Below are 142,296 nucleotides of genomic sequence, written 5' to 3'. Positions count from 1 at the left end.
GTGGAGTTGCAAGAGTTGGACACTACTGAGCGACTAAACCAGCACAGAGCAGTTGGGGACCCTGTGAGAAAGACCCTTCAGGACATGCTTGTCTGACCCTCGACCCTGGGCATCCTAGGTCCTGGCCTGAGCTGGAAGGACTGGGGGACAGTGAGGGATTCCACGCTGGCCCCGTCCAGGGAGACCTTCAAGGACAGGACATGCAGACAGTGGGAGGCCTCACCTGGACACACACATGGAGAGAGCAGGGAGGATGGGCTCATAGCTGGACCGACTTGAACTTGGGTCCCATTAATCAAGGTCTATACCTAGAAGAAGGGAGGTGAAGTTGTGCCTCGGCTGCCCAGCCCCTCCTGGGTCCTGTGCCTGGAGCAGGGTGAGAGGAGCCAACCAGGCTTGGGAGGTGACTGCACACACCATTCTGTGAGTGAGGCTGGGGAGATGCCCAGCTCCGTCTGAGTCTCTGCCGGCTGCCCCGGGTAGGGGAGGAGGTGGGGCTGTGCGCCCAGAGGGCCAGGCAGGGCTCCGGAGGCCAGAGCACAGAGTCGGGCTCCCGCTTGGCGTGGGGGCGCGTGTCCTCCCAGGCAGGCTCGGCAGGATGGGGTGGGCTGATGCATAAAGGGGGAAGCGCCACATTCAGGGAGCCTCATGTGGAGGCTGATGGATGCAAAAGTGGGCTCTGGTGTTGAGTGGCGGCGGGACTCCGGGGTCCACAGGGCCCCTCCTGCTCAGAGAAGCGGGCCTCCAGCGGGGAACAATGTTCCCAGGGAGCAGCGGGAACCACTGCTGATTACAAATTGCTCTGTGATTTTTCTCCCGTTACCACGGCGACAGCAGGCTGAGCATCTTAAGCAGCAGTGGGATGCAGCCGGATCCTTTAAAGCCGTAGATGGTTCCCCTTCGGGCTCCACACATCCTTTCTCCACCTCTCACCCTCCCTTCCCCTTGTACCTCCGGTTCTCCTTAACACTGTTCCCTTCCTTCCTTCCTCTTTCCTTCCCCTTCCTCTCCCTCCCACCAACCCTGCGCTCACATGAGGGGTCATACCTGCTCCCCACTCACCTCTACATGCTGTGCCTCATCCCTGCGGCTCAGAGCTTCTTGTTCTCAGATCCCCAGGGCCTCAGCTTCTATGTCTGTAGAATGGGAAGGGCGCGTGCCTGGGTGCTGCCTACCGTGTCTTCACAGGGTCACATCAGCTCACCCTGCAATTCCTGGGCCACTGCCCCTTCTGCAGGAAGTCTCTGGAGGGCTCCAGGCTGCAGCGAAACCCTCCTTGATTCGTTCATGCTCACATGTGGGTTCTTTAACCTGTGCCATTATGTGCAGTAGCCACCGGCCCACGTGTGGCTGCTGAGTCCTTAACATGTGGCCGGTACTGTTTTAAGACAACACTGGGGATATGTTGGGTTAAACGACGTATATTATTAGGGTTGCCTGCATTGGTTTCTTTCCACTTTTAGAACATTTTAAGCCAGCTGTGTGGTTTGCATTTTGCTTCTACTACGAATGGCATTAAGTTAACAGGGGCGACCACAGAGCAGCGGCGACGTGGCCGCTGCTGTGGACAGAGCTGGGGCTCGTTTCGCCCGGACGGAGCCCCGTGATGCCATGTCCGTACTGTCAGTCTGACCGCCAGGGAGAAGGAGGCTCGGAGGAGGAAGTTGCTGGTCGACGGCACCCTGCTGGGTGGTTGTGCCAGGCCCCCGTCTAGGTGGGTGTCGGGAGGGGTGTCTGCCCTTAAAACAAAGCCCACAGATGCGGGGCTTTGAGGCAGAGAGCGGGTGGCTTCAGAGCGGATGGAGCTGAGCAGGCGCTGCAGGGTGTTCAGGTCGGTAGCAAGGCCAGTGGCCACCCCGTGTCGGGGTGTCAGGGCGTGGTAAGTGCTGAGACGGTCCTCCCTGAGCCTGGAGCCCCTCGCCCGCCTCATCACCCCAAACCTCTGGCATCATCACTTTGTCCGAGTGGGTCTAACACCCAGGTCCCGCCTGCTGCTATGTCCTGACCCCCCACGTGTGTGGCCTCAGAGAGGCTTCTGTGACTCCTTCACCTGTGAACTTGGTATATTCAGGCTTCTGTATCTCGCACACATATACCTGTGGACGGTAGCCCGGCAGGCTTCTCTGTCCATGGATGTGTGTGTGTGTGTGTGTGTGTGTGTGTGTGTGTGTGTGTGTGCGGCTCCCCAGGGAGCTCAGTGGAATCGTCCAGGCCGGAATACTGGAGTGGGCTGCCAAGTCCTCCTCCAGTGACTCTTCCCGACTCAGGGATCGAACCTACGTACCCTGAAGCTTCTGCATTGGCAGGCAAATTCTTGACCCCGAACCGCCCGGGAAGCCATAGTCGCACACACACACACCTATATCCACTGTGTGCACACGCGTCCACATGTGAGCACACAAACAGCACCTGCACGCGTTTACACGCACACGTCTGTAAGCTTCACACAGTGGGCACATAGACGCGTGTACACAGGTACGCATCTATGTATGTGAACTGGTGTGGTCAGGGCATCTTCAGTTTGTAAAAACTGTTAGAAAATGCCGGTTGGATGCCCGGGTGAGGCGGCTTGATGGGGATGGAGGAGGGAGCGCTTTCTGTAGCCTCCAGGGCTCACGTGGGTCACTGTGTGCCCAGCAGGCATCTAGCACGGTGCCCGCAGCCCCCGGGGCAGGAAGACACGTTCCGTAAATGGATGAACACGCTTGCAAGACAGGGGCCCTGCACCCAGGACTCTGCATCGTCTCTGTGGCCAGCGCCAGGCCTGAGCGCTGGGCCCGGCTCCTGGCAGCCTGCTCGTGGGCAGGCCCGTGTGTGCGGGCAGGTCATGCGCCCCTTGGAGCTTCAGGTTGACTGTCGCCTGCTCTGGGCAGATGGCTGGGCTGGCCCTTCTACATCGTCCCCTGCAGACGGCCTGGTGGCCCTGCTCCAGGCCCTGGGGGCCAGCCCTGGGGTGGCTCCCGCAGCCTCCCAACCACTGGGCGGAGGGTGAGCGGGGCTCTCTGCCCCTCCCGCAGGCTGGCAGCAGGGCAGGGGGGCATTGCGTCCACCAGGGCCCGTGGCTCCTGCCTGGCCACCCGCTGCACCCCCGGGCACTGGTTCCAGCTTTTCCAAGCCTCAGGCCTCAGAGAGAGCGTCTCCCCGCCTCTGCCGGCCCCTTCCCCCCACCCCTTATCCTCCTGGCTTCTCTGGCTCGTGCCTCTGAAACCGTGTGAATCACCCCCCAACGGGGCTGCCCTTTCCCTGCCAGGACCCTGTCCGACACACCAGGCAAGTCCTCCTGCATCGTTGAGCCTCGCTTTCTGTGAAATGGGCGTGCTCACAGGCGCCACACCCTGCAGAACAGGTTAAGGCAGAGAATCCCAGCGGCGCGGCCAGCCCATCGCCCATGCCTGGCAGATGCCTCTTTTTTAATGGGGCTGCGGGGGGCAGGCGGAGAGGGCTCTGCTGCGGTCAACAGCTTGGACTCTAGAGCTGGGACAGTCTGGACTGCGATCGCGTCTCGGCCATGCAGCAGCTGTGTGACCTTGGGCCAGTGACTCAGCCTCTCTGAGCCTCCCCTGTAAATCAGGAGTGGTAGTTACTAGAGCGCCTCACACATGAGGACTCTGCACGCTCACCAGCTGGGCTGTCCCTGCCCTTCCCGAGTGGCCACGGATGCCCACGTGTGTGGAGGAGAGGCTGAGCGCCCGTGGTCCGTGGGGAGCAGCAGGCACCCCCCACCCCCGCATTTGCAGAGTAGAAGCTGATGACCCGGGCATGCGGGGCCTCGTCCGCCTCTCCGGTCACCCACCTCGACTTCCTCTGCCATGTGGCTGGCGGTGGACGTGGCCAAGTGCTCCCGGAGGCTGCCCTCTCTTCTCGGACAGAGGGGTGTCGGACCCGGGGGCTCTGTGCCCTCAGGGTACGTGCCCTTCCTTCTGGGCTGGGTGGGGGGTCACTCCATCCACCGTTGGGGACACGCGGGGCCTTCCACCAGGCCAGCAGCCTCACGGCCCCTCTCAGGGCGGGCGCCCCCCACCCCACCCCACCCCACTCCGGCCGTGTAACCAGAGCCGCGGCGCAGGGAGCCTGGCCCGGGCCGGATCGCACAGGTATCAGCTCACCGCCTGGGTCCCGTTTCCCTTCACACGAGGGCGGCTAACAATGGCCGACAGTCCCCACAGGGGACCCGGCCCCCCGCCCAGGGAGAGGCCCTGGAGAGCTATCGGGCCACACGATCTCGCCCCATGGAGAGGCGGCCCTCCCCTGCCGACAGGGCGCACAAACGGGGCCTTCAGCGGCTGCCAGCGCCCGGGGAGCGGCCGGAACCGGCCCCCGTGCCAGCCAGGCCGCGCGGCTGCCTCTTCCCCTCCGTGTGAACCTGCCCCCCCACACCTGGGCCTGGGTTTCACCCCGTGAAAGCCCTTTGTTCCCAGACCTGGACGAACTGGGCCCTGCTGGACGAGGGGCTGCCCGCCTCTGCCCACGGAGCCCGCTGCCCCCTGCGGGCCCTCGGACCTCAGCCGGCGGGCTGGGGCAGCAGGTCCAGGAGGCAGGCGGGGTCAGGGGGTGGGGGTACTGCTGGGCGAGGGGGGGGCGAGGCTGCTGTTGCCTCAGGTGGCCTTGATTTTGTTGTCTCTTTCCTGCCCCCCGGACGCCGGGCTCCTTTGCTCTAGAAGTTTCTCAGCAGCGGTGCACAGGAGGCCGGGACTCGTGGTCCAGCCGGGCAGGCCCAGGCCTTCCTGGGGGACCCAGGAGCCTCTCTGACCCTGGCGGAGCCCTCTCGACTCTTCACCTGCGGATCCAGCTGATGGCGGCTGCTGGCCCCGTTGCTGCAGGCTGTGGTTTGCCGCGGCGCACGCCGGCAGTGGTGATCTCAGGCAGAACTGTAGCCAGGTGTGAGGGGGTCCCCACGGGGACACGCAGAGGCCAGGCTCCCCTGAGACCTTCCCAGCCACACCTTTCAGGAGCGTGGGGAAGCACCCTGAAGACGCCGGTTGCAGGCTGAGACTCAGGGTTCTTTTTGTTTTAATATTTGTTTGTCTGCACGGGTCTTCATTGCGGCACGTGGGGTCTTGGGTCTTGGCTTCGCTATCTTCTAAGTTACGGCATGCGAACTCTTAGTTGTGGCACGCGGAAGCTAGTTCCCTGAGTGGGGATTGAACCGGGCCCCTCCCCCGCCGGGGGGAGCATAGAATCTTGGCTACTGAGCCACTAGGAAAGTCCCAGGACTTGGGGCTCTTGAGGGAATTCAGCCCACGCAGTGGCCTGTCCCCCCCAAAAACAGGCTGTGGGTCTGGGCGGGCCAGGTGCTGGGTGAGCTGTGCGGCGACTCACATTTGAGAAAGAGGAAATGTTTCCTCCATCACACTGGCGGCGTTTCACGCGCTCCTGGCCGGGCGTGTCCGTGGCTGCCACACTGCTCCACGTGGAATAGTCTCTGGGTGGCGCAGCCATCGAGCCTGGGGGAGTGGGCTAACACACACCTGCTGGGCACCTGCCATGTACCAGGCCCCACCCTGGCTGTCTGCAAACCGGCAGGTCAGAGGCGCCCTCTGAGCCTCGCTGCTCGCTCTCCCCACGTGCGTGTGTGTGGCGTGCACACTGCTGGCACCAGAGAGAGCAAGGCCCCAGCCAAGCTCGCAGCACACGGCAGAGGCACGTGGGGTAACAGAGCCCTGGGGGTGATGACCCCCAAGGGAGGTGCAGGCCGGCTGCTGGGAGCGGGTGTGGAGGAGTCCCCACAACCCTGGACTGGGGCAAGGGATGCTTCTGTTTCTCCGCCCCGAGAAGTGCAGGCTGGGCTGAGCGAGTGCCGGGGTTTCAGGTGTGAGGTGAGCACCCACGACTCTCACCGCCAGTGTTCTGTGTGGACCCGAGATGTGCTCCGCGCACCCAGGGGCGGGGCGGCCACTACCTCCTCATTAGCAAGACGCAGCCCAGCCCGTTCATGGCTGTGGCAGGCGGGATAACGGCCCCCTGAATCAGCTGTGTCCTGGTTCCTGGAGCCTGAGTGGCCGAAGAGCTTCGAATACGCGGATAAATCTAGGGTCTTGAGATGGGGGATGAGCCTCAGTTGCACAGATGGCCTGATATCATCATCATGGCTTCATGAGGAAGGCAGGGGGTGAGGGGCTCCGGAGATGAAGGAAGGGGCCAGGAGCCAAGGAGTGCAGGCGGCCACCAGAAGCTGAAAAGGGCAAAGGCGTGGGTCCTCCTCTCAGAGGCCCCAGAAGGGACCAACCCAGCCAGCACCTGCCTCCAGCCCAGCGAAAGTGACTGCTGACTTCTGACCTCCAGACCTGGAAGCGGGTCAGTCTCCACTGTGTTCAGCCACTCCGTTTGTGGTTGTTTGGTACAGCAGCAAGAGGACTGTGAGACACTCACATAGTGGTCAGCGTCACGGGTTTCAGCGCCGGACGGAAACAGGTGTGAGCGCCTTTCCTAAGTGCATCATCTCGGGCAAATGGCTCCCTTTCTCTGTGCCTCAGTTTACTTTAGCTGGAAAATGGGTCTCCCAGTGATGCCCACCTAATAGGGTTCAGTGCAAGCAGGTTATTCAGAAAACGCTCCCTGTTGGCATCGTCAGAATCTCTTGAAAGGCAGCGTGTGGTTTGTGATGGTGTGGTATCCAGAACAGGACCATCTGGGCTGTAGAAGTGCTCTGTCTCGCCTCAGTGTGTTTCTCCGTGAAACTGGAGTAGTGACGCGATAGTGAAGGCTGAGCGAAGCGCTCTGCACACCTCACTAGCGTAGCGGCCGGGCCCTGGCCAGCGTTTCGTCGTTCTGTCTCCAGGCCACGTCCAACTCTCTGCAACCCCGTGGGCTGCAGCACGCCGGACTCCTCTGTCTTCCACCGTCTCCTGGAGTTCGCTCAAATTCATGTCCATTGAGTCGGTGAAACGAGCCCCTTCATGGATCACAGCCTTGTCGTGGTGAAGGGGCCGCTGTAACTCAATGAAGCTAGGAGCCATGCCACGCAGGGGCATCCGGGACGGACGGGTCATAGTGAGGAGTTCTGACACAGCATGGTCCACTGCGGGAGGAAGTAGCAACCCTCTCCAGTGTCCTTGACTGGAGAAGCCCGTGAACAGTAGGGAAAGGCAAAAAGGCACGACACAGGCAGATGAAGCCCCCCGACCCCCAGCCCAGGTCGGAGGGTCTTCCGTGGTGTAGAGACCTCTGGGTCTAGTAGTATCTCCTCTTGGTAAGCATTTAACCAATGCTAATTATTTTTATGGGTTTCCCTGGTAGCTCGGTTGGTAAAGAATCTGCCTGCAATGCAGGAGACTCAGGTTTGATTCCTGGGTCAGGAAGATCCCCTGGAGAAGGAAATGGAGAAGAAAATTATTATTATTATTATTGATGTCATTGGACACCCGGCCCCAGCGCCCCATCCTGGGAGCCCTGCAGGCCTGGCTGAGCATGTAGCCAGGAAGACTGCCCGAGGTTCCCAGCCCGGGGGGCGGGCAGGGCGGGGCCGTGCTGGCTGGCTGGGCCTGGCTCTCTGCATCTCCACTTGCTCTGCACCCGTGCCCCTCAAGCTGTCCAAACACAGGCCGGGCGCCCCAGGAGGACCCCCAAGCAGCAGCCCTGGGAAAGGCTGGCGTCCGCAGTGTGCGGCTAGAGGAAGAGGAAGGGGCCCTTGTTTGCTCTCTTGCAGCCCCTGGAGCCCCCTTCCCTCTCCGTGTTTGCTTAGCTTCCCAGCAGCTGTCGGCTGTGGAGGGCTGGCCGCCCGGTGGACCCAGGCCCCAGAGCTCAGTCCTCGACTTTAGCTTCCAGACTCATCTCTTGTCCCCCTGCCTGTCGAGAGTCATTGAGGAGCGGCCGAAGCCTGCGTTGCCGAGCACCCACTGTGAGCCTGGCCCCTTTCGCCGTGGCCCATGGAGGTCGGTTCCTCAAACCTTCCTTGGGACCCTTTGAGCTGGTACCTTCTCTCTCTCCCCATCGACCAGCCAGGAAACTGAGGCACAGAGCCGCCAGGTAGAGCCCCAAGTTCTCACCACTCCTGGGGGTTAGGTCTGATCTCCAGGAACCTCAGCCCGAAGCCGCCTGCTCTGTGTGGCCCCCTCTGAAGCTGTCACATAGAATCAGGGGCTCAGAATCATGTGATGGAGCATTTTAAAGCAGAGTTGGATACAGGAAACTGAAGACAGAAATTCTCAATGGCGCTATGAGATCTTAGAGGGAAACCAGAGATCTTTTACTGTAAGGCTCCTTACGTCTCACTGCCCGGACCCCCTGCATGTCCTGGGGTCCCCCACCTGTTCAGTCCTTCCTAGGAGGCCGGGAAAGACTGAAGGCAAACAGAGAAGGGGGCAGCAGAGCCCGAGATGGTTGGATGGCATCACCGATGCAACGGACAGGAGTTTGAGCAAGCTCCGGGAGTTAGTGATGGACAGGGAAGCCCGGCGTGCTGCAGTCCCTGGGGTCCCAGAGTCGGACACAACCAACCACTGACCAGCAACAAACACGGTGCATTTCCTCGCCCGGGCTCAGCATGGGGCTCTCTTGCCTCCCTAGCCTGCACATCCTCCTCCTCAAAGCCCCCTTCCCACTTGTCTGCATAAATTAGCACCCCTGCCTCAGAGCATCTGGCGACAAAGAATGCAGTGATTCCGCAAGGCGGTGCGGGCCTCCTGTGGATTTCACGGCTGTGCCAGGGCGGGGGGGCGGGGGGTGGAGGACTGTCAATCCCAGGCGTGGGCAGCTCGAGTTCCCTCAGCAGACAGCCCCCTCCCCACCTTCACACCGTGGCTGCGAAGGGACCTCACGCGGGTCTCACCTGGGAGGTGGGGGTGGCTTAAAAATCCCTTGAATTCCTCCAACAAAGGGCAGCTCACTTCCTCAGGGGCTCTCCAGGGCTGAGCCAGAGTCATCCTGGGGGAAGACCACCCCCCTTCCGGTGGTCCCATCAGAGTGTAAAAGCCAGTACCGTTTGACCCAGAACCCCCTCTTTTAGGAGGCAGGAAAGCTAGGACCAACCTAGACAGTGTATTAGAAAAGCAGACGTCGCTTTGCCGGCAAAAGTCCGTCTAGTCAAAGCTGTGTTTTTTCCAGTAGTCACGTGCTGGAATGAAGAGAGCTGGACCATAAAGAAGGTTGAGTGCTGAAGAATGGGTGCTTTGGAACTCTGGTGCTGGAGAAGACTCTAGAGGGTCCCTTGGACTGCAAGGAGATCACTTCTCTTTTCACAGAGGCTGCCCCCTGCTTCATGCAACCGAGGCCAGCTCCTTGCTTTTCCTGAGTCTGAAGAAGCCTCATGGTGGGGAAGGCGGGGGCAGCCTCTGTGGGCAGGAACCGGCCCAGAGGGAGCCACAGGCCGAGTCCTCAGGGTGGGGATGAGCGTGGCAGGTCAAACCAGCCTGGAAGCCCCAGCTTAGGCAGGCTGCTGGCCGGTCAGGAGAGGTGGGCTGCAGCAGGAGCCCAGTCCGGGGGCCCCTCTGGGCATGGTAAGGAGTTTGAATTTATTCCATTTTGATGACAAACCGTCACAGTGGCTGAAGGAAGGAGCCAGAGGAGCAGGCAGGGGTGAGAATGCAGTGCGGCCCGTCCCAGCAGGGAGAGCCAAGCGCAGCCAACCACCAGACGCCCCGTGAACGTGGGACCCCTGCCTGCTTCCTAAGGAGACGATGCCTTGGAGCAGGGAGGTTGGTCAGGCCGGGGGCTTGGGAGGGTTTTCTGACCCTGAGACAGCTGTCGTGTGTCTTCAGCTCCTGACTCAGTTCCCATCACGGGGGTGGCTTCTGCATGGACGGTGGCTGAGAAGCTGGCAGGAGGTGGGCGTGCAGGCTACACTCTGTCCATCATCAGGAGAAGGGGGCAGCAGAGGATGAGATGGTTGGGTGGCATCACCGACACGATGGACATGAGTTCGAGCAAGCTCCGGGAGCTGATGATGGACAGGGAAGCCCAGCGTGCTGTGGTCCATGGGGTCGCAAAGGGTCGGCCACGACTGAGCGAGGGAACAGGATCCCGGCATGAGGCCGGGCTCTGCCGCTCAGCAGCCCTACGACTTCAGATCGGCCGCCCCTTTGCTCGGCATCCTCCAGCTTCCCACCTGTGAGATGGGCCGGGCGCCCACCTCAGCGGCCTTAGTGAGGTCTCCTGGGCCAACCCCTGACACAGCTCTTTCTTCTCCTCCTCCCCACTCTGGGCACACGGGAGAACTCTCGCGTCACCACTGGAAATTCAATAAGGAAGGCTTCTCAGAGGGGCGGGGGTCATGGAAACTGGTTCTGCAGAATCTGAATCCGGGCCGTCGCTCCGGCTGCCACGCCTCCGTTAAGCAGATAGTCCAGCAGGGCCGCAGACTCTCTCTACCTGGGCAATGCCGTCTACCGGGGGCCAGGGCTCCTGGGTGCTCTGGACGGAAGAGCCGAGGTAGGGGAGAGGCAAGCTCCCCAGGGGGGTGTGGACAAGCCTGCACCCGGACCTGGGGGCACGTTGAGGGGTTCACAGCAACCAGGGGCCCAGCCCTTCTCTGAGAAGCAGAGCCACACCCACATGACTGCCTGAGCAAAGACCCTTAAACCTGGCACCCTAGCTCAGCCTGGACCCAAACCGAGCAGAGAGGCCAGGTGCTAAGCCGCCAGCCTTCCTCAGGGTCAAGCTGGCCCCTGGGCTGGGGCGGCTGGAACCTTCTAACCCTCAGAGGCAGGGACCAGGAACCAGTGGGGCCCAGCTCACAGCCTGCCTGCCACCCGGGACTCCCCGGGCAAGTGCCCCCCACCCCCTGTCTGTGCCACCAGCAGGGCAGCAGCAGTGCCTGGTCACCGGATTGCTGCGACCGTGCAGCGAGCTGGTCGGGGCATTAGACACACAATGCGGATAAGCCCCTGGCATTGTTACTCCTGCAGACCCTCCGGGGAGCATGAGGGCCGTGGAATCCCATTCGTCAGGACCGTCAAGTCAGGAGAGCCCAAGTTTTGCTGCAGTAACAAAAGCCCCAAATCCCCAGCGGCTTTAGTGCAACAAAAGTTTCCTTTCCACCCATTCAACATGCCCCAAACGGGCTAGCTGTGGCTTTGCTGTGTGCCGTCGAGTCAGGCTGACGGGGCAGCCGGCGTCAGGAACGCTGCCAGTCGCTGTGGCAGAGAGAAGGAAGCAGGGGCTGCTGCCAGCTCCTGGGATGTCCGCCTGGACACGAGATGCATGACTTCCCCTTCAAACTGGCCTCTGTGGGTCACACGGCCAGCCGCAAGGCAGGAGCGTGGCCTTGGACGCGCCTGAGGGGTGGAGAGGCAGCTTATGTGTGAGCAGTGCCAGTGACCGCCTGCCTGCCCACCCGACCTCCTTTATTATTGTTCAGTGGCTCAGTTGCATCCGACTCTTTGCAACCCCATGGACTGCAGCACACCAGGCTCCTCTGTCCTCCACTATCTCCCAGAGTTTGCTCAAACTCATGTCCATTGAGTTGGTGATGCCATCCAACCGTCTCATCCTCTGTTGTCCCCTTCTCCTCCTGCCTTCAATCTTTCCCAGCATTGGAGTATTTCCCAAGGAGTCAGTTCTTCGCATCAGGTGGCCAAAGGATTGGAGCTTCAGCTTCAGCATCAGTCCTTCCAATGAATCTTCAGGACTGATTTCCTTTAGGATGGACTGGTTGGATCTCCTTGCAGTCCAAGGGACTCTCAAGAGTCTTCTCCAGCACCACAGTTCAAAAGCATCCATTCTCCAGTGCTCAGCCTTCTTTACAGTCCAACTCTCACATCTGTACATGACTACTGGAAAAACCATGGCTTTGACTAGACGGACCTTTGTTGGCAAAGGACTGTTGGCTATATGACTGACGTCCTTATAAAAAGAGGAAATTTGGACACAGACATGCGTTGAGGGCAGACAGTGTGGAGAGGATCATATACAAGCTGAGGAGAGAGGCCTGAGCAGACAGTCTGCCACGGCCACAGAAGGAACCTGCCTGCTGATGCCCTGATTTGGGATTTCCAGCCTCCAGAACTGAGAGGTGATAAATCTCTGTAATTTAAGCCACCGAGCCTGTGGTACTCATACCAAGGCTGATAAGAGTCCTGTCTCATATGGAGAGAAGTACATCAGAGGAGATGTGTGCAGTGCTTAGAAAAGGGCCTCACTCCATCACCGATGAGGCCCAGGGAGGCTAAGCAGCTTGCCCTGGATCACGCAGCTCCTGGGTGCCTGATCTGGCGACACTGCTGAGCTCCAGTCTGAGGTCCCCTCCCGAGGGTGCTTTGCTGGGTTCCTGTCACCCTGGGCCTTCTTTGCCCGTAGCTGGGGCTCAACCATACCAATCGATCATCCTTTCAGTGGTCAAGGGAAAAAAGCAAACCACCAGAGAAGGGGGCCAGGCTGGCGGAGAAAGGCTCTTACTCAAGGAAGTAATTATGCGTCAAGCGGAAAAGTGCCCCGGTGTGTTTAGTGATTCAGCATCGCCGAGTCCCTGGCGGGTGTGCTGCCCCGGCTGCCTTCCACCGGCAAGCGATGCGTCAGCACGTCCGCCAGTGGCTGCCTCTCTGCCACCATCCAGCTGTGCTGGCGGGTAGGGGCCAGAAGCAGGTGGACTGAAGGCCACTCCAGGCAGAAGAACTTCCCCTGGGGAGGGGCCTGGCCTTCCAGGATGCAGCGGCCTGGCACCTAATCAAGCACTGAGTCACAGGCCCTAAGAGCTAAGCCTCAGTTTCCTTGTCTGTAAAATGGGTATCTCTCTGATGAGGAAGCTCCAGGACCTGAGGCCTTTCAAGAACCTGTTACCCGGTGGCCCCTCCCCAGCCACGCCCCATGGGAGGTCAGAGAGGGTCAGGGCGAGGCTGCAGAGCACACAGTCCTTCCGGGGCACCCAGGGTGGGGGCAGGGGGGTGCATTTGGCAATAGCTCTGGGGCGACCCCTCCAACTAGCCCTGACCGGCTTTGCCAAGGGGGAGCCAGGGTGGGTGTGTGGGGTGGGTGAGTGGATGCTTCGGACACTGAATTTTAGGGGAAAATTTACTAGAATGAAAAGCGCCTGCGATCACTACAACTCTGCTCTCACCACCCCCCATCTCGGCCCTGGGGAGGGGACCGTAAGGCAGATTATTGAGGGGGAGAGATTGCCCTCAGGGTGCACAGCCAGAAAGCGGCCAGGCCACCCTGCCCGGGGCTGGGGGGTGGGAGGGGGACCCTGAGCACCCAGAGCAGGCCTGGCACAGCTTGAGTCACCAGACTTAGCAAATAAGCATGTAGGACCCCGGTTAAACCTGAATTTCAGACAAACGATGAATTAGCATAAGTGTGTCCCATGTACTGCTGGGTACATGCTTGTGCCAAACGTTTTGCTTATCTGAAATTGAGGGTTACCTGGGCACCTCGTATCTTATTTGGGACAGGGAGGGGTGGAGATGGTGGGGTTTTGACCTGGGGTCTCTCAGGCCAGAAGGCCTGCGTTTCAGTCCTGACTACCACTCACTGGTCCCACAACCCTGTTGGGTTACTCACGGCTCAGCCTGGGTTTCCTCCTCGGCCTTGACATTACGGCCCGCATAAGGCTGGTGTGAGGATTGCCTGCGATGACCTTCTAAAGCCTTCAGCTGGGGGCTGGGCGCAGGAAGAACTCAATACCTGCTCCCTGTGTGTGGCATTCACTGAGTCTGGGCGCGCAAAGGAACTGTGATCAATCATTAGCCACGTGGCTAAAGCAGCAGGTCTCAAACATTGGGGGTCTCAGGGCCCCTTAGCATTTGGAAAATCATTGCAGGCCCAGAGCTGTTGTGTATCTGTGTATCGACATATGCAGCGATGGAAATTAAAGCTGAGAAAAAACAGAGGTCTTTACGCCTTCGTTTCTACACAACGAACCCAACTGTGCTTATAGAAATGATGCACTTTTTTTTAATGAAAAAATAGCTCTGTCTTAAAACCAGCAAAGCAGCCCAAAGGGCGCCCTTGGGTTTCACTTTGCAGGTCTCCTGAATGCGAGGTTGACACAAGGCCAGCTGGGTTCTCACACCCGCCACGGCTTTGAACCTCTCGCGAGATCACGCCTCACGTAGTTTCTGGAAAACTCTGTGGAACGCCTGCCTGCGAGAAGGTGAGAGTGAAGAATGCAAATCTCTTACTGTCGTCAAGAAAGCGGTTTTGACCGTTTGTTCTCCGATCCCCTGAGAGGTTCCAGGACCTCGCTCTGAGAATCACTGTCTGGGACTCCTTTCGGGAAGCCGCCCCCCGCCCCGCCGACCCCTGAGCCTCACCGGCCGCGACGGCGGTGGGGCTGCCCCAGGCCTGGGAGTCGACGTGGTGGCCCGGGTGCTGCGCGCTCCGCGGCGGGCCCTCCCAGCTGCTGTCGGCGCTGAAGGCAACGGGGTGTCCCGCGTGTCTGCGTCCATCCCCCCATCTCTCCAGGTAAGAGGGGGGAGCTGTGGCTGGAGGCCTGCATCCTGGGCTGGGAGCCGGGGCTTGGTAGCGGTGAGGCGGGATGGGGAGCAGGGCTCGGGCCTCGGAGGTGGTCTCTCCTTGCACCCATACAGACACACACGCACACACCATGCACACACTCGCTGGGGGCCTGCACAGAGTGAGTTCCTGGGACCGCAGGTGAACGGCCTCCCAGGTGATGCTGCTTGCCTGGTCCGTATCTGGCCTCTGGGTGGGTCTCGTGGGTGGCCCCGGGGTCGGGGGGCCTCCTGTGGGGGTCTGTCTGGGTCTGGGTGGGGCCGTGTGTGCCCTAGCCGTTTGGGTGTCTGGTCTGTCCCTTGGTGTTAGCCCTCCGGTGTGTGCAGTCCCTGTGGGTGTCTGGCTCATCCTGCGTGTGGCCGCGGGTCTGTGCATGCCTGCCCACGAGCACGTGTGTGACACCTCCTTTGCATCAGAGGCGGCTTGCTGTGACCGCAGGCTCTCCCCTTGTCTCCAGCACATCCTTCTGGGGCCAGGAGCGTCGTCATGGCGACCAGTGGCCACCTTGTCAATGGAGCAGATGGGCCTGTGACCACGTCCGGGGGCTCCAGCTGTCCCTGCCCCCCCCCCGAGCAGCCCCCAGGAGAGGCCACCTCTGTTCCCCAGGCCTGAGCCCCAGAAGCCCACCTGGGCCTGCTGTCCCCCAGCCTCGGCCCGGGTGGGGGCCTGGCACGTCTGGGAGTGGATGCGCATCTTCACTCATCCTTTGTTATTCCTGTTTTTATTTTTATTAAAAATGTGTTTTTCCTGAGACAGTTGGTAGACAATATTATGTAAGTTTCACGTGTACAACATAATGGCTCACGGTTTTTACAGGTCACACCCCGCTTACAGTTATTATAAAACACTGGCGGTACTCCCTGCACTGCACATGGTGTCTCTGTGGCTCATTTATTTCATACACAGCCCCTGTCTTGCCCTTCCCCACTTCCCTCTCCCACGAGTAGCCAATCGCTTGTTCTCTGTATGTGCGAGTCTGTTCCCTTTTTGTTATGCTCACTAGCTGTATTTCTTAGATTCCACGTATAAGTGATATCGTACACTAGTTGTCTCAGTCTGACTCATTTCACTTAGGGTTATGCTCTGCAAGTCCATCCATCTGGCTCCAAATGGCAAGTTTTCATTCCTCTTTATGGCTGAGTAGTATTCCTGTGTGTGTGTGTGTGTGTGAGAGAGAGTGTGTGTGTGTGTGTGTGTGTGTGAGAGTGTGTGTGTGCATGCACATATATGTACCGTCTTCTTTTCTTTTTTTTTTTAGCGTGTCTTCTTTATCCCTTCATCTATTCATGGACACTTAGGTTGCTCCATATCTTGGCAATTGTAAATAGTGTCGCTATGAACCCTGGAGTGCATCTGTCTTTTTTCAATCACTGTTTCCATTTTTTTTAGATGTGTACCCAGAAGAGGAACTGCTAGCTCATATGGTAGCTCTCTTTTTCCTTTTTTGAGAAACCACCGTATTATTTTGCCGTGTCTGCACCAATTCGCGTTCCCGCCAAGAGTACACGAGGGCCCCGTTTTCCTGCGTCCTCACCAACATTTGCTGTGGGCAGTCTTTTTGATGACAGCCGTTCTGACAGATATGAGGTGCTAGCTCATTGTGGTTTTAATTTGCATTTCTCTGGTGATTAATGGTCTTTCCTGTGCCTGATGGCCGTCTGTATATTTTCTTTGGAAGAATGTCTATTCAGGTCTTCTGCCTGTTTTTTTTTTTTTTTTTTATGAGATCAGTTTTTTTTTGTCTGTTTCCAGTATAAGCTGTTTATATACTTTGGATATTAACACCTTATCAGTCACATTTGCGAATATTTTCTCCCATTCAGCAGATTGTATTCTCATGTTGCTGATGGTTTTCTTTGCCATACAAAGGTTTTTACGTTTAATTAGGTCCCATTTGTTTGTTTGTTTGTTTTTTGCTTTAGGAGACAGATCCAAAAAAAATGTTGCTGCCATTTATATCAAACAGTGTTCTATGTTTTCTTCTAGGAGTTTTATGGGGTTTGGTCTTATATTTAAGTCTTTTAATCCATTTTGAGTTTCTTTTCGTATATGGTGTGAAAAAATGCCATTTCATTCTTTTACATGTAGCTGTCCAGTTTTCCCAGCACCACGCACTGGAGAGACTTGTCTTTCCTCTGCTGTGTGTTCTTGCCTCCTTGTTGTAGGACAATTGGCCACCAGTGTGTGGGTTTATTTCTGGGCTGTGTATTCTCTTGTGTTGATCTGTGCCAGGACCAGACAGCGTGGATTACTGTAGCTTTGTAGTATCGTCTGAAGTCAAGAAGCATGATTCCTCCTGTTCTTTCTCAGATTGTTTTGGCTACTTGGTGTCTTCTGCGTTTCTATACAAATATTAAAATTATTTGTCCTAATTCTGTGAACCATGCCCTTGGTGTTTTCACAGGGATTGCCTTGAATCTGTAGATTGCCTTGAGTAGCGTGGTCACTTTAACAGTCGGTGAATATTTTAAATACTTGACTTTTATTGGAGTCGAGTCGGTTTACAAAGTTGTGCTATTAGTTTTGACTGCACAGCGCAGTGGCTCTGTTACACATGCTCCTCTCTCTGGGCTTCCCTGGTGGCTGAGCAGTAAAGAGAACCTGCCTGCAACTCAGGAGACTTGCAGGGGAGGCAGGCCTGATCCCTGGTGGGAAAGATCCCCTGGGGAAGACAATGGCAACCCACTCCAGTAGTCTTGGCCTGGAGAGCCCCATAGAGCCTGGTGGCCTACAGTCCATGGCGTCACAGAGTCGGACTCAGCTGAGCAACTAAGCAACACCTCCAAATACACGTGTTCATTATTTTTAAGATTCTTTTCACATCTCGGTTGTCACAGAACATTGAGGCGCGTTCCTGGCTGGCTTTCTCTCTTATACGTAGGGGTGTGTGTATGTATATCCCAAGCTCCTGACTTATCCCCCTCCACCACATTTCCCCTTTGGTAACCATAAGTGTGTCTCCTCTCTCTCTAAGTCTGTTTCTGTTTTATAAACAAGTTCAGTGGTGTCTCTCTTTAAAAAATCGTGTTCCACATATGAGTGATAGCGTGTGGCACTCTAACAACATTAGCCCTTCCAGCCCAGCGTGTGCCCTCTTTTCGTCTGTGTGTCTCCAGTTTTTTCATCAGACTCTCACAGTCTCCTGAGTACAGGCCTCTTGCCTCCGTGGGTAGGTCTATTGCCCGGGGCTTTAACCTTTTTGATGCAGTGGTAAATGGGATTGTTTCCTTAAATTCTTCCTATACCTTGTTGTTAGTGTCTAGAAATGCCGCCGATTCCTGTGTGTTAACTTTGTATCCTGCAGCTTTGCTGAATTCACTGATTAGCTCTAGTAGTTTTCTGGTGGCGTCTTCAGGATTTTTCTATGTATAGGATCATGTCGTCTGCAACAGTGAACATTTTACTTCTTTTCCAACTTGAATTTCTGTTCTTTTTCTTCTCTGAATGCCATGGCTAGGACCTCCAGAACTATGCTGCATAAAAGTGGTGGGAGTGGGTGGGCGTGCTTGTCTTGTCTCTGCTCTTAGAGGAGGCGCCTTCGGGTTTTCAACACCGAGAACGCTGTTTGCTGTGGGCCTGTCATATATGGTCTTTATTATGTTGAGGGTGGTGGTGATGGACAGGGAGGCCTGGCGTGCTGCAGTTCATGGGGTTGCAAAGAGTCGGACACGACTGAGCGACTGAACTGAGCTGATGTTCCCTCTATACCCGCTTTCTGAAGGGTTTCTTTTTTAATCATAAATGGATGTTGAGCTTTCTCACAGCCTTTTCTGCATGTAGTAAGATGACCACGTGACTGATTCTTCAGTTCGTAGGTGTGCTGTGTCATGCTGATTGGTCTGTGGATCCTGAAAAAGCCTGGCGTCCCTGGGATAAGTCCTACTTGACCATGGTGTCTGACCCTTCATTGTCCGATTCTGTTTGCCACTCTTTTGTTGAGGATTTTTGTGTCTATGTTCATCAGTGACATTGGCCTGTAATTTTCTTTTTGCGAGGTCTTTGTCTGGTTTGGGTGTCAGGGTAAGGCTGGCCTCCGAGAATAAGTTTGGAAGTGTTCCTTCCTCTGTGATTTTTTTTTCAATAGTTTGAGGAGGATAGGTGTTCACTCTTCTCTAAGGGTTGGGTAGAATTCGCCTCTGAAGCCATCTAGTCCTGGACTTTTGTCTTTGGGGGAGTTTTAAAATTACTGATTCAATTTCACGACTGGTAATTTGTATGTTTACATTTTCTGGTTCTTCCTGACTCAGTCTTGGGAGATGGTACATTTTTAGGACTTTGTCCATTTCTCCTAGGTGGTCCATTTTATCAGCATTCTTTCTTAGTTAACAAATATTAACCCTCAGCTCCGTGCTGGGCCCTGGAGACCAGTGCCGTAAAGACAAAGTCCTGCCCTCAGGAAGTCTGACAGCGTGTTAATTAGACCCCTGCTTCCTCGGTCCTTACGATGCACTAGGCCCTGTGTTTTGCAATTTACATGCATTAGTTCATTCAATCCCTGCGATAATTCTGTCACCGCTCCCATTTTATAAATAGAGACAGGCAGGCACAGAGAGGTTACGTTCCTTGCCCTAAGGGAGTGAAGTCGCTCAGTCGTGTCCAACTCTTTGCGACCCCATGGACTACCAGGCTCCTCTGCCCATGGGATTTTCCAGGCAATAGTACTGGAGTGGATTGCCATTTCCTTCTCCAGGGGATCTTCCTGGCCCAGGGATTGAACCCAGGTCTCCTGCATTGTAGACAGATGCTTTACTGTCTGAGCCACCAGGGAAGTCCCTAAACCACACAGCAATAAACGGCAGAGGCAGGCTTGAACACAGGGTATCGCTCCAGAGTGTGTGCTTTTAACCACCACTATACTGCACAGCCTCTAGGAAATGAGAAGTAACGTTTCAGATAGGGCACACGCCATAAAGAGACAAAAATGGAGGATGAGGGGTGCTGGAAGCCAGGGTGCTTGGCGCTGTGTCCTTGAAGTGTTGGCATTTGAACTGAGTCTTATGAACCCGAAAGAGCCAGCCACGCAGAAGTCAGAGGGACAAGCATGTGCAAAGGCCCAGAGGCAGAGCAGAGCACGGCCTGCTGGAGATGGATTCACCTGGCTGTAGCTGGGAGGCTGGCTTGACGGAGCCTGGGTGGAGGCAGAGAGGCCTGGGAGGAGGCTGTGGCTTCCTCAGGGGAGAGACGATGGCAGGTCAGTGAAGAGGGTGGGCAGACAGAGCGGCTCCCAGGGAAGCAGGGCCAGAGCTTGGTGACGTGTCAGAGGCGCCTGCTAAGGTGGCTGGAGGAAGTTCACGGCACTCTGTGCCTGGCGTCAGCGCCCAGACCTGAATCCGCTCTGTCTTCCTTGAGCCTCCGTGGAGCCGGTGGAGGCTCGGGACCCCATGTGTGGCTGACGTGGGACAGCCTCGACCAGATCCCTCGTTCCTTCTCCTCCTGGTTTTGGGGGGGGGGCGGTCCTTGAAGCTGTCAATTCTTATTCCCCTGAGACTGTCCTCCTCTGAACCTGGGGATGAGCGACCTCCTAGGGGCTCAGGGAACATGTTGAAATCTCTTCTGAAGCTGGAGGGCTCGGCTGCAACCCAGGTGGAGAAAAGGACTCCCCTGACCCGGGTCTCGCTGAGGGAGTCCCTTGAGTGGGGGGGCAGGGAGTCTGCGAGGATTGGGGTCCCTGGGCCTCCTGCTGGGCACAGCCCATTCCTGTGAGGCCTCGGTAAGGCCCAGTTCCTGCCCCGGGGAACCTTGAGCTGGTTTTAAACTTAATTGCAGAAGACGCGTGAGTGTGTGCACACAGACATGTGCTCACGGACGTACATCTGGACAACACATGGGAACTTGATCCTCCCAACCTGCGTGCAGATGACTCTGCCGCCTCTGGGGTGCCCCGGGTCGGGAAAGGGCTCCCCCGGGAGGCGCAAGTCCCGGCCTTGACGGTCCCTCTGCTGTGTGGTCTGGGGTAGAAGCCCGCACCTCTCTGGACCTCAGTCTCTCTGTCTTGAAAACGGGAGATTTGGTGCACACCCTAGGCCGGGTGCTGCTTGCCAAGTGCCACGCTCAGCTGCAGTCAGGCTTTGCGCCTTCTGCGTGGTGCTTGTCAACATGCAGAAAAAGGAGGAGGCTTTACCCTGAAAACCTGCATACTCAGCCCTTCTAGAAAAACCACACAGTCTGGCCACAGGGTGGCCCACGTCCGCACCGGGCTGCAGTGGGCCCGTGCTGAGCCGCTCACCTCCTGCAGTTTGTTACACGTGGGCTTTCAACACCAAAGTCCTGGACTTCCTAATTCTTGATTTGGCCTCTTAGGATTTGCACCTGTTTAAAGTCTGTTTTGTTGAAGAGCCACTTTAGAAATAAACCAAAGAGGGGGAAAAATACCTTTGCCCAACATGGAGCCAAATACTGATTACCGTATGCCGTGCTGGAGGAACCTCATCCTTGTGGGGAGAATGGCAGTAACAGTAGCAGTGGGGTTTTTAAGTTTTCACTGGAGTATAGGGGCTTTACAATGCCGTGTTGGTCTCTGCCGTACAGCAAAGTGAATCAGCCCGTAGGTATACACGTATCCCGTTTTGGATTTCCTTCCCGTCTAGACCCCCCACGGGGCACTGAGTCGAGTCCTCTGTGCCATGCAGCGTGTTCTCCTTAGGACCTGTTTTGTGCGCAGGCGTGCGAATGTGCTAACCCTAAGCTCCGCCCACCGCACCTCCCCGCCCTCCCTTGCTGTCCGTGTCTGCTCTCTAACTCCGTGCCTCTGTTTCCGCTTTGCATGTATGCTCATCTGTTGCACTGTTGTAGATGTGGCGTAGAGACATGTGTGTGTGCTAATATGCGATGTCTGTTTTTCTTTCTCACTTACTTCGCTTTGTATGACAGTGTCTAGGTCCATGCATGGCTCTGAAAGTTAACCAGTTTCATTCCTTTTAATGGCTGAGTAATATCCCATTGTACTAGGTGCCCCATCTTTATCCATTCATCTGCTGATGGATATTTACGCTCCTTCCACGTCCCGGCTATCGTAAAGAGTGCTGCATGAACATTGGGCTACGTGTGTCTTTTTGAATGACGGGTTTCTCAGGGTATAACCATCCAGCAGTGGGGTTGCTGAGTCAATGGTAGCTTTATTTTTAATTTTTTCTGGAACCTCCACACTGTTCCCCATAGTGGCTGTCTCAGTTTACACTTCCACCAGCAGGGAAAGAGGGTTCCCTTTTTCTCCAGTAAATCCTCTCCAGCATTTGTTGTTCGTAGATTTTCGGGCGATGGCCATTCTGGCTGGGGTGAGGTGGCACCTCATTGTGGTTTTGATTTGCGCGTCTCTAATAATGAGCAGTGTTGAGCATCGTTTCCTGCATTTGTTGCCCATCTCTGTGTTTTCTTTAGAGAAATGTCTGTTTAGGTCTTCGGCCCAGTTTTTGATTCTGTTGTTTGTTTGTTTGATACTGAGCTGCATGAACTGTCTGTACATTTTGGAGGTTGATTCCTATCTGTCGCTCCATTTGCCAGTTTTTTCTCCTTTTCAGAGGAGCATGTGTCGTTGATCGTCATGGCTTTCTTTGCTGTGAAAAAGCTTTTAAGTCCCATTTGTTTATTTTTGTCTTTATTTTCATTACTCTAAGAGATGGGTCAGGAAGATTTTGCTGTGATTTATGTCCAAAAGTGTTCTGTCTGTGTTTTCCTCTAAGAGTTTTACAGCGTCCAGTCTTGCATTCAGATCTTCAGCCCACTTTCGTGTATGGTGTTAGGAGGTGTTCTTATTTCAGCCTTTTACAGGTAGCTGTCCAATCTTCCTAGCACCACTTACTGAAGAGACTGTCTTTGGTCCATTGTATATTCTAGCCTCCTTTGTCAGGTTAGGTGATTAGAGTTATGTGGGTTTATCTCTGGGGTTTCTGTCCTGTTGGATTGACCTGTGTGTGAGTTTCTGTGTCACTACCAGACAGTGTTGATGACGGCAGCTTTGTAGTCTTGTCTGAAGTCAGGGAGCCTGACTCCTCCAGCTCTGGTTTTCTTTCTCAAGATTGCTTTGACTATTTGGCATCTTTTGTGTTTCCATACAAAGCGTAAATTTTAAAAATCTAATCCTGTGAAAAATGCCATTAGCAATTTGAGAGGGATTACCCTGAATCTGTAGATTGCTTTTGGTAGTATGGTCATTTTCGCAATATTGAGTCTTCCAATCCAGCAACATGGTATATCTTCCCATCTGTTTGCGTCTTCATCAGTAGCTTATGGTTTTCCGAGTACAGGTCTTCTGCCTCCTTAGGCAGGTTTATTCCTAGGTTTTTTTTTTTTTTTTTTGCAATGGTAAATGGAATTGTTTCCTTAATTCCTCTTTCTGATCTTTCATCGTTAGTGTATAGGAAAGCAGGGGATTTCTGTGCATTAATTCTGTATCCAGCAACTGTACCAGATTCATTGATTAGCACCGGTAGTTTTCTGGTAGCATCTTTAGGATTTTCTACGTAAAGTATCATGTCATCTGCAAACAGTGACAGTTTTCCTTTCCAATTTGGATTTCCTTTATTGCTTTTTCTTCTCTGATTGCCACGGCTGGCCTTCCAAAGTGACAGTGAATAATAGCGGTGAGAGTGAACATCCTTGTCTTGTTCCTGACCTTAGAGGAAGTGCTTTCAGTTTGTCACCATCGAGAGTGATGTTTGCTGTGGGCTCGTTGTATTTGGTCTTTATTATGTTGAGGTACAGGAGACAGGGATCAAGACCATCCGCAAGAAAAAGAAATGCAAAAAAGCAAAATGGCTGTCTGAGGAGGCCTTACAAATAGCTGTGGAAAGAAGAGAAGGGAAAGCAAAGGAGAAAAGGAAAGATATACCCATTTGAATGCAGAGTTCCGAAGAATAACAAGAAGAGATAAGAAAGCCTTCCTCAGTGATCAGTGCAAAGAAATACAGGAAAAATCAATAGAAAGATCTCTTCAAGAAAATTAGAGCTACCAAGGGAATATTTCATGCAAAGATGGGTTCAATAAAGGGCAGAGATGGTATGGACCTAACAGAGGGGAAGATTTCAAGAAAAGAAGATACACAGAAGAGCTGTACAAAAAAGATCTTCATGACCCAGATAATCATGATAGTGTGATCACTCAGCTAGAACCAGACGTTCTGGAAAGTGAAGTCAACTGGGCCTTAGGAAGCATGACTAAGAACAAAGCTAGTGGAGGTGATGGCATTCCAGTTGAGCTATTTCAAATCCTAGATGATGCTGTGAAAGTGCTGCACTCAATATGCCAGCAAATTTGGAAAACTCAGCAATGGCCACAGGACTGGAAAAGGTCAGTATTCATTCCAATCCCAAAGAAAGGCAATGCCAAAGAATGCTCAAACTACATTCATCTCACACGCTAGTAGAGTAACGCTCAAAATTTTCCAAGCCAGGCTTCAGCAATATGTGAACCGTGAACTTCCAGATATTCAAGCTGGTTTTCAAAAAGGCAGAGGAACCAGAGATCAAATTGCCAACATCCGCTGGATCATGGAAAATGGAAGAGATTTCCAGAAAAATATCTATTTCTGCTTTATTGACTGTGCCAAAGCCTTTGACTGTGTGGATCACAATAAACTGTGGAAAATTCTGAAAGAGATGGGAATCCCAGACCATCTGACCTGCCTTTTGAGAAATCTGTATGCAGGTTAGAAAGCAACAGTTAGAACCGGACATGGAACAATAGACTGGTTCCAAAGAGGAAAAGGAGTACGTCAAGGCTATACATCGTCACCCTGCTTATTTAACTTCTATGCAGAGTACATCATGAGAAACGCTGGGCTGGAAGAAGCACAAGCTGAAATCAAGATTGCTGGGAGAAATATCAATAACCTCAGATGTGCAAATGACACCACCCTTATGGCAGAAAGTGAAAAAGAACTAAAGAGCCTCTTGATGAAAGTGAAAGGGGAGAGTGAAAAAGTTGGCTGAAAGCTCAACATTCAGAAAACTAAGACCATGGCGTCTGGTCCCATCACTTCATGGCAAATAGATGGGGAAACAGTGGCTGACTTTATTTTTTTGGGCTCCAAAATCACTGCAGATGGTGATTGCAGCCATAAAATTAAAAGACGCTTAATCCTTGGAAGGAAAGTTATGACCAACCTAGACAGCATATTCAAAAGCAGAGACATTACTTCATCAACAAAGGTCTGTCTAGTCAAGGCTATGGTTTTTCCAGTAGTCATGTATGGATGTGAGAGTTGGACTGTGAAGAAAGCTGAGCACCAAAGAATTGATGCTCTGGAACTGTGGTGTTGGAGAAGACTCTTGAGAGTCCCTTGGACTGCAAGGAGATCCAACCAGTCCACCCTAAAGGAAATCAATCCTGAATATTCATTGGAAGGACTGATGCTGAAGCTGAAGCTCCAATCCTTTGGCCACCTGATGCAAAGAGCTGACTCATTTGAAAAGACCCTGATGCTGGGAAAGATTGAGGGCAGGAGGAGAAGGGGACGACAGAGGATGAGATGGTTGGACGGTATCACCGACTCAATGGAGATGAGTTTGGGTAGGCTCTGGGAGTTGGTAATGGACAGGGAGGTCTGGTGTGCTGCAGTTCATGGGGTCGCAACGAGTCGGACACGACTGAGCAACTGAACTGAACCGAGTGTTGCTACTGCGGGTTCCCTCTGATTTCTGTTTGCGTGGAGTATCTTTTTTAGCCCCTCAGTTTCACTCTCTTGTGCCCCCAGGTCTGAAGTGGGCGTTTTGTATGGGTCTTACTTTTGTATCCATTCAGCCAGTCCATGTGTTTTGGTTGGAGCATTTAATCCATTTCCATTTAAGGTAATTATTGATCTGTATGATCCTCTTACTTTTTCTTAACTGTTTCGGGTTTGCCTTTGTAGGTCTTTTTCTTTTTTCTTCACTTGTGGTTCCCACTTGAAGAAGTTCCTTTAGCATTTGTTGTAAAGCCAGTTTGGTGGTGCTGACTCTTTTTTAGCTTTTGCTTGTCGGTAAAGCTTTCGATTTCTCCATCAGATCTGAATGATATCCTTGCTGGGTAGAGTAATCTTGGTTTGTTGGTTTCTCCCTTTCGTCGATTTAAATATATCTGGCCACTCCCTTCTGGCCTGCAGAGTTTCTGCTGAAGAAATCAGCTGATAAACTTTGGGGGATTCCACTGTATACTATTTGTCGCTTTTCCCTTGCTGCTTTTAATATTTTTTGCTTTGAATTTAGTTTTTGTTAGTTTGATTAATATGTGACTCGGCGAGTTTCTCCCTGGGCTTGTCCTGTGTGGGACTCACTGTGCCTCCGAGACCTGTGTGACTGCAGTGGGCCTGTGCTGAGTGACTCACCTCCCTCAGTATTGTTACGCCTGGGCCCCGACATCTGAGCATTCAACACCACAGTCCCGGATTTTCAAAGTTTTGATTCAGGTTCTTATGATTTTGGCGTTTTTAGAGTCAGTTTTATTGAAAAGCCACTTTAGAAATAAACTCAAGTGGGAAAAAAATACGTTTGCCCAACACAGAGCCAAATATTTATTGCTCTACACTGTATTTGAAGAATCTCACCCTTATGGGGAGAATAGCAGTAACAGCAATAATTAATAATGCTAATATTTAGCATTGACCCATTGCTCTGCTCCTGAAATGGCCATTGCAGTTGTTACTGGGAGGGAGGACCTTCACAACAGCCCTGTGAAGTAGGGATTATTCCCCACTTTTCAGGTGAAGAAGCTGGGGCTCAGAGCACAGCTGAGCTGGGCATCTTGTAGAGAAGGCAGGCCCCAGGCTTGGGAATTAATATTATTCTAAGGTGCCACAACTGTGGTGTTGGAGAAGTCTCTTGAGAGTCCCTTGCACTGCAAGGAGATCCAACCAGTCTATCCTAAAGGAGATCAGTCCAGGGTGTTCATTGGAAGGGCTGATGATGAAGCTGAAACTCCAATACTTTGGCCACCTGATGTGAAGAGCTGACTCATTTGAAAAGACCCTGATGCTGGGAAAGACTGAAGGCAGGAAGAGAAGGGGACGACAGAGAATGAGATTGTTGGATGGCATCACCAACTCAATGGCCATGAGTTTGAGTAAACTCCAGGAGTTGGTGATGGACAGGGAGGCCTGGCGTGCTGCAGTCCATGGGGTCTCAAAGAGTCGGACATGACTGAGTGAGTGAACTGAACTGATCTGAAGGTGCCACATGAGAGCTGGCATTGTTCTCAAAGGCCTGGCTGCCCTCACGCCAGGCCCATTCCTTACCTGGAGAGATGGAAGTTACGGGGTGACTTCTGATATCATGTTGTGTGATTAACATTAAGTGGTCTGGGGAGTGCGGCCAGAGCCTCCCCTTTCTCGGGTGCTGTGAGACCAGGAGCACAAGAACCACAGGACTGGGGAGCCTGTACTCATGGTAGACGCTGTAGGTTGTCCAAGGTAGAGATAAAACTGTGATCTGGGGTGGGGTGCAAGAAACTTCCATATGTTTCCTCTCCCCAATCCCATCTATCCACCCACCTATCCACCCATTCATCTATCCGTCCACCTACCCTCCCACCCATCAGCTCATTCATCCACCCACACTCATTCACCCAACCATCTACCTATCCATCCATCCACACATCCATCTACCAACCCAGCCTCTTACCCCTCCATCCATTATCCAACCATCCATCCATCCACCCACCCACCCGTCCATTATCCAACCATCTATCCATCCACCCATCCATTATCCATCCATCCACCCACCCACCCACCCACCCACCCATCCATTATCCATCCATCCACCCACCCACCCACCCACCCACCCATTAACATCCGTCTGTCCATCCAGTTGGGCTTCCCAGGCAGCTCAGTGGTGAAGAACCCACCTGCCAAGCAGGAGGTATGGGTTCCATCCCTGGGTCCAGAAGGTCCCCTGGAGAAGGAAATGGCAACCCACTCCAGGATTCTTGGCTGGAAAATTCCATGCACGGAGGAGCCTGGCAGGCTTCAGTCCATGGAGTCACAAGCTGGACATGACTTAGCGACTAGCAGCAGCAGAAGCTATTTACTTATCCACCCCCCATCTACTGACCCCTTTCTCTGCCCAGCCGTTAGCCATCTATCTATTTGCCCATTCACTCACTCACCCATCCGTCTGCCTATCCACCCATCCATCCACCCATTCACTGACCCACCCATCCATTATCCATCCACCAATCCAGCTTACTCATCCATCCATCCATCCATCCATCCACCCACCCACCCATCCACTTATCCATCTGCCCACCAACCCATTCACTCACCCACCCGTTAATCTATCCATCTGTTCATCCACTGATCCATCTAGCTACTACTCCATCCATCCATCTACCCACCCACTTACCTATCCATCCATTATCCATCCACTTTCCCATCTCCCATCCACCCACTCATCCCTCCATCCACCTACCATTCTAGTGACCCTCCCACTTACCCACCTATCCATTATTTATCCATCTACCCATATACCCATCTACTCACTCATCCATCCATTCATCTTTCTACCCACCCACCAACCCACTCACTTATCCAACCACCTAGCTACTAATCCATTCATTCATCTATCCACCCACTTACCTAATCATCCATTATCCATCTACTTATCCATCCACCATCCATTCACTCATCCATCCACCCATCTGTCTTCCCATGCACCCCCTACCCACTTACCCACCCACCCATGATCCATCCACCTACTCATCTACCCACCCATCCACCCACCTACCCACCCATCCATCAACTTACTCATCCATCCGTCCAGCCATCCATCTACCCATCCACCTACCCACCATCCTTTATCCATCCACCTACTTACCCATCCCCACCCTTCAGCTCACTCTTTGTCTACCCATTCACTCACTCATCCATCCATCCATCCACCCATCCATCAACCCACCCACTTACCCATGTGTCCATTATCCAACCATCTAACTATCCATTTATCCATCCACTCACTCATCCCTCCACCCACCCATCCATTAACATCTGTCTGTCCGTCCAATTGGGCTTCCCAGGTGGCTCAGTAGTAAAGAATCCACCTGCCAAGCAGGAGATGCAGGTTCAGTCCCTGGGTCTGGAAGGGTCCCTGGAGAAGGAAATGGCAGCCCTCTTCAGGATTCTTGCCTGGAAAGTTCCATGCACAGAGGAGCCTGACAGGCTTCCGTCCATGGAGTCAGAGTCAGACGTGACTTAGTGACTAACAAGCAGCAGCATCCATCCATCCACTTATACGCCTGGTCATCAGCTCACCCACCCGTCCGCCCACCTCCCCACCCAGCCACCCACCCGTCTCGCACCCACCCAGCCACCCACCTCTTACCCACCCACTATCCATCTCTCTGTCCATCCACTTACCCATCTTCCATCCACTCACTCATCCATCCATATATCCATCTATCCATCTCTTCATCCACCCATCCATCTACGCATCCAGTGACCCACCCACGTACCTACCTATCCATTATCCATCCACTCACTCATCCATTTCCCACCCACCCACCTACCTACCCACTTATCTATTATTTATCCATCTATCCATTCACCCCTCTACTCACTCATCCATCCATTCATCCATTTGCCCATCCACCAACCCACTCACTTACCCACCCATTATCCATCCATCCATCCACTTATCCATCCTGCTAGCCAAGAATACATCCATCTATCCACCCACTCACTTCCCTATCCATTATCCATCCACTTACCCATCTTCCATCCACTCACGCATCCCTCCATCCACCTATCCATTCACCCACCTATCCATCCGCCCATCCCTCTCCCCATCGAGTGGCCCACCCATGTGCCCACCTATCCATTATCTGTGCATCCACCCACTCATCCACGTACCCATCCACCTACCAACCCGCCTTTTATCCATCTATCCATCAACCCATCTCCTCACTCACCCATCCATCCACCTCCCCACTTACCTATCCATCCATCTTTCTATCCACTCATCCACTCACTCATTCATCCATGCACCTAGCCACCTAGTGACCCACTCACCCCCCTACCCATTACTCACCCATCTATAGGACATCCACCTATCCGCTCACTCATCCAACCCCACCCACTTACTCACCCGTCCATCACCACCCACTTATTCATCCACCCACTCACCCATCCATCTAGCCATCCACTGACCCACCCAGCTACCCACTCATCTGTGATCCACTTATTCTTCCACTTACCCACCCATCTACCTATTCACCCATCCACCTCTGCATTCACCGATCCATCCACCTACCACTGACCTCCCACCTACCCATCCATCCATTATCCATCCAGCTATCCATCCATCCATCTAGCCATCCATCTACCCCTCCACTGACCCTCTCATCCATTACCCATCCATCTTTCTATCCACCCATCCACTTACTCATTCATCCATGCACCTAGCCACCTAGTGACCCACTCACCCCCTACCCATTACTCACCCATCTATGCATCCACCTATCCACTCACTCATCCACCACTTACCCACCCATCCATTACCATCCACTTATTCATCCACCCACTCACCCATCCGTCTAACCATTCACTGACCCACTCACTCATCCATTACCCATCCATCTTTCTATCCACCCATCCACTCATTCATCCGTCCATCCACTCATCCCTTTACGTGCCTACACATCCAGACACCCATGTAAAGAAGACAAAAAAGGTCCAAGGGAAGAAGTCAAGCAACTGTCCAGTCATTTTATTTGTCCACGCTGTGACCCAGGCCCAGCGCTAACACTGGGGGGTCTGACACCGCCTATAGACACCGAGGGGCTCCCAGTGTGTGGGGCTAGGGGACTCAGAAGTATCTGAGTTTCATCAGTGTCTGTGGGCACAGAGTTCAGAGGTGCCATCTCTTCTTGGTGGCGCAACATAATCGCCAAAGATCCCAGCAACCTGCATCACACCACAAGCTCTCACCCGCAAGCAGATACCCCCCGGACCAGAAGGTCAACAGGCACACAGCACCCTGAATCTCCCAGGCACGTGGAGAGAGAGACACAGAAAGCCATGTACATGCGGGAGCACACAAGACATATACATCGGCACCCAGAAGGTGCTGGGGGGGGGGCGGTCACACGACAGTGCTGAGCATCCTTAGTGTGTGTGTGTGTGTGTGTGTGTGTGTCTCTCTCTCACACACACACACAGGGAAATGCAAACAGACACGCATTAGGACACCCACAGCCTCCTGGAGGAGAGACTTCCAGGTTGAGAGGCACTGGATGTCGGCGGACCCAGGGCAGAGGCCTCATCCACACCTTTCTGAGCCCTGGGACTATGCCACCCAGGAAGCGCTGCTGCTCAGCGGAGCCCCTCGCCCGGCTCTGCTGCCCCGTAACCGAGGACGCCCAGCAGCGGCAGGGCATCCTGACGAGGAGCGGGCTCCCTTGGCTGACTTCTGCCAGGCAGTTATGATGTGTCCCTGTGACAGTCACATGGGGCCCAGGACACAAGCCTGTGCTCCACACGGCTCCGCTCAAGGCCACCACTCGGGGGCCCTGCCCAACAGGCCAGGGCCAGGGACCTGCCTCCTTCTCGGGGAAACTGATGATAGCACAGCCCAGACGTCTGGGGCTGCTCCTGCCCACTTGGCCAACAGGGCTGGAGAACCCAGCTGTGCAAGTCAGGGTCTCCGTGGGGCCTGACCCCACGCCCAGGCCCGGCCCCTCCTTACCCCAAAGGCAGTACCGGGATTAAGAAGAAGCACAGGCCGTGGAATGATACAGGCAGACTCAATATAAATAAAATATTCATATAAAAATAGTCTCTTAGAAAATATTCTCTCTTATCCAGTGGCTCACTTTCTAGAAGGTGGGAACTGCTGGGGGGGTTAGCATTACCTTTCCCCTCTCTCTCTGTTCCAAACTGGACTTTTCTAATGGGGAGGTTTGAGCTGGGGAGGACTACAGGCTGGGAACGGTATTCTAGAAAACGTCTCCCAATTCCAGACCAGCTTAAACCTCTGGAGAATTAGCAGCAAACAGCAAAAAAAAAAAAAAAAAAAAAAAAGTGTGTGTGTGTGTCTATATACGTAGAAAGGATGTCTGCCCTTGCACTTGAGCATCTGGTGCGGCAAGGGGTCCTCGCGAAGTCAGCTAGGAGAAAGGTCTGCCTGAAGAATCACTACGCACAGTTCTCCGCTCCCTGTCCTGGCGGCAGAACATCCCACAGGGAGAGCCAGCGGTCCACGTTGATTGCAGAAAACGGATCCCGACGAGGTGGAAGGGTTCTTGTTTAATTAAATAAATTAATATTATTTTTTTAATATCAGAATAAATTGTTAAATATTGCTATTACTGTTGAGGCCCCCGGGGTCCAGTGTTTCAGGCTCTGCTCCGGCCGAGGGCGGCGTCTGGGTGCGGCGTGGATGACGACTCGGGGTCCGGGAGGGGTCCCCCCACCACCGGCAGGGCCCCCCGCCTCCACCAGCCCAGCAGACAAGACAGCTCAGCAGTGGGTACGGAGGTTGGGGCGGGGCCCGTGGCGGGGAAGCGGAGGCCCTCCGCCGCCCCGCCCCGCGCATAGCCCGGGGGCCTCCGCCCCGCGCATAGCCCGGGGGCCTCCGCCCCGCCCCGCGCGGGCCCCGGCCGCCGCCCGCGCTCACTTGCACGTGTAGACCTCGGTGCGCTCGCTGCACGTGTTGCACTTGACGTAGCAGCACCAGTGGAACCTGCAGCTGCACTGCCACGCGCGGGCGTACTGGTGGGTGTTGTAGCCGCGGCCGCAGCACATGAGGTCGCAGCCGCTGGCCTGGGGCGCCGTCTTGTTGCAGGCGCGGCCCTGCGTGCCCACGCTGCCCGTCGCCGGGTCCTCCTCGCAGTAGTTGGGCGACTTCTCGATGTACACCAGGTCGGTGTCCATGGGCTTGCGGTAGGACAGCGGCTTCTTGATCTTGAGGAAGGTGGGCCGCTTGTTGCGGCTGGCGCGCACGGGCTCCACGTGGACCGCCTCGTTGTACTTGTCCTTGAGCACGTAGCCCAGCTCACGGAACTGCGGCAGCGTGGTCCAGCAGGTCTTGGTGGTGCAGGAGCCCGACACGCCATGGCACTTGCACTCCAGCTTCATGTTCTCCTCCAGGATCTGCGGGGGCGGCGGGAGAGCACAGCTGGTCATGGCCGGGCCAGGCGCGGCACCCCGGGGCCACCCCCACCTGCCCGCTGCCCTGCCTGGCTGGGTCTGGCCTGCGCTTTTCTTTCTGGGGGGCTGCCCTGCTGGCTCAGCTGGTAAAGAATCCGCCCACAATGCGGGAGACCTGGGGGTTGGGAAGATCCCCTGGAGACGGGCAAGGCTACCCACTCCAGTATTCTGGCCCGGAGAATTCCTTGGGGTCACAAAGAGGCGGACACGACTGAGCCACTTTCACTCGCTGTCCTTCTGGGGCCGGAACCTCAGACCTGGATGCAAAGCCTCCCCGGGACTCGCCTGCCCTCCCTGCTCCCGACCCCGAGGGGGCCTCACGCCGCTGCTTAGATCCATGCAGGCCCACCTTGACCACACGTGGGTTCTCTCAGGGCTGCGCTGGCTTAAAATCACTTCGGAACCAACGTGTGAAAGCCAGGAGGAGACTTTCAAAGACAGGCTGCCTGGTGTTCTGCCAGGCCAACAGAACAGGTACCCGGCAACTCTGAAGTGATGCTCAAAATTATTTCATAACCAGAGCCGCTCGGCGCTGACCTGCTGGCGTGGGAGCTGGCCACAGAGGCCAGCACGGCGGTCCAGCGGCGTCTGGCTCACCTCGGCCAGCTCGGCCACCCGGGCGGTGATACCTGGAACTCTGCCAGCCTCCGCCTCCCTCCCGGGCCAGCAGCCCTCAGCTCGCCCCAGTCCTGACTGCTCCCTGGAGCTGTAAGGACCGGTTTCAGTCCCAGATCTAGCATGAACCTGCTGAGCGCCCTCAGGCAGCTTGCCTGTTTCCTCATGTGCAGAACCAGGGTGATGGCTGTACTTCTTTATAACCCTCCAGTGAGATGCTGGTCAGAAAGGAGAGAGGGTGGACTTCTGAGACACACAGGAAGCTCAGCTGTCTAAGACAGTGTGGTGCGGAAGAAGCCAGGTGCAAAGAGGATCTACCACGTGAAGGCAGCGACAGGAAGCTCCAGGACGGGCCAAGCTAACGGCTGGGCTCCGCGCCATCTTTATCTACAGAAACAGGCTGAGACGGCCCGTGGCCTGCATGCTGCTGGCCCCTGCTGCGGACATGACTGACTCTCTGCGACCCCACGGACTGCAGCGCACCAGGCCTCCCTGTCCTTCCCCATCTCCTGGAGCTTGTTCAAACTCACGTCCATCGAGTCGGTGATGCCATCTCCCCATCTCATCCTCTGTCGCCTCCTTCCCCTCCTGCCCTCAATCTTTCCCAGCATCAGGGCCTCTTCCAATGAGGCAGCCCAACAATTGAAGAAGACAGCGTTTACCAAGCTCCCCACAGGACAGGATATTTATATTGCTATCTAGGTTGGTTCCCCCCCCCCCCCCCGCCAGTTTTTATCTCCTTCCCTCCCTCCTTTCTGTCTGTTGTTCATTGGTTTAAACTCTGTGTGTGAAGAGGCATCTTTGGAATTAAAGTGTCTCCTCCTTCCAGGCCATCTTCAGCCTGATGTCATCCTAACAGGCCCTTGCTGCTGTGCGCCAGGCAGGGGATGGGCATGTGCTGGTGGGCGCCGTTTCTGGGTCATCGCGTGTGAGCATGTTTGTGGTCCTTCATCCACACTGCCCGGCTGCCTTTGCCTGCTACAGTGCCAGACTAAGGGAGGGAGGAAGTGGCCCGGGCACACTCTGGGTCCATGCGCTTATGTTGTTGTTTCGTTGCTAAGTCGTGTCCGACTCTTTGCAACCCCACAGACTGCAGCCCACCAGGCTCCTCTGTCCATGATTCTCCAGGCAAGAAGACTGGAGTGGGTCGCCATTCCCTTCTCCAGGGGATCTTCCCGACCCAGGGGTCAAACCTGAATCTCCTGCACTGGCAGGCGGATTCTTTACCACTGAGCCACCAGGGACGCCTGTGCACTGGCGTCTTATTTAACTCTGTGGGGTCAGTAGGGTTCCACTTAACGAGGCAAAACCAAGGCTCGGCTGACTCCCAGAGCGGGTCTGTGAGGTGTTTGGAGGCCAGGGTCTTGTTGTCGGGGTTGCGAGTCACGTGCTCGGTGGCTGAATACTTGCCATGTGACCTTGGGGTTGTCACTCTCCCTCTCTGAGCCTCAGCTGCCTTCAGTGAACCTGGAGTGACGGGACCATCTTCTCAGACAAGAGTTAAGGGGGCTGGGATAGAATCTGATGTTCCCAAAGTAGCCATTAGTTCTGCCTCTGGGTTGGGCCTGTGTGGGTGCTGGGGACACAGAGGCGACCAGGTCAGATCCCTGTCTCCAAGGACAGGCCTGTGTCCAGGGTCCTCTCGGCTCCAGACGCTCCGAGTCCAAGAGGTGATTGGTCACAATACTCAGCAGAAGGGAAGCCCACGGTGTCTGCACTCAAGCACGCCAGCGAGGCCGGGGCAGCAGTGTTCTGGGGCGCAGCTCAATGCCTGCTTCCAGGACACCGGCCGTGTGACCCCCGCATGGTGCAGCTGGTGGGGGGCAGCCCCCAAGTCACACAGACGCCCCGTGCTCATCAGTGAGCCGACGGTCCCCAGGTGGCACCCTTCCGTGTCGGCCTAAAAAGCAGAGGTGTCGTGTGTGTTGGGGGCAGAGTTCAGCGGGCGTTTCTGGGGCCTGATGCCCTGGATGGTGGATCTTAGAGCATCAGAGCCTCCCACACAGATGCCTGGGGTGAGGGGCACTCAGAACAGGTTCTGACGCAGAGCAGGGGTGAGGACGCGGAGCGCCTGGCTCGGAAGTGGCCCCCTCCGAGGGGCTTGCCCTGGAAGTCTCATGCTCCCAAACAGGTTCAGGGATGTTCCTGCCAGCAGCATTCGTGACGGCTTTGTGGGCACGATCTGAGGTCCGTCCATGGTAAGACGGATAAACGGAGGTGAGTGGGCTCAGCGGGGCCCTCGAGGGCAGGGGCCTTGAACAGCCACAGCGGCAGAGGTCAACCTCGGAACACGAGGGGGAGGGAAGGGGGCAGTCGTGGGAGCTCTGCACGGGACGACTGCGTGTATGTCAAGTCCAACGGCGGCAGAGCTCGACTGGAGAGAAAGGGTCACAGATACACCAAGACAGTGTTTGTCCCTGGGGCAGGAGGCCAGGGACTGGGGCTGGCTAGGGTCACCAGGGGGCTCCTGGGGTCCCGGTAGCTTTCTGTTCCTTGATGTGGGCGCTTTCTCTTTGTTCCTTTAAACCCTCGAGGATGATCTGAGAGCCTTTTTTGGTACGTGAGCTGCGCTTGCGATTTATAAAAATGCAGCAGGCGCAGGAGCCCGCAAGCACATGGAGAGAGAATGCACGTCAGTAGCTCCGGGAAAACACAGGATCAGCACCGCCGTGAGACAGCACGCAGCACCCACCGGGGTGTGCGAGAGGAAAGAGAGGACCGCTGTTGCAGCCCGATGTGGAGAAGTGGGGCCCTCGTATGCTGCTGGAGGACGTGAGCGGGCGAGCCCCCGGAGACAGCCTGGCAGCTCCTCCGTGTTAAATACATGGCTACCGAGTGACCTGGGACCATGCTCCCCACCCCTCATCTCACAGGCTGAAATCCTAGCCCCCGAAGGGACGGTAGTGGGGGTCCTTTGGGAGGGTCTTCAGTCACAAGTGAAGCCCTCATGAATGCTACTGGTGCCTCGTGAAGGAAGCTCCAGAGAGCCCCTTCCAGCCCAGCAGGACAGAGAGAAGGTCCCGGCCGAGAGCCAGGACGTGGGCCCTCGCCAGGGCACAAGCTGCACCTCGGGCTCCCTGCTCCCACAACGGGGAGAAGCACATTTCTGCTGTCTGGCTCCCATGCTGCCCAGTCTGGGGCGCTCTGCTGGAGGTGCCCGGGCACTCTGAGACACCCAGAAATTCTCCCTAGGTGTTGGGTTGGCCACAGAGGTCATTTCAGTTTTTCCGTAAGATGTTAGAGCAAGGATAATGAGACATCTGTTCATCGCCTGTGCACACCTGGGTCCAGGGGGTGTCTTACTTGACTCCACGATTCCACTTCACAAAAGGCAAAATCTAAGGGTCTGCTAACTCCTAGAGCTGGTCTGTGCGGTGTTTGGAGGCCAGGGTCTTACTGCCAAGGGGTGCGAGTCGAGTGGTTGGTGGCTGCTTATTTGCTATGTGACCTTGGGGTTGTCACTCCCCCTCTGAGCCTCAGCTGCCTTCAGTAAACATGGAGTGAAGGCAGTTTGATCTTTTGTGGCAAAAGTTGCAGGGAGGGTGCGTGGCAGGGTAGCTGGGAGAGAATCAGATATTCCAAAAGTCGCCATTAGTTCTATCTCTGGACTGGGCCTCTGTGGGTGCTGGGGCCAGAGAGGTGACCAGATCAAATCCCCATCTCCAGGGATGGGCCCGTGTCCAGGGTCCTCTTGACCCCAGATGTTCGGCCTTCAGAAGGAGGTAACCCCGGCGAGTCAACATACTCAACAGAAGGGAAGCCCCCCCACACACATCCACATAAAAAAAAGCATTAAACAGTGTGTACAGCAGCATCCTTCACAACAGCCCCAAAGTGGAAACGACCCAGACAAGCCCTGACGGGCGAAGAGAGAAAACGTGCGCCGCCCGCAGAGCAGAGTGTCCCCATGAAAAGGGACGGGGCGCCGACCCCGCCGCGATGCACCCTGGTCACGCGGCGCTCAGTGACCGACGCCAGACGCACGGGACCAGGTCCGGTCTCGTCGCGTTTACCGGCGACGTCCGGGAGAGGCAGCGCTGTGCAGACAGGAGGCAGGCCAGAGAGGTGGGGGGCGAGTGCTGGAGGCGCAGGGCTCTTCTGGAGGTAAGCTGACTGCGGGGATGGCTGTGCAGACATGTGGCGGTATCAAACAGTGCTGAACTTGCCCTTCAGGTGAGGGCCACGCCACGGTGTGCGCAGTAGACTGTAACTACGCTGGCTTTAAAAAAAACAAGTTCTTGGCTGGTTGTGAGGAGACGCTGGGTGACACCCAGTGTGTCCCTGGCGGTGGCCCCCTGGGCGGCGAGCCCCAGCGCCAGGGCCAGACGCCCGGGCGACCACCGCCAGCTCACCGCCTCCCTCCTCCTCTGGGGCCACCACGGCCTGCGGCCCTGGCAGTACTTGCATGGGCCCCTGATCGCATGACACGCAGCCCGTTAATTAACCCTGCAGAGTCTGCATTTTGAGAGCTCGGGGATCGCATTAAGTCTGCATTAAGTTGGGCAGGATCACAGCCGCGCGGGCCAGGACTGGTCACTCGGACGGGCACCGAGCCCTCTCCCCCAGGCAAGGGGGTGCGAGCAGAGGAAACGCCTGTGGGACAAAGCCAGGCTCAGCCGCCAGCATCCGAGCCGCCGGGGCGGGGGGCCTTCCGGGGCCCTCCCGCTTGGGGCCTGGGCTGCAGTTCTGGGTCAGGCAGTCACAGGTCCGGGCACCTTCCCCGTGGCCTGACCCATGGCCGGCGCGCTCAGGAGACGGCCAGAGAGAAGTCAGCAACAGGTGCCTTCACACCCTGGCACAGCTGGGATTCCGGGCTCGAGCACCCAGCCCGAGCGTCTGGGGTCCTGGGGGCCCTGCATCGCCAGATGGAGGGAAGGGGAGGGGCAGTGGGGGGCCTGGAGCCGCCCGAGTGGACCGCTGTCAGCATTTCTGCCCGTGGCTGCACGTCTGGGTCCTTCCTGGCTTAACGACCGGGCCCACGAGACTGCCCGGGCGACGCCACACTGGCTTCCTTGAGGCAGAGACCTCTCGGGACGCAAGGAAAGGCCACCGAGAAAGCAGATCGTGAGGCCCTCGAGCTCTCCTCCTGCCCCTCGCCCCGCCTGTCACCGCCGGTCAGGCAGGGCAGGGACTGGCCTTCATGGAAGTGGCTCCGGGTGAGGAGCAGGGCCTCACCTGGTGAGCAACGTTGAGCCACAGAAGCTGTGCCCTTGCAAAGAGCACGTGGGGAAGCAAGGCGCAGGCAGCCGCCTCAAATGAGAGAGCGAGCGAGATGAAGACGGTGGGGCTGGGCCAGGGGTGCGGGGGCGGGGGCAGGTGGCCGCGCGACACCGGCGGGCTGACATCCTCTCGGAAGGAGGGTCGCTCCAGCAGAAGCAGAGGCCCAGGGCAGGCCAGGGCGGGGCAGCACAGGCCCCTGAAGGACAGACACTGCGGCCAGTGGCCGGAGGGCCCGAGGCTTCCACCAAACAGGGCCAGGGCCGTGCGGAGCCCAGGAGGGGGCCTCCCGCAGGCTCTGCTGACCACGCCAAGGAGCTGTGGCTTGGTGTTTCTGTTTTTAGTGGAATATGATGTGTGTTCCTGGTGTACAGCATCGTCCATCAGCCATACGTACCAAGTGATGTGGGTGAACCTGGAGCCTGTCGCAGAGTGAAGGCGGTCAGAAAAACACACGGTTACGCACACGAGTGGAATCTAGAAAAATGGCGCTGAAGCCCTGCGGGAGGGCAGGAGTGGAGACACCGCTGGAAGGAACGGGCTCGTGCACGCGGCGGGGCAGAGACAGGGTGGGACGAACCGAGAGCAGCAATGGCGTGCACGCCCTGCCGCGTGCGAAGCGGGTGCCGCACAGCACGGGCGCTCCGCTCGGCACCCTGCGATGACCCAGAGGGCTGGCATGCGGGTGGGTGGGAGGGAGAGAGAGAAGCTCCAAGAAGTTCCACATTCACTGGGGAAATGTGAGAATAGTACGGATGGCCCCAGTGCATCCTTCACCCCATTTTGCCCGTGGCTAACACCTCACCTCAGTGTTCTTGCCTGGAGAATCCCAGGGACGGGGGAGCCTGGTGGGCTGCCGTCTACGGGGTCGCACAGAGTCGGACACGACTGAAGCGAGTTAGCAGCAGCAGCAGCACCTCACCTCAGCATGATGTACACTTATCAGCACGGTAAATTAACGAATGAGCTAAGGGTGTCCCTGGTGGCTCAGCTGGTGAAGAATCTGCCTGCAGTGTGGGAGACCTGGGTTCGATACCCTGGGTTAGGAAGATGCCCTGGAGAAGGGAACAGCTACCCACTCCACTATTCTGGCCTGGAGAAATCCGTGGGACTGTATGGTCCATGAGGTTGCAAAGAGTCAGACACGACTGAACCACTTTCTTCTTACAATGTTCGCTTATTCAGTGAAGTCCGTACTTCATTCGGATGCCCTGGGTTGGTACCTTCTGTCCTCTTCCTGTTCCAGGAGCCCATCCAGGTCACCCCATGGCCTTCAGTCCGCCTGTCTCCCTGGGCCGCGAGATGGGGTTTTGAGGACAGGACAGCCAGTGGCGGCCAGGAGCAGGATTTATGATTTGTAAAAGTCTGCTCACTGGCTGTAACAAAGGCACCACTCACTCCGGTCCCGGGAGACTGTGTGAGAGAGAGAGTCCAGGGGTATCTGGGAAAGTTCTGCTCCTTCTGCTCAGTTTCACTGTGAACCTAAAACTTGTCTGAAACATAGTCTTTAAAAAATCCCAGGCGAGAGGCTGTAGGCAGGGAGAGTCCCTGGAGTCCAGACTTGGTTGATTCTGCTGCTGACGGGCTGGGGGGCCTCCCTGGACCTGGGTTTCCCCATTTCAAAGTCAAGGGTTTGTAGTAAATGATTTCCAAGGCTGCTTCTGACCCTAAGAATCCTGACCTTGTACCAACACTGCTCTTCAACCCAAAGTGTTTTGAGGGGTCTGACACCTGCTGAGAGATGGACACTTCCATCCCATTTCACAGGTGAGGAAACAGGCTCAGAGAAGGAACGGGACTCAAGACCACAGCGCAGGCTGCATCGCCTCCATACGTCTGTCCAGAGCACTCCCCACCCTCTGCCTCCCACCCCGCCCCCCAGGAGACTGGCCCGGAAGGCTGCACCCCTGAGCTGGCTCTCGCTCCTAGGGTTGAGTGGTCTGGCCGCGAGCACAGCTGCCTCAGGATGAATGCAGGGGGCTCTGGCCAGTGGAGGCCCCGGAGGGAGCCCCGGGGGCAGAGCCAAGTCCTGGTTCTCATTCCCCCGCCCCTCCCCGCCGGCCCCATGGGGTGGCCGCGTCCCCCTTGCCAAGGTCACAGGTCGCAGCTCCCACGTGCTCTGTGCACCCACTGGGTTCCAGCAGCCCGACCCCCTGGCCCACCCGGCCTGAGGAGTAACGGCCCCCCTGCCGCCAGCCCCAGGGGCTGCCCCCTCCCTCTGGGCTCCCTTGCCTGCATCCTCTCTTCTGTTCGCCTCTCGCTTCCCCGCAGTGTAATGCACAAGCCACACAATCCACCTCCTAAACGTGCGCACATCAGTGGCTTCAGTACACGCAGAGCGTGCAGCCATCACTGCTAAGCGCAGAGCGCTCCATCACCCGAGAGCGAGCCCTCCATCACCCGAGAGCGAGCCCACGCTGCGCAGCAGTAGCCACTCCAACTTCTCCCTCCTCTCAGGCCCTGGCAAGCGCTCATCTGCTTTCCCTCTTTGTGGATTCTGTTTGCCTGTCCTGGACATTTTGTGTAAACGGGCTCATACAGCGTGTGGCCTTTTGTGTGTCTAGCTCCCTGCACTCAGCACAATCCCTTCAAATTCAGCCCCGGTGCAGCAGCTGTCAGCACCCCATTCCTTTTCATGGCTGGATAATATTCCCTCGTAGGGCCGGCGGCACTCGGTCCGCCCAGTCACCAGCCGTTGGTCTGCAGGCCCTCTGGTTAAAACTGTCCTGGATTTCCTAGTCGGAGCGTGCCGGCCGCCCGGCCTTGACCTGGGGTTACACCCTGGCTCCTCATGGCAGGCCTGGGCACCAGCCGCCCCTTGACTCCCAGCCCGCACGCTCTCCCCTCCGTCCACCTCTGGGCCCTGCACCTGCCAGCCCTCATCTGGAAGGCCAATCTTTACTGCCTTTACGGAGGCTCGACCCAACAATTCCACCGCAGAATATGTGCCCTCCAGGGTAGGCTCATGCCTGTGTAAAATGACAGCCTCAGAGAGGCGTTATCTGCGATATCAAAAGGCCAAAAGGCTCTCGGATCCACCAATGGGACCGGTTCTGTGAATCACGGGGCTCTGATAAACTGGAATGTCCTGAACTGCCAGAGAGGACAGGCGGCCCTGTGCTTCCCAGAGATGCACCGGTGGAGACAGCAGGGGTGTGCAAAGCATGCGGGCACGCGCTGTTTGTGCGAGATAGACTGTGTGTGCCTGAGAGCACAGAGCGCGCGCCCCGAGCAGCAGGAGATGCTGGGGGGAGGAGCTGCCTCCGGAGAGGACACCCAGTACCCTCCTTGCCATAGGATTGTTCTTGGCGCCATCCGAATATTCTACCAGGTCGGAAAAACGTCACCTCCTCCACAGAGCCTTCCCTGATTGCCAGGACAGTCACGAACTCCCCCATGGTTTCCATCCCTGTCCTGGATTGTTGGATAATTTTCACTTGTCCCTCTGGTGACTGTGTGCCAGTTATTAAATAGCCTCTGGCGTCAGACCAGCAGCTCCCTGTGGTGGACACGGAGCTGTGCCACCCAGACCCCCTGCCTGTAGCGGTGTGCTGGTAAACCGGCTCCCAAGAGAAGAAAAAGCCCAGTGTGGGATAAATGCTCCCACACGGCCAATTTGAAGCTACTAGTGGTTTAGCAATCAGCTTGCATATCTCCAATATTTAATTCGGGTGGGGTCTTGTAAGTGCCAGGAGCCAGCACCAGCACACCACGGGACTGGGCAGCCTCCAGCTGTGAGGCCCTGCAGGGTCCGTCCCAGCCCCACATACCTGCCGCCTTCCCCACAGCCGGGGACAGAGAAAGGCGGGGGTCCCACGGTCTGGCCGCTCTGGCGCTCCCACCGAGGCGCTGCAGGCACACTCATGCCCCACCCTGTTCCTCTCCACCCCCCCGTGTGCACGCGCTCACTTATGTCTGACTTTTCACGACCCCATGGACTGTAGCCCGCCAGGCTCCTCTGTCCATGGGATTCTCCAGGCAAGGATACTGGAGCGGGTTGCCATTTCCTCCTCCAGGGGATCTTCCCGACCCAGGGATCGAACCCGCGTCTCCTGCATTGGCAGGCAGATTCTTTACCACTGAGCCACCTGGGACCCCCCCTTCACTGATTCCTCATGAACAGCTTGGACCAAACTCCATCTCAGCCTCTGCTCCTGGGGCTGCGAGAACGAGGAGACCCTTCCCCCAACAAGCTGTGACACCCCTGGGGGGGCTGGGGCCAGGACACGCCCCTCCACCCCCAGCCTCGGGCAGAGAGCCTGGCGCGGCGTAGGTGTCGGGCGGCCGCGAGGGGAGAGGAGGACCCGCTGAGCGTCTGCTTCCGTGTGCATTCCTCATTTGTCGTGCACCGAGCACCTGCTCTCCTCTGCTGCGGAGGCCCCGGGGGTTCCGTGAGACAGACACGGGCCGTCCTGCCTTCCCTGAGCCTGAGGACCCAGACGGAGCAGCCCCAGAATTAATACCGCCCCCAGATCAAAGTCGGAGAGTGCTGTGAGGAGGGAAACAGAGAGCAAACAAGACTCGACCCGGGAGGAGCTGCTCTGTGTACAGCAAGGACCTGAAACTAAGCAGGACACGGGAGAATCCGCCCAACTCAAGACGACACAGAGGAGGAGACACAGTCCCCCAGCGAGAGGCTCCGGGAGGACAGCAACGTGGGAAAAATGAACACAGAACACTCTCTTAACACCATGCTCTAAAGCAAACCCAAAATGGATTAAAGATCTAAACGACAGACTGGATACTATAAAAGCCTTAGAGGAAGACATGCGGAGAGCGCTCTTTGACATAAATTGCAGCCGTATCTTTCTGGATCCATCTCCTAGAGTAACAGAAATAAAACAAATGAGACCAGGTTAAACTCAAAAGCTCTTGCACAGCAAAGCAAATCATGACCAAAATGAAAAGACACAGGGAAATGCAAATTAAAACTACAAGGAGGTATTACCTCGCATGGGTCGGAATGGCCATCATCCAAAAACTCTACAGGAATTCCTGGAGAGGGCGTGGAGAAGAGAGAGCCCTCCCGCACTGTTGGTAGGAATGTAATGAGTACGTCCACCATGGAGAACAGCATGGAGGTTCCTCGACACACTAAAAATAGAACTTGCCCTATGACCCAGCAGTGCCACTGCTGGACATATGGCCAGAGAAAACCCTAAATCCAAGAGACACACGCCCCCCAGTCTTCACTGCAGCCCTACGTAGCTCAGGCAGGACATGGAAGCAACCCAGACGTCCGTCGACAAGGACTGGATAAACGTATACACAAGGGAATGTTACTCGGCCGTAAAAAGGGACAAAATCGTGCTGCTGCAAAGACAGGGATGGACCTAGGGACTGTCGTGCAGAGTGAAGAAAAACATCGCATAGTGTCACCTATATAGGTGGACAGGGAGGCCCGGTGTGCTGCAACTCATGGGGTCGCAGGGTCGGACATGACCGAGCGACTGAACTGAACTGAACTGAACTGATGGAATGTAGGAAAATGGTTCGCATGAACCTATTTGCAAAGCAGAGATAAAGACACAGGTGCAGAACAAATCAATGGATACCACGCGGGTAAGATGGGGAGGGATGAACTGGGACGTTGGAATTGACGAATACACACCGCCGCGTGTAACGTGGGTGACTGATGCGAACCTGCTGTGCGGCCCAGGGAACTCCAGTCCAGACCCTGTGGGGACCTAAACGGTTAGGAGGTGCAGAGCAGGAAGGGTCTGTGTACGCGTGGAACTGATTCACCTTGGTGTGTGCGGTAGAAATTAACACAAGACTGGAAACCAACTATACTCCAATGAAAAATTTTTTTTTAAACAAAAGGGCAATCTGCAGAATGGGAGAAAATACTTGCAAACAATGCAGCTGACAAGGGATCCATTTCCAGAATTTACAAACAGCGTGGGGGCTTCAATATTAAATAAAACAACCAAAGATCCCGCTCAAAACTGGGCAGAGAAACTTAAACAGACCTTTCTCCAAGGCAAACACACAGATGGCCAAGAGGCACATGGAAGGGTGCTCAACACAGATGACTATTAAGAGAAATGCCAATCAAAACTACCCTGTGATATCACCTCACAGCAGTCAGAATGACCATCATCAAATAGTCTACAGACAGTAAATGCTGGAGAGGGTGTGGAGAGAAGGGCGTCCTCCCACACCGCCGGTGGGAGTGCACATCGGTACATCCACTATGGAAAAAATATGGGGGTTCCCTGAGCAGCTAAAATCAGAGCTGCCCTATGACACAGCGTCCCACTACTGGGAGTGAATCTGGAGAAAACCGTAATTCCAGAAGACACACGCACCCCAGTGTCCACTGCAGCACTATTTACAGGACATGGAAGCAGCCCAGACGTCCCCGAATAGATGAATGGATAAAATAGATGGGGTACATATACACAGCGGAATACTTCAGTCGCTCTGTCGTGTCCAGCTCTTTGCGACCCCATGGACCGCAGCACCCCAGGCCTCCCTATCCATCACCAACTCCCGGAGTTCACTCAAACTCTGTCCATCGAGTTGGTGATGCCATCCAACCATCTCACCCTCTGTCGTCCCCTTCTCCTCCTGCCCTCAGTCTTTCCCTGCATCAAAGTCTTTTCAAATGAGTCAGCTTTTCGCATCAGGTGGCCAAAGTATTGGAGTTTCACCTCCAACATCAGTCCTTCCAGTGAATATTCAGGACTGATTTCCTTTAGGGATACTACTCGGCCATAAAAAATGAAATGATGCTATTTGCAGCAACATGGACCTGGAGATTATCGTACTGAGTGAAGACCCACAGAGAAAGACAGACATATGATACTGTGTATATGTGGAGTCTCAAATATGACACAAATGAGCTTATGTACAAGACAGAAGCAGAGTGGACTGATGGACACCAATGAGGGAGGGTGGGGGAGAGGCAGCCTGGGAGTCTGGGCTGGGTGTGGACACCCTGCTGTATTTAAAATAGATAACCAGCAAGGACCTGCTATATAGCACAGGGAATTCTGCTTAGTGTTCTGTAAGAACCCAAATGGGGAAAGAATCTGAAAAAAGAATGAATGTATATATAACTGAATCACTCTGCTCCACACCCGAAGCTAACAACAGCATTGTTAATCAGCTGTACTCCAGTATAAAATAAAAAAATTTTAAAGAAAATTCAAGCTTGGAATAATGTGAAAAAGTTTCTGTGGCACCTGAGAGAACGTAAAAATGCAAAGGAAAAGAAACTAAAATCTTCTCTAAATAAGTGTGTTAGTTGCTCAAACATACCGACTCTCTGCGACCCCCTGGACTGTAGCCCGCCAGGCTCCTCTGTCCATGGGATTCTCCAGGCAAGAATACTGGAGCGGGTTGCCATGCCCTCCTCCAGAGGATCTTCCCAACCCAGGGATCGAACCCAGGACGCCCCCCACTGCAGGCAGATTCTTTCTTTACCCCCGGAATCACAAGACAAGCCCTGACATAAAAAAATAAAAATCACAAGACCAGCCCTGACATAAAAAAAATAAAAGTCACAATCAAGGACCGCCCTGCAGAGCAGGGACTCTGCTCACTATGCTCTAATAACTTAAATGGGAAAAGAAGTTGAAACATAGAAACATGCCTATGTGTAGGTGGGTGATTCTGCTATATACCTGAAACTAACCCAACACTGTGAAGCAACAATATTTCAATAAAAAGTTTAAAAAGTTGAACTTAGGGGAGATGGAGGAAGTGCAGTTGAAGCCAGGGAACGGCCATGCCAGGGCCCGGAGGTGGGCGCCATGCAGACAGCCCCCAGGAGGAGCGGGAGGAGACCGGGCTGGACGGTCAGGGCAGGGGCGCTCCTGATGACCTGCGGGCCCAGGGGTTCCCGGAAGGGGCCTTCCTGCAGGGAGGGATGAGGTCTGGCTGACCCCCTGAGAGACAACCCCAGAGAGGGTGGAAATGAGGTCAGAGAGGCAGAGTGGAGGGCGGGGAGGCCGTCCCCATCACCCAGGCCGGAGACACTGGAGGCCCGGATGGAGGCGGTGGCAGTGGGGGGACGGGGAGGTGACACCCGGTGGGGAGGGGCGCGGGGCCCCGGGGTGACTCACGGGCCCCTGACGGACACGGAGGCCGTGCACTGAAACCAGGGGCCAGGCCAGGAGCCGGGCTCGGGGAAGGGCACGTGTCGAGGGCGTGATGGGGACATTTCAGGCTCAGTGAGTGGTCAGGAAGAGGGGCCTCTCCGGGAGCAGAAATCTGAAATCTGGCCCCGGTCAGCTTGAGCGACCACAGCGGACGATCCTGGTCAGGGTCCAGTCACTTCCAAAGACTTCATAAAACATCGATGAAAACAGCCAGAAGTAGGACACCCACCTCTATCATTTTGAGTGTTAAAAAAAAGATTACTAAAGCACAAGAAACAAGATGACCGCCAGCTAACTATGAATTAAGAGGCTGCTAAAAAGGCAGCCACCCGAAGCCATATTAACAGAGGTCCAACGTTTATAACATAGGAGGAGACAGTCTGGCTGTGTGACTTTCAGAACTGGGCTATGCCCCCACCGAGGACAGACCCAGAGAGCATGCGTACATGAGGGGGCTGGAGAGTCCAGGCTGACAGAGCTGGAACTGCCCCCCACCCCGAGAAGGCAGATTCTGGGGTCCTGGGTACTGCCCCCTACACTCTGCTGGCCTGTCCTGGGGCGGGGTGAATGGGAGGAGCTGTGTGTCCAGGGGTCAGAACCCGGAGCCCAGCTGCAGGGGAGTCACAGGCAACAGATCCCAGCTCCACGTGGAGCCAGGCGACCCCACCGCGCTGGCCAGCACTGGAGGGGCCACAAGAGGTGGGGACCTCTTATCTTGGGAGGTAGGGGGGGCGGCAGCTGGGGTCTGTAGGGGGCATTCCTGAACCAGGTGGGGCGGGGCCGCTTTTAACCTGCTCTTCTGTCCCCCAGCCCAGCAACCAAACCTGTCTGGAGTAGTAGGCAGGATTTTCTGCACCGCTGGAGGGAGAGAAATCAATCTCTCCCTGACAGGTCCCCCGGGAAGTGCCAACAATGTACCAGGTGCTGCCCAGAGCCCGGAATTACCAGGGCAGGGCTCCCAGGCCTGGGAGGGGCCTCGGGAGAAACTCGCTCCAGAAAAAATTCCTGATTCATGACACCCGACAGATACTATGGAGGCTGGCCTCCTGGGCCGGCCCAGACTTTGGGGCTGCCTAGATGATCTGGGGGTGGACTTCCTGGAGGAGGAAGGGGTGCTCCGGGCAGGGGGGGCAGGCAGTGGCCGGGGGCCTCTGTCAGCCTCCACAGCATTGAGAGAGGCAGCTGAGCACCGAAACCAAAAGCTCTTGGCCAGTGTTGAGCTCCACTGCCCCCTCCACACTGCAGCCCTCGCCCAGGGAAATTCGCGGCCCAGGACGATTTCCCCACCTCGTGGTGACCGGCCCTCCTCCAGGAATGCACCTCCATTCATCCCTACATGGCCCTGCCCAGCCCAGCCCGCCTGGGGCCTCTGCAAATGCTACCTCCTCCTCCTCCTCCGAGCGCCCTGCCCCTGCCCCACCCAGCCCAGGAGGACTCCTCCAGCACGGACCTCTCCCACGCCTGACACCCTTCTCTTTGTGCCCTTGTTTACCGCCAACCTGCGTGGCCTCCAAGCTCTGCAAACGTGGATTCTGCAGTGAGGCTTTCTCCAGCCACGGAAACTAAAGGGGCCCCAGCCAGTCCTCACTGCCACTTGCCACCAGCCATCTCTCCAGTTCCCACTGGTTACTGCTAAGTCCGGTCTTGTGACTCAGGCAGGTCAGGACCAATCAGAGGAAGTCCTCGGGGTTCAGCGAGAGACTGAGAAAGATCGACCGCTTTAGCTGACCACCAGCTCACTGTGAACTAAGAGGCTGCTGAAAGGCAACCATCTGAAGCCATGTTAACACTGGTGTAACCCTCGTAACGCAGGAGGAGACGGCCTGGCCGTGTGACTTTCAGAACAAGAGCTGTAATTTCCCACCAGAGGAGCAGGAGAGGCTACAGAGGGCAGAGCCACGGATGAGCGTCTCGCAGCCACGTGGTCTAACCGGGAAGGCAGAGCTGAGAAACAGAGAGAGGAGGCGGGGTGTGTGGACGCGGCTCCTGGGAGTATCATTTGTACCCTGCATCAAGCTGGCCCTGAACCCGATACCCTGGGACCAGTTGCTTCCGTGAACTAATGAGTTCCCTTTTTGTTTTTAAGCTGGCTTGAGTTGGATTTCTGTGCTTGTGGATTAAAATGTTGTACCTGGCCGAGAGAGCCTTTTGCTTGTGCAGGGCGATGCTTCACGTAAACCCCAAAGCCAGTCCCTAGCTGGTTGAAGTCACAGCAGGAAGCAGAGCTGAGAGGCTCGAACATCTCCAGCTTCAGTCCATCTGAGCCCCGCCTCGCCTGTTGGCCCACCTGGCGGCTCTGCAGGGAGAGCTCGGTTCTGGACTGTCTGTGCCCCAGCTGGCGAGCAGTGACCCAGGCAATCAGACTCAGTCTCAGCACAGCAGTACGCTGTGACGAGAGCAGCCTGAAGCAGGGAAGCAGGCGCCAGAGCGAGGCAGCCCAAGAACCTGCTGCAAATCCCACCTCCGGCCACCACACGCTGGTGGCGGCAGAAATGGCCAGACACAGGGCACGCTGCCTGCCTGTCCAGCCCCCTGACCACAGCGGGGAGAACGCTGGACCCCACCTGATAAAGAGAGACCCGAGAACGCAACTGCTGTTTTCCATCTTTGGATGCTGTGGTGTGAAAGTGTGATTGCAGGAGCTTAGGCAGCCACCTTGTGACCCAAAGGCGAGAGAACCAGAGGCCAACAAGGTAACAAGGGCAGATGGAAAGATGGAAACAGCTTGGGCCTCGCAGAGTCTGCAGAGCCTCTGAAAGAAACTATCCAGACTTTCCTTTTGCAGGAAAAAGCCAACTCCTGTCTTCAAAGCCACACCTAATACGGTATTCTGGTACTTGGCACCTTGCACCTTCAGAGATCGGCTCCTTGCACCTTCAGAGATCGGCTCCTTGCACCTTCAGAGATCTGCTCCTTGCACCTTCAGAGATCGGCTCCTTGTCGCCAAGCAGGAGCGAGTCTTTCCTCAGAGGAAAAGGTGGAGATTAAGGAGAGAAGGGCAGGGCTTCCCTGGTGGCTCCCAAGGCTGGGGGCCCTGGGTTTGATCCCTTGTGGGGGAAGTAGATCCCACAGGCAGCAACCAAGAGTTCACACGCCACAGTGGAAGATCCCTCACGCCACAGAGAAGATCAGAGATCCTGAGTGCAGCCAAATAAATATTTTTTAAAAAAACCTCTTTGAGTTTTCTTTGTTCAGCACAATGCATGCTGGGGTGAGCCGGCACGGGGTGGGAGAGGTGGGGGGCAGGGTCGTGGGGTGGAGGGAGCAGGCAGGCCCAAGTTCTGGTTCTGCCCCTGCATGGCTGTGTGGCTGCTTGCAAGTCCCTTTCCTTCTCTGGGCCCGGACCCCGGGCTCCTCTGCCTCCAGGACGAAGGCCCCAGAGGGGACTTCCCAAGAGAGGAGACAGGGACACAGGGACGAGACGGGCTCGTTCTCCCAGGTGTCGCTGGGGCGGGAGGCAAGCTCTGGCTGGTGCAGAAGCAGAGACAGAAGTGAGGGGGCGACCATCCCCCCCGAGGTGGGGGGCACTGTGAGTGCCCACTGTGGACCGGCCCCTCCCTCCCGCACCCGGACACCTCCCCTGTCGGAACCCCACGCCCAGCTCCTGCCGCCTGCCTGGGTGCATCCCACAATCGCAGCCTCCTCCCCGCGCGCTGTCTGCTTTGGCCCCTGCCTCAAACTTGCCCGTCCATGTGGACACTGCCCTGGCCCCTGCCGCATCCCTGCCCATCATCCGTGTGGACACTGCCTCCTCCCATGCTCAGACCCCAGCCACTCCCTCCCGGCAGGTGACCTGGCTTTGGAACCTTCTCCAAGCCCTGCCATGGCGGCCAACCACCTGGGAGAGGCCACACCAGTCGGGGGGAGCAGAGAGCAGGGGGCCAAGCTGCTGGGTGTGGAGGCCTCCTCTCCCAGGGCCGGGCTGGACCAAGGGAGGGGACGTGGGCAGGGGGATGGTCCCCGGACCCCGGCTGCCCGTCTCCAGGCAGCGTGTGACCCACACGGCCTGCTGCAGGGAGGCCAGCGCAGGCCCCTCCACCTCTGCGTGTGACCCAAGATGTCCCTCACTGCGCGTGCTAGGGCCATGCCCTGTGCCGGGCACCCCATGCCTACTTCCTAAGGAGCCCGACAAGGTGGGGGTCCCTGCTGGAGTCAAGGCTGAGGGCCTGGGTATGCCGGGCACCTCTGTGCCCCCATTATATCCCCCGAGGCCGACCTGAGTACGCTGCACCCACAGATGCCCTGTGCCCAGCCTGGGGCCAGGCCCCGTTGGGGGAACCCTACTTGCCATCCTGGGTGCTGAGGCGCCTTGGTGCCCCCTGCGCCTGCAAGTAGCCCCTTCATTCGGTTCCCCAGTGCCTCCCCAGCTGTGCCGACCACCAGGCCCCACCCCGGCTGAGACCCAGGGCGAGCCGCCCCCGCCACAGGCTTCAGTTCCGTCTCCGTGTTCGAGGGGACACGGCCCGTGGTGGCTGCATCAGGACCGGTGACCCACGGCGGGGTGCCAGGTCCAAGGAGCCCTCGGAAGGGCAGCCGTGTGAAGGGCACCGGTCACAGGGCTGGACGGCGCGGTGGGTGCCACAGCGCCCACCCAGGCCCTGCTCCAGGACCGAACACTCACCACCAGCTGCCCAGGGTGTCGGCCTGTGAGCCCACAGCCTCCTGGAACCATCCTCCAGGAAGACCCCTGGAGGGGTGTGTGGCCACCCACTCCAGATTTGTGCCTGGAGAATCGCCTGGACGGACGAGCCTGGTGGGCTGCGTTCCACGCGGGCGCGAAGAGTCCGACACGACTGATGGGAGTCAGGACACGCAGGAGCCCCCACGCCCGAGCTCACAGCCCCTCATCAGGGCGGCCGTGGCCAGTGCCTGGTTGATGCTGGGTCCCCTGCCTCCCGCTGGGGAGCCCAGAGCCCCTCCCAGGACCCACTGGGGCCTCTGCAGCCACGGCATCCTCGCCTGGCTTCTCTCCCACTTCCGGGGAAATGTGCGGCGGGTGAGGGTCCACGTCAGGGGCCCTTTCCAAGGACCCTGATCTAGGGCACTGTGGAGCCTAGGGGCAGGACGCCACCCCCCAGACACAGGAGGTGCCACAGGTGTGAGCGCCGCCCTGGGAGGGGGCTGCCGGCGCCCCCGTCTCCTGCCCCCCGCCCCCCCCACTCCTTTCTCCACTGCCCCTCCTCCCCGCACGTCGATCCATCATGAGCAGAAAAGCTTCACTTCACTCAGCCGCAGCTGTGTTCCTTTGGGCGACTCAGATTAAAGAGGGGGAAAGACAGCTTTTTTTTGGTAAACACGTGGAGTATTTTCTCCTTGGTCACATTCTTTGAGTCACTCTGGATGCGCTGACTCCAAGCAAGGATTCCTGCCTGCCTCCGGTGGGGATGGCTGGGGAGGCCGCGTTCCACAGAGCAGGGCTGCTGGAATGCGGCCGGGTCGGCCTAGGGAGGGGCGCGGACTCCGGCCGGAGCCTCGGGAACGAGCAGCGTCAGCTCTGTCCGAGAGGGAGACGCTCCCGGGTCTGGACTGGAACCTGCTGAAGTGAGTGTTGGCCGGGTGACGGCCGCTCAGATGCCACCCCTGGCTCCCTGTCGTCCTGGGGCTGAAGCCTGGGGCCTGCCAGCCTCTGCCTACGGAGGGGTCTGGGACGAACTGCTTCTCGGGGACAGACGGCCCTCACCGCAGCCTCATCTCTTTCTTGACTCTCACACACCCAGAGCACACGTGTCACCACCTCCCGTGCAAGCTCGGTGCCCTGGGGCGTGGACTGTGGCCCCAAGTGAGGCAGTCAGGTACCCCCAACTATAGGGTGAGGGGCAAGGAGGCTGATGGGAGTGAGCGGAGCCACAGCAGCGTGCTCCTCTTGACGTCTGACACCACTGGACTGGCCTCGGCATGCGTTCATTCTCTCGCCCGTTGTTTAGTTGCTGAGTTGTTGTCCAACTCTTTGCGACCCCATGGATGGCAACCTGCCAGGCTCCTCTGTCCACGGGATTTTCCAGGCAAGAAGGTTGGAGTGCGTTGCCACGCCCTCCTTCAGGGGATCTTCCTGACCCAGGGATGGAACCCGCATCTCCTGCAGTGCAGGCAGATTCTTTCCCGCTGAGCCACCACGGAGGCCCGTCCATTTGCTCACTCACTCGCTAATTTCAGCTTTCTAGCACGTGTTCACTGAATCGCTGCCCCAGGCAGGCCTGAGGTCAGTGACCGGGCGGCAGAAAGAGGCCAGGCCCCGCTCACCAGAAGCTGATGTCCTGGGCGGGGAGGCGGCCGTGCACCCGACTGTCACACGGGCACGAGGCTGACACCGCCCTCCCCCGCTGGCAGCTCTGAAGAGGAGTGCCTGCTGGCCCCTCCTGTGCTCACGGACCCCCAGCAGCGGCCCCGGCACCCCCACAGCCTGACTGGAAAGTGCTTCCAAGACCGCGGGAGCAGCCAAGTCAGGTGGGGCGTCACGCGGTATGGAGGGGCTGTTCCGGCTGCTCCGGGTTTGGAGGGGCTTGGGGAGGACCTTGGAACAATGCCGATGGCTGCTGGCCAAGTGCTGGCTCCGTGGGTTCCCACTCCCCCTCCTCCACCCCGGCGGTCGCTGCAGCCTCTTTGGCCTCATCCGCACCGCCTCTGTCCACCCTGATCGCCCTAGGTTCCTCGCGGCTCCTCCCGCACCCCCGGCATGCTCCTGCCTCAGGGCCTTTGCACGGCCCGCTCTCTCCGCGGCTCCCGCCCCCGCTTCTTGGGGGCCTTAGGCTCAGATCTCACCTTTGCCAGGACTCTCCCTGACCCCTGCCCTGGTTCGCCTTGCTCCCCGCGGACATCGGTATCTGACATAGCACACACTGCAGTCCTCGGCTTCTCTTGTTTACCACGGGAGCACCGCCTGCCCAAGGGCAGGGACCCGATCTGTGCACTCCTGCCGTGACCCCGGCACCCAGCCTGCCGTCCAGAGCAGGCCCGGTGCTCAGTAACTGAGTGAATGGCTGAGAGCAGGCCCGGCTGGAGTCGGGGGGTGGTGAAGAAGCGATCCCCGCGCTGATACAGGATGAGGAGGGCCAGGCTGGGCGCAGAGGACGAAAGGGGAGGCCAGGCGGAGAAAACAGCATGGGAGACGGGAGCCGGGGAGCCCCAAGCTGGGGAAGAAACCGGCGGTCCAGCTGCACGGCCGCCCGCCTCCCACGGGACGGGGACTTGGCATTGCAGCGGCTCCCTGAGGACACCACGTGGAGGACAGACCCGAGCAGATACGGGGAGGAGGAGGAGGACGCGGCTCAGCCAGGGGCAACTGCAGAGGGAAGCCAGGAAGCAGAGATGCGGGAGAACCGCTCACCTCCCTCCAGGGGCAGCCCCCACGGACTCAGCCTGCATCACAGCACCTGCTGGGCTGCGTGGCCCCGGCCAGCCCTGCAAAGAGGCAGGGCCAGAACACCCAGGGTGCAGGTCCTGCCTGCGTCCGTCCAGACCCTCCTTCTGTCTTGACCCAGAGACCTGGGCTCTTTCAGGGATGGCTCCGAAGAGGATGGACTTCAAGGACGTGTGGTACCTGGGCACAAGGACGGCGCAACACTCAGACCAGAGACGTGCGTCCTCACAAAACCTGTCCACGCGTGTTCACAGCAGCACTGCCCCAGCAGCCAGAAGGCAAAACAGCCCAAACGGCCAGCATCGGACGAACAGATAAACAAGACGTGGTCTTGGTGGCAGGGGAGCACTACGCAGCCCTGAAAAGGGATGGAGTGGAGACCTCCCTGGCGGTCCAGAGGCTGAGGCTCTGAGCTCCCAAGGCAGGGGGCCTGGGTTCGATCCCTGGTCAGGGAACTGGATTTCACACGCTGCAGCTAAAAGGATCCCGCACGGCACAGTGAAGATCGAAGATCCGCGTGCCGCCCCTAAAACCCGGCACGGCCAAAAGAACTTAAGAACAGCTTTTCTAAAGGGGTGACGTGCCGACACCGGCTACAACATGGATGGGCCTTGACAACGTGACGCTCAGTGACAGAACCCAGGCCCCCAAGGGCACAGACTGCAACGGTTCCATGTGCATAGAAGGTCCTAAATAGGGGGACTCATAGAGACAGGAAGCAGACTGCTGGCTGCCTGGGGCTGGGGGATAGGGAGCCACCACGGACAGGCGCGGGGGCTCCTTTCGAGGCAGGAGAGAGTTCCAGAATGGACTGTGATGATGGCTGTGTGGCTCCAGGAAGCCCTCTGTGCACACTTTGTGCCAGGCCGCTCTGAACCGCTCCAACCCTCGGGGCTTCGGCACCTGCGCTCCCCACGGCCTGCAGCACCCTTCCTCAGTTCCTCATCTGTCCTGTTCAGAGGGGGCCGAGGGGTTCAGCATTTGCAGAGTGAATGAGTGCATGAGTGAATTAATGCGCGAGTGCATGAGTGAGTGCGTGAATGAATGAAGGCACCCTGGCTCGGGAGCCCGGATGGCCTTTTCCTTCATGGTGGGGTCTAACAGGCCCCCGACTTGGCCCACAGAAGACCAAGCTGAAGCCCCAGGGAGCGGCTCTGGGACCGAGGGCAGAGGAGCAGACTTCCCAGAGTACTGAGATAGCACCCAGGTCCTGTCTGGGACATGGTACCCTCTGTGCCCTTGGCCACCCCCAGATGAAGGGCCTGGGCCCCTACGAGGTCCTGCCCGGGTGGCCAGGCATGGCTGAAGGCCTGTGAGTGTCCCCGTCCCACAGCAGAAGCGCCCTCTGCATCAGCATCCAGGCGAGGGTGGGCCCGGCTGCAGACCCTGGAGCCACGGTGCGGGGACGCCTCCCCTGAGATCGCCTCTCTCCTGTCCCTGCTGGAGGCAGGTTTTTTCCAGGCTGACAAGAGGGAAAAACACCCCAGGTTATCTCTGTTCTGGGGCAGTTTCCAGCAGCGGTTGGGGGGGCTCTCCCCCTGCCAGGGGCCAGGTGTGGTGCGGGGAGAGCTGGCTCCTTACTGCTCTGTGGCGCCGGGTGACCAGGCATGACTGAAGCCCCCTGAGCGCCCCCGCCCCAGAGCAGAAGCTCCCTTTGTGCTGGTGTCCAGGAGGGCTGTCGGCGCAGGTGGGCGGCCCCGTGTGCCTGCTGGAGCTCGGGAGGACCAGGAGGTCCACTGAAACCGTGTCACACCGAGGCCCTGGTGCTCTTAGAGCAGAGAGGAGAGGCATCAGTGTCCTGACTTGGAGCCCAGCTCTGCCGCATCCTGGCCGGGTGATCAGGGGACATTTAAAATCCCTGGGGGGCCTGGTTCAACAAGCAGGAACAGCAGAAGAGACCACAGCGGGGGCAGAGCCCCGAGGGGCTCGCCGCAGCGGGGAGCTGGAGGAGGGGACCTCCGCACGTTTGCAGGACTATTTATTTCCTGCAGAGGATGCCAACCAGCCCGGGGATGCAGGCAGTGATGCTGGGTTCTTCCCGGTTGGCCTGGGGGCAACTCCCAACTAAGAGTCTGTGGGGATGGAGTGAACGTCCAGGAGGGAGTGAGCGCCCTGTCACCAGACGTATTCAAGCCAAGAGATTGTGCAGTCCAAGAGAGGAGCCCTCTGCCACATGCGCCTCTGAACTGGGGCTGGTCTGACGAGATGTGCTCTGGGCGTAAAGCGATGGCCAGATTTCAAAGGCCCGTTATGGGAGGGAGGCAGGAAGGAGAGATGAGTCAGCCCTCCCCGCGTTTTCGTATCGCATGCGTGCTCAGCCACTTCAGTCGTGCCTGACTCTGTGTGACCCTCGGGACTGTAGCCCGCCAGGCTCCTCCGTCCGTGGCGTTCTCCAGGCCAGGATGCTGGAGTGGGTTGCCATTCCCTCCTCCAGGGCATCTTCCCGACCCAGGGATGGAACCCGCGTCGTCTCCTGTGTGTCCAGCATTCACTGGCAGGCGAGTTCTTTACTCCTAACGCCACCTGGGAAGCCCACTTTCATATTGATTGCATGTTAAATAAATGACAGTATTTTGCACATATTAAAAATATTATTAACTTTAATGTCACCTCCTCTCACCTTTTTGATGGCGCTGCTAGAAAACTGAAATTACCTATGTGGTTCATATTAGTTTCTCTTGGACAGCACTGGTCAGAATCCCTGAGCGGTACCTTCACACACCCCTCAGGTGATGTGTGTAAGAATGAAAATCGGAGACGCCCTGCAGGCGCCTTGACCCGGGGTCTGGGGGACTTGGCTGTGGGGGTCTGAGAACAAACAGCCTGAAGTCCAGCCGTGTTCCGTGGAACATTCAATAATCGATCCCTCGGCCCCCAAGTCACACGCTTGGTCTGCAGCGTCCTTTCTGCCAGCTGGCTCTCACCAAGAACAAACACAAACTTTCAAGAGAAAGAGGTAGCTAAGCAGGGACTGGGCTCTCCCCGAAACGAACCGCGTCCCAAATCCACCATTCGCTGGCATCCTGTAACTTGGTGAAAACTCACTCAGTCACGTCTGACTCTTTGTGACCCCGTGGAGTATACAGTCCGGGCAACTCTCCAGGTCAGGATACTGGAGTGGGTACCCTTCCCCTTCTCCAGGGGATCTTCCCAGCCTGGGGATGGAACTCAGGTCTCCTGCATTGCAGGTGGATTCTTTACCAACCGAACCACAAGGAAGCCCAAGAATACTGGAGTGGGTAGCCTGTTCCTTCTCCAGCGGATCTTCCCGACCCCGGAATCCAGCCAGGGTCTCCTGCATGGAGGTGGACTCTTTACCACCTGAGCTCTCAGGGACGCCCTGTAACTCGGTAAAGCCTGGGAAATAATCTCAGAAAACAACTGAAAAATGGATCTGCATGTTTAACAGTAAATAAATGAAATGCATAACCAACCCTCCCTAAATTCCTCCTCCTTTTTCCCTCTGAAAACTTGGCCCCGAGGTGCTCAACGGCACTAAAATATAGAACTGGCGAGCAAGTGCGTCACTCGAGGTGCCGGGGCCCAGGGCTGTTTCACGCTGGAGCTGTAAACCACGGGGAGCTGGGCGCTGGAACCAAAATGCCGACAGGCCTCCCGACCGTGAACAGGCCGAGGGAGGAGCAGGGCTGGGACCTGCCAGGGGAGTGGGCAGGGCGGGGCCTCTCTAGACCCAAAGCAGGCCCTTGGTTTTCCGCGACAGAAGCTGAGCCACACACACTCCTTCCAGGGTCCAGGAGGTGATCTGCCCGTCGCGCCCACCCCAGACCCCAAACACACCATCTGGGACCTCACCTCCTGTCTCCCTCAGTCAGTGAGCAACACTGGCCTCTTGGCCTCGAGCTCTTACACTTGCCGTTCCCTCTGGCTGGGATGCTGTTCCCCACGCGGCTCACTTCCTGACCTCCCGTTCAGCAGAGGCCTCCCCTGACTCCCTAGTAGAAAATGCTCCCCCACCTCCGGTCATCTCTGCCCGCTCACCCTGCTCTCCCTTCTCATCACACCACTCACTTCACTGACAGTAGAGTCTGTATATATGTGATTATTTGCTTATCCCCTGCTTTCCCTCTGGAATGTCAGCTCCATAAAGGCAAGTACCATTTAATCCCAGAGCTTAACACAGTACCAGACGCAGAAATAGGTGCTTGATAAACATTTGTTGAAAGAGTGAATGCATGGATTTCCATCCCTTTCTTTCAGCTGGCCTCGTGATCTCACTGGGATAATATCCAACTTGCCAGCGGTGAGCTCAGCTTTTCATGTGTCCATTGAACACAGCCTCCTTCCAAATATCTATCCATCCATCCATCCAACTGTCTACCCATATAACTGTTCATCCAAACATCCTTCCAAATACTTCCCATCTATCCTTCCTTCCCTGATGGCTCAGTGGTAAAGAACCCGCCTGCAGTACACGAGACCCCGGTTCGATCTCTGGGTCAGGAAGATCCCCTGGAGAAGGAAATGGCAACCCGCTGCAGTATTCTTGCCTGGAGAATCCCATGGACAGAGGGGCCTGGTGGGCTACACGGGGTGGCAGAGTCAGACATGATTGAGTGACAACGACAACATTCTACCCTTCCAAACATCTATCCATCCATCCATGTATCCATTCACCTAACCATTTTCTAATATCTATCCGTCTAATCATAAATATAGAACTGGGGAAGAAGTGAACCGCCCCGGGGTGCCAAGGTTATTATTCATCCATGTCTATATCCATGCCATGCCCATAGTATTCATCCATCCAACCAACCATTCAGCCATCCACCTAACCATCTCTTAATATCTGTCCATCTAATCACACATCTGTGCACCCATTTAACCATTCATCGGACCATCCTTCCAAATACAACCTATCATCTATTTATCCACCCAACTATCCACATATAGAATTGATGCTTTTGAACTTCTGTGTTGGAGAAGACTCTTGAGAGTCCCTTGGACTGCAAGGAGATCCAACCAGTCCATCCTAAAGGAGGTCAGTCCTAAATATTCATTGGAAAGACTGATGCTGAAGCTGAAACTCCAATACTTTGGCCAGCTGATGCAAAGAACTGACTCACTGGAAAAGACCCTGATGGTGGGAAAGACTGAAGGTGGGAGGAGAAGGGGATGACAGAGAATCAGTTGGTTGGATGGCATCACCGACTCGATGGACATGAGTTTGAGTTGGTAAGCTTGAGTTTGAGCTCCGGTAGTTGGTGATGGACAGGGAGGCCTGGCGTGCTGCAGTCCATCGGGTCGCAGAGAGTCAGACATGACTGAGCGACTGACCTGAACTGATCCACATAATCCACCCGCCCAACGGCTCAGTCTCCCGCCCCCCGCCCCCACCAAACCAGCTCCCAGACACTGGGGCCTCCCCCCGCCAGGCCCCACCATCTCCCGCCCTCCTTCACCGAGTTCAGCCCACGCTGCCGTGACCCCACGTGGTAATTCACTCTTTCCCTCTGCTGTTGGAACATCGGCAGCTCGGAAGCACAGGCTGTGCCTTCCCTCTGCTCAAGAGGGCTGGCACGTAGGAGACGCCAGTGAACATTCGCTGAATGAGCATATCTTTCTTTTTCCTGTATTTATTTGTTTTGCATTTCCTACTCGACTGTGAGCTCCCTGATGGCCAAGACCATTTTCTAGTCATCTGCTGCTAAAATCTCGCACCTGACTCAAAGAAGGTGTGTTATCCGTACCGAGTGAATGAGTCAGTGACTGTACCCAAGAGAAAGACTATGGCAAGAGGAAAGATTCTGCCTGCAGGCAGATCCTGGCTCTCTGTTTATTTTCTTTTTAAGCGGTATGACCTTGGGTGAGCTGACGAACCTCTCTGTGTCTCGGTGTCCTCATTTGTAAAAGGGAGATCACAGTACTTCCTTCCTAAGTCAGACGGAGAGAGACAACCACCACATGACATCACCTATACGTGTGATCTGAACTAGGACACACGTGAACAGGCCCACGACACGCAGGCGGACTCGCAGACAAAGAACGGCCGTGGCTGCCAAGGGTCGGAGGAGGGAAGGATCGGGAGTTTGGAATTAACAGACACAGATTGAAAGGCCCTACTGTGCAACCCAGGGAACTGTGTCAATGTCCTGTGATAAACCACAGTGGAAAAAAATACGAAAAAGACTGTGTATAGGCAAGCCAATGACTCTGCTATGCAGCAGAAATTAACACAACATTGTAAACCAACTACAGTAGTTTTAAAAATAGTGCTTCACTCGGCTCTTAGGAGATTCTGACTTAATATACATCCAGTACTTAGAGCAGAGCCTGGAGTAAGACAAGGGTGGGCTTCCCAGGTGGCGCTAGTGGTAAAGAACCCAGCTGCCAATGCAGAGATGCAGGAGATGAGGGTTTGATCCCTGGGCTGGGAAGATCCTGGAGGATGGCATGGCAGTCCGCTCCAGAATTCTTGCCTGGAGACTCCCAGGGACAGAGGAGCCTGGCGGGCAACAGTTCACAGGGTCACAAAGAGGCGGACACGACTGAAGTGACTTAGCAGACACAAGCACTCACACAGGTGGAACAGAGTGAGCAAAGGGAAGGAGGAGATGAGGTCACAGGGTCCCTGGGGTCCGGGTCGCGAACAGCCTCACTGGAGCTTGTGAAGACCAGCTTCTGCTCTGAGCGAGTTGGGGGCTGATGTAAGGTAGGGAGTGGAGAGTGGATAAGGTAACTTGCCTTGTGAAGGGCTTCCCTCGTGGTCCAGTGGTTTAAGAGTGCGCCTCACAATGCCAAGAGCACTGGTTCGATCCCTAGTCTGAGAAGACTGCACACACCTCGGAGCAACCGAACCTGTGTGCCACAACTGCTGAGCGCTCCCTCCGGAGCCCGCGAGCCCCGGGACGGGGGCCCACGTGCGCCTGGGGCCCACGGGCGCCTGGAGCCCACGCCCTGCGGCAAGAGAAGCCACGGCAGTGAGAAGCCTGCGCACCCCAAATGGAGAGCGGCCCCCACTGGCTGCAACTGGAGGAAGGCCACGCGCAGCAATGGAGACCCAGCACAGCCCCAAATAAATCAATGAACATTAAAACAACACCACCACCTTCCATTTGAAGAGGCTGCCGGGGCATGCTGGCAGCAGGGAGACGTGTTAGGAGGCTGCTGTACTACGCCAGGGAGGAGGTGATGGGGTTTGGACAGTGAACGCCATGCACGAAGGCAGAACCCGACGTGCCGGACGTAGGGAGTGACAGGGGTCTGGACCAAGCCCAGGTCTAGGGCCCAGATGGTGGGGAGGACGGGGCTGCTCCCCCCAAATGGGTGGGCAGATGGAGGCAGGGGCGTGTCTGTGGAGAAGCTGCCACAGTGAGGGCTGGGGCGGGTGGGCTCCGGGCCAGCAGACCCCCTGGAGTGGGGCGGGGGCAGCTGAGGCTCGAGTCTGGACAGACGTCTGGGCAGGAGACCGGATTCCACAGACAGCTCTGCAGCTCCTGGATTGTGGCGGCGCCTGGGTACCTCTGGGCGGGCTGGGGAGGGCCGGGACAGAGCTCTCTCCTGGGGGCGCTGCTCTGACACCCCCGAGACCCAGGGGGACCTCACCTGTCACGGAGCGGGGAGGACCCGTGCAGCGGGCTCTGCCCCTAGCGACCCCCTCTCCTCTGTCCAGTGAAGTGACCCATCTCCTGGAGTTCCCGCACACCTCCTCCCCAGGTCCCCAGCGGGCCACGCAAATGGTCCATGGGAAACACGGAGCTTCAGAGCTAGAAAGAGCCTAAGGAACTTCGAATATAGGAATTACAACCCAACTGGGGCTTTAAAATGACCGCGGCAGCTACCACCACTGACCACGGGGAAAGCGTGTTCACGACAGCAGCCGCTGTCCTCCAAGCGCCCGTCACAGGAGCGCTCGGGCCGCATCTTCACTGCGCACGATGGCTCCGCGGGTGCGGGTTGTCACTGCCTCTCTCCTGGGGAGGAAACCAAGGCTGAGGCGGGCAGACCCCCCAAGGTCACATGGCGAACCGCAAAGTCAGGATTCTTCTGACCTCTTTCCTCAGCCTGTGAGTCCCACCTCCCAGTGCAGAACAGAAGCCCAGCGTCCCCTCTTGGGTCAAGAGCTCGGTGTGGCGAGGAGACATTGATCTGCCCCCGACCCAGGACTCGACGCCCTGCAGAACCAGCCAGCCCCACAGGCCAGAGCCTCAAGTAGGTCGTCTGCAAAATGGGCACAGTTACCCCCGCTCGCTTGGAGGAAAACCATGAGGCTTGACCAAGGAAACGTGTTAGAAAGTGAGGTCGCTCAGTCGTGCCCGACTCTTTGTGACCCCATAGACTGCAGCCCGCCAGGCTCCTCTGTCCATGGGATTCTCTAGGCAAGAATACTGGAGTGGGTTGCCATTCCCTTCTTCCAGGAGATTTCCCCAACCCAAGGATCAAACTGGGGTCTCCTGCACTGCAGGGGGATTCTTTACTACCTGAGCCACTAGGCGGCTTTGCAAATTATAAATTGTCTTACAAACACTGTTGGAGTCATTATTATTTCAAAATAGCACCAATCCTTAGGTCTAAAATACACACACACAAAGAGACACACACACAGACGCAGAGACACACAGACACACACAGAGACACACAGACACACACACACACACAGACACGAGACACAGAGGCTGGGCAGAGCATGGGCTGGGAGGCAGGTGGCTGAGAGGGGAGCTTGTTGCCATGTTTTCTGCCTGGGGGACCTCAGTCCACCCCTTAACCACCTGTGCCTCCACTTTCCCCATCTGTAAAAGGGGAGCAACAGCACCTTCCCTGGGGGCCGGGGGCTCATTTATGGAGACCAGTGGCACTAGGCCAACACACAGTGCGACAGATCTTGCAAGGGGCGCGCTGAGCGGCGGAGGCTGGGCTGGCCCTGTCCGCCCGCAGCGGGCCCTGCCTGGTCCGCCTCCTCCCTGCAACGTCCGGGGGTGGCCCTGAGGTCAGGTGAGCCCCCGACCTGCAGCAGCCCTCGAGCCGGGGCCTTGGCTGCCCGTCTGCGAAACGGAGCTCACGAGGACCACCCCCCGCAAGGTGGTCAGGCCAGTGAAACGGACGCCCTCGTGCAGACAGAGCACAGGGCCCAGGTCTTGAAGGCGCGCTGCAGGGCAGGGCTTAAAGAAGCCCGTTGTCAGCCCAGGGGTCCTTCTGGGGGACACAACAGCACCTCGCTTGCTCCTCAAAGGACACATGAGTGTCAGGATCAGGGCGAGCGACACTGCCGCCCGGGTGCCAAGTCCTCCACCGCCCCCCGACTCCGCTCCCCGTCCCCGGCCTGGGCAGATTTGATAACACCCGGAGTCTCACTCCCCCCGCAGGGTACAAAGGTGGCAATTGTCCCCGGTGGGCGCCTTTTGACTTGGTCTCGCCGCGCTGAAATCGAGCCCCTTCGGCTGCGCCCCACCTGGGAGGCCTCACAGGGCCTCGCCAGACTGCCCCCTCCCACTTTGGCCGGTTTCAAATGTGTGTCCCCCCGACCCCGCCCCTGGAGGGCTCGCAGCCACGCTGGGGACGACTTCCAAGGGAACTGCCACCCACGGCCGCTCTGCGAGGCCCTCTCCTCGGCTGGCCGGGGCCCAGAGAGGCGGCACGGAGGTGTGAGCCCAGTGCCTGCCGTCCCAAGCCAGCTTGTCCACCGGGCCTTCCTGCCCAAGTCACAAGCCACGTGGCCGCCTAGCCTGGGAAACGCAGACTGAGGGGCATGCTTCGTCTTACTCATTGGCAATGAATTCAAACTTCAGCGGCCACACGGGGCCCGCGGCGGCCACGCAGGACAGCAGCGCGAGCACTGTCAGTACCTTCTCACGATGCGGGGCGGTCGTCGCCACCGTTCTGCAGAGGGGGACGCGGCGGCACAGAGCGGCGTGTTAAGGCGCCCAAGGCCACACAGCCCGGAAACAGGAAAGCTGAGCACCATCTCCAGAGCCCACTCCCCACAGCAGGCCAAGCCAGCCTCAGCCCAGCCCCTCTGCTCCACGGCTGTGCGCAGGAAGGCAGGGGCAGGCCCTTGCAACCCCCGAGCCCCCCAGGACCCCTTCTGGACAGCGGGCATTGCACTGAGGTCGCCCCACCTCACTGAGCGCACCCACTGGGCGCCGGCCTCCAGGGTGGGCTCCTGGAGGTGCTGAGGTGGTTCTCACGCCAGCTCAGAGGGACGAGAGGAGTCGGCAGAGGGACAGGATAAGGGTCCCCGGCCGGCTTCCCTAGGCTAAGCCAGCCCAGAGGTCCCACGATGGCAGGAGGTGTGCCAAGTCCCTGCACGGGCCTGGGTACCCCTGGCACCTCCTTGTCCAGCTCCTGCACGCCCAGGACGGTCCAGACCCCTCTCCTGCTGGCGACAGACAATGGGCGCAACTTCCTCTCCACAGGGCCCTGCTCCCTCCTGACCCAAGAGAGTCCTCTCCCAGGACGAAGGCAGGGCTGCCCCAGCGCTGCAGCAGCCAGGACAGGAGAGGACAGGGGGTACCCAACTGACCTACGATCCCCAAACCTCAGACACTGGGGCCTTCTGGGGGGCGGGGGACCCCAGAGCATCCGAGGTGCCCCAAACAGGGGACTGGAGAATCTCAGGACAAGGTCTTGGAACCACGGGATGGAAGAACTGGGGAGAAACATGTCTAGGTCCAAGAGGTCCTGGGGCAGGAGAAGCTGTCAGAGGTTAAGAGCCAGATCCAGAGCTAAGGGAGCACCTGCCTGCTGTGTGGCCTGGGTTGTGTCTTGACCTCTCTGGGCCCGTTTCCCCATTTGTAAGATGGAGATGGCAACGGACAATGAGAGCCTCATGGGACCCGTGGGGATGAAGTCGGTGAGAACGCGGAACCGGCCCCCACCTTCTCCCAGCAACCAGGCACCTGCCCTCTGGCTCATCCCATCACCAGAGCTGCAACCGGCAGCCTCTTCCCAGACTCCTCTGCCCTGTGGTCCTGCCTCCTGGCCTACCCACGCCCCCACCCCAGGCCCCTCGCTGACCGGGGGGACAGTGACAGCCTCCCAGAGGTCACCGGCCTCAGGCTGAGGTCCTAAGCTCCTCCCAATACCTCTGGGCCTGCCTGTGCCCACCCAGACTGGGCTGGGAGGGGGTCTCAGCAACCCAGGGCTAAGCGGGGTGCTGAGGACCAGGCCCCGCGGAGCTGGGGGCCCGGAGACGTCTTCCTTCTCCGGGGAAGGGCTGGCACTGCCCCTGCCCCCCATCACCTCCCTGCCCCTCCCACTGCTATTGCTGCAGCAGCATCAGCCACCGGACCTGGCTGTGCCCTGCCCTCACTGTGTCACCACAGAGAACTGGAAAAAAGCCCTCAGGCCTCCCGGGCATCCACCCCCGGGCCCTCCCGAGCTCCGCTCCAGCCCCTCCTCGTAGCTTCCGCTCTGGACCTGCCTGACTCCTTCCTCTGGGCCTGCACATCCCAGCCTGGCCATCCCAGCGGGCTGTCCCCGAGGACCTCTCAGCCCACAGCAGCACCCCATCCAGCCCACCCCCTACTTTGGCCGGTCACAGGGTGGGGAGGGGTTGACACAGCAAGGGGGGGACTGAGCTGGGAGCTGGGCCTGGGCGCAGGGTCTCTGTGATGGGAACTGTCTCCCATCTATTAAGTGGGCAAAGTTCTCAGTGCCATCTGGAGACCAGGGCAGTAGAGGCTGGGGACCAGAGTAGGGGCTTCGGTTTTTTAGTTTTACTTCGTAACAGATACGTTAGAAAGATATTTAAAGCTATGTGTGTATGTTAGGTTGCTCAGTCGTGCCCGACTCTCTGCGACCCCATGGACTGTAGCCCGCCAGGCTCCTCTGTCCGTGGGATTTCCCAGGAGAGAAACCTGGAGAGGGTAGTCATTCCCTTCTCCAGGGGGTCTTCCCGACCCAGGGACCGAACCCAGGTCTCCTATGCTGCAAGGCAGATTCTCCACCATCTGAGCCCCCAGGGAAGGCCCCCAAAGGCAGATTCAAGTGTAAAACTACAAAACTTTTAGAGGAAAAAAAACACAGGGTAAAATTTTCGGGACCGAGGGCTCAGCAGAGAGTTCTCCACACAAGCACTAGTCGTAAAAGGGAGAACTGATAAATTAGACCTTATTAACATTAAAAACTTCTGCTCTGCAAAAGAATCTATGAAAAGGAGCGAAGGACAGGCATAAACCAGAGCAGGGGGCACCGCAAACCGTGTGTCTGACAGAAGATCAGCATCCAGAACATACAAGCAATTCTCAAAACTCAGCAGCAAAAAACCTAATCGAACCAGAAAACGGGCCCAAGGCACGAAGAGACATTCCCTGGGAGAGGATGTTCATTCGGCAAATACACACGCGGAAAGATGGTCCACATTAGCGACGAGGGAAACAGTCGTTAAAACCACGGTGAGGAACTGCACACACCTTTCAAACGGCAAAACCGAAAGCCAGTGATAACCCCCAGTGCCACAGAGGACACAGTGAGACAGGCTCCCTGGCACAGCGCTGGCAGCCACCTAGGACCACACAGCTGCTCTTCGAGAGTGTAGCCCTTCCTCACAAAGCTCAACACACCGCTACGGCACTGACCCCCACAGGCCTGGAGCTGTGCGTTCTCACCAACACCTGTCCACCAGTGTTCACAGCTGCCTTGTGCACCATAGCCCCCGCCCGGAAACTACCAGACAGCCTTTAATGGGGGAAGGGTTCCAGACCGTGAAACCACACTCCATCATACAAAGGAGCAAACTCTCCATCAACGCAACAAGTTGAACGAACCATGAGGTGATTATGCTGAGCGAAAAAAGCCAATCCCAACTGGTTACCTACTGTGTAACTCCATTTATATAACAACCTTGAAATGATAAAATGTGGAAATGGACAAGAGATTAGTGGCTGCCAGGGGCTAAGAAAGCCATAAAGAAGGCTGAGCGCTGAAGAATTGATGCTTTTGAACTGTGGTGTTGGAGAAGACTCTTGAGAGTCCCTTGGACTGCAAGGAGATCCATCCAGTCCATCCTAAAGGAGATCAGTCCTGGGTGTTCACTGAAGGACTGATGCTGAAGCTGAAACTCCAATACTGTGGCCAGCTGATGCAAAGAGCTGACTCACTGGAAAAGACCCTGATGCTGGGGAAGATTGAAGGCGGGAGGAGGAGGGAGACAGAGGATGAGATGGTTGGATGGCGTCATAGACTCCACGGACATGAGCTTGAGCAAACTCTGGAAGACAGTGGAGGACAGGGGAGGCTGGCGTGCTGCAGTCAACTCTTTGTGGCAAAGACAGGGACATGATTGAACAACAAGGTCTGAGGAGGGAACAGGGAGGGCGGGAAGCAGCTCCGGCTGCTGGAGGGAAGCGCAGGAATCCTCGCCACGCAACGTTCCGTGTCCTGATGTGCCGACCCACACCCGGCTGGGACGCTGTGTTAACTTTACGAGCTGCCGGGGAACACCGAGCAAAGGGCACGCGGGAGCCTTCTGAATTCTTACAACCGCACGTGGGTTGATGTCTCAACATAAACATTTTAATGTAAAAACGCAAGAAATCCATTGAAGTTTTACTGTGAGATACGCAATGAATAGATGTTTGCTCTAAGCACGCCCCACACAACATTGGAGACACGTTTGTACTAAAAAACCCTTCATTATCTCGAATTGGACTGGGAGGCCTGTTCTTTATCTGGGGAATCCCCCCGGGTGAGAGGAGACGCCTGGCACATCACTCGTCAGTCCGCACATACTGCCTGAGCGCTTACCGTGTGCCAGGCCCCGTTCTAGGCACGGAGGAGACAGCTGCAAACTCAGGCCGCCCCAGCCCTTGCGGTGCTGATGTTGCAGTGGGAGGAGACGGGGGACAGAGACACTAAGTGTGTGCTTAGTCACTCAGTCGTGTCCGACTCTTTGCACACCTCTGGACCATAGCCCGCCAGGTTCCTCTGTCCAGAGGATTTTTCAGGCAAGAATACTGGCGTGGGTTGCCATTTCCTCCTCCGGGGGATCTTCCTGACCCAAGGGGTTGAACCCACGTCTCCTGTGTCTCCTGCACTGCAGGCAGCTTCTTCACCCGCTGAGCCATTCAGGGAAGCCCCGAGCAGAGACGTAAAGAGCTGTGTGAGTAAGATGACTTCACACGGCCGTAAGTGTGCCGAAGAAAGCGGGACAGTGAACAGAGCAGAGGTGGTCAGACAGGTGGAAAGTCAGGGAGGGAGTCCCTGGGAAGGGGACCTCTGAGCAGAGCCCAGCAGGAATTAGCTCTGCAGACTTTTGAGGGAAGGGCATTCCAGACCCGGGAAACAGCACGTGCAAAAGCCCTGCGGCAGGAACACAAGCTTGGTGGACTCCCGGAGCATACGGCTGGGGACACGCTGGCGTCCAGTCGGTCCCAAGCACCTTGTACTCCTCCCATCCCCTCACGTCAGAACTAGAAGACCCTTCTGACACTCAAGGTCCCGCCATGGAGGACACGGAAGGCCTGGAGGGTCGGGGTTTGCCCACAGCCACCCTTGGTCCACCTCCCTCAAGTTCCAGCTGGAAGCTGTCATATCTGGAAACGGAAGAACCCACACGGGCACCAGACCCGGAGCCGGGAAGGACACAGAGGCCCTCGGAGGCCTCCCCAGAGCCCAGCCTGGGCGGCCGGCCGGCTCCAGGGCAGGTGGGACCTGGCTGGGCTCAGGCCCTCGGCGTGCCACCTGACCACTCCATCCGATCAAATATGCAAGTGGCCCTCAGGACAGCAGAGGGGAGCATAGCTGAGCAGCCTTATCTGGGCCCCGCCCCAGCCACCCGAGGCCAGCGCCCTGCCGTCCCCTGACTCCCGGGCCTCAGGGCAGGGTGGGAAGCCCGCTCCTGGGAGCACCCAGACCAGACGGGGCAGGGCAGGAAGGGACAAGACCGGCACCCTCGGCGGGCAGGGGCTGGGCAGGGACTGGGAGGTGACTCCCGTTCGGGTGGAATTCCATCTCCCTGAGCTCACCTCCCTTGGAGCGAGCAGCACATTCCAGTGGGGCCAGCCCCATCCCGGCTGGGCCCCCATCCCCAGGGCTGCCTTCTCGGGGCTCAGGCACCACCTGCCCAGGAAGGGCCCCCAGAGCTCCCCTGCACGCGTGGCGCTTAGTGTCTAGCGAGGCCTCGAAGGCACACCTGGCCCGGTGCAGGAGCGTCACGGAGGTGCAGAGACTGACCCCCAGGCCCCCAGCAGAAAGCCGGCTCCCAGCGCAGCAATCAGGGGCCATCCACAAGGCCAACCTCCCCATCTTCTGCAGCCCATACGTTCCTGCCCCAGTGCCCGTTTCCCCAGGGCTGAGCCCAGCTCTGGGCCCTCCCAGCATAATCTTCAGGGTAGCTGTCCTGCTAAAACCCCAGAGTGTCAGCTCTCACCTCCAGTTGGTGGCTCCCAGAAGTGGCTCCAACCAGGACCTCCCAAGCCCAAGTGCACCCCCATAACCATCACCCCTCATGTCCAGTCTCCCCCCGCCCCAGGGCCTGACTGCAGGGAGGTGGGCTCCCGCTCATCCACCCCAGATGCAACCCGAGCTGGGTTCCCGCCCATCCCAGCCCCTAAACGGCAGTGCCCCCTACCCACCCATGGGCCCTGCAGGGCTGGGGCACCTGCTGCCACCCCAGCCCCTGCACTCTGCTCCCCTCCTGGTCCCAGAGACCTGCCCCCGGCACCCCTCCTGCAAAGCCTCTGCAAGAACTGCCAGCCCAAGGGGGACGCTTTCTCCTGGGTCTGCACTTGACCCCAGCCCCCTCTGCAGCCCCATCACCCACAGGCACCTGTCCCCACGTATATGTAGTCTGCCCCAAGGGCCCATACTTTTGGAGGACTTCACACCCCTGTAGAGCTTTCCTGGCGGCTGAAATGGTAAAGAATCTGCCTGCAACTCAGAAGACCTGGGTTCAATCCCTGGGTCAGGAAGATCCCCGGAGGAGGGCATGGCAACCCACTCCAGTATTCTTGCCTGGAGAACCCCACGGACAGGAGAGCCTGGGGGGCTACAGTCCAGGGGGTCACACAGAGTCAGATACGCCTGAGCGACCAACACCATGCTTTTACAGCGGCCGTGACTTCTCCCTGAACTCCCTCCCTCCCGCCTGCCTTGTCCACGTGGAGGACTCCTACGTATCCTTCAAAGCCCTGCTCAAGGGTCCCTCCTTTTTGCCCCAGAGGTGTCCGGACTTCTCCAAGAAGAAACTGCTCCCGCCTCTGAGCCCTCACGAGCCTCCTGAACAACTGCGTGCCTCCTGCACCATTCAGTCCCGAATCATCACTTTTGCTCCTCTGCCCGCCTCTCTCACCAGAACGAGCACCTTGAGGGCAAAAGGAGTAGTGAGCTCATCCCCTCACTACCCCAAAGGTGGAAAGAGATGACGCAAAGCCACAAAGATCCCAACACCACACAGAGATTCCAACCCACCGCTTCGGATGCCTCTCTCCCTCCCAAAGACCTTGATTTCAAACCCAAAGTGTGAGAGTGTAAACGTTAACATTCTACAGCCCCAACCTCAACAAGTCTGTGATTTCAACCCCAAAATACAGTGACCCTAAAATTCCAAAATATGTGTCCTGGTGCTGGGAAAAATTGAAGGCAAGAGAAGGGGACGACAGAGGATGAGATGGTTGGATGGCATCACCAACTCAATGGACATGAGTTTGAGTGACTCCGGGAGATGGTGAAGGGCAGGGAAGCCTGGCGGGCTGCAGTCCACGGGGTCACAGAGGTTTGGACACGACTTGGCAACTGAACAATGATGACAAAATTCCAGCAGCGACTGCTTGGAGCATTGCATCCCCAGAGGATCTGCTGGCTTTGTCTTCTCACCTGACCCCTCTGACTCACACTGCTGACCACACGACTGCTCGAGACAGCAGGTCACGGGCTGCAGGGGTGCCCACCCCCCACCCAGCACAGCCCCTCGGACACATCTGCAGGTGGAAGTCTGGCTCAGCGTCCCCCAGAGCAAACTGGAGACACGGTGATCCCCGCGTGGTACTCATCATCAGTCAGCTGGGGCGGGGGCGCCCCTGCAGCCCCAGGGCCACCCCTCGTGGGGTCTGCCACTGCCCCGGCCCCCGGGACGCACACCGCGTCCCCCTCCCCCCGTTCTCTTGCGCCGGCTGCCAGCAAGCCCAGAGCCCCGTGGTCAGGTTGAGTCTTGTCTCCTCTCAGCAGGGGGAGGGAGCCGGCGATAAACACATCTGCGCCTCCTTCCAAGATGCTCACCAAGACCTCCAGCTCCACCGCACCTGCGGCCCACGGAAGCCTGGGGTGGGCAGAGTCTCCGGCGCGGGGTCCCATACCTGCAGGCTGCAGGGTCCTGGGGGTCCCCCAACTGCACCCCCGCCAGGCCCCAGAATAAACGGAGGCTCATCATACTCTGTGACAGATGAGGACACCGGGGCCCCCAGAGGGGTGGGCTCCAGGCTGAGCCTCGGCTTCCTGGGGCGAGGCCCTGCTCCTGGCCGCTGGGATCTGGGCCTGGGCACTTGGGGTGCCTCGGTTCTGGCACTGAGGTGCCGGGCAGGGAGACCCCCTTCCTGCCGTGCTCTGACCGAGTGGCATGCGCACTGCCCCGGGGAGCTGGAGGCTAATCAGGACCCACTCCGGGCCTCAGCTTGCACCCCCAAACCACAAAGCGGCTGCGCTGGTGGTTGATCGTGTGTGCTGGGGAGCCCCAGATTCTACCTCTTTGCTCTGGAAAATACAGCGTCTGGCTGAACGGCCAGCCTGGAAGCCACCCTCAAGTGTCCTCTCAAACCAGGGTGGAACTGGGTGGCGGCAGAGGGGGTGCTGTGGGGGTGTCAGGGGCACCCCTGAGCTCAGAAGTGTCAAGTCAGCCCTAAACCGCACTGTGCCAAGATGCCCAGATCCCACTCCTGACCCCAGCCACGGCCTCCGTCTCTGTGACTCCGCCCTCCCCCGCTCCAGAACCATCAGGGGCTCCCCAGGGGCCGTTGAGGACCCACCCTGTCAGGCCATGTGGACACAGAGCGCCTCTGTCCACCAGGCCCTGGGGTGTAGCTGAGAATGTGACATATGAGGTCTCTGTCCTCATCAAGCCTGGGCTCTGGGAAGGGGAGAGGCCCCAGAATGAGGCACCATCCGGGAAACAGCTAGGAAGGAGCTGAAAGGGGGCACAGCGGAGCTCTGCAGTGAGGGCAGAGCAGCTCCGGGAGGAAACTCACCGCTCTCACCTCCTGGGCCTGCAAGGCGACCACACACCCTCCCAGCCGCTGTTACCCACTCAGGGACCCACCAACCAGCCAGACTGGGCCCCTGAGCTGACCCCAAGCCCCCTCCTCTGGGCCTTTGACCATGACCTCTCCCCACGAGACCTGGCTAGCCTGCATCTCTCTTCTCCACTGAGCCCAACCTCACTCGCTTCCTGGGGTCCACCTACTCCAGGAAGCCCCCTGAGGTTGACCTCACGATGTCGGACAGCTCCCGTCTGCTGCCTCATCCTGGAGCTGCTCTGAAGAGCACGCACGGCCATCTTGCCTGCTGGAGCTGGCAGCTCAGGGAACCGTCTCCCGCCTGACGTGCATGGCCCTGCCAGGCATTCTCTCCTTTTGCCCTCACCGTGGCCGGACCAGGCAGCCACATGGGAGGAAACACGGGGTGGAGGAAAGCCACTTTGCCTTCTGCTGTCCACCCACAGGGATGGGAGCTTCAAGGTTAGGAGGGAGCCAGTGACCTGTGACCTCAGCCCTAAGAAGTGCTCCGACCGTAGCAAGTGGGAGGGACAGACTGCCCTGGCCAGGCACTCCAGCACAGGGCTGGACCAGCAGGGCCTTCAGGCCAAACCCCCACCCTGCCATCATCACCGGGTACAGACCAGCCGAGCACCTGCCTGGTGACTCACCATGGCCAGCCGGGAGGCTCTGACACAGTGGGAGGGACAGACAGCTGCTGGGGCCTCTTCCTTGTGCACCTGCAGGGAGCCCGGCTCCCCTCTGAGACGGGTGGGCCACCCCTAACATCGGTACCAGATGGCTCCCTCCTACGCCACACGCACGCACAGTCTGTGATCACACCCACCCTGTGCCGAGGGCCAGCCCTGTGCCAGGCCCTGGGAAGGGCTCCCCGGCCCCCTCCCCGGCCCTCTTCTCCCTGGACTGAGGACACTCCCGCCAACCCTGCTTCCTTCCCAGGAGGAAGAGAGAGGCGAGAGCCCTGCTCAGAACCCTGGGGGCCCACTGCCAGCCCACACAGTGCAGAGGACGCCAGCCCGCCAGCCAGACTCCAGGCTTCACATTCTGGCTCTGACCCTGAATAGCACGTCAGCCAACCCCTCTGCACCTCAGTCTCTTCATCTGCAAAATGGGGTGGCAGTGCTACCGTTCACAGGGATGCCATGAGGACGAAGGGAGAAGACCACCGGCCCCCAGACACGCTCGAGCAAAGCAAGGCGCCCCGGCAGCCAAAAGGGCCGTGCCAGGCCCCCTCGCCAGGACATGTGTTTGAGCCCCTGCAGTAACCTTCTTTCTCTTTTCCCTCCTGCACATTTTTCAAGAGTCACTGGTGACGACCAGTTTTGAAAACAAACAGCGAAAAAAGAAGTGCTTGTGCATGAAAATCTGGGTCTAAAGCCAGAGGCGGCGGCTACTCTGAGACACCGCAGACCGTCTTCCAAGCTGAGCCCAGACTCTCGGAGGGCGTGAGGAGACAGTGAAGAGGGGGTGGCCCCCTCCATCCTTTTGAGCTCCAGACCTTGGTTAAGCTGACCAAGGACGTGTTACCAGCCCTGGCATGCACCCCAGAGGGATGACTTCTACTGAACTCACCTCCACTCCCGAGGCCCCCGAGGCCCACAATCGGAGTTTTCACAGCTGGTTTTGTGGATCCCAGGACTAGAGTTCATATCCACCCCTCATCCCATCTTGCTGAGTTACAACGTTCTAACAGGGACACAATTACTCATCCTTGTCGGTAACTGACAAGTGTCATTGCACACAGGACCCCCAACCAGCACCAAATCAACCACGGACTCCAGCCGAACCAGGCTAAGGGCAGAGCCCTGCGCCCCATCGCCAGACCCCCAACCCCAGCCGTTAACGAAGAAGCCGTTTTGCGGCGTCTGCGCCAGAGCCGCCCGGCTCCCCTCCCTGGCTGCCTACCTTCCGGCCTGCCTCGTTATTGTGTAAGTTCATGAGAGTCCGGGCGTTCTGCTTGATCTCCCGGGCGTCCACAAAGACCTTGGCGAAGCCGATGCCATAGCGGATGTCGGCAGAGCAGCCACCCCACTTCCAGCCCTCGTCCCGGTGGTACTGGCCCTGCTTCTCCTTGTCGCAGCCGCAGTCGCTCAGGTTGCCCTGGGTGCAGGCTGCTGTGATGGCATGGGCCACGCCCGCGGCGATGATGGCGTAGGTGAAGGCGGCCTCCCGGCTCCCTGCGGGGACAAGAGCGGAAACGCTGGGCTCAGGTCCGGGCGTCCGGGGTGAGGAGGCAGGCTGAGGTCTGCTGGGGTCCACCAAGACCAACCCAGCACCCATCCGTGGCCCCCAGAGCCCCCCCATCACGTGCACCCCCATTCAATCCCCAGTCACTGAATGCCCGGGGGAGTGGACAGGGGCAGCAGAGGAGGGGGGCACCTAGCTGCCTGGCCCCTGTGACATCAGAGGAGGGACCCCCCAGCATACCGATTACCAACCCACTCTCCACGCTGATGTGGCTGCGTGCACGCACGCACACACACACACGGAGGCCCTGGCGACCGTCAAGCAGCACTTTGAACATCCGCAGTGTGCAAAGGCTCTGGAGCCACAGGCCTGGGCCGCAACCCCAGAACATCAGTCTCTCAGCTGCCGCCACCCCTTCCCTGGGTCTCGGCCTCCCCCCATAAAGTGGGGACCCCAGGGAATAAGAGATCAGAGTTTATTACCGGTGTCTGATGGCAGAGAACACCTGCTATGAAACTGACTCAAGCCTGTGAATATGAACGGAGAGAGACGGCTCTTTGCCACTTTGAGCCTTCAGGTAACTGATAAAAGGACCTTTTGCAAAATGCAGTGTGCAAATTTGTCCTTACACTTTAATATATATTTTATTGTTATTTTTTGAACAGTAACATTTAAATACAACTGCTTAATAACTCTACCAAATACAATAAAAGCAAAATTTTCAGTCAATAAATAAGGATTAAAAAGAGAGAGAGATTAGAGTCTGTCCGCAGCTCTGGGCGCCCACCTGGCCCACGGCACCTGCCTGAGCAGCAGCTCCTGTCTTGCTCCTGCTGCGCCCGGGTCATCCTGCAGTCCAGAGGTCCAGCCCACGAGACTGTGAGCATGTGCAGACAAGGCTGGGACCTGCTCCTCAGCCTCCGTCTGACACGGATATCAGGGCTGGGGGTGGTGGGGGGCAGGGACCGCCCGCTGGGACGGGAGGACAGGCTGGCATCAGGGAGCGGGGTCCTAGGGACCCCACTCAAAGTGGCATCGAGTCCTCACTCTCCATTCACTCTCACAGGCTTGAATCAATCGTGTAGCACGTGGGCTCCACCATCAGACACTGGTCTAAACTCTGACCTCTTATTCCCTGGGATCCCCACAAGAAAGGTACTGTGGCGGGGTCCCCACCTTACAGGGGGGGAGGCCAAGACCCAGCGCTGAGGGGTCGCTTCCCCAAACGCTTCCCCAGCTACGTGGAAACAGGGCCTGGCCTGGAGGGTGGCTGGAGGCCCCGTGGAAGGAGGTACATGGGCCCAGCAGGAGGGTGCTGGGGTGGTCAGCGGGGCGCAAGGGTCCTGCATAGCTGGGGGCCAGGAGACAGACCCAGCGGGGGGAGTCACTCAGGCTGGTGACTCAGCCTCCCGGCCCCTCTGGGTCTGAGAGCAGTACCAACTGCCTGGGAAGGAGAGGAACCCAGGCCCGACGTGTGGTGTGGCCGCTCAGAGCCAGGATGGGTGGGGGTCAGGGAAGCCCCTGGAGGAAGAGGCCCTGGGGGCAGAGAAGCATTTCAGGATCTGGGACGGGGTGGTGGCTGAAGTAGGGGCCGGGGAGGTGGAGGAGGCAGCAACCCCCAAGATGCTTCAAGCCCCGGGTCACTGTCACCTGACTCAGGCAGGCCTTTTCTCACGTGCCCCCCCCCCCACCTTCACTGCACAGCCCTCCACCCAGGCTGCCAGGCCACGAGCACCCTGCCCCCCAGCCACCTTCCCCCGCCGGCCCCCACTCCACCAACCCTGCAGACACGGAGACCTACCCACCTGCCGGACCCACTGCTTCACCGTGCCACGGCCAGACCCTGGCATTCCACGACAGCCCTGCTCACACAGGGGCTCCAGAGCCCTAACACTCGAGTCCAAACCCCAGCTCAGCCACGGAGTGACCGCAACGCAGACAAGTTCCTCCTCCTCCTGAGGCTCAAGCTCCAGCTCACGCTACCGAGCACCAGACCCACAAGGAAACGACACACGGGAGCGGGCAGGCGACAGCGAGGTCAGAGCTTCCCAAACAGCAAAGAATCACCAGGTGGAGGGAACAGAGACAGTAAGACGGGGAGGAGAGCCCTGTTCCGCCACTTTCTGGCTGTGTGACCTCAGCCGGGTCACCTAACTGCTCTGTGCTCCAGTGCCTCCACTATGAAATAGGAGAACGACCACCCACTTTGTCAGGGAGGTTGAGAGGACTTGGCAGAATTAACAAAGAATTTAGCACAGAGCCTGGCATGAGAAAGAAAGTAGTTTGACTCTTTGAGACCCCATGGACTGCAGCCCACCAGGTTCCTCTGCAAGAAGGAACTACAGTGCGTTGCCATTTCCTTCTCCAGGGGGTCTTCCCAACCCAGGGTTCAAACCCAGCTCTCCTGCATTGCAGGCAGACCCTTTACCAGCTGAGCCCCCAGGGAAGCCCCGCGTGAGAAAGTGACCCCCGGGATCAAACTGATTACAATTCCTACTGATGATGTTAGTTAACAGTCCCTTAGGAGAAGGCTGTGAGTTAAGGAGGAGGAGTCTTCATTTGTTGAAGAAACCGGGGTCAAGAGAAAAGTCTGGCTCGTTCAGGCCACCCAACTGGTGTGGCGTCAGCGCGGACCTGTGCAGACCAGGTGCTGTCCCCGGTGACCAAATGCCTGCAAAGTGCGGAGGCCCGGCTGGCGGCCTCGGCAGGTGAACGGACACTGTGTCTCCTTTATCCGCCCCAGAGCAGAGCAGCAAATTGAGGAGGAGTGGGGCGCTTGCCTGCCACTTGAGACTTGCCCTGCTCCCCAGGCTCATCCCTGGGGCGCAGTAGGGCTGGGGACAGTGGGCGGGGCTCTCCCACTCAGTGGGCGGGGCTGGGGACAGTGGGCGGGGCTCTCCCACTCAGTGGGCGGGGCTGGGATGGTGGGCGGGGCTGGAGGCAGGGCTCTCCCACTCAGGGTCCCAGGCCTCTGAGGCTCCTGTGCAACACGTGGCGACCCAGACGCTCGGGGAGGACACTTACCCAAACCCAACAGCGATGCTGATGGCTTCTGTTCCCACCGGGATCCCCCCAGCATATCCCAGATGGGTGGGGGAAGGGCGGCTACCCCTGCACACGCACAGCTCCCCTGAGTTCAAGGTCACCGCCTGACCAGGGTGAAGTCTATCATGGGCCATGGCCTCCCCTCTCCCCCCGCCCCCAAGCTGGCCCTCACCTCTGCACCCATGGCCCCTGGGAAATAAAGGGACCATTACTCTTAGCTTCCGAGCTCCCGGGACCCAGGAACCGGCTGCTCAGGTCCAGATGCGGAAGGGCCGCTGCTGACTCCTGCCATCAACCTTGACCTAGACCTTGCCCACCAGTGTGAGACTAGGACTGCCCAGCCCCCCTACTTCCCCTTCCTCACTGACCACCAGGGAAGCTGCCCTGGGCAGGGGGCTGGCCGTGTAACTCTTGCCAAGCCTGTTCACCTCTCGAGGCTTCTATTGCTGCGTCTGTGAAATGGGTGTAACAGCATCTGTGAGTCATGGGCTGGCAGGAGGCTGACTCACTGCGCCTGGCATGGAGCGACTGTTCCGTACACAGTTGATACCACCGCTGTGACTGTTATTAAAGATCTTTCTTTAAAGAATATACGTATTTGGCTGTGCTGGCTTTCAGCTGAACCACGTGGAAACTTTAGCTGTGGCATGCGAACTCTTAGTTGCGGTGGGCTCTTAGTTCTCTGACCAGGGATCGAACCCGGGCCTCCTGCATTGGGAGGGCAGAGTCTTAGCCACTGGGCCACTGAAGGACACGGCTGCCTCATGCAGAGGCCAGTGTGTGGGAATGACCCAGCGTCCAGCTGCCCGGCCAGACTCGGGGTTCCTGGCCTGTTTGGCTCCCACTGTTGACAGCCCCCATGACAGCGTCTGAGGGAGGGCTGAATAAATGAGCAACTCCACCCTGCCAGAAGCTGGGTGACCCTGGGCAAGTCACTGAGCCGCTCTGAACCTCCGTGTCCATATCTGTGAGTCTCAGCCACCTGGCCCGAGGCTGGCGCATGAATAAGCGGGGGTGAGTATTATGATAATTGTAACAGATGGAATCCCAGGCCTCCCGGGAGGAACGGAGTGAAACGCCCCCCCTCAGCATTCTCCATCGCCCTCCTGCCGTGTCAGACTCGTCTGCTGGCTGTTGCTCACGCCACACCGACCACTCCCGCTGCCTCTGAGCTTCACCCCCTACAAGGCAGCGCCATGTCGTGTCCCGAGGGCCTGCTGCAGAGAGGGTGCTCAGTACATCATCTGTTTAGTGAATGAATGAAGGCAGACTCCCAACAGTGGCCAAAAGCCGAGGGCGCTTCGTTGAGCACGTATTACCAGCTCAGCACTTTGGGGAAGAGCTCTGCTCAGCTGTGGGTGGGGAACCCAGCTGATTGGGGTCCAGAGAGGCTCTGACCCGGAAGGTGCGGGGCAGGGATGGGCCGCGCCTGTTTGGCACGACCTCCCCATCCCCCAACTTGGGGCATCGGCACAGAGTCTGCCCAAGGCCTGGGGTTTGGGGGCTTTTGGAGATGCAGGGAGAGACTAGAAGTGAAGGGACCTTGGTGAAGCACCTGCTTTGTTCCAGACCCACACTTGAGGCTGTTTCCCAATGGCCCTGTGGGCAGCCACCATTCTCCATTACCGAGGAGCAGGACACCGAGGCTCTGAGAAGCAAACCAGCCCGGACTGGGATTCCGGGCCCCGGTCGGTCAGCAGGTCCTTCCTCAGTCCCGGCTCCCTCCTCCCTTCCTGGCTCCTCACTGCATGGGAAAGCCCAGGGTTGAGAGAGATTCCTTTGGCATAAGGCATCGACCCCAATCGAAATGCCTTTATTTCTGCCCTTCAATGGTTATCGGTTAAAACATCAATAAATCACTTATGAGACCCATTTAAACGGGATGGGCTGCTGAGAACAGAGCTGACGGCAGAAAGAAGGTAGATAAGGATCCCAAAATCGTAAACCCTCAGACTCTCCGCGTGAGAGGCCACCTTACACGCTGCCCGCCCACGCCCCCTCCGCCCGCCCAGGTGCACAGCAGTTCCTGACTGTGTCTGTGGGAAACTGGGGCTCAGGGAGCGGACTTGCCCAGGGGCAGCCAGGATGCCAACACGGAGGTCACAGGCCACCTTGAAGGACTCCCCCAGCCCCGACCATGTGCGTGCTCCTGGGACGACCCCTCTCGGCCTGGGGAAGGTCCTCCAGTGGGGTGGTCTCCCAAAGCTGTGTGTGTGAGTCTCCCTGGACACACGTGCACACGTGTCCTCGGGGGCCTGCTTTACTGCTGCAGAAACGGGACGAGGTGGCAACCCACTGGCACCCGCTTCATAAGAAAAGCAAAGTCATGAAATGCTTTCTGACCGCCAGGCTCTTTCCTAAACGCTCAGCGCAGATCGACCCACCTCATTCTGGCCCCCCATGAGGTGTGCAGTGTCGTTACCTCCATTTTACAGATGTGAACACTGAGGCCCAGAGAGACGGTGTGCTCTGACGAGGACCCAAACCCAGTCAGGCTGGCCCCAGAGTCTGACGCTCTCTCCTGCCTTGATGGCAGGACACCCACTCCAGTCCCTGGCCAGGCTCTTTCCAGATTCTTCCTCGTGGGGCCAGTGGGCTTGGCCACCACTGACCGTCCCCTCCAAGGGCAGACTCAGCCCCTCTCACCTTGACCACGCCCCCGCTCTGGTCCCTGAGCAGAGGAAGAGCCTCCCTCCGCCTTGCCTCTCCTTGCCCCCCGACGAAGTCAAGTGCCCTGTTCCTTCACTCCACAGCTATTTCCTGAGCACTTCCTGGGTGGGGGTTACTATGCTAGGGGCTGAGGAACCTGAGGGAGGCATCAGCTGAGGCCTTGCCTTCTGGGGGGACAGACAGCAAGATCGCCTCGCCCAGGCAGCCCAGGGCTCTGCAGAGTGTAGGACAGGGAGATGACGGGGCAGGGCGCTCTAGGGGGGGGCTTCTGCACAGAGAGAGAGGGCTCCCGGGCCACCAGGAGTACCCGGCGCCACAGACATAAAGCCCAAGGTTCCTCCTGGACCCAGAGCTTCACAGAGGCCGGGAGACTTGCCCAGGGTCACCAGTGACTCAGCGAGACCTGAGGGTTAGGACCAGGGTCTCCTGGCTACCAGCAGGAGTCCTGCCCTTGCTGCCGCCTCTGGCTCCTCCACGAGGCCACCAGCATCTGCAGGTGATTTTCCAGCCAGAAGCCCAGGTGGCCTCAGCTCTGAACTTGACTATGATGGAGCCTCTTCGTCCCTCCCACCTGCTCCCTACTCAGCGGGGTGACCCTCAGCAAGGACTCCGGCTCCCCAGCCTCAGCTTCCTCGCCTGGGAAGTGAGAACCGCCCGGAGGACATGACCCAGCTGGCCTGAAGATGAAACGAAACCTCTGTGTTCAGAGAAGCCCAGTTCCCTGGGAGGTTCTTCGTAAAGACTGGAGTTATCAGGGAGATGAACCCGGGGAGCCCGGCTGACGCCCTCCCGCATTCCAGCTCCGTAATGATCCCGGCGGGGACAGAGGAAACGAACTGGTGTCCAAGCCTGCCCAAAAGATTCCATTCCAACGCCCTGCGCAGCCACTGCAAATGGTTTGCACCGGAATATTATCTGGGTGTATTTACGGTATCTTACTGGAAACCACAAAGTGCACTGTATTTTTTTTTTCTCTTTTGCTATTTAAAGCTGATGGGTCAGAGAGTGAGCAATCTGCAGTGACACCGGCCGAAATATATGAAGATTTGGAAAACATACAGATGGAAAAAGGTGGCCTCTGCCAGCCCCGTGGCGCGGCGCTCACAGCCCTCTCCGCGCTCAGAATGCTGCACCTGGCTGTCTCCGAGCGGAAGAACTGGGAGACCCCTGGATGGACGGAAGAGTGGGGGCTTCAGGGGCACGCGTCTTGGCTGAGCCCGGCTGACAGGTCGGGCCCACAGAGCTGATGTCCAGTCCCCAGCCTCCGCCCTTCTCTCCTGCCTCCACTGCAACCAAGCATCTCCTCCCAGCGAGCAAGGCTGGAGCGCACTGCTGCTGCTCGTCAAGGCCCAACAGCAAACCTGCAGAAGATCATTCAAACAGCTGAGGGTTTTTGTTTTTTTTTAAATACTCGTACAGTGCAGTAAATTGGCCCATAGGTGTATCAGAATCTAATTCAAAATAGCCATACAATTGACGGATACTCGCTCAGATGGTAAAGAATCTGTCTGGAATGCAGGAATTCCTGGGTTGGGAAGATCCCCTGGAGAAGGAATTGGCAACCCACTCCAGTATTCTTGCCTGGAGAATCCTATGGACAGAAGAGGGGCTCCAGTCCGTGGGGTCGCACAGAGTCGGATATGACAGAGCGGTTAACACACACATGGGTACTATATCTTCCTATGGTTTAATTACACATACATTTACGAAAAAAGAAGAAATGCTCAAGGCATTCTTCCTTCCTCCAAGCCTTTCTGCCTTCAGTTTGCAAATACCCTTCCTCTCCCACTGACCTGGTGACAGGCCACGTTGCTCGGTGGTCGCAGAGCAGGGCCCGGGACGGGGGAGTGCCGATCCAGCTGGGTTGACATGCCAGCTCCACTTCCCGGGGGTGGGGCCTGGGGTGAGTTGTCTGACCTCTGAAGGCCTCAGTTTCCTCCTCTGTGAAATGGGAATAATAAAGCACCTGCCTCCTAAGGGTGTCAGGAAAATGAAACAAGCCCGGGCACCAGCCACCAAACCAAGAGCACGCCTGGAAGGGGTGGGTAAGCAGTGGCTCTTCCTAGGAGGGTTTGAGGTTATCGTCTCCCTCAAGGCGCAGCTCGGGGTCCCCTCCGAGGGGCCTTCCTGACATCCTCTCCGTGGCTTGTGGCTCAGCACCTTCACCATCCTTATTCTGTGTTGAATTCAAAGATGAGTTCAACACAGAGGACCCAGATTACTCATCTGTGACGCCTCGGCAGTTGAATGAACGAACGTGCGAGAGTGCGAGAGTGTGAGGAAAGCTGGCAAGAGAACGTTTTAACAAAAGAGTCATCTCAAAGAATAGTGTCAGGAGAGCTAAAACCCAGGATGAACTGAGGCTTGCAAAAAAAAAAAAAATGCACACGAGACAAAAAGTCCTTTGTCAGCTGCGTTCTAAACAAGAATAGGGGAAGAATAGGTCTTTTGCTCTGCCAAGATGGCGTATTGTTAAGACATGGCAGAGAGAAAGTGGAGCTGGCCCGCCCCTTGCTTCTGTGTGTCTCTCTGGAAAGGTCTTCAAATCACCCCTCCAAGTGGTCATCCGCTCACCAGACATGGGCTCCGTCCACCCGCCCCGCCCGAGATGGGGGAAAGACGGAGCCATTGTGCAAGGCATGCAGATTCCCAGGCCTGGGCACCCCGGGGAGAGGGCCGAGCTGCTCTAGACCACTCGGGAGGAGAAGCAGTGAAATGGGACGGGAGCAGAAGCCCAGAAACGCATCCATGTTGCCTGGCTGGTAGGCAGAGGAGGGTGGCCCCCAGCGCCTGAGTCCTAGGTCACCAGTGCCCTTCCCTGGAAAAATTCCACAGGGGCGTACCAAACAGGAGGTCGTGAGTATTTGAAAAAGAATGCAGCCGTCCCCAGGAGCGCATGTCAGGAAATCACCGTTTCTCTGTTGACGATAATGCTGGACTCCTAGCAGATTTCTATATGTGCTAAGAATCTGATCATTCCCACATCCTGTCTTTTCCCCGGACACAGGGGAGAGAGGGTCTTCAGAGAGCTCTCCCCACCCCTATCCCCTGGCAGACCCTGCAGGAAGGATCCTTCCCCACCCCTGTCTCCAGCCCCTTTCTGCCCCTGCCGTCCCCCAGCATCCAGCCGGTGCCCAGGTCACTCTGCCCACCCCTGTCCCCCAGCGTCCAGCCGGTGCCCAGGTCACTCTGCCGGGGCCACACCTGCAGGCCTCCTGTGACTGCCCCTCCCCACCACACCCTTCCTCTCCCGGGTTGCGGCGGCCCATTCTAGGTGACCCAGCGGGCAGCCTTCCACTCTCCAGCCCAGTGCCATCGGCCCGGTGCCCAGCCCTCTTCTAGCAGACTTCCAGGGCACACTTCAGCCCTGACTTTGCTGTCTGTCCCCAGCAGATGGTGGGCACCCCAAGGGCAGGCCCGATGGCTGATTCATCAGCCACTTATCACACGGAAGATTCCAGTAAATATCTGTGGGGCCAATGAATGAATGAGTGAGTGGACACACGGGCGGGGGAGTCCCACGAGCACTTAAGTCACATGAATTCAACCAAATGCACCTGAAGCAGAAGTAAACTTAACATACCGCATGGACGGGGCTGCAACCTGGTGTAAGACTGTGGAGAGCCCCGGGAAAACTAAAAACACCACTTCCTGGTGGTCCAGCAGCTAAGACACAGTGCTCCCAAGACAGAGGGCCCGGGTTCCACCCCTGCTCAGGGAACCAGATCCACGGGACGCAACTAAGCGTTCACACGCCACAGCTAGAGACCCTGCATCACGCTGTAACTGAGGCCCGGCACAGCCAAACAAACAAATAACTGTGTTTTTAAAAAATTAAAATTAGAACCAGCATATAGCAACTCTACTTCTGAGTATGTAGCCAAAGAAAATGAAAGTGCTAACTCAAAAATATTTGCACCCTCAAGTTCATCACAGCAGTATTTACACTAGGCAAGACGTGCAAATACCCTGAGAATCTATTGAGAGACGAGCGGATAGGGAAGTGTATGTACATACAGGGGTGCGTGTGTGCGCGTGTGCGTGTGTGTGTGTGTGTGCGTATGTGTACATGGAAAGAAGCAAAGGTGTTAGTCACTCAGTCGTGTCTGACTCTTTTGTGACGCTACGGACCTAGCCCACCAGACTCCTCTGTCCGTGAAATTCAGGAAAGAATACTGGAGTGGGTTGCCGTTCTCTTCTCTACGGGATCTTCCAACCCAGGGATCAAACCCGAGTCTCCTGCACTGCAGGCAGATTCTTGACTCTCTGAGCCACCAGGGAAGCCCAGATATATATACATATATAAGTATATAAATACACACACACATGTATACATACAGCAGAATATTACTCAGCCACAAAAAAAAGAAAGGGCTCCCGCCATCTGCAACATTCTGGATGGACCAGGAGGGCAGAGAAAGACAAATACTACATGATCTCACTTATATGTGGAATCTTAAAAAAATATGAAAAAAAATACTGTGGGAATCCTTTGCACACAGCACACGCTCACTCTGTCTGCCGTACATACGCACACAGGAACGTTTCGTGTACTTGTATAGAGAACCAGGCTGATTTAAGGGACTTTGGCTGGAACGGATCTCACGGTCCACATCAGACACGGGGACGTGGCCCTGCTGTGCCCTTGGGGAAAGATGCTGGGCTTGGGGGCGGGTGAGTACACTTTCGTGGATAGTGCAAAAGCCCTGGGACGAGCATGGCCCATCTATGGGGTCCCCAGAGCACTGTTTCCTGGGGTGGCTGCCTCGGAAGAGCAGTTCCGGCAGACTGTCAATGATCCTGAGGTCTGGGGAGACGGGACCCCCAGGGAAGCCTACCCAAGGTGCTCTCCTGTCTGCAGGACTTCTCAGAGCCTCTACTGCAGGGAGAACAGCATGCTGAGGTCCCCAACTGATCATCCGGGGGCCCTCCTTTTAGCCCTAGAGCAGCAGGTGGGGGTGGGGAGGGCTAGAGACCTGCGTTCCCCAGAACAGACAGAGTAACAGGTCCTCTTGAGTCGCGCCTTGGTGGGAGGGCGGTCTCCCCTAGGCAGTGACCTAGACGACATTCTACCTGAAGCAATGCAAACGCGGGAAGAGAGCTAACAGAAAGCTGGGCTAAGACAGGCCAGAACAACCGCAGGCAGGACTGAACCTCCAGGGCTGCATTTCGGGTCAGAAACAGAAAGCATTCACTCAGAGAGGACGGAGCGCCCCCCATGCATGGTGCGCCCAGACCTGGGCCAGAAGACGAGCAAGACCCTGGCGGGCTCAGAGCGGCTGGGCGCGGAGGGCAGAGTGGAGCGGCCCTGCCCGGGAAGCAAGCCTGTCTCCACGTGTTTCCTGAGCACCTACTGTGTGCCGGGCCCTGGGGTCACACAGAGAAGACGGTTGACAGGCCCATGCTCCGTGGACTGATGGCAGACACACATGGGCTTCCCAAAGCACGCAGTCACTTCTGAAAGCAGTAAGTGCTGTACAGACAACAGCACAGAGTGACCTGCGGGGAGGCTGTCACGGCCAGGTGGTCAAAGAAGGCCTCCTGGAGGAGGTGGCATCTGGGTGGAGGCCTGCACAGTGCTGGGCTGTGCAAGGTCCCCACCACTGCTCAGCAGCTTGGCCCTGTTGCCCTTCTGCCCTGACCCCTGTTCCAGAAGGGACTGGGGCGGGGGTCTGCACCATCCCTCGGGGCTGCACGAGCAAGCAAATAGAGAACATGCCCTGGTGTAACAAGTGATGCAAAGAAAACCACAGGGCAGGGCAACGAGGGGCGGGCGGTCTACACCGCGCAGCAGGCCCTGGCGAGCGGCGGGCACGCGAGCCCAGGGTGGAAGCAGCAGAGGGCATCCAGGTTGGGGACCAGCCGGGGCAAAGGCTCCGAGCTGGGAAGGACTTGTCACACGTGAGGGTAGGGGGGGAGATGGGGTCAGGATGCAGGTCATGGAGGTCAGCAAAGGACTGGGGGACTGTTGGCATCTTGTTCTCAGAGCAACAGGGAGGGTTTTACAAACGGAGATGCCACGGTCCAAGCAACCGAGACGACAGACTTTGCTGGGGGCCGTGTGGCTGGTGGGTGGGGGTGTAGGGCAGTGTATTAGGGGCTGATGGAGTCAGGCGACAGCTCTCTGAAGATGGAGATTCCAAGCAGAAGGTGATGGTGGAGGTGGGGAGAAGTGGACAGACTGGGCGATGCGCTCTGCAGAATCAAAATGAGCAGCTCAGGTTAGAAATGGGAACAACAGCCTCTCCCCTTTCTATCCCACAGCTTCTTGTCCTGGAACAACCAGGAGTAAAGCCCAGAGCACCCCCAGTTCCTTGAGTTTGTCTTCATAGCAGAGAGGCACGGGGGCCTCCTGGGAGGGCGAAGGGACACCCCCGAAGGCCCACACCCTCCAGGAGCCAGGGCCTTACGTCCAGGGGTGCTGCTGCCTGCCTCCTGGCAAGGTGGGCCGCGGGAGGCGGAGACTGGTGCTCGCTTGGACGCCCCATGGCCCACTGCCACCACCAGCCTGTTAGATACACGGCGGCCTCGGGAGTCATATGTCTGTTAGGACCACACAAGCAAGAACCTCCGCAGCCACAGGAAACTTGCCAGTACAGTCTGCTGCTGCTGCTGCTGCTGCTAAGTCACTTCAGTCTTGTCCGACTCTGTGCGACCCCAGAGACAGCAGCCCACCAGGCTCCCCCGTCCCTGGGATTCTCCAGGCAAGAACACTGGAGTGGGTTGCCATTTCCTTCTCCAGTGCATGAAAGTGAAAAGTAAAAAGGAAGTCGCTCAGTCGTGTCCGTCAGTCTGTTAGGAGCACACAAACAAGAACCTCTGCAGCCACAGGAGACTCGCCACCCATCTCGAGCTCTCCACAAAACCTGCATGTGACATGGTCAGCCTCCACCTGGCGCTGAGCTGAGATGCAGGTGCGAGAAACCAACAAGGTGATGGGTGAGGAACGGCCGCCTTGACTCTGCCCACTGCCCCCCACCCCCTCATCAAGGCTCAATAGGATGAAAGATGGGGGTGAAGCCCCATGTGACCCACCCTCCTTGGGGCCCTGCCCAGGGACTGGGATGCAGCCCTCACCTCCTACCCACGACGCGACCACGTACAACCTGACGGGAAATGGGCGACAAGAATGAATGGGCAACTCACCCAATATTAAACCTGCTTGGCCCGCAAATACAGGAGGAGATTGCAACCCCTTGACTTCAAGGACATGCAAATCATGGTGAGAAAACATTTCACACTGCCCCGCAGGCAGCGAGGAAGATCTCTGGGCGATCCCTAGAGCGGCCGCAGGTCAACGCTGCGGGCTGGGGGAGCAGCACGTGTGCAGTCACTGGGGCAAGCAGCTCTGTCCCCACCTGCCGCCACCAGCAATTCCGCGGCTCACTACAGACGCCAGAGACACACTCAGGGGCCCCGGGACGTGCACACAGGAAGGCCTGCAGGGGCCCTGTTAGCAACAGCCCAGACACCCCTCAGCCAGTGTGTAGGCACACAGATGGGGTCTACTCACCACGGCTGATGTGAATCAACCACGGCCACAAGGGGGACTTCCCCGGCGGCCCAGCGGTTAAGAATCCGCCTGGCAGTGGCGGGGACGCAGGTTCAAACCCTGGTGGGGGGAACTAAGATCCCAGCTGAGCCTGCGCACCACAGCTACTGAGCCCTAGCACTGCAAACAGACGGTCACGTATGGCAACGAAAGATCCCGATGCCGCACCTGCGACCCGACGCAGCCAAATAGAAAATATGTTTTTTAAAAAAACAGCTACAAGGAACTATACATACGAGCTCTGTCAGTGGCGATGGGAAAAAAAAGTAAATTCCAAAAGACCGCATATTACGTGATGCCTTTCCTCTGTAAAATTAAACACAACTCAAAACAATGTGCTTCCAGGGAATCTATCAGTAGGAGATAAATCAGACATCAAGATTCAGGAGAGACAAAGCGTGGCTTGGGAGGTGGAGACAGAAGTCACCTAAGAAATGCTCACAAGGGGATAAACCAAACTTGCTCTCCTTGTCATCTTGGTGGATTCGAGGGGGAGTTCATCATTTTAATTAAGCAGAGGAAAAGCCTGGAGTGGGGGCTGCATGCTTTCCTGGGTCCCCCGGGGCCACACTGCTGATAAACCTGATGAAGGGTCACAGAATGCCTGGCGTGTAAGGCCCTTGATAGCTGGCCTGTGGTCTCACCTGAGGCTCCTGATCCCTGAGGCCGCAGACCCCCGCTGCCCCTCCCCTTAGCAATCACACATCCATGTCTTTTCCCCGAGGTTCCCTCGGCCTGGGATCCCATTTACTGGCCAGTGAAATTCCTCCCACCCTCCAAGACCCAGAGCAAAGCCATCTCCACTGTCCCGTCCGCTCCCTCCACCTGGGCGTCTCACCTCTGAGCACCCAGCACTCCTCATACGCTTGTCCCTAAAGTGCAGACCATCCTGCTGTCTGGTTGCTTGTTAAGGGCTCAGCTGTGTCCCCCAAACTTCATATGCTCAGCGCTAACCCCCAGGACCTCAGAACATGTCTGTATTTGGAGGCATGGCCTGTAAAGAGGGGGTTAAGTTACAATGAGGACACTAGGCTAAGCCGTCTTCCAACCTGACCGGTGTCCTTAGAAGAGGAGATAAGGGCAGAGACATCAGGGCACCTGCAAAGACCAAGTGAGCACACAGGAGGACGGAGACCATCTACATACCAAGCACAGGGTGGGGCCTCAGAAGGAGCTGACCCTGCCTGGGCCCTGATTGCAGACCCCATCCCCAGGACTGTGCGTGGGAGCTGCCCAGCCTGCGGCCCTTGCAGCCCTGTTGCCCACGGTCCCTGTGATGGTTTGGGATGGACGGATGCTCCTGAGTCAGGCCCCAGATTCGATCAGAGTGAGTCCAGGTCGCTCGCAGGCCTGTCGCTCTAAAACTGCAATCCCAGGGGTTTTCTTGGAACCTCTGTTTGCTTAAAACCCCCGAGGCCACCTCTCCTACTGGAGCCTCCTCTGCAAGAATGCTCCTTGCCCCAGGCCTCCGCTCCTGCTGGGAATATACTGGTAGTATAAATGAGAAGTGCACACTGGTGGTATCTGCCCCACCCTTGACCTCAGCCTGCAACAGACCCCTCAATTTCGCAGCTCTGGGCAGCTGGGGAGCTGCTGGCCAGCAAGGCCTCCTTCATCCTGGGACTCTCTATGCTGGAGCCCCACTATCGCACCACGCCTGGCACTACCACAATGCCACCAACGGGCCAGTGAGACTGGGATCAGCCCAGCCCCAGGAGGCCATGCCACTCGCTGTTGCTGACCTTGGGCAAGCCCCCCGAGCCTCAGTTTCCCCATACGTAACACCTCACTTGTTAACAAAGATCCAGCTAAAACGCCAGAGCCCAGGCCTGGGTCCCAGAAACAGGGGGTAGGGGAGTGGGCAGGAAAAGGCGAGAAAAGCATGAGGGACCACGAGCGAGGGCTCAGAAGACGGCGGGAGAGGAGACGAGGCGCAAGGGATGCACGGTACCTCAGTGTCGCGTGCTTGGGGAACAGGGTGAGGCTGGGTGGGTAGGAGGATGAGAAGGTGGGAACAGATGAGGACCGGGGGCTGCGGTAGATGGGTAAGCAGGTGGGGTTTCATCCCGAGGCCGGGAGAGCCTCCCAAGGAGGCCAAGCGGGAGACGGCAGATTCCAGTTTCCGTTTACAAGGGACACGAGGTCTTCAGGGCAGGTAGGAGGCTGAGGGTGCCCAGGGAGCCCTGAGGCGCTCCTGAAGGCTGGGGTGAGGACACGGGGCAGTGGGCAGATCCGGCTGGATCTTTCCAACGTGAACTCAACTTGCTGCTGTCAGGGCGTGGGAGATGGAGAACCCAGGGATGCTCCTGGAGCAGTCGAGAGGGCTGGGGTGAACCACTGTGGCCCAGGGACCCCAAGCTGACCTCACTTCCAGAGAAGTGCCCCACTTCTCGGCTCAGCAGTGGGCTTGCAGGGTTCCCGGCCCCACCCAGGTCCAGACGCACAGAAATGAGAAGATACACAATGTGGCCTTCCCCACCCAGCGCGTGCCTCCCGGCCACCAACACCACTCCGATGCCCTTTCCACCAGGCTTCCCTCACGATCACCGTGGAGACCGGGTGCGTGGCCCGGCGCTGTATGTGTGTCTGTGTGTGTTTGACCGCACAAGGCACTACTCCGGTAAGACAGAGGCTGGAGACCCGAATGCCCACAGAGGCCCGGCAGCTCGTGTCAGGGCCGCGGGCGGACACGTGTAGGGGCGGGCCCTGTGGGGTGACTGGGCTGCCCAGGCTCCATCAGCAGGGCGCTGCGTTCTCAGCTGCAGCCCATCATTAGCTCAGCGGACACACGTATAAGCTATCAGTAGCTCTTCCGAGTTTTGCAAAAGCAGCCAGAAGTTCATGTTTTTTTGGTGAAACGGATAACTTGAAGATTTGGGCGTCAAGTTGCAGACCAGTATCAGTGCTGCGTCAGCCAGTTCGCCTTTGGGCCCCTGGTCTGCAGCTCCGCCGTGAACAGGTGGTGGCATCGATGCAAACCAGAGAGCTGACCCCCCTCACGGGATCTGAATTCTGCACCTGTGGGATCCCATAGCTGGGGCGTTCCACCCTGGGGCAGGGGCAGGGGATCCTGGAGCAGTCCCGAGGCCTCCTGGTCTCCCCATGGCCTGTCAGACCCCGCTCGGGGCGCCCAGGTAGCACATACCCACTTTGAGCTCCTTGCCGAAGACGGTGCGCTCCCCCAGTGCCGAGCAGTTCCAGCGGCCGTTGCGGAATTGAAACTGACACTCGTCCAGGCCCATTTGCGAGCCTTCTCCTATGACGATGATGGCGTCGGGCCGGCTCTGGCAGATCGCCCGCTGTCTGGGGGCCAGGCCTGGGATCTTGTTACAGATGATGCTTGCGCCCAGAGCTACCACCGAGGAGAAGCCGCTGGAGCAGGGGACACAGAGAGACGGAGCGTTAGGCCAGCAAGGTGCAGGGGCGGGGCACAGCCTGCAGACCCTGCCTGGGTGTCCAGCCCTGCCTCCCCCCACCGCTCCCATCCCAGGCCTCTCAGCTTCTGACACTGCACGCCCAGCCCACGTCCGCGCGTTCGTCATTCCCATCAGCACTTGTGTATATTCAATATTAGGCGTAATTTCCTTTTTAGACACAAAGAAAGATGACGCTGGTCACAAACATACTGCCACACGAACTCAGCCAGTTGCCTTTGCATCTTTGGGAGGATTCAGTTGAGACGAAGTTTAGAATCATGCAAAATGGAACTGATAACTGTTTAGGGATCATCTCTGTACGATGAAACTGCAAAGGTAACCCCTCAGTTTCACGAAGCAGTTGCCTCTAATAGGGCAGCGGGTGCACAGATATTAAAGAAAAAAACATTTAGACGTGTTATGTATGTATTATGGACGTACGTGTTTCATTATAAACAGCTTTAAAACGCAACTCTAAAGAGAAAATGAAAAAGACAAAAAAGAAACAAAAAAAATTTTAACGGGAAAAATAGAAAAAATAAAGCAAAAATAAAAAGCAATTGTGAATAAAAGTTGCAGTCTCTCCTTCCTGCAGGCCCATGGAGTATGCGGATCCCACTGAAGACACGAGTGGCCTAGAGCACGCTCACGACCTTGGCAGAGAGGTTCCTGGCTTGCTCACTCACTCACTGCACGGGTCCATACCAGACACCTGTCAGGGCACCAGGCTCGGACAGGCGAGGCCCTGCCCTCGAGGGGCCACCAAAGCCCACAACACATGCACCAGATAAACACAACAGGCCCTTCAGCGATGCCCACTCCTGAGAAAATAGTGAAGATGCTGTGATAGCAAGGAGATGTGGGCCTGGGAGGGGAGGGGCCGCTTCAGCTGGAGTGGTCAAGGAGGGCCTCCCTGAGGAGGTGGCAGTGCAGTGGAGCCCTGAAGGGTTGGGAACCAGCCGTGGGAAGGTCTGAGGCAGAGTATTCCGGGGGGCATCGGGGGTGGGGTGTGGCTGGAACAGAAGACGCAAAGTCCCAGGAGGGGGACAAGCTTGGGATCGCCAAGGAAAAGAAAGAAGCCACAGAAGCCAGCTGGGAACCAGGGCTCAGGGAAGGGGAGAGCCTGGAGAGAGGTGATGGCTGGTGGCGGGAACTTTCTCCACGCGTCACAAGGCACGGGAGGGCTGGAAGCCGGTCCCTGGCAGGGTCCCCCCACCTCCAGCCCCGGGCAGGAGAGCACTGCGGGACTCCAGGACGAGGCAGGGAGCGTGGGCAGGCCAGAGGTGGTGGTGGCTTGGCCTTGGTGGCAGTGGTGCGGGGTGGCTGCAGATGAAGCGACCCAGCGCTGTGGAGGGCTTGGGCAAGGGTAGAGGGAAAGAGGCGACTGTATGAGTCGCGGGCGTCTGGCCTGAGTGTGGGGCTGCTTCCTAGCATCCAGGTAACCCCAGAGAGGCTCCGATGGCAGCGCAGACCAAGGAGCCAGCCCTCCCCTTACACAAAGATGGCCCACTTGTCTGGAGCTCCCATTGTGTGTAATCCTCGAAAGGCCATCAAGCATCCTCTGGATGAGAAGACCTCACTCGGGTTGTAGTAATGAGCTCCTGTTGACACAGCCAAGGTCAGTACCCCGCCAGCCGAGCGCCTCATCCTTCCTGCCCAGCCTGGGCTGTGGGAAGTCAATCCGGGATTGGGATTTGCCAAGGGGAGGGGCCCCCGCTGTTCTCCAAGCGTTCTCCACCTCTGCCCTCTTTCCTGCCGCCCCTGCCACACACCAGCCCTCCTCCTCCTGCCTTGGGTCCTTGATCCTCGCCGGTTCCTCTCCCAAGAAGCTTTTGCCCCCTGAGCTTCACGTGCTTGGCCTCTTGCCATCAGCCATGTGACCTTGAGGGTCCCCTCCCTGACCATCCCGCCTAAGGGAACCTGCCTCCCCACGCCATCCCTCCTAACTTTCCATCCCAATCATGAGCCTCAGAAACGTCACTCAGGCTGCGTGCCTGCCACGTAGAGGCACCCCCAGCCTTGGATGCATCCGTGAGCTTTGCAGGATGCCTACTATACGCAAAGGCAGCGTGGCCGGGCCGCCACTCACACTGGACCACGTGGTCTCTCTGAACAGCCCTCCTGGGCAGGGACCGTCACCTTCATTTCACGTGTCCACTCTGCACAGCTGAAAGCCGAGGCTCACAGAGAGTGAGACCTGGAGACTGACGAGTGCCCTCAGTCATCCGTCTCAGCCACTACAAGACAGAGCTAGAAGGTCTGCAGCATTTGAGGAAGAGACAGCATAAAAAGAGCAAGGCAAGCAGAGATGCTCTGGCCACAAGACAGGAGATGCCTCTGAACACCTAGCTGACCACCAGGAAACCCCCTCCATCAGCAGAGAGTGAAATTATATATTTGGGGGAAAAAAAATCACAGGCAGTCTCAAAGCTAAGTGTTCAGGCCTAGGGTGCCACCGAAGCTTCCTTCACCTAGGAGCTGTGTGACCTTGGGCAAATTACATCTCCTCTCTGTGCTCTGTTTCCCCATTACTAAAATGAGGGTATTACCTAGGCCTCATCTCAAAGGGAGGCTGAAAAATTAAACATGGGAAGTGCTCCCAATGTGTCAGGCACACAGTGAGCACTCAATAAATGAGCTGCTGTAGTAGTTACTGTTACTGGGTCTGATTGTTCCAAAAGGCTTGTGCCTGAGTCACAGGAACTATCCAGATAAGAATACACAGGTGCCTTGCCATCCATCGGAACCAGAAGGCCTCTCAAGAGAGAGCTGTGAAACTTCACCTTTCGGGCCCATTTTACAGATGGATAAGCCGAGGTGCAGAGAGCAGCAGGGCCTGGCCCCAAACCACCCTGCCACTCCCCGCCTGACCTGGCCCTCCCTCCCCACCCCAAAGGGCGGCCGCGGAACGGAAGGCGGGCGCCCTCCGTGGCTCCAGTGCTCTCTCCCTCCGTCCCTCTGGGCAGCTGGATCCCTGCGGGGACTGTGAGGTCTCGGCGCCGGCGGCGGGAGGTCGGGCGGGCGGGGCGGCCAGGGGAGGTTATTTTCTGTTGTTTTCCCTTTCTCTCTCCGCTCCCGGGTCCCTCCGCCCCGTTTCTAATTAAAAAGGAGATAAAGCCGCACGCGGCCAGCGCCAATCAGCCCCACCGGCTTCCTGGATGCGCGCGGGGCGGTGGGGCGCGGGCCAAGATGATTAAAGCAGGGGGAAAAAAAAAAGCAAAGCCACCCAGACGCGGGCGAATCAATAACACTTAAAACAGCCGCAGGCAGGCAGCGCGCGAGCCCCGCAGCCGCCTCCCGGCCCGCGGTCACGGCTGGCAGCCGCCTGGTCCGCTCCGTGCGCACCTGCTGGCCGCCGCGGCCGGTCAACTTGCGAGATCGCGGGAGCCGCGGGGCGGGGAGGCGGGGGAAGCGAGGGACAAAACAAAGGATCCATCACACACACACACACCCCCACACCCCGCCGCAGACCCTGCAGTCCGTCCCCTCCCCAAGCGGAGCTGGGGGCGCCGCTCTCGTGAAACCTGCCGAGGTGGCCCCGGCGCGCCGGAACCCCCCATCCATCCCTGGAGCCCCCACCCTCACGCTTCACGCGCACTATCTCCGAAGTACAAAGGGTGACCGGCCCTGCAAACGCAGCTCCAAGACGCGTCCCGGGCCGCCCCCTCCCACCTTCCAGCCCGAGCGCCGCCCCCGGCCCAACCCAGAGAAACGCCAGGGTGAGACGGGGAGGGCCGCTCGCGGACGCGCCGGCCGCCTCGGGTGCCCAGCTTTAGGGTGCGGGCTGTCCCGCCTCTCGCCGGAGCTGGCTCGCGAGCTTGCGTCCCTGGTTGTCTCGGTCCATCTCCAGCTCTACCCTTTTGTGCGTCTGCTCGGGTGGCTGGCGCTGTCCGCTCGGCCCCGGGGGTCTGAGGGTTCCTGGAAACGCGTGGTGCCCGGGCTTCTGTGCTTTGGCCCAGCGAACGTGCCTCCCTGCGGGTACCTGTTCCCTGCTCGCAGACCCGCCCTGCCTGCCACCCGGGGACTGCCCTGCACTAGGAGCGGCTGTGCCCGCCCCTCTGTGGGCACTTTCTCTTGGGCTCTGGGGGCTGAGCTCCCTGGGAGCTGCTGTGGTCCTGGCTGGTGGTCCCATGACCCGGTCCGAGTGTCCCTGGGAGGCGCTGACCCTTTGCAGCAGGCGACCTCTTCAGAGTCCCCCGCGCTGGAGCGTCCCTGCGGCTTGTCCTTGGCTTGGGGTCGGGGGAGGGGGCTTCCTCCCTCGGGCATTCCCGGGACGGCCGTGTCTCTGGAGCTGTGCGCGCCCCTGGGGCTCGCGCCTGCGGGGGCCCTCTGTGCGCCCACCATTCCCGCACCTCACCCACCTCCGCCTATCTGCGGAGCCAACGAAGTTGGCGGCCGGCGGCGGCTGGCGAGCGGCTCAACCCCTCCCCGAGACACGCCAACTTTGCCGGGACGCGCGTGCAGGGGGTGCGAGCGGCCCTTACCCGATCCGGAGGTAGACCATGCCCAGGCTGAGAAAGAAGTGGCCCAGGCAGCGCCGCGCTTTCCGGTTCATAGTCCCCGCTGGCCGCCGGGGCCGCGGGCCGGGCCGGGCTGATCCCGCGGGCCGGCCTTGGCGGGGCAATCCACATAGCCCGCCCTGGAGGCGCGGGCCGAGGCTTCCCGAGGCCGTCTGTCGTCCGCCCGTCCGCGCGCTCGGCGCCGGAGCCTCGCCGGGAGCGCGGGAGCCACCGAGCCCCGGGAAGGAGGGAGGAGCGAGCGCGGCGCGGGGCGACGCCGGGCTGCGCGCGAGCGGCCGGGGCGAATGTGCGAGGCGCGGGGCGTGCGGGGGCGCTGCAGCCGCCCGCCCCCGCCCCTCCCACCGTCCCCCGCCCCCTCCCCGCCCGCCTCCGCGGAGCGCCCGCCCCGCGCCCCCGCGCCCGCGGGACAGGGCCGCCTGCTCCGAGCGCGCTCGCGCTTGCCCCACGCGCTCCCGCGGCGCCCCCTCCCGGCTCCGGGGCGCCCAGCCGGGTGGGGGGCAACGGGAGTCCGCACGAGCCGCCCCTCCGGCGCCAACTCGCCGACTGCGGGGCGAACGAACGCGCAGGGACGGCCCTCCGGTTGGGGGGAATCGGGGCTCGGCCGAGAACCCTCACTCGCGCCCGGGCCTGCCTCCCGGTCCCTCCGAGTGCTCGGAGCTGGGGGGTGGGGGGTCGTGGAGAGCTCACTCCCCTCTCCCCAGCTTCGGGGGAGGGCGCCCCCTTTCGCAGGGCTAGTGGCGGAGGAGGATGACTTGGCTCAGCGGATTCGTCCTCACCCCCGTCCATTCGAGGCGGGGCGGCAGGTGGGTGCCCAGGTGAGACAGCCTCCGCTGGAATCCCGCTCCTGGAGGACAGTCTGGAGGCCTGGACTCCCCGCTCGCAGCCCAGACGCGGGGCGCGCGAGCCGCCCGAGGGCTCCGGGCGCAGCCGGCGGCTCGGCGCGCGCTCGCGGCGACACCTGGCGGGCGGTGCAGGTAGGCCTGGCTCGCTCGCGGGGACAGCGTCCAAGCTGACCAGAGGTCCTGACCCCTTCCCATGATACACAGCCCAGTCCAGTGAGCTAGGGGCTTTGGGACTCAGATTGCAACGAAAGAAATCGAGGCTCAGGGCAGCGAAGGTGTTTTCCCAAAGACACCAGCTTGGAGGAGTGGCCGAGCCAGATTGCAAACAAGGCGTGCGTGACTCTAGTGAACAGCTCCCGGCTCCCCAGGGTTATCACTTCTGAACGGCTTTGCTAAATCACACAAGGTCAATGAAAACCACTATTCTAGCGTCCATTCCCATTGCACAGATGTCTGTGCCACGCCCCAGCGTGGGCGCGGCGGATATTTTAAGGAATAAGTACAATATCCTTCTCTCCGAGCTGGTGGGGGAGGCAGACCCTAAGTAAACAAGTGCATAATTGGAGACGTCAGAGGGGCAGGTGCAGATGATAAGACAGAGTGATGGTGAGAGAGAGCTCTGGGGCTGGAGGGTTGATTTTAGACGTGAGGCCTGAAGGGCAGGGAGGAGAGGGTCCAGCAGTACAGGAAGCAGAAGGCAGGACAGAGGCTCACAGGTGGGCAGGAGCCGCAGGAGGGGATGAGGGCTGTGTTCCAGAGAGAAGGAAGGCCAGCGAGGCTGGAGCAGGGAGATGGGGTGCGGATCCCGTGGAGCTCCATGGGCAGGCGAGCAGCTATCCTCTGCCTGTGTTTCTCCCAGCCCTGAGCAGCCTGCCTCCAGAAGGCCCTCAAATGCGCTCTTTCTTCTCTACACGCACCGTCATTCTTGGACCAAAGACACGCCCAGGTCACAAATATTAAGGGACATTCAGAACCAGGGACTGGTTCACAACCAGGACTTTGGGGCAGGTGGATCAAATAAATAATTCAGCGTCTGCCCTCCAGAGGCAAGTAGTTTGAGGACCAGTTTAATCATCACAGAGGTAGTACGTGCTGCATGCCAGGTGCTGTCATCAAGAACATCAGCATATTAACTCATTTAGTCCTCTCAGGATACTATGAGATCAGTGTTACTCTTCTTGCCAATATGAACGGAATGCTGGAGGGAATGGGGTAGGAGGGCTGCAAAAGGTGAGGCCCAAGAGGAGGTCTAGGGATAAATTCAGGGCACAAGCTCCAGGAGATGGTGAGGGACAGGGAAGCCCGGGGTGCTGCAGTCCATGGGGTTTGAAAGAGTCAGAACGGCTCAGTGACTGCACAACAAGGAAAGTGAATAAGTGTGGGCCTTCTCCGAAACAGAAGCGGGGCTGTGGCAGGCTCCGGTTTGTGCTTCAGGAGGCACATGGCAGCTGTTATAGGACCAGTAGAGGGAGGCAGGATGTGAGGTGGGAGGTTGTTGGGAGAGAGGGCTCAGGTTGGACAAGACTCAAGGAGACCAGTGGATGCAGACAGTCTGAAGGCAGGGAGACGGGGTGAAGAGGCCCCAGGATGGCTTCTGCCCTGAAAGGCAGGGTGGTTGATGAGGACAACACGGAGCCGGGCAGGAGAAGCTGGTCTGAGGCCCACGAACTTGGTTTTGGAGGTACCGAGTTTGATGTGCCTGTAGGTCACTGATCGGACAGGTGAACGTGTGTGCCGGGAGAGAGGGTGTGGGCTTCCGAGGGTGACTGAGGTCTCCGCAGCCAGCAGTCGGTTAAGCCAAGGCAGGGATGGAATACTGCCTTGAGGCAGAGAGGCTGAAAGTGAACGTGTTAGTCTGACTCTTTGCCACCTGGTGGACTGTAGCCTGCCAGGCTCCTCTGTCCATGGGATTCTCCAGGCAGGAATACTGGAGTGGGTTGCCATTCCCTGCTCCAGGGTCCCGACCCAGGGATTGAACTCGGGTCTCCTGCATTGCAGGCAGATTCCTTACCATCTGAGCCACAGGGGAAGCCCCCAAAGAGAGGCTGAGTATGATGGAGAGAACCAGCTAGGGGCGGGAGCAGCAGGAGCGGCTTGGGAGTCACTGAGAGAGCCGGGAAGGAGCAAGGAGCCTGCAGGGCTGGAGCCTGCACGGTCAGACCCTGCCAGGGAGGTGAGGGCATTTGGCATTTAGAGACCCCCCCGTCTTGAGCCGCCTGCAGCTGGCCTGGGGCAGGGCTGGGGCAGGGGGCTTTGGCGCCCCCTGCTGGAGTCAGAGAGCGGCTGCTTGGTTCCCAAGGGCTGCAGTAATGGGTCCTTGCGGGACCAGCTCTTAAGTGTGGGCTCTTAGAGGAGGTCAAAGCCTGGCTCCACGTTTGTCTCTGTGACCCTGGGGCAGGTCCTCGCAGCTCTCCTTGGCACTCCTGTAAACTGGGGGTGGTAACAGGTTCTACCTCCGAGCATCGTGAGGTTTAAGACACGTAAAGTGCTCAGAAGGCGGCCTGGAGCACAGTAAGGGCCGTGGACACATTTGGGATGTTAAATCAATGGGGGTGGCCACAGATGCCACTCGGTGACACCACTGATCAGGAAAGGACATTGTGTGTAAGACAGTCTCTGCCTTCATTTGTGCTTACGAGAAAAATGTCAGCAACACAAACCAGAGGCGAAGCTTTCATCACTAAAGTATTTGGAGGGCGTGGAGATTCCCAAGAGTCAGGCTCCCAGTGACCTGCTGCCTGGGGCAGCCTGTGGTGAAAGTCAGGGCCTTTCCAGCAGGAGGAACGCAGAGCCGTGGGGCATGGGACAGGGCGCTCGTGTGGGAGCCAGAGAGTGACATTCTCCTTGGTCACCACTCTGTGTGGCTCCGAAGAAGTCACTGCATGTCACCTCCTCTGTAAACTGGGGTGAGAATGATAACGCTCCCTCGGGAATTATATGCAATCGTGTGTGTGAGCATTTAGCAGAGCGTCTTGTAGACATCAGGCACTCAGCATGTGATAGCTCTTTGATGCTGATGAAGATGATTTCGGTGATAATATTGTATATTGGGATCCAGCCCTTTAGGACCTTCAGGAATCTTAAAGGTCATCTAGATCAGTGTTTTTCAAACTTCCAGGTGCAACAGAATGACTTGCTTACAGAAAAAAAAAAAAAAAAGGGCCCAGGTCCTCTCCTGGATTTCTTGGTGGAGATGGGCATCGCTTCTCTGCTTATAACCAGCTCCCAAGGTACCAGCCAAGTCTGGCTTCATTGGAGTCCAGGCCTCAAGCAGAGCCCACCCCCCTCTGGACCTGTCTTGGCTGAGTGGTGGCCACTGTGCCCAGAGCTCTCACCAGGAGGCAGCTCACTTCGACTCAGGTAGGGGAAGAGCAGGTCTCCACCCTTTCTGGGCCTTGATGTCTCCAGCTCAGACACGGCTGCCCTATGTCTGCATCTCCCCCAAAGGAACTTCTGCAGACACTTAGTTTTCCAGAGACAAGCTCAAGGGTGCAAGAGTGAGAATTTTTAAATTGTCTTATTTCAGTGCAATAGAACATCCACAGATCTTGGACGATTGGGGATGACAGCTTTCTGACTGAAGGCCACCCTCCGCTGACTGCCCTGCTTGAGTTTATCTCTGTGTTGACTGCCATTGACTATATTTAATCTGTAACTTGCTGACTTTAGAAGAGCCTATACTTAGTTTTATGATAGTATATACTAAACAGTGTAATACAGGCAGACCTCTGAGTTATCGTGGGTTTGGTTTTAGACCACCAGTGATCCAGACAGTAATGCAAATATCTCAATAAAGCAAGTCACAAGAATTTTTTGGTTTCCCAGTGCATATAAAGCTATGTTTATACTGTACTATACGATAGTCCGTTACGTGTGTGATAGCATTATGTCCAAAAAAAGTACACACTTTAAAAATACTCTGTTGCTAAAAAATGCTAACCATCATCTGACCCTTCAGTGAGCTGTGGCCTTTTTGCAACAGTAACGTAATGCCCACCCATCAGAGATCACCTTAACAAACAGAATAATGTTGAAAAAGTTGAAATATTTCGAGAATTACCAGAATGTAGCACAGAGACCCAAAGCGAGCAAATGCCATTGGAAAAATGGGTGTTGATAGATTTACTGAACAGAGGGTTGCCACAAACCTTCAATTTGTAAAAAAATAAAAATAAATCTTTGAACCGCACTACAGCGAGGCATGCCCGTAGCAAACATTGGTCAAGCGGACATTTGGTGGAGGGGAGGAGCGCACAGCCAGCCTTCTCAAGCTCAAGAAACGCTCCCAGATTGTTTCTGAGGACTGCCATGGCTTGTGAGCCCATAGGTGGAGCCTCACATGGGATTTTCCACTGACCTCGGGGTTAAAGGCATTGCAAGGCCATTGCACACTCCAGTGCGTGGGAGGGGATGGGGGGCTTGGAGGTACCGGAATCCCGTTTGTCCCTTCTGGACTCCATCCTTCCCGTCTGTGTGCTGAGCAGTTTGGGCAAGCCTAGCGCATCTTCCAGAGGCTCATATAAGACCTGACGCCTGCTTTGCCATGAGGAGTCTGCAGCCAGTGGTTTTCTCTGTGAGACTTCATGTCCAGGCCAGAGTGCCAGGAACAGGAGGAGCTGGTGGCAACAGATGAAGAAGCCCCGTTCAGAGCCCATTTCTGCCCGCGTGACCTCGAACGAGCGACTAGTCCCCAAGGCTCTGTTTTCTCCTCTTCCTGCCGCAGGCACTCATCCTTCTGCCGTAAGGTCCCTGAGAAGCCCCTTCTGGAAAGCACCTGGAGCTATTCTTACACACATCTGAGTGCTCCAGCCACACGGGCCTCATGGACTGCTGGCAGCTCACGTGGGCTTCTGGTCACCTTGGGAGGAAGGTGCTTATCACAATTCCGCCCCCAAGGTCTTCCTCAGGATAATCTGTCCCTGGTGATTCATCTCATGGGCTGGGTCCTTCCTCTCGGGCCTGAAATATCTCCCTCCCTCTACCATTCCTGGGTCAGGCCTGTGACCCCCACCCCCACCATGTGACTTCCTCCCGGGACTGGCCGTGGGCCCCTGCCCGCCAGCCAGTCCTCCAGTCCCTGGCTGCAGACCCATTTTGGGCCTGACATATCAGGCACGGTTCAGTTGGGGCGGAGGAAACCCACAGCGTGTTGTGCTGGGGAAAAAGTGCATTCCTATGTCCGGCCCCCACCCTGGTCCAGCCGCGCCTCTGCCTTCAGTGGGCTGGGCTTCCGCTGCACATCCTGGCCCAGCCTGGCCCTTTATCACCCGGCTGCCACGTGGTGCCCTACCCCTCAGGCACATACATCTCCAGGGAGGCTTCCGGCCTGGCTGGGGCAGAGGGCTTGGCCAGTGTGGAGGCTTCCCCCCAAGTCTGTGGAAGTGATCTTTTTCTGGAGCCAAGGACAGCTCTTTGGAGAAGGTCAGGAGATGGGCACACACCTCCCAACTCCACAGAGAAAGCGAGTCTACCTCTCCGGATCTTAGCTTCCGCAATTCTAAATAGGAAATACCAGGTCCAGTTGCTGTGAGACTCAAGAAGGTAATACAGGTACACTGATGCCCTGGTTCTACCTCCAGGCAGTAAATCAGCATCTCTAAGGAGTAGGTCCCAGGCATTGTACACAGTGAAGGATGGAAAACATGGTGAATGGCCAAAGCTTTAAAGCAGACCAACGTGGGTTTGAATTCTGGCTGTTATATAATGATGGCGCCTGGAATAGATCCTTAGCCTCTCAGAGCCTCCGCTGACTCGTCCATTACATGGGAAAATAGTACTCACTTCCCAGTGAAGTCATCAAGGACTTCCCTGGTGGCTCAGGCAGTAAAGCGTCTGCCTACAATGCGGGAGACCCAGGTTCGACCCCTGGGGTGGGAAGATCCTCTGAAGAAGGAAATGGCAAACCACTCCAGTACTTTTGCCTGGAAAATCCCATGGACGGAGGAGCATTGTAGGCCACAGTCCATGGGGTCGCAAAGAGTCAGACACAACTGAGTGACTTCACTTTCTTTCCTAGTGCTGGTAGGAGTTAAAGGGAGTGATTGCTACCAGCTGCTGGGCACTTTAGGAAGCACTCAAGTGACCCTGTGTGGATGGACCCTTACCCAGTCACCACTAAACAACCAACAAGTCTGTGCCTGACCCATAGCTGGCACTTCAAACATCTGTGAGTGAATGATGAGGCTGTTGTGACTATAGATTAAAAGGTGATAAAGAAACACAAGTTACCATTGAAGATGAAGCTTCCATCTTTTGACTAAAAAGCTACATTTCCCAGCATCGTCCACAGAACTCTGTTCTGGCCAGGGAGACACGGGTGCAAGTCTCCAGGCTCCTGGTTCCTTGGATTCCCCTTTCTTTGCTGACCTCTGGCCACCATCTTGAGAAGGGTGGCAGACTGGAAAACAAGAAGGATCAGGGGACGTGGTCGAGCTGCCATTCCAGCGCAGGCTGCCCAACTCTGGGCTTTATTCTTTTCCCCCAAGTGAAAGAAACTTGGCATAGATCCCCGGTTGGGAATTTTCGTTTCTACAATAGGAAAGGAGATGCTTTGAGCTTCCTCATTGTCCTACTTTCTGTCCACAGCTCTCAGCCTCCAGGTAAATCTAGGACAAGACCAGCCGCCTGTCTCACTCATTCCTTCCTCAGACCTCTGGGGCTGGGTTAGGGGCACCACAGGGAATCTGCCCAGCTCTGACACTGAGCCTTGGGGCAGAATTAGCCGTATGTCTTGTCCAGCCCCCTCTGGCCTCCCCAGAAGGTTCAAGGAGAGAGAGTGACTCTCCCCTTCCCCAGATGCCAACCTCGTACCAAAAGCTCCTGTCTCCTGGGTAGTCTTTGGAGTCAGGAAAATCTAACTCAGAATCTTGACTCCTCCACTGATCTGCCATAGGCAACGTGTTTTTGAACAAAGCTCAAGGTTCACATTCGTCAGTTGAGGCTGTGCCCACCAAGAGATAAAACTAAACATGGAAGTCAGAGGGGGAAAAGCCAAGGTAACAAGGCTAGAGGTGAGTAATTCTCCCAAATAACTCAGAACTAACACTAAATATCCAAGGGAAGGGAGGTGGCAGAGTAAATGTAATGTTAAAGACCTTGGCATTATGGAAACAATAGCTCAACAGCAGATGTTGGGTGTGGACATGAGCAAACTGTGAGGAACTTACATTTTTAATCCTTCATATTAGGGAAAAGGGCTTCCCTGGTGGCTCAGAGGGTAAAGCGTCTGCCTGCAATGTGGGAGACTTGGGTTCGATCCCTGGGTCGGAAAGATCCCCTGGAGAAGGAAATGGCAACCCATTCCAGTACTTTTACCTGGAAAATGCCATGGATGGAGGAGCCTGGTAGAGTACAGTCAATGGGATCACAAAGAGTTGTACATGACTGAGCAACTTCACTTTCATAGAAGGGAAAAACTGAGCCAAGAGCAAAACACGTAACTTAAAGAGAATCAATGACCCCCAACTTCTCAATGTTCTTCATAATCTTGGGGTGGGGGGGAATCTTGGAGGAAATATCTGTTATGATAGCAAACAATCAAATTAGCAACTGCTTTTATTTATTTTGTTAAATTCAAGCATAATAAGCTTAATATATTTTAAAATTTAGCAAATAGTGGGATCCCCCTTCACAGAATTCTTTCTGATTCCTTTTGCCCTCCCTCCCTTCCATCCAATCTCCCTCCAGTTTTTTCTCCTTCTTGCCTCCTGCCATATATAGGCCTACAATGATATCTGAGATGATGTTGCTAATATTAATCTTGGACATTTGGGGTACTAGAATTTGCTATGATTACCCCTACCCCCACCCCCAATTTCTGCAGCATTTTGCTATCTAGCTTGAATTCTTTAGAAAGGCATTTAGCAATTTTATGAAGAAGATAAAATCATTTCCCCCCAAAATTAACGGCACCTAGTTAGTAGGGTTTGTGAGCACTGAATAAGATGACCAGGGGAACACCTGGCATAGCGTGGCCCCCAGATCCCGGCCCTGTCACACCGTGTCCTGTCCCCCTGCTCCTCTTATGTGGAAGCCCCATTCTTCTCCCTTTGGCCAACTTCTATTCATCCTGCAAAGCCGACTCCAACGTGAAGAATTTCCTGACACCTACGTCCCATTAATCAGATCCTCTACTCTGGACACAGTCCAAGCAGCGACAGCTCAGTGTCCCGGGGTTAATGTTCAGAGGTCGTGGCTACTGGCTTCTACGGTTTTTTTTTCCTTCAGGCCTCCCTTAATTCCCCAACCTTTCAGTATATCCTTTCAAACAATTGTTTTCATTTGAATTCCTAAATCCAGTTTCTGCAGCTTGCAGTTCAAGTACCCACCTGTTGCCCTGCCTCGCCAGCTTTGAGTTCCAGGCGAGGAAAGGTTTGTGGATGAAACTCAGTGGAGGCTATGGACCATCCTTCCCTCAACCCAACCTTCTGAAGGACACGGAATAGGACTGACACCTGTGCGACCTCAGTCTTCCAGGTCCTGGGCAGGGGCGCCCACAGAGTTCTTGCTTGTAAAGGAACTGGTCTTTTACTGAGGACACTGGGCGACTTGCTGAAGACACACAGCTCTGGACGGCCAGGCAGCGGGCCGGGCCTCCGCGCGTGTCTCCGCCCTCAGGGCCCGGGCTCTGGCTGTCCTGCCCCGGCCCTCCCCTGCGTCCACCCTCCGCCCAGCTCACAGAGCAACACGCGCCCCCGGCGCCTCAGCCCCGCCGCGAGCCCCGGGACCACGCGCTCCTCAGCAGCTCCAGTCCGCAGCCGCAGAGACCGGGACTCGGCGGGGAGGGGCCGGCCCCACGGTCCTCCGGTGGCGATGCGGGGGCCTGGACGCGAGCCGAGGCCGCGGCGGCCCGGAACCCAGGGGCTGCCCCGCAGCCCGCGCGGCCTCTGCGGGGTGGGGTACGGCCGGCTCCCTCAGAGCGGCCCGGCCGCTGACGGGGGGGCAGGGGCAGGGGGCTCCTCGGGTGGCCGGAGAAGGCGACGAGGCTGCGGGTGGAGACGGCGGTGCGGGACACAAGCCGAAGGGGGGCCAAACAGGGCCGAGCCGGACCGTAGCGCCCAGCCAGGGAAGCGCGCGGGTCGCGATTGTTCCACGGGTCGATAGCCGCACAGCTGGTGCGCCGAGCGGAGCCGAGCAGGCGGACAGAGCCTGTCGGGCAGAGCCGAGCGGGGCCGAGCGGGGCCGAGAGGGGCTGAGGAGAGCCGAGCGGAGCCGAGGAGAGCCGAGCGGAGCCGAGCAGGTGGACAGAGCCTGTCGGGTAGAGCCGAGCGGGGCCGAGCAGGGCTGAGGAGAGCCGAGCGGAGCCGAGGAGAGCCTAGCGGAGCCGAGCAGGTGGACAGAGCCTGTCGGGTAGAGCCGAGCGGGGCCGAGTGGAGCCGAGCGGAGCCGAGCGGGGTGGATAGAGCCTGTCGGGTAGAGCCGAGCGGGGCCGAGCGGAGCCGAGCGGAGCTGAGGCGAGCCGAGCGGAGCCGAGCGGAGCCGAGCAGAGCCGAGCAGGTGGACAGAGCCTGTCGGGTAGAGCCGAGCGGGGCCGGGCGGGGCCGAGCGGAGCCGAGCGGAGCTGAGGAGAGCCGAGCGGAGCCGAGCGGGGCCGAGCGGAGCCGAGCTAGTTCCCGGGAGCGGAGCGGGTGACCGCAAGGGCGACTGAGTGGGTCCCGCCTAATGGAGGCGGTGGCGGGACTTGTTAGGGGTGAAGCTGCTCTGGCAGTCCTGCGGTCCTTCGCGTGTAGACCTCACCTTTTCAGGCTAAACAGGGGAAGCGGGGCGCTTCGTTCGCCAGGCCCGTGAGTCTTTCCCGGTTTGCGCAGCTCGGGCTGTGGATGGTGGGGGGCCTTGTGCCCTGTCTGCCGGGACTGGGTGTCACCTCCCTGGGCTGGGCCCTCGGGTCCGGTTACCCTGGGAGGGGTTCTGGGGGACAGGTCCCCTGGGGCTGAAATTGCCCGTCGGGCCGTCCGGAGAAGCGCGCCCCCGCCCCGTCGTCGGGTGGATGTGTCCCCGGTCCGGGGCGGGGGTGGCACGGACAGCCGACCCCAGCCGAGCCTGGGCTGCGCCGGCGTTTGGACCTGAGGCGGGAGGCGCTCCCTGGGCTCCGGGCGGTGAGGGAGTCCGGAGTCGGAGGACGGCCTTGGCCCGGGCGAGGGGCGACCTCACTGAGCCCGGTTGTCACCTGTGAGATGCGTGGACACGCCCTCCTGTCGGAACGTTCAGAAAGAGGCTTGGGGGATGCTCGGCGTAAGGACTTCGGCAGAATTATCCTGTGGTCTGTATGTGGTAAGATGTCACCTCTTTTAATTCCTAATAAAAAGTGTTAAGCCAGGGTAGGGTGGGGGGCATAGACACGAACGTATAAGCCAGTAATCCCTGCTTGTGTTCTGGTGGGAGGCAGCTATTCCTGTGATCTGGCCCCAAAACTGAGGCTGAAGCACAGCTTGGACCAGCTGTCCACGTGGCATCTGATCCCTTCTCACAGTCCGTGCCTGTATTCCTAGGATGGTTTGTTCTAAAACACACATGTGATCGTGTCACTTGGGTGCTAAGAGCCCTTCAGTGCCAATGGGATAAAGGCCTGGCTCAGAGCTGGCCCAGCCTGCCTTTCCAGGCGCATCTCCTTTCCCTCCCCGGATTTTCAGGAACGCTTGGCCACATCCCTCTGCTCTTCTTTGCCTTTATTTACCCTCTCTTGTTTAGAATATTTAAAAGTGCTCGGCTCAGTGTTGACACGAGATGGCGCCAGAACTGTGCGCAAGGCTTTCTCTAGCGCCCGCTGAACATGGAAACTGGCTTGGTGGTTGGGCCTTTTGGAAAGCCACTTAAAACTTGTTTCATTAGCAGCTTGTATCTTCTTAGCACACCTCTCAATGAATTTTATGTATCTAATTAATTTTCCAGATATGACCATAAATGGGCTTCCCAGGTGGCGCTAGTGGTAAAGAACCTGCCTGCCAATGCAGAAGACTTAAAAGAGAGGCGGGTTCGATTCCTGGGTCAGGAAGATCCCCTGGAGGAGGAAATGTCAACCCACTCCAGTATTCTTGCTTGGAGAATCCCATGGACAGAGGAGCCTGGAGGGCTACAGTCCGTGAGGTCACAAAGAGTCAGACGCGAATGAATGGACGTAGCGTGCCTGCACCCACAGGCTTGAACACATAATAGTTTATTCTCTCACAGTTCAGCAAAGAAACCTGAAGCTGAAAAGCAGCTGTAGTTGAAGTTAGTTCCTCATGAAGGCTCTGAGGGGTCTGTCCCATGCCTCTTTCCCAGCCTTGCAGATCTCCAGTAACCTTCAACATCCTTTCTTGGTGCTGTTCTTCCTGAATGTGTCTGTGTGTCCTCTTGCTTCTTATAAGGAAACCAGTCAGTGGACTTAGGACCCACCCTGGTCTAGTATGACCTTGTCCTAAATAACTGTATCTTCAAAGACTTCATTTCCAAATAGGATAACCTTCTGAAGTTCTGGATGAATTTTGGAGGTTATGGTTTAACCGATTATAAAACTTCTATATTTGAAGGGGACACCATTCAATCCATTAAACTCTTATGAATGTAGTAAATGTGGGAAATCCTTCAGCTATAGCTCAACTCTTTTTCAGCGGTTGTAAGAACTCTGTTGGGTGCAGACAGTGTAGGAAAGTCTTCAACTCTCAATGATCCTCGTTAGGAATTGGAGAATTCATCCTGGAGAGAAGTCATCTATGCTGCTGCTGCTACTGCTGCTAAGTCGCTTCAGTCGTGTCCGACTCTGTGCGACCCCATAGACGGCAGCCCACCAGGCTCCTCCGTCCCTGGGATTCTCCAGGCAACACTGCAGTGGGTTGCCATTTCCTTCTCCAGTGCATGAAAGTAAAAAGTGAAAGTGAAGTCGCTCAGTTGTCTCCAACCCTCAGCGATCCTGTGGACTGCAGCCTTCCAGGTTCCTCCATCCATGGGATTTTCCAGGCAAGAGTACTGGAGTGGGGTGCCATTGAATGGCGAAAAACTTTTCAAAATAACCTCTCTCTTATTCAATAAGAAAAATTCATAATGTATATAAATCTTCTGAATGTAATCAATATTTATAAGCTTTAAGATGCTTCATTAACCACAGAGACTGCAGACTGGACAGAAATCCCAAGAGTATATTGTCAACAAAACTAGCTGGGAAGTAGAGCTCATTTACCTCAAAGATTTCATACTTATTAATATATTTTTATGTTGATACTAAGGTAAAATTGGAATATAATGTTATATTACTTTCAGGTGTACAACGTAATGATCTGTTATCGGTATATATTGAAAATAAGTTTCGGTAACATCTGTTACCGTACATAGTTACAAATGCTTTGTTTTCTTGTGATAAGGATTTTTAAGATTTACTCTCTTAATGCAAATCAAAACCACAATGAGGTGCCATTTCATGCCAGTCAGAATGGCTGCTATCCAAAAGTCTACAAGCAATAAATGCTGGAGAGGGTGTGGAGAAAAGGGAACCCTCTTACACTGTTGGTGGGAATGCAAACTAGTATAGCCACTATGGAGAAAAGTATGGAGATTTCTTAAAAAATTGGAAATAGAACTGCCATATGACGCAGTAATCCCACTGCTGGGCATGCACACCGAGGAAACCAGAATTAAAAGAGACACACGTACCCCAATGTTCATCGCAGCACTGTTTATAAGAGCCAGGACATGGAAGCAACCTAGATGTCCATCAGCAGACGAATGGATAAGAAACCTGTGGTACATATACACAATGGAATATTACTGGGCCATTAAAAAGAATACATTTGAATCAGTTCTAATGAGGTGGATGAAACTGGAGCCTATTATACAGAGTGAAGTAAACCAGAAAGAAAAACACCAATACAGTATACTAATGCGTATATATGGAATTTAGAAAGATGGTAATGATAACCCTGTATGCAAGACAGCAAAAGAGACACAGATGTATAGAACAGTCTTTTGGACTCTGTGGGAAAGGGCGAGGGTGGGATGATATGGGAGAATGGCATTTCAACATGTAAATTATCCCAGGTGAAATGAATCACCAGTCCAGTTTTGATGCATGAAACAGGGTGCTCGGGGCTGGTGCACTGGGATGACCCAGAGGGAGGTGGGAGGGGGAGTTCAGGATGGGGAACACATGTACACCTGTGGCAGATCCATGTCAATGTACGGCAAAACCAATACAATATTGTAAAGTAAAAGAAATAAAACTGAAAAAAAAACAATTAAAAAGAAAAAAAAAGATTTACTCTCTTAACAGCAGTCAAATTGCAATATAGCATCATTAACTATAGTCACCATGCTCTACATTATATACCCAGGACTGACTTGTTTTATAACTGTAAGTTTATGCCCTTTGACCCCCTTCACCCATTTTGTCCCTGAACCCTCACTTCTAGTTATCACGTCTATTCTCTGTAGAGAGCTGAGGTGTTGGGGGTTTTTTTCTTTCTTTCTTCTTTTTGTTTTTTTTAGATTCCACATAAAGTGAAACTACATAGCATTTGTACAATCCTTCTCTGACTGATTTTACTTAGCACAATGCCATCAATGTCCATCTATGGCACAAAGACAAGATTTCATTCTTATTATGACTGGATAATATTTCATTATATATATCTCATATATATATCACATTTAAAACATCTATTCATCCATAGATGGATACAGGTTTTTTCCCCTTATTTTGGCTATTGTAAATGATGCTGCAGTGGACATAGATGGACAGATATCTTTTCAAATTAGTGTTTTTGTTTTCTTCGAATGAATACCCAGAAGTGGAATTGCTGGATCATATGGTAGTTCTATTTTAATTTTCTGAGGATCCTCCTTAGTGTTTTCCATAATGGCTGAATTTTTTTTACCACTTGAGCCCCCTGGGAAGCCACACTGCCCTTCCTAATGCACTAAATTTATCAGAATGTGTGCACGCCCCTAAGTCCCTTACCATGCACGAACTCATGCATGTGAATAAAAATTAGGTGAGATACCTGTAGGTGGGACAACCAGTCTGGGAAAATCATCTGGAAGTGAAACCTCTTTGTGCATCACTAAATTTCTGTTGTGTACAAACCTAATTATTTTATTAATTTGGAAAATGTGAAACTCATATAAATATTCAAAAGTTGATATTGTTTGATAGTGGTCATGTATGGATGTGAGAGTTGGACTGTGAAGAAGGCTGAGCCCTGAAGAATTGATGCTTTTGAACTGCGTTGTTGGAGAAGACTCTTGAGAGTCCCTTGGACTGCAAGGAGATCCAACCCATCCATTCTGAAGGAGATCAGCCCTGGGATTTCTTTGGAAGGAATGATGCTAAAGCTGAAACTCCAGTACTTTGGCCACCTGGTGTGAAGAGTTGACTCATTGGAAAAGACTCTGATGCTGGGAGGGATTGGGGGCAGGAGAAGAAGGGGACGACAGAGGATGAGATGGCTGGATGGCATCACTGACTCAATGGACGTGAGTCTGAGTGAACTCCGGGAGCTGGTGATGGACAGGGAGGCCTGACATGCTGCGATTCATAGGGTTGCAAGGAGTCGGACATGACTGAGCAACTGAACTGAACTGAACTAATAACAAACTAAAGATAAAAATTTATAAGACCATGAGCCTTCAGGATAAAGTTTATAATTTTTTTCCATATTAAATAATTCAGGTAACAGAGTAAAAATTCCATATATTCGAATGGAATAGGAATATACTAGGATATGGCTCCCCACTCCAGCACTCTCGCCTGGAAAATCCTATGGACAGAGGAGCCTGGGAGGCTGCAGTCCATGGGGTCACTAAGAGTCGAACATGACTGAGCGACTTCACTTTCATTTTTTACTTTCCTGCATTGGAGAAGGAAATGGCAACCCACTCCAGTGTTCTTGCCTGGAGAATCCCAGGGATGAGGCAGCCTGGTGGGCTGCCGTCTCTGCAGTCACACAGAGTCGGATACGACTGAAGTGACTTAGCAGCAGCAGCAGGCTACAACTTCAGTTATATTTTTCAGTTATAACTGGAAGTTATAACTTTCAGTATCTTGCTTCACTTTTAAACAACAAATTTAAAAAGATGTATTTTTATGAGGGTCATGTACCACATATTATCAAACTAGAATTGTTACATATTTTAAGTAACATTATTTTATTTATCACTAAGACTTTTAAAAAAAAATTTCCCCATCAAGCTGTGTCAGTTCAATGATTATAATATCCAGCATGAATCAGAGATGTTGAGATGTGGGTCATAAGTGAGTCGTAGAGCTGTTCATCTACATGGTAATTCGGTAATATTTCCTTACGTATAGAGAGAAAGAGCATTGAATTTGAGCCCTAATTCACAAAATAAAGTCTTTCTCATTTTACCAAAAATCTGAAATAGTGCTGAAATATGAATTGGACCTCTTTCTGTAATTTTGTGCTTTTCATTAAATCCATTTTTGAAGTCTGATCTTCTGATGTAACAAATGTCGGATACTTTCAGCATCTGTGTGGTGAAGGTTTGGCATCCATTGATCATGTTTATCCCTTAAACTTGGTCACATTATCCTGATTCTTTGTATAGTGAATAACTTTAAATTGTATTTAGACATTTTGAAGTTTGTATTGTATTTCAGTCCTGTTCTCTCCCTTTTGAGATGTTTTGCTGTAGAGGCAGTTAGCCTGGTATGGTGCAGCCTATGTGTCCAGGTCCGCTTCTCTGTGTTGGATCCACGAGCTCTTCTTGTGGGTGTAAGCTATGTGTGTTCGGGGTTAGGCTGAGACACATGTAGGCACACACATGGAGTTAGGACCTCTCTGTAGGTCTTCCCCTCTGCAGTTCCCTTCCACACTCTCTGGCCCTCAAAAGCGTCTCTTCTGTATCCTCCGGCCAGGTGGCGGTGGTTCCTATTACTACTGCCAGGCCTATTCGTGGGTGAAAAAAAATCCGTGAGAGAGAAGAAATAGGAACCTTTTTTATTTTTATGTATTTTTAAAGTCTTTTGACCTCTGCTCATGTTTTAATTCCCATACTTCTTTAATGTTTTTTATGCTTATGTTACATATGTGATCGTTACAGGATCTGTATTTTAGAAATAACATAGTTCTTTCCTCTTTAATTTCAACAGATACTTGATTTTTCAGTGTACTGAAAATTTAGTTTTTTCCCCTCACATATAGCTCATCTTCCTCTGGAGAATGTTTTATGATTGAATTGTTATTTGCTTCTTTCTGGCTCTGGAGGACTAACAACTAGAGAATATATATTCTTTATCACATATGTTTGTTAATCTGAAGTCACAATTAACATGAAGGAAATTCATAATTTCGTAATTCTAGAAATTAAATGAAAGGTAAAAAACTGAAGTGAAAATGCAGTGCAAATGCTTCAGTTGGGCTATGGTGAAACCCATTGCTCTTGCTAATTGCAGATAAACTCTCCGGAAAAAGTACAAAAGACAACTCTGAAGATCTCTGAAACGTAAACAAAACTGGGCCAGTTATGGAGGGAGCGTTTTGGAGATGCACACTGCATAAGGGTGTTTCCCATTTCTTTTCTCAGAAACCATGTTGTTCTGACAAAGAGCAAACAGGAGGAGGGGCCTCTGAAAGTCGGAAGGAAACTGTGATTCCTGCTGAGTGAGGATGAGCCTTGAGGACACTGTGCTGAGTGACACGCTGCTGCTGCTGCTGCTAAGGTTCATCAGGCATGTCCGACCCTGTGCAACCCCAGAGACGGCAGCCCACCAGGCTCCCCCGTCCCTGGGATTCTCCAGGCAGGAACACTGGAGCGGGGTGCCGTTTCCTTCTCCAAAGCATGAAAGTGAAAAGTGAAAGTGAAGTCGCTCAGTCGTCTCCGGCTCTTTTCAACCCCGTGGGCTGCAGCCCACCAGTGACATAAGCCAGACACAAAAGGACAAATACTGAATGATCCCACTTACATGAGTACTTAGAATAGTGAGTGTCACAGAGGCAGGAAGTACTGATAGGGTGGTGGGTGCCAGGAGCTGGGGAAGTGGATGGGGAGTTGTGTGTGATGGGGACAGAGCTTCAGTTATTCAAAGTGCAAAGAGTCCTTTAGATGGGCGGTGTGTGCTTGCACAGCAGTGTGCCTAGTGTGTCTGTGCTTAATGCCTCTATACTATACATTTAAATATGGTGAACATGTTACATTTTTTGTTTTGTGTATTTTATCCCAGCTTTTAAAAAGTAAATGCATTGACCCTATGTTTATTTTACCTGACATTAAAAAGAAACTTCTGCTCAGTCTTTCTGTGGCGTCTGTCTCACTCTGTATTAAAGTGTTCCTATCTTAGGACACAGCTAATGTGGACTTCCAAAAATCATTCTCCATCTTTGCGTTTATTTGGATGCTTTCGATGACTTTAACATTTTGGGATCTATCATGTTTTACATGTTTTCTATTTTTCTCCTCTGTTTATTTTTCGCTCCCCTTTGCTTTCTTTTAAATTATTTGAATAATATATGCTTTTAATTTTTATTTTTCTGGCTGCAGCGTGTGCATGTGGCATCTTAGTTCCCTGACCAGGAACCAAACCTCTGCCCCTTGCGTTGAAAGCACAGAGTCTTAACCACTGGATTGCCAGGGCGTCCCAGTTGAAATAATACTCTGTTAACAAGTGACATTTTGGCAATATGTCTTTGAACATTTTTATTTGCTGCAGCCCAGGGTATTACAATATACATATTTAATTTTTCCAATTAGTTTAGAATGAACACAGTAGCACTCCATGTAATTTCTCACAACCTCAGTACCCTGTAGGTTTATCACAGCACCATTGCTGTTACATTTATCACATATAATGAAACTCCTGCTAGTCGATGTTACACATTTTGCTTTAAACTGTTTTGTGTATTTGAATGAAAATCTGAGAAGAGATAAAAGTAATCTTTCCTAGGCACCCAGGTATTCACCATTTCTGGGCTCTCCTTTAATTTCTGAGGTACCGTGTTTCCCTTCAGCATTCCTCCAGGAGCCGACTGGTGGGCAAATCCTCTCAGTTGTACATTGAGAATTAATTCATTTTACTGTTTTTCCTGAAACATATTTTTTCTGGGTATAAAACAGGGTTTTTCGTCTTCTTTTTTTCCCTTGTGGCTCTTAAAAATATCTTCCACTGTCTTTTGATGTCTGTTATTGCTGAGAGAAGTCTATGGTCATTTGAATCATTGTTTCCCAATATGTATCTGTGATTTTTATCTTTAGTTTAATCATGATCTGCCCAGGGATGGTTTTCTTTTAATTTTTCCTGTTTGAAGTTTGCTGAAATACATGTTTGTAATCACATTTGGGTAGTTTTATGACGATCATCTATTTATTTTTTTAAATAGAGTAAGTTATTTGTTATGTTTACTCTTTACATTTTGGAAGTCTTCCAATATCTTTTATTTCGGTTTTATTGAGATATAATTGACACACAGCGCTGTAAAAATTTAAGGTGTACAGCAAATGATTTCAGTTACATACATCATGAAATGATGCCCACAGTAAGTTTAGTGAACATCCATCATTTCATACAGTACAAAGTTAAAGAAATGGAAAAATGTTTCCCTTGTGATGGGAACTCTTCTTACTCTCTTAACAACTTTCCTATGTAACATACAGCAGCATTAACTATATTATCACGTTGTATGTCTCAAGTACTTACCTATCTAATAATTGAAGTTTTATACCTTTTAAGTACCTTCATCCCATTCACACTTCCTCTCCTCCCGCTCACCTCTGGTCACCACAGATCTCCTGTCTTGTTCCGTGAGTTTGTTTGTTCAGTTTTGAAGGACAGTTGGCCTGCAGCACTGTGTTAGTTCCAGATGCACAACCCAGTGATTGATGTTTCCATACATTTCAAGATGATCATCACAGTAATCTAGTTACCATCTGTCAACATACCAAGATATTATGTAATTATGACTACAGTCTCTACACTGTGCATTTCATCCCTATGCCTCATTTATTTTGTGACTGCAAGCTGGTACCTCTTATTTCCCTCACTTAGTTCTCTCTTTCCCCACCTTCCCCTCTGACAAGCACCTCTTTCCCCCCTTCCCCTCTGGCAAGCACCTCTTTCCCCCCCTTTCCCCCTGGCAAGCACCTGTTTTCCCCCCTTCCCCTCTGGTAAGCACCTGTTTCCCCCCCTTTCCCCCTGGCAAGCACCTGTTTCCCCCCCTTCCCCTCTGGTAAGCACCTGTTTCCCCCCTTTCCCCCTGGCAAGCACCTGTTTGCCCCCTTTCCCCTCTGGCAAGCACCTGTTTGCTCCCCGTGTCTATGACTCTGCTTCTGTTTCGTCAGGCTTGTTAATCTGTTCTGCTTTTTACGTTCCACATATAACTAAAATCGTGCAGTATTTTATTTTCTCTGTCTGATTTATTTCACCAAAGCCTCTTGGTACAGCCATGCCTTGTAAATGGCAAGACTTCATTCTTTTCTTATGGCTGAGTAAAACGCTATTGTGTATATATAAACCACATGGACACTTAGGTTACTTCCATATCTTGGTTATTATAAAAATAACGCTGCAATGAACATAAAGTGCGTATATCTTTTCCAATTAGCATTTGTGTCTTCTTTGGATAAATATCTTGGAGCAGAATTGCTGGGTCGTATGGCAATTATCTTTTTTAGTTTTTTGAGTAACCTCCATACCGTTTTCCACAGCGGCTGCAGCAATTTGCATTCCCACCATGAGGGTTCCCTTTTCTGCGCATCGTCACCAACACTTGTTATTTTTTGTGTGTTTGACAATAGCCAGGTGTGAGATGACATCTCATGGTTTTGATTCACCTTTGCCTGACATTGAGGATGTTGAGCATCTTTCATTGTGCCTGTTGGCCATCTGCATGTCTTCTTTGGGGAAATGTCTATTCAGTTCCTCTGCCCATTTTCTTACTGGGTTGTTTATTTTTTGATGTTGAGTGGTATGAGTTCTTTGTATATTTTGGATATTAACTTCTTCTCTGATACGGCACCAGCAAATATTTTGTCCTATTCAATAAATGGTCTTTTTGGTTTTTTGCACAGGGTATTTTTAGTTTGCAGTCCTATTTGTTTACTTTTGCTTTAGTTTCCCTTACCTGAGGAGAAATATAAATTTTTTTTTTTTTTTTTGCTAAGGCCAATATCAAAGAATATACTGCTTGTGCTTTCTTCTAGAAGTTTTGTGATTTCACGTTTTATAATTAACTCTATAATCCATTTTGAGTTTACTTTCGTATATGTTGTGAGAAAATGTTCCAATTTCATTCTTTTACATGCAGCTGTCCAGTTTCCCCAGCACCATTTATTGAAGAGACTGTCTTTTCCCCATTAAGTATTTTTGCCTCCTTGTCCTAGACTCATTGACTATAGGTGTATGGGTTTATTTCTGAGCGCTCTACCATCTGTATGTCTGGTTTTGTACCTGTACCAGGCAGTTTTGATTACTACAGCTTTGTAGTATAGTCTGAAGTCAGGGAGCATGATATCTCCAGCTTTCTTTTTTCCCCCAAGTTTGCTTTGGCTATGCAGAATCTTTTGCGGTTCAGTATACATTAAAATCCTAAAGGCTTACTTGTTTTAATTCTTCAAAAAATATCATGAGTATTTCGATAAGAATGGTATTAAATCTGTAGATTCTTTTGGGTGGTATGGACATTTTAACAATATTATTTCTTCCAATTCGTTAAGACAGAATATCTTTCCACTTCTTTGTATCATCTTCAGTTTCCTTCATCAGTGTTTTACAGTTGCCAAAGTATAAGTGTTTCACCTCCTTGGTTAAGTTTATTCCTAGGTATTTTTTTCTTTTTGATGTAATTTTGAACAGCATTGTTTTCTTGCTTTCTCTTCCTATAGTTCATTATTGTTATAGAAAAATAGCAGATTTCTGTATGTTAATCTTGTATCCGCAACTTTACCAATTCATTCATTGGTGCTAATAGTTTCTGATGGAAACTCTAGTGTGTTCTCTAGATAGTATCATGTCATCAGAAAATAGTGGCTTTTTTACTTCTTCCCTTCTAATCTGAGGGCTTTTTATTTCTTGTCTGACTGCTGTGGTTAGGACTTCTAATACTATGTTAAATACAAGTGGCAGGTGTGGGCATCCTTGTCTTGTTTCTAATTTTAGAGAAAAAGATTTCAGCTTTTCACCATTGAGTATGCTGTTAACTGTGGGTTTGTCATAACCTTTATTTTATTGAGGTTTGTTCCCTCTATACCCAGTTGGATAGGAGAGTTTATTATGAACGGATGTTGAATTTTGTCTAATGATTTTTCTGCATCTATTGAGATGATTGTGTGATTTTTTTTTCCTGTCCTTTTGTTAATGTGGTGTCCTACATTGATTGATTTCTGGAATATCGAACCATCCTTACATCCCTGGGGAAAAAAATCCTACTTGACCATGGTGTGTGATTTTTTTTTTAATGTAATGTTGAATTTGGTTTGCTAATATTTTGTTGAGGATTTTTACATCTATATTTATCAGAGATATTGGTCTATAATTTTCTTTTTTTTGTAATCCCTTTGTCTGCTTTTGGTAACAAGGTAATTATGGTGGCCTCGTAGAATGAATTTGGGAGTGTTCCCTCCTCCCACATACTTTCGAATCATTTGAAAAGAATAGGTAGTAGCTCCTCATTAAAAGTTCGGTGGAAGTTCCCTGTGAGGCATCCTGGTCTCGGACATTGTTAGTTTTTTGACTACTATAATTACGGTATAATAGCAATCAGTCCTTTCAGATCGTCTGTTTGTCCTGACTCAGTGTTGGAAGATCATCTGTTTCTAGGAATCTATTTCTTTCTGGTTGTCCCACTTATTGTCACATGACTGTTGATAGAGCTCTCTTATGACTCTTTCTGTTTCTGTGATATTAGTTATAACTTTCCTTTATCATGTGTTATTCCATTTATTTGGGTCCTCCCTCTTTTTTAAAATGAAGGTGTCTAAAAGCTTACCAATCCCAAAGAACAGCAATGCCAAAGAATGTTCAGACTACCACACAATTGCATTCATCTCACATGCTAGTAAAGTAATGCTCAAAATTTTCCAAGCCAGCCTTCAACAGAACGTGAACTGTGAACTTCCAGATGTTCAAGCTGGTTTTCGAAAAGGCAGAGGAACCAGAGATAATTGCCAACATCCGTTGGATCATCGAAAAAGCAAGAGAGTTCCAGAAAAACATCTGCTTCTGCTTTATTGATTATACACAAGCATTTGACTGTGTAGATCATAACAAACTGTGGAAAATTCTGAAAGAGATGGTAATACCAGACCACCTTACCTGCCTCCTGAGAAATCTGTATGCAGGTCAAGAAGCAACAGGAAGAACTAGACATGGAACAACAGACTGGCTCCAAATCGGGAAAGGAAAACATCAAGGCTGTATATTGTCACCCTGCTTATTAAACTTATACACAGAGTACGTCATGTGAAATGCTGGGCTGAATGAAGCACAAGCTGGAATCAAGGTTGCTGGGACAAATACCAATAACCTCAGATACACAGATGACACCACCTTTATGGCAGAAAGTGAAGAGGAACTAAAGAGCCTCTTGATGAAAGTGAAAGAAGAGAGGGAAAAAGCTGCCTTAAAACTCAACATTCCAAAAACAAAGATCATGGCATCCGGTCCTATCACTCCATGGCAAATAGATGGAAAGACAATGGAAACAGTGGCAGACTTTATTTTGGGGGGGCTCCAAAATCACTGCAGATGGTGACTGCAGCCATGAAATTTAAAGACACTTGCTCCTTGTAAGAAGAGCTATGATCAACCTAGACAGCATATTAAAAAGCAGAGACATTACTTTGCCAACAAAGGTCCATCTAGTCAAAGCTATGGGTTTTCCAATAGTCATGTATGGATGTGAGAGTCTGACTATAAAGAAAGCTGAGCACCAAAGAATTGATGCTGTGGTGTTGGAGAAGACTCTTGAGAATCCCTTGGACTGCAAGGAGATCCAACCAGTCCATCCTAAAGAAAATCAATCAGTCCTGAATATTCATTGGAAGGACTGATGCTGAAGCTGACTCTCCAATATTTGGCGACCTGATATGAAGAACTGATTCATTAGAAAAGACCCTGATGCTGGGAAAGACTGAGGGCAGGAGAAGGGGACAACAGAGGATGAGATGGTTGGATGGCATCACCGACTCAATGGACTTGAGTTTGAGCAAGCTCTGGGAGTTGGTGATGAACAGGGAGGCCTGGTGTGCTGCAGTCCATGGGGTCACAAAGAAACATGACTGAGCGACTGAACTGAACTGAAAAGCTTACCAATTTCATCTTTTAAAAAAAGGCTTTTGGTTTCGTTGATCTTTTCTCTCCTTTTTTTTTTCTGTCTGTGTTTCTGCCTGATCTTTATGACTTCCTTCCTTGTGCTGTCTTCGGTCTTTGCTCTTCTTTAACTTTGTTGTTCAACATCTTGTTTGATTTACCAGATATATAGTAGACTGTATGAATTTGAAGCATACCAATGGTTCTATGGATGTGAGAGTTGGACTGTGAAGAAAGCTGAGCACCGAAGAATTGGTGCTTTTGAACTGTGGTGTTGGAGAAGACTCTTGAGAGTGCCTTGGACTGCAAGGAGATCCAACCAGTCTATCCTAAAGGAGATCGGTCCTGGGTGTTCATTGGAAGGACTGATGTTGAAGCTGAAACTCCAATACTTTGGCCACCTCATGCGAAGAGTTGACTCATTGGAAAAGACCCTGATGCTGGGAGGGATTGGAGGCAGGAGGAGAAGGGGACGACAGAGGATGGCTGGATGGCATCACCGACTCAATGCACATGAGTTTGGGTGAACTCCGGGAGTTGGTGATGGACAGGGAGGCCTGGCGTGGTGCGATTCGCAAGAAGTTGGACATGACTGAGCGACTGAACTGAACTGAATGAATTCTTTTCAGTGTGTATTAAACATGTAAAACAACTGTCACAATCCCCCAACCTTTCTTCACGCCATTCGTAAATCTTACTCTGCTTTTCTTTTCCCCCCATGCATTCCCAGACAGTCGTTATATCCTCTCTGTCCCTTTACAGTTTGTTACTGGGTAAGGGGTTTAGTTCTTAAGACTGGGATTTGAGTGAAACTCATGAATTATCTCAAGGAGATATGCTGTTAAATGACCTGCCATGTATTTGTGAGCTACATGTGTCAAAGTGAAGAGACTTAACAGACAAAGCCTAAGTCCACATATTTCAGCTAACGCAGAGAGCACAGGCTGTACACTGTGATAAATAATTTTGAAGTCAGCACCTTAAATCCTCTTTTAAATGGCTCATTCATCGCAGAATGGGCTTCCCAGGAGGCGCCAGTGGTAAAGAATCTGCCTTCAATGCAGGAGATCCATGTTCGATCCCTTGGTCAGGAAGATCCTCTGGCGAAGGAAATGGGTTCCACTCTAGTATTCTTGTCTGGAGAATCACATGGACAGAGGAGCCTGGTGGGCTGTAGTCCATGGGGTCGTAACAAGTTGGACATGACTTAGCAACTTTCACTTGCATTGCAGAATAATTACATATTTAATGCCATCTCACCCATATGTATTTTAAGACCTTGATTATTCGCTTTTCAGTACTGATTAGCACCAAAGGGCTAAAGCTGGCATAGCCATTTCCCACAAGCATCTGGACACACATACGCACAGAGTCGATATCCCACAACATTCTTGAGAACCAAGAGACAGTTATGTCCAAAAAGTACATGACCACAAAGAAACTCATGAGGAATAGAATGGTCTGGGTGGCCCTTTCTCCTGGGGATGCTTTTGGAGAAAGCTTGGTGCTCTGAAGATGCTGGGTCTGCCTCTTATGCCTGTACAAGAGAGTCACCATGTATCCACTTGAGAGGGCCATGAGCCCCAACAAGCAGATGTCTTGAATGGTCCTCAGTACAAACTGTACATACCTAAGGAAGTGAATCACGGGGCGAAGTGAGCAGGATTCAGTGACACGTAGAAGATGGGCTGAGGTCACGTTCGGGGTGGCAATAGTGGACAGTAAGAAGGAACCATTGATGAACATGTTGAAGACCCAGAGGAAGAGAGTGCAATACAGATTGTGATGGGATGGGCGAAGTTTGAACTTGGCCAGACGGGAGTTTCTGGGGCTGAGGGTGATGGCCCAGAGGACACTCAGCAGGCAGGTGGCACAAATGGAGAGGCCCCTCATCGAACTGTACAGGTAGACAACCAACTTACATTGGATGTCATCCCAGGTTTTCTGAGACCCGAAGGTGTCTGTAGCCATAAATGCCACGGTTAGTAGCATGACTATGTGGATTAGGGCCAAGTTACCAATGGTCAGGTCAGTGGACTTGGGTCTGTGCTCAAGAAGGAAGTTGTGGGCATGGAAGAGAAGAAGGATGGTGTTGGCCAAGATCCCAATGGCAACTTCGGAGAAAATGGCATTTCTTATGTCAATGAAACTGGAAAGTCTATTTTTTTTCATCTTTGTGGAGGAAAATAAGCATGTAGTAAATACCTGTGGAGAAACTCAAGGAAAACGCTTTATCACAAATATGACCAATATCAACAACCTCAGCTGGCACTGTTGCCACCATCTGAATAGGTGGGTTGGGCTCCCCTGGTGATCTATTGGCTAAGACTCTGAGCTCTCAAGGCAGGGGGCCCGCGTTCTATCCCTGGTCAGGGAACTAGATCCCACATGCCTCAACTAAGACCAGGTGCAGCTACATAAATGAATGGATATTAAAAATAAACAGGTGGGTTGATCCCAGTTTATGCTGCTGCTGCTAAGTCGCATCAGTCGTGTCCGACTCTGTGAGACCCCATAGACAGAAGCCCACCAGGCTCCCCCATCCCTGGGATTCTCCAGGCAAGAACACTGGAGTGGGTTGCCATTGCCTTCTCCAACGCATGAAAGTGAAAAGTGAAAGTGAAGACGCTCAGTCGTGTCCGACTCTTTGCGACCCCATGGACCGCAGCCTTCCAGGCTCCTCCGTCCATGGGATTTTCCAGGCAAGAGTACTGGAGTGGGGTGCCACTGCCTTCTAGAGCTGGACTATTCCAGTCGCTGGTCACACATCGCACTGTGCATGTGATCAACTGCTTCAAGTCTAGTCATCATTCCCGTTGAAGGCTCAGGCATATACTTGGTAGTACAAGAAATAATAATCTTGTGGAACAAGCAAGATACAAATGGTATAGTTAATAACATTAGTGGAATTAAAAGTAAATATTTTAGCCATGAGCCTCCCACACCAGTTTTTTTTTTTTTTAAAAAAAAGATTGTCAAGACTGGGGAATGGGTCGCCTAGAGCAGAAATCTGATTTTTCATGTGGTTCAAATGTGTTACATTAAAGGATTTACCAGGTACAAAAATGCTGCATTCAGTCTGAATTAGAGCACAGATATCTCCCTGAGATGCTCTAAGGTGTCGAGGGTCTTGCAGTTGTGTAGCACTGCCTTTCTCATCATAGAGATCTCAGAATTCAATAGGCTAACAGCCCAGTTACTGTCATTTAAAGCTTATGAAAGTTGTCAAGGCTTAGATATGGTCAATTACATCCTCCAACCCCATTGAAGGCGCACACACACACACGTACACAAGCTGCTAAATGGTCATACCAGTAGAATACAGATCTTTGACCCATTGGGATCATACCAGTGGTAGATAGGTTGGGGTTACCTGTATTTGTTAACATGTATGACCTTAAATTCATGGGAATCCCAGGCTATACCTTGTATTGTCCCTGTAGATGTCAAGGCCATAAATTAGCGCCACAACTAAGACCAGGTGCAGCTACATAAATGAATGGATATTAAAAATGAACAGGTGGGTTGGTCCCAGTTTATACTTTACCACTATTCAGTGCACAAGACTGCTTTACATCCCCTGCCCAGACACCGTCCCCAATATTCCTCTAGCCTCACTACTTCCCGGCTTCACTGGCTTGTGTATCTCATGCTGTGCTTGCATAGTACCCGAGATTTCCTCTAGAGTGAGAAATACTTTGCCTTTTATCTGCAGAAACGTGATATAAGGCTACATATATAAAAAGAGCTCTATCGTTTTTGTTGAATTAGAATGAGGAGAAATGCCTACAGGTGGACCTCAGTTCCTCTTAAACAAAGGGTGTCAGCTAGATCGCCGCGCACAGAGTTGTCTTATCTCGGCTCTGTCTTTCCTCTAGCTGATTGATTGTCCGACCAAATATACAAAGACTAAATGTTGACAGGCACAGTCCCTGAAGAGGCAGCTTGAAATTAAATGTGTGATTGGACACTGAGTGCAAGTGTGGCTCCAAGCAGCCACTTTACGTCTGAGCCTCAGTTGTTTATCTCTTGTGTAGAACACAGTAAACCACATTACCTCTATGCTAAAGATATTATGAGAATAAGCAGATTCGGCGTGCCAAATGGAGAAGAGTGTATGGTGCATAACAGTCTCTACAGAAATGTTAGATACTGTTCTTAGTATTATCTAGTTCCTCATGCGTGTGACTTGGGAGAGTTGGTACAGTTCTCTTAAGAATTCCTTAGCCCTGCTCCTGCCTCAGGGGAGAGGGGAAATCACTACCAAAACTGTGGACCATTTAAAAAGTCTCTGTACAGAGTGCCCTGATGGAGTGTTGCTCTTTTTTTGGAATCCTCCAAGGTAACTTCACATCCTACATATATTTCATTATCCAGCCTGAAAGCACTACTTTACGACTCTTTGAGTTGTCAGTCATTAGCAGGAACAGATTTCTTTTCTCTCCGCCCTTTGACATGTGGTACCAGGGTGGTAAATATAACAGCAGTTTAAATAGATTTTAGATTGTTTTCTTTGCAGGTTTTAACTGGAAAACTGGTGTTCACCCCACCCTGAAGGAGGTTTCTTTCATAGGGCTTCAGTACAGGAGTTCAAGCCTACAGGTGTCCTTCAAGCAAGCACTGCTATCTCGCTAGTCAGGAAGACCAAGCATACAGTTAATACTCGAGAGTTTGGTGATAGCCTATTGGGATATTTTATCTGTGTGATGCACGTATTTACTTTAAGTCAAGCCTTGTAAATATGAGGTACATAGCATCATAAAATGGCTTTAGACATTTTCACAGGTCTGTTATCTGTAAAGCAAGAGTATAGGGCTATAATATTTTCACAGGTACTTAGCAAGAAGTTCTAGTATGTTTAGTTGCTCTGAACATGCTGGGCTGTGTTTAGTTGCTCAGTCATGTCCAGCTCTTTGCGACCCTGTGGACGGTAGTCCACTAGACTCCACTGTCCGTGGGATCCTCCAGGCAAGAAAACTGGAGTGGGTTGCCATTCCTTTCTCCAGGGGATCTTCCCGACGCAGGGATCGAACCCAGGTATCCCATGTTGCAGGCAGATTCTTTACCAGCTGAGCCACCAGGGAAGCCCATGAATACTGGCATGGGTAGCCTATCCCTTCCGCTGAGGATCTTCCTGACTCAGGAATGGAACTGGACTCTCCTGCATGGCAGGCAAATTCTTTACCAGCAGAGCTACCAGGGAAGCCCCAGATTATCTCTAGGTTACTTGCAATACTTAGTGTAAATGCTGTGAACCTAGTTGCCAGCATGTGGCAAATTCAACTGTTGCTTTTTGGAATTTTCTGGAATTACAGAAAATATTTTCCACCCTGGTTGGTTGCATCTGTGGATATGAAACCCACACATACAGAGAACCGACTGCATTATGAAGATACGTAGCCATTTCTGTGCTAACATAGTGTTTTCATTAGAAAACATCCTGGAGGATTTGAATATTTCACAGTCACTAAAAGAACAGAAGAAAGGACGTGTGCACTTTTTCATCTGCAACAGGATCATAACAGTGCACACTTCTTAGTGTGGAGATGATGCGTAAGTAATACGTTTAATGTCAGCACGTAGGAATTAAGAGCATGTATATTGGTTTATCATTATCTTGTAGGTCAGCTTCATCTTTGTTGTTACATTTCTCATCCATAAATCAAGTTAAAATGGTCCAAAGGTGTTTATAAGACGGAGTTGATCACGTACCACTCTAGTGGGTTTGGGGCTGCGGGTATATTGGGTATATTCTCTACCTTGAGGGTATATTCCCTACCTTGAAGCACAACTTGTTGCTGGGAAACTGCGAAGAGAACTGTAGGGAAGCATCTAGCACTCTCAGGAAAGCCCAAGCATCAGCTGGATGTCAGTGCAGTGTGCAGAGCATCTGTGACGTGCGTGAACCCCAGAAGAATACGGAAGAAAACCCTGGGGAGTACGTGAGTCGATGGATGGCGGCTACTTCCCAGAAAACATGGGTGAGAATTATCTATTGATTTTCCTAAGTGAAAGGACTGTCAAGTCCAATCTCAGGTGCTCACTTGAACCACAGTATTTATAATGTAAATATTTTTTACCTATAATGAGAAGAGTAATTATTTTCTCCAATTAAAGGAACATTGCAACCCCAGAGGCGCTACATGTCACAAATATTAAGTTGTCAAACCTCAAGAGTGCAAAAGAGTCCTGTGTAAGGGTTGGTTTCCCTAATCAACCGGTGGTAAAACAAGAGCAGAAAGGCTTTCTTGCTACACTGCTTTCACTTTCATTTATCATCACAGTCTTGGTATTTTAGTAAGAAGAAGGGAGATCGGTTCACATTCATCTGTTTATTCCTATAAATGCATGGTAAGATACAGTGTGAAAAGTAAAATGTAGTTCTCACCACAGGAAAAAAAAAATCCTGTAAATATTTATGGTGATGCATGTTAACTAGATTTATTGTGGCGATCATTTTACAACATACACAAATATCAAATCATATTCACATCTAAAATTACTAATATAATGTGTGTCAATATGCCTCAATTGAAAAATCACAAAGGAAAGAAAAAGAAAATGTAAGACCCAAGCATAGAGATGAGGGTTATAATTTTCTTCCTAATGAAATTTGTTCTGGCATATCCATACCAATGGAAATCTTTTAATGAATATGAAATAATATATGGATTAAAGATAAACAAATGAACCCAGTCTTTCTCCTCACAGATTTCTGGGAGATAATATCCTTAGACAAGCATAGGAAATCTCTATCATCATCATCACTTTATTTTCTTAATTTTTAATGTAATTGCAGCCTCATTTGCACTGTTCTGTGATTTGAGGTTTGGTAGCTGCTAAAATGTAGGTTTAAGTGCTGACACCATTAAAGTTTGTGGTATTAAAACCAAGACAAAAAAGGGTTTCATGAAAAAATACTGTAGATATTTTATAGTTATGCAAGGGTAAAGTCTCTATGAAACAGTTTTTCGAACAAAGAACCTAATTTCCTCACAAGGAATCTAAATTATAAAAATCATACGAACTACAGAAGACGCAATAAATATGATAGTTTCAGTTGCTTTGTGGAGAGAATTAAATTGAGTATGTTTAATTAAAAGCCAGAGCTAAAACTTACCCTTTCATGACAAGTGTACATATGAATTAGTAAAATTTCAGTCTAAATGAGTAGATAATGTAATCATATGTAACTTGAGAACTGATACAGTTAATAAATGAAAGTCATTTTATTCAGAGAAATTGAATGGGTACCTGAAATTAATTGACTACTCATTTGAGAATCAAATAATTTTTATGAGTCATGCAATTAAGTGATAAGCATATTTAGAATGTTCATATTGTGTTGTAGACAAAGCAGCCCTCTGAGCTGTGGTAGCTGGCTTAGCTGGATGCCTAATCTGAGGCTACCAGAAAGCCTCACTGTAGACCTGATTTCCTCCTTCCATGCTCTGTCTAGATCCTACCCACGCCCCGATTCTAAGTGTGTGGAATAAAGAGGCACTTACCCAGATGGACGTGTAGGGCGATCTGTGTCTGTGAGAAGGACCCGCACGGTTTTAAGGCAAGGATGTCATTAGCTCATCTCTCTGCAGGCCTGTAATTTTAGTGTCTGTAGAAATGTCACAGGATCTGTCTGGGGACAACAGAACCATCCTGTCCCCAGTGGAATGTTTTACTTGTCCCCTGACTTTATTTTCTCTTGGAAAATAACAAGCTGGGAAGATCTGAGCTCAAAACTTTTCCACCCATTCCCTTGCCACAGGTGTGTGGAGGGGCGAAAGGTCCCAGTAGCAACTGCTTTCATTTTCGCGCTGAGATCACATTAGTGTTATCTCACTGCAGACTCTGTCATGTCGCCCTCGGGGGTGAGAGGTTTCTGGAGCCTCACATGCGTTCACAGCGGCTCTGTGTGTGCCGCACAGCGTGTGATGGGCACCTTCTTCCCGGGGCTGATTCTCAGGAGAGCATGTGGTTTCTGGGTGTTATTGTCCTTCTATTCCATGATTCCTATTCTATCAGTTTCAGACTGAGTCCGTCGCTAAGTTGTGTCCAATTCTTGTGACCCCATGGACTGTGGTCCACCAGGGTCCTCTGTCCATGGAATTCTCCAGACAATAATATAGAGTGGGTAGCTGTTTCCTTTTCCAGGGGATCTTCCCAACCCGGGCATCAGACTTGGGTCTCCTGCCTTGCAGGCAATTCTTTACCAGCTGAGCCACCAGGGAAGCCCAGTTTCGGATTAAATAAGATATTGAAGTATCCCTATGGCCATAGGTGAAGACAGCAGAAACCCTTTGGAGCCAATTTCTTTTCATTTTCCACAATTTCCTAAAGCAGTCCCCAAATGTGATATAAAGACCCATCCCCTATATGTTAATGGCCCTTTCTGAGATGGAATACACATTCTGAAAAGATCTGGGAACCTTTTGCGTTCTGTGACCGAGGCACTGAGAAGCCCAACTCCTGATTCTTCTGGGGCAACAAGCGAGAACTATGTTGCTATGGCCCAGTCTGGGGCTGTTGGTAGATTCTGGCAGTAGAAGTACCTCAGAATTCAGGGACATAGTTTGTGAAAGTAAAAATCCCACACAGTTGGATCTTGAGTGATTCTTAGCTTTTCTTTTTCAACTCATTAGGAAGGGAACCAGAAAAAAAGACCAGTTTCTGCCCATTCAAAGCAGTTAAAAAAGAAAATTAAAAAGCTCAGGAAAAAAATTACTATGTACCTACAGACAGTAGAGTCTGCCTGCAGTGCAGGAGGCCCGGGTTCTGTCCCTGAGTCAGGAAGTTCCCCTGGAGAAGGAAATGGCAATCCACTCCAGTACTCTTGCCGGGAAAGTCCCATGGAGGAGCCTGCCAGGCTACAGTCCATCGGATTGCAAAGAGTTGGACACGACTGAGCGACTTCGCTTTCACTTAACCTAGACTAAATACATGCCACTGATATTTGATAAATTGAGTCTTCATAAAAAAAGGACCATAAACCGTCCCATGTCTTTCAGTGCTGTGGGCTAACCCAGACCATGACATGTGAGGTCTACCATGTAGGTCTGCACTTGCTGTCTCCATTCAGAAATGTGGAAGCTTTATCTGTGGTTGCTAATCAGACATACTGAACAACAAGGGAAACCATGAAAGGGAGTAGGGGTGGTAACCACACAGGCAAAAACAGGGAACTTCTCTCCCCCCACCGCGTCAGCCAGACACCACCTGCAGACGCGCCAGTCAGCTACGCTTGGCTTTTCTTGTGCGCTGTCCGTTAGTTAGTTAGTTCAGTCGCTCAGTCATGTCCGACTCTGCAACCCCATGGATCGCAGCACTCCAGGCCTCCCTGTCCATCACCAACTCCCAGAGTTCACTCATACTCACGTCCATCGAGTCAGTGATGCCATCCAGCCATCTCGTCCTCTGTCATCCCCTTCTCCTCCTGCCCCCAATCCCTCCTAGCATCAGAGTCTTTTCCAATGAGTCAGCTCTTCGCATCAGGTGGCCAAAGTATTGGAGCTTCAGCTTCAGCATCAGTCCCTCCAAAGAACACCCAGGGCTGATCTCCTTTAGGATGGACTGGTTGGATCTCCTTGCAGTCCAAGAGACTCTCAAGAGTCTTCTCCAGCACCACAGTTCAGAAGCATCAATTCTTCGGTGCTCAGCTTTCTTCACAGTCCAACTCTCACATCCATACATGACCACTGGAAAAACCATAGCCTTGACTAGACGGACCCTTGTTGGCAAAGTAATGTCTCTGCTTTTGAATATGCTATCTAGGTTGGTCATAACTTTCCTTCCAAGGAGTAAGCATCTTTTAATTTCATGGCTGCAGTCATCATCTGCAGTGATTTTGGAGCCCAAAAAATAAAAGTCTGACACTGTTTCCACTGTTTCCCCATCTATTTGCCATGAAGTGATGGGACCAGATGCTATGATCTTTGTTTTCTGAATGTTGAGCTTTAAGCCAACTTTTTCACTCTCCTCTTTCACTTTCATCAAGAGGCTTTTTAGCTCCTCTTCACTTTCTGCCATAAGGGTGGTGTCATCTGCATATCTGAGGTTATTGATATTTCTCCCGGCAATCTTGATTCCAGCTTGTGCTTCTTCCAGCCCAGCGTTTCTCATGCTGTACTCTGCATATAAGTTAAATAAGCAGGGTGACAATATACAGCCTTGACGTACTCCTTTTCCTGTTTGGAACCAGTCTGTTGTTCTGCTGGGAGCCAGCACGGGAGATCCCACCCATGGCAAAGGTCATGCGGAACAGGCCTGATGGGCAAGGTGGATCAAGACTCCAGGGGTCCCCTAGATCTGCTCGAGCATCTACCCCCGAAACCAAACTCTGTCTATTACACCACACTCTTCTGACATTAACAGGGGCTATCCCCGACCACCTTTCTCTGGAAAATTAACTTAGAGCTCCAGTTAATAGTCTCCTGCATATAAAAGGAGTGTCTCAGCTCAACCCTCTCTGCTGGCATCTAGCTTGTGTGACAGGGTTATCCACACTCTTGTTGCTACGCACATGATTGTTTATAACTTCTCAACCATAAACAGCACAGAGAGTTTGGAGTATTTTGAAAGTCTTAGTTAGCATAGGGTTTTTCTAAAGATAAAAATCATGTTGGTGAAGGGTTTCATTGCTGAGTTAATGATTGCCTCCATATCCTTAGGCACCTGGGAGTATGTTAATCAATGTAATTGGAATGTAGAAAAAGAAATATAGTAGTTTTGATGTTAGCAATACTAGACTTTTGAGTTAATGAATTTTCTCTTTGTTATAAATCACTGTACTCCTCTTTCTTTGCTATAAATCATTATATCCTTGCTATGTAAGAATGTAACTTTATCACTATCTTAAGACTAAGTAGATCTTAAGGGAAAACAAGTTTTCTGATTGACTAACCTATATCAATAGAAAGAAAGATGGGGCCATAAAATGTTAATCGGTCTTCAGACCAGAAGATATTGTAAACAAACATAAGACCCTTGTAAGAACAAAGATATGCAAAGAACACTGTCTTTAGATAAGGGTCAGAGCAGCTGACCCTGCGTGACTCTGCTTCTTACATTTATCTCTGTGTACAGCTTAAAGTATAAAAGCTTCCCTGAAAAATAAAGAGACGGACCAGGACCAGGACCAGTTCCACGAAAGCCTGGTTTCCCCGTGTCGTCTTTTCTTTCTTACTCTCCTTTTCAGGCTAATTCCCATCTGGAGCACAGAGGTCTGGCGTGTTTACTTATTTGCCTGGGCTTTTAAGACCTGAATAGGAAGGCGCCCTGCATCTTCACTCCTTCGGGAGACTGGGAGGGCGCCTGCGGCCTACGTAAACGGTGCAAGTCTCTTGCCTCGAGACTTTATTGACTTTCTGTGTAAACAAAGGAATATAAGCCTCTTTCTCTCCTCTATTCTCTTAACTGCAAATTCTTTCCTTATCTCTCTCTAAATTTATATATCTCCCTCGCCTCACCGTCCACGCTTTGGATACCCTGGACCCAACCGGGGTTGGACCCTGGTAGTTCCATGTCCAGTTCTAACTGTTGCTTCCTGACCTGCATATAGGTTTCTCAAGAGGCAGGTCAGGTGGTCTGATATTCCCATCTCTTTCAGAATTTTCCACAGTTTATTGTGACCCACAAAGTCAAAGGCTTTGGCATAGTCAATCAAGCAGAAATAGATGTTTTTCTGGAACTCTCTTGCTTTTTCCATAATCCAGCAGATGTTGGCAATTTGATCTCTGGTTCCTCTGCCTTTTCAAAAACCAGCTTGAACATCTGGGAGTTCACGGTTCATGTATTGCTGAAGCCTAGCTTGGAGAATTTTGAGCATTACTTTACTAGCATGTGAGATGAGTGCAATTGTGCAGTAGTTTGAGCATTCTTTGGCATTGCCCTTCTTTGGGATTGGAATGAAAACTGACCTTTTCCAGTCCTGTGGCCACTGCTGAGTTTTCCAAATTTGCTGGCATATTGAGTGCAGCACTTTCACAGCATCATCTTTCAGGATTTGAAATAGCTCAACTGGAATTCAGCTGTGAAAAGAAGAGAAGTGAAAAGCAAAGGAGAAAAGGAAAGATATAAGCATCTGAATGCAGAGTTCCAAAGAATAGCAAGAAGAGATAAGAAAGCCTTCCTCAGCGATCAATGCAAAGAAATAGAGGAAAACAACAGAATGGGAAAGACTAGAGATCTCTTCAAGAAAATTAGAGACACCAAGGGAACATTTCATGCAAAGGTGGGCTCGATAAAGGACAGAAATTGTATGGACCTAACAGAAGCAGAAGATATTAAGAAGAGGTGGCAAGAATACACAGAAGAACTGTACAAAAAAGATCTTCATTACCCAGATAATCACGATGGTGTGATCACCCGCCTAGAGCCAGACATCCTGGAATGTGAAGTCAAGTGGCCCTTAGAAAGCATCACTACGAACAAAGCTAGTGGAGGTGATGGTATTCCAGTTGATTATAAGTTACGGAGCCCCATTTTGTCACGTTTTATAGTTGTTTATATAATTTTGTGTAAACTACATTTGAGACTGAAGCATACTTTGATATTGTTTATTTCAGAGGAAATGCAGACTCTTGGCTGCCTCTGTTAGGAAGAGGGCCAGGTCATTCAGGTTCCTCATACAGTAGAGTTGAGGTGGGTACACCTCAGCTTTAATTATGTTCAATATGCCTGTCATTACCTCAGCTCTCAACCTCTAGCTCTTTTTTTTTTTTTCCTATTTTTTCTTTTATTTCCTTTCAGTTCACTTTTAATATTGACTTACAGCTTGGAACATAAACAAGATTTTGAAATCACAAACTATGTGAGTACTAATACTCAGAATCTGGTAATACATCCTGCACCTGAGAACTGACCTAAGGGTGTGGGTGTCCATCAGATACTCGAGGTGGAGGACACACAGAGCCACTGGAACTCGCCAGAGGGACCAGGAGTCTCTCACCCCAGAGGACATTACCAAGTTGAAATGGGATTATTTTAATTTGATCTTAGGATCAAAATGAGAGAACTAGTATTTTCTACCATGAGTGTTACCCTTCTGGTCCTTCCACTCAGAAGTGGCAAGGGAATTTACAGAGAAGTTTTGAGTACAGACCTCCCCAGATATTTATTTTCCTGGAGAGAATGAATTAAAATTAATAGACAAGTAAAATGTTCCACTGGGGACAGCATGGTTCCTTTGTCCCCAGCTGGATCTTGTCACCTTTCTAGACACTAAAATTACAGGCCTGCAGAGAGATGAGCTGATGACATCCTTGCCTTGAAATTGTTCCAGTCCATCTCGTATACACAGATCACCCCACACGTCCATCTGGGTAAGTGCCTCTTTGTTCCACACGCTTAGAACCAGTTCGTGGATGCGCTTGTAGGCAGGCTGGAGGAAGAGGCAAATTTGGTCTAATAGTGATGTTTTTTTCAGATGAGCCATTCTGCTCTAACCATCTCCCAGGTCAGAGGATGGTTTTCTCTTTAATGGAGTGGGGAAATGTTCTTGTTAGTGTAGCTCATCCTTTAAGTTGGTGACTCATAAAAATAATGGGTCTTTTCATGTGAAATACTAAGTTAATTCATTGCTGATATGTGTTTTTTCCCTGAATAAAATTACTTTTATTTACTTGCTATTTCAGTTCTCAAGGAAGAGATTATACTGTTATGTTAGAGTATTACTAATATAATAATATTTTTCTTAAAGGAACAAATTTTTAGCTCTGATTGCGTTTTCATTAAATATGCTCAGTTTCATAAATCAATTAGAGCTTTTAAAAATAAGTGCCCTCTGGGGTTTGGGTTATTAAAAAAAAAAAAAGCTAAGCATTTAGAAGAAAACCAGATTCTTTGTTTGAAACATCACTTTGTAAAGAGAGTTTAACCTCACATTCCTCCAAAATATTTGCCACTTTTTTCTCATGAATATCTTTCTTGTCCCAGTTTCACTTTCATAAGTTTCAAATTACTGTAGCTAGGACTGTGCTCTAGCAGTTAGGGAATTTCAAATCAGAGGACAGTGAAAATGAGGCTGGGATTCCATAAAAAATAAAGAGAGCACTGCTGATGGTAGGCGTGTCCCCAGCTTGTCTGCTGAAGGCCTAACGCAGAATCAACAGTATTTGGTGAGGAAAAAGACTTCGTGTCTTCTTCTCTTTTCTTCATAGGTTATTCATTTAAAAAATATCTGTTCCCTTTCATTTCGGGTATGCCAGAACCCATTTCATTAGAAGGAAAATTTGGAACAAAAAACATTTTCATCTGCCCTGACCTTTATGATTGAGTTTTAGATTTTTTTTTCCAAACTATGTCTTGTGAATTTATTATGAGAGAAGTGTGAACTGATCTTTTTTTGTTACTGAAATACAAAGAAGAGGATGATAAAGTAAAAACTCTGAAGCAAGAAAACCAGACCCATTCTTACGTAGGACTTTCTGGGTTTGTGATAAAGCACCTCTGGGGTTTTCCTTTGTGTTTGGAATAATGATTACTCTTGTTTTGCCTTTTCACAGAATAGATGTAAAAATATCCATGCTGTAAATACCCAAACAGCCATGGGTAGGCAACCACCCTGAGCTATACTTTGCAATCCCTGAAATCTGTAAAAACAGTAGGTAATTCTCACCCATGTGTTTTAGGAAACTGCTGCTGTTAACATATTCAACCGTACCTGAGGTTTCTCTTTTTCATTCTCCTGAAGTTCATATGTTTTCAGATCTGTACCCATTACTGACACCTGGACGGTGGTGATTTTGCTTCCTTGACCTTTCAGGCTCTTTCTCCATTGTTCTTTTCCTGGTTCTCCAGCTAGAAGTTGCCACAAGGTGGAACGTGTCTTTTAGCACACCCACAGTCCAAACCCACATACACGGCATATTGTCACTCTCTCCCCCCAGATCCTTTCTGCTCACTCCTACTTTGCAACAGAGGATAGCAGCGACGGAAGTGAAGGCGCGGCGCCATTCAGCGGTGAACCGAGATGTGCTGTTTCACGCGTCTGCGGCACACAGCACACTGCTGACCGTAAAGGGGGTTTATGCCTTATCTGCATCCCAAGGAGTTGCTCTGCTTGTGTAGCGCGAACACAGATGCTCTCTCCTCTCCTTCACCCTGCCATCTGTCCACAAGGGCACCACACCCACGTTTACCTTGGGCTCTGGTGCGGGGTGTCCTCTTTCCTCTCACTCATCGCTTCTCTGACCCCTGGCTCGAGTGAAATGACCTTAACATTCTTCAGTAGTGTGTGGCCCATTTTGACAGCACTGTGCATCACATGATTATCCGTGTTCACATAATTGCACAATGATACAATGTCTGAAGTGATTGCTCCCTTGGTTGGGTGTTTGAAAGGAACCTCAGCTGTGAGCCTCAGTCTGTGCCATCAGCTACAGCAGCTCCTGGTGGTCATTTTCCCAAATGAATGCCTATGTTTCTCATTGACATGTATCGCTCCACTTATGTGTTGTTTTGTTTTCCTTGTTTTATCTGTTTTGTTTCCTAATTTTCCCACATAACTTTTCTTTCCTCTTTCTCAGTGTAGCAGCCTCTTAGAATGTGACCTGTTTCAGAATTTTCGTTTATGGTATTGTGCCTGTGACTTAGATCGTTATGATCAAGCCCCTTGGAGGGCATCTCAGGTGTATAAATGAGATTGTTTGTGCTTGGTACGTTAGGCGAGCCTGATACCCTCTGAACATCAGTCACTGCTAAGAGGCTTATTTGAAGAGGGTCTCATAGATTGTTGATGGGAAAAGTTTCTGCCCTGTCACTACTCTCCTGAACAGTGGTGTGCAGTTCAAGCAGTAAGTGCGATGAAGCATGGATGTGCGAGGACACACCATAGGATTTATTTTAGCTTGTTTTAATGAAATATTCATATTTTCCAGAATATGTTTGCTGTTGAAGCACAGAAATAGATATATATCTTTCTTTTCTAAAAACATGTTTATTTATTTGTCTGCACTGGGTCTTAGTTGTGGCACTGGGGATCTTTATCATATTCATGTAACAATAAACAGATAAATAAATATTTGCAGTATGTTTCTGACTGATAGAGTTGTCTGTGAACCTTGAAGTCTGGATGTAGTTGGATGATTAGAGGCATAATTCCTTTTGTCTCTCCTGTGCTCCGTGCCAGCTAATGTAAAGGGGTGCTTTTGATTGTGTTAATCTTTGTCATCTTCCTGGATCAATATTTTGGAGAAAGGAGATCAACTTTTCTGCTTCTACTGTGGAATTTTCCTACAGAGAAAGAAGATTTGCCAGTGGTTTTAATAATGACTCTTGACTGTGAAAAGTAAAAAGTAAGGTAAAAATGAGCAACTGACTTCTATAAAGCATGACACTTAATTGTAGCGGTGCCGCTGGAGCCCAGCCCAGTAATGATACATTATCCACCGTGGGTGGGTTGCGCAGCGGTGGGCTGGGGGAGAGAAGCCCAATGACATCCAGGTAGGCGCGAAGGCAGACTTGAGCATCAAGTCCATGGATCCACACCTGAAAATAGATGCATTCGGATCAATCCACATGTCTTGATGATGGTAACAGTGCTGGTGGAAAATGGTGAAGGTAATATTTGTGGTAAAGAGAATTTTTCTTGCTTTTCTCTTCAGACGTTTACTATAAATAGATGTCCCCATAGAGATGGATAAAGATAAACCCTCCCGTTCTGTTGCTGTAAGAAATGCATTCTTCTGCGAGGTTGTTATTGGGGTCTCAGCCAACACTATCCTTCTCTTCCACGTCCACACCTTCCTTCTCGAGCACAGACCCGAGCCCACTGACCTGATGATAAGCCACTTGGCCCTAATCCACACAGTCATGCTAGTAGCCGTGGGGTTTGTAGGTACAGACATCTTTGGGTCTCAGAACGCTTGGGATGACATCAAATGTAAATCAGTTTTCTACTTAAACAGGTTGACAAGGGGCCTCTCCATTTGTACCACCTGCCTGCTGAGCGTCTTCCAGGCCATCACCCTCCATGTCAGAAACTCCTGTTTGGCAAAATTCAACCTTAAATCGTCAAATCACAACCTACGTTGCTTTCTCCTCCTCTGGGTCTTTAACATGTCCATTAGTCGCTATTTAGTCTCAACCATCGCCACACCCAATGTGACCTCGGACCGTTTTCTGGTTATCACTGAATCCTGCTCACTTTGGACCTTGAGTTACTTTCTCAGGTACATATATTTCTCCCTAGCGACCTTCTGGGATGTCTCTCTCATAGGGCTCATGGCCGTCTCAAGTGGATACGTGGTGACTCTCTTATACAGGCGTAAGAGGTAGACTCAGCACCTTCACAGCACCAAGCTTTCTCCAAAAGCATCCCCAGAAGAAACGGCCACTGAGACCATTCTGCTGCTCATGAGTTTCTTTGTGGTCTAATACTTTCTGGACTACATGATCACTTCCTTCTCAGGAATGTTGAGGAAGAGTGACCCAGGTCTTCTTTTTGTCCAGATGCTGGTGGGCAATAGCTATGCCACCATCAGTCCTTTTCTGCTAATCCGTACTAATAAACAAAGGATCAAGTTCTTAAAATTCATAAAGGGGAAGGACAGTAAATGTCTAATTATTCAGTGATAGACAGCTTCTCTTAAGTGAATCAATTCACTAGTTTTGGAGTGATTAATGGTGGTATAGAGGATTTGCTGTCTTGAATAATTTAAATATATGGAGTTATGCTTTTTCTCCTAAATGTATTTACTTTATATTTGTGGCTGGCAAGTACCTAGTAGATAATGTAACTCTACAACTATCTAAGAAGACACAAACTTCTAATCAGTCTCCTAAGAGACAGAGCTCTTAACACAGTTTCAAACTCTAAAGTGAGATGAAATAGAACAATTACTATCTGGATGCACAAAGGGCCAAGAAGAAACAAAAAGAAGATATAACAAAGGGGCACAAAGAAAATTTGGGGCTCGATTGTGGCTGTAGATACAGGGATAACCACCAATCTAATATAAACATGACGCCTGTTAAAGACATAAAAAGGACTCATAAAAATTCTAGACATGAAGTTTTTAGAAATTGAAATTTAAAAATCCTGTCCAGTTCTAGACCAGTGGAACCCATTCCTCTTGTTAATTGTGGCTGATATATTTGGACAAAATATTTTTTCAAAACTACCTGAGAACTCCGATAAGTGCAGAAAAACAAGCGAATTGTGGAAGAAGTCATGTCTTGGAGATGCAGCCTACATAGGTGTCAGTTTTCCACTTCTTTTCTCACATGGACTTCTAAAGATCTCAAGAATTGCCGACAATGATAACAGAAATAATATACTTCTGGCCAGAAGAAACAGGCTAAAGGGCCTGTGAGGCCCAGAGACTGTTGGAGGGAAGCCCACAGGAAAGACCACCAGAGAAGTGCCTGTCTAACTCTATGTGTTCTTCAAGAGACAGGAATGCCAGACCACCTTACCTGTCTCCTGAGAAATCCGTATGCAGGTCAAAAGCAACAGTTAGAACTGGACATGGAACAACAGACTGGTTCCAAGTCGGGAAAGGAGTACATCAAGGCTGTATATTGTCACCCTTTCTATTTAACTTATATGCAGAGTACATCATGTGAAACGCTGGGCTGGATGAAGCACAAGCTGGCATCAAGATTGCTGTGAGAAATACCAATAACCTCAGATATGCAGATGACACCACCTTTATGGCAAAAAGTGAAGATGAACTAGAGACTCTTGATAAAAATGGAAGAGGAGAGTGAGAAAGCTGGCTTAAAACTCAACATTCGAAAACAGAAGATCATGGCATCAGCTCCCATCACTTCATAGCAAATAGATGGGGAAACAATGGAAAAAGTGAGAGACTTTATTTTTGGGGGGTTCCCAAATCACTGCAGATGGTGACTGCAGCCATGAAATTAAAAGACAGTTGCTCCTTGAAGAAAAGCTATGACAAACCTAGACAGTGTATTAAAAAGCAGAGACATGACTTTGCTGACAAAGGTCCATCTAGTCAAAGCTACGGTTTTTCCAGTAGTCATGTATGGATGTGAAATTTGGATCATAAAGAAAGCTGGGCACCGAAGAATTGATGCTTCTGAATTGTGGTGTTGGAGAAGACTCCTGAGAGACCCTTGGACAGCAAGGAGATCCAACCAGTCCATCCTAAAGGAAATCAGTCCTGAATATTCACTGGAAGGACAGATGCGGAAGCTGAAGCTCCAACACTTTGGCCACCTGATGCGAAGAGCTGACTCATTAGAAAAGACGCTGATGCTGGGGAAGACTGAAGGCAGGAGAAGAAGGGGACGACAGGATGGGATGGTTGGATGGCATCACCAACTCAATGTATGTGAGTTTGAGTAAGCTCCGGGAGATGGTGAAGGACAGGGAAGCCTGGCGTGCTGCAGTCCATGGTGTCGCAAAGAGCGGGACACAACTGAGTGACTGAACTGAACTGAATTCTGTGTACGCCCCTCACAAGTCTCGGTACAACCAGGTATACACACCGGACAGACCTGAACCAACACACCTGAGACCGGAACAGACCGAAGAGAAGATGAAGCAGAACTTTGAGTTTTCCTCTAAAACAAAAGCATAAACATTCCCCAGAGGACTATAACAGGACTGAAAACATAGTACAATATTCAGAAGTCCAAAATACAGTTCAAAATTACTCAACATATAAAGAAACAGGAAAATGTAACCAATATACTAAGGCACAATAAACACATAGATGCCAAAGCCAAGATAGCACAGAGATTGAAGTTATAGACTCGAAGAAGCTCTCAGGAGCTATAAGTAAAATAACACAATTTGTCCATGCATCCAATTCTTAAAGGACACTGTAATCTGAATATTGTCTCCTCTACACAAAACGCATCGTTTTCCCCGATAGACTTAAAAATATTTCCTTTGCCTTTAGTTTTAAGCAGTTTGTTAAGTATTTGTCCTGTAGGGGATCCACTGAGCTTTCTAAACTGGCGCTTGCTAAAGGCGAGGGTGTGGGTGGGCAAAATGGGTGAAGGGGATCAAAAGATACAAATTCCCAGTTATAAAGCAGACGCAGGAGATGTAATGTAGCGTATGGTGACTATAGTTAATAATACTGTATCACGTATTTGATGAAAGTTGCTGAGAGTAGATCTTAAAATTTAAAATCACAAGAAAAAAATGTGTAACAATTATGGATATGAGTGTTAACTTACTGTGGTGATCGTTTCACAATAAACGCGTCTATCAAATCATTGTGTTGCACACCTCAAACTAACAGAATGTTGCACGTAAGCATGCTCAGTCACTCAGTCGTGTCCAGCTCTTTGCGACCCCATGGACTGTAGCCCACCAGGCTCCTCTGTCCATGGAATTCCCCAGGCAAGAATACTGGAGTGGGTTGCCATGCCCTCCTCCAGGGGATCTTCCTGACCCAGGGATCGAACCTGTGTCTCCTGGGGCTCCTTCACTGCAGGCATATTCTTTACCACTGAGCCACCGGGGAAGCCCAACCTAATGTTATATGTCAATTATATCTCAATAAAAAATAATGTATATTAAACATAGCAGATTTAGGAGAATTCCTGGCTTGGCCACACATGACGTGAGGACCAGCTCTTGCCCGGTGAGCACAGGTGACCGTATAGAGTCTTGATGGCCTGCACAAACTCCGCCTTCCTTTTAGTTTCCCTTTGAGGTCTCGCTGGCCCTTTCCAATCATCAGGTCAACCAAATCCATTTTTAAAGTTTACACTCTAGTTTTAGTTAGTAAGTAGTGTCTGTCTCTTTGCAGCCCCATGGACTGTAGCTTGCTAGAATCCTCTGTCCATGGGATTTCCCAGGCAAGAATACTGGAGTGGGTTGCCATTTCTTTCTCCTGGGAATCTTCTTGATCAAGGACTCGAACCCAAGTCTCTGCATTGGCAGGAGGGCTCTTTACCACTGCACTACCTGGGAAGCTGGGCTAGCCATTAGCTTCCCTTACTTTTTTTTTTTTTTTTGCCAGTGTTAACAGGTAAGTCAAAGTTGCTCAGTCATGGACTATACAGTCCATGGAATTCTCCAGGCCAGAATACTGGACTGGGTAGCCTTTCCCTTCTCCAGGAAATCTTCCCAACCCAGGGATCAAACCCAGGTCTCCTGCACTGCAGGCGGATTCTTTCCCAGCCGAGCCACCAGTGAAGTAGAGACGCTGTCTTATGCCATGATATGCTGCTAGGGAGGGTCTCGGGTGACTGGCGTCCAGTGTTGGCACACCCCCTCTGGGGTAATTTGGAGTCTCCAGGAGCTGGTGAATTTCTTTCAAAGAACAAAGTTGGCCGATGTGGTTTCTGTCATGGTTTTTCTCTTTAATAATTAGAATATATCAGCTAATTACTGTAATCAACCTCCCCTATCTTCTGAAAGAAGATAAAACAATTAAAGCCCTAGCTAAAGCCTTAATTGGATCAAGTTAAACGCTTTCAGCAATAATGCTTCGAGGGGGCTGTACCTCCATGGAATCCACCTGGAGTCTGGGGCTGGGGTTGCTCTGCGGGGTGGCTGCAGCCAGAGCCGCCCACTCCCTGTGCAGCTGTGCGTGCACCTTGCGACCCCCGAGGGCCTAAAATCACTCACTGGAGAATATTCCATGATTGGCACCTGATAAAAACCCAGATTCGTATGGCCTCGGAAACTGAGAACTATACACAAAAAGGTTTTCATCCACATGTTCCTTCTTCATCATTTTCTGAGGATGAAAGAAGTCTTTTACTTTGGGGACCCCCTCTTTCCCTGTGACATGACAGGTACTGTCAGACTTCTGATGCAACAGCAAGATTACTGGTCTGTGGAGAGATGAGCTAAAGCCATCTTTCCATATAAGCACATCCAGCAGCCTCAACACAGAGAAATCCAGCTGAGTCCCTCTTGATTTTTCAGATTTGGAAAATCTAAGTGGAAGAGGAAGCAGAGGAGGCATCCTGAATTCTGACTTTCACTGAATCAGAACCTGGACATAGGTATTTATCTCTAAAGGCACCACAGAATGTCCTTGAACTTTGATAGCATTAGTATTTAGTGAAGCTTCTCTTAGATGAGTGGCTCTTCTTGAATACAGGCTTATGTAAGTCAAACCATTTCAAAAAGCCAGGAATTCCTAGGCTTACATTCATTTCTATGACTTAAAACTTTTCATATCCTGTTTTGGTAATTCGCAAGTTGAGAGAAACCTGAATACTAAAAATGCTATTAATGTCATCTAATATTCTGTATAGAATGTGTTTCCATGAAACTAACATTGCATTCTCATAAAACATTTTTTGCTACTCTGTATTAGAATGATTTCATCTTCCTTTTCAGTGGTTTAGTTGCTAAGTCGTGTCCAACTCTTTGCAACCCCTTGGACTGTAACCCACTATGCTTTTCTGTCCATGAGATTTTCCAGGCAAGAATACTAGAGTGGGTTGCCATTTCCTTCTCCAGGGGATCTTCCTGACCATGAAATCAAACCTGGGTCTCCGGCACTGCAGGCAGATTCTTTACCGATTGAGTTACTGGGGAAGGCTTTTCACTACCACGTAGATATTTTTTTAAACTTAGGCGAGGTGCGTATTATGCTTTTTTCTAAACATTCCAGGATGTACTGCTGCTGCTGCTGCCAAGCCGCTTCAGTCGTGTCCGACTCTGTGCAACCCCACAGACAGCAGCCCACCAGGCTCCCCCATCCCTGGGATTCTCCAGGCAAGAGCACTGGTGTGGGTTGCCATTTCCTTCTCCAATGCATGAAAGTGAAAAATGAAAGTGAAGTCGCTCAGTTGTGTCCGACCCTCAGCGACCCCATGGACTGCAGCCTACCAGGCTCCTCTGTCCATGGGATTCTCCAGGCAAGAGTACTGGAGTGGGGTGCCATCGCCTTCTCCGTCCAGGAGGTAAGGAGATGCTAAAATGGTAGATTAAGTTTAAATTTG

At 53.6% G+C, this 142,296-nt stretch overlaps 1 protein-coding gene and 2 long non-coding RNA genes across 3 annotated transcripts; 1 reads left to right on the top strand and 2 right to left on the bottom strand.

Moving 5' to 3' along the window:
- Nucleotides 1-30,033: 30,033 nt before the first annotated feature.
- On the bottom strand, nt 30,034-95,594 carry WNT7A (Wnt family member 7A). The gene is made up of 4 exons (XM_069561086.1): nt 95,308-95,594; nt 90,553-90,779; nt 73,859-74,130; nt 30,034-32,438 (listed from the first exon to the last, which is right to left on the bottom strand). Exons 1-4 carry the CDS (start codon nt 95,376-95,378, stop codon nt 31,959-31,961), a joined length of 1,050 nt encoding a protein of 349 aa, XP_069417187.1. The 5' UTR covers nt 95,379-95,594; the 3' UTR covers nt 30,034-31,958.
- Nucleotides 95,595-100,278: 4,684 nt separating this feature from the next.
- On the bottom strand, nt 100,279-105,300 carry LOC138424588 (uncharacterized). The gene is made up of 4 exons (XR_011250878.1): nt 104,513-105,300; nt 103,500-103,702; nt 102,414-102,582; nt 100,279-100,801 (listed from the first exon to the last, which is right to left on the bottom strand). It is a non-coding gene; the product is annotated as an uncharacterized lncRNA (long non-coding RNA).
- Nucleotides 105,247-113,404, top strand: LOC138424587 (uncharacterized). Its single transcript, XR_011250877.1, has 2 exons — nt 105,247-106,454; nt 112,698-113,404. It is a non-coding gene; the product is annotated as an uncharacterized lncRNA (long non-coding RNA).
- Nucleotides 113,405-142,296: the final 28,892 nt, after the last annotated feature.

The sequence above is a fragment of the Ovis canadensis genome, chromosome 19 (genome assembly GCF_042477335.2).
Source record: "Ovis canadensis isolate MfBH-ARS-UI-01 breed Bighorn chromosome 19, ARS-UI_OviCan_v2, whole genome shotgun sequence".
Taxonomy (NCBI): Eukaryota; Metazoa; Chordata; class Mammalia; order Artiodactyla; family Bovidae; genus Ovis; species Ovis canadensis.
This window is presented reverse-complemented; position numbering and strand designations above follow the sequence as displayed.

Excerpts from the sequence above, each read along its gene's own strand:
- WNT7A (XM_069561086.1), bottom strand. The coding sequence starts at position 95,378 with ATGAACCGGAAAGCGCGGCGCTGCCTGGGCCACTTCTTTCTCAGCCTG. Across the intron at positions 90,780-95,307 it reads ATGGTCTACCTCCGGATCGG|CGGCTTCTCCTCGGTGGTAG; the intron begins GTAAGGGCCGCT and ends CCCCTGCTCCAG. Across the intron at positions 74,131-90,552 it reads CGGCAAGGAGCTCAAAGTGG|GGAGCCGGGAGGCCGCCTTC; the intron begins GTATGTGCTACC and ends TTGTCCCCGCAG.